Source organism: Argiope bruennichi, chromosome 4, assembly GCF_947563725.1.
Source record: "Argiope bruennichi chromosome 4, qqArgBrue1.1, whole genome shotgun sequence".
Classification (NCBI taxonomy): domain Eukaryota; kingdom Metazoa; phylum Arthropoda; class Arachnida; order Araneae; family Araneidae; genus Argiope; species Argiope bruennichi.
Genome location: NC_079154.1, coordinates 2,620,500 through 2,742,395, shown reverse-complemented (window position 1 = coordinate 2,742,395; position 121,896 = coordinate 2,620,500). Strand labels below are relative to the sequence as shown.

The following is a 121,896-nucleotide window of genomic DNA, read 5'->3' as shown; positions in this document are numbered from 1 at the left end:
GATATTAATTATTACTCTCTTTTATTTAAATTTGAAATTTGGAGCAGATAAGCTTAATGAAGTATTCGAATGTTGCCATAATTTCTCAATCATTTTTGTTTTTGTTGTCATTTCATTCTTTTTATACGAACTTTTGAAAGTCAAAATTTCCTAAGGCATTTCAAAAACGTATTTTATATATATGCATTGTGAAGCACAAAATTAAAGTTGTTTATTTGTTTTGAAATTTGATTTAAACAAGTTTTTTATTTTCATTTTTTATTATTATTATTATGAAATTTTTCTTCTAATAATTTTTTAAATACTTCAAAAAAAATCTTAATTTACTATAATAAATTTTTCAAACATTTTTACAGGCTTTTTTTTTTTTTTTTTTTTTAAATCTTTGTATTTTGCTTTACGTAGCCAAAGAGGCGGAAAACCAATCCAAAGGAATAAGTATTTTTATTATATAAGCTTCAAAATAAAAATAAAATGTAGCTTCCTTTAGAAAGGAATACAAATAATTATACATTACATAAGATAGATACATACAACATACATAGATACAATTAAATATAGCCGAGATTTGAAGAGTGATTGTCCCAAGAAAAATATGCTTAAATCTAATAATACTGTTAACTTTTAAATTCTGTATTCTTGTAAACAAATATGAAAATAGCAGTGCAAAATTGAAATTTTCAGTAGTGCATTGAAGTTAAAGATTTAGTATTACTATGAAGCTATACGTGATTCCGCACAATCTGAAGTAAAATATGCAAGTCTTTATCTACATTAATACATTTAAGGGAGATTTCTATCAATTTTTCTTTTTTAATGAAATACAGAATTACAATGTGAAACTTAATCGTAAGTCATCAAATCCTTTCCTACACATAAAACAAATGCTATACATTTGTTCTAACATGAGGTCTTTTTGCATAAATGGTAACGACATATATGAAATGATTGTGCAAATGCCCTTTTTGTGAATGGACATTCATTCCCCTCCGCCTTAAGGAGCATAGGATGGAAACGGAAAAGAAATCAACCCCTCTTAAAGCGCTGCCTATTCATGATTCTTAGAATTTTCAACTTCTTTCAAAATTTGTTATTACATCCATATTATCGAAAATTCGAATTTTCAAGTCTATCGAGAATCAGTAATGGCAATATTTTACGAATGGATTTCAAGGCATTATTTTGTATATCAATAAAAAGTGTGATTTTTTTTTTAAACTTTTTATTCCATACTTTTCAAAAGTATGCCTTTTGATATTTTTAAAAATTAATAATTTTTCTAGTTTAATATCTTTAAAAAATGTTCTTTTTCAATTTCATGATGTATATTTTTATTACAATATTTAATTTTGTATTAAAAGATTAAGACCATTTTTAATTGTAGAATGGGTCACCTTCATTTCATATCTATGAAAATTTTGATATTCATTGAACTTGAGAGGAATTAATCCGTGCTTATCGGTCTCAATTGAAGTTCTGATATTTATCGATTTTACGAATTTCCATAACCATCAAGAATCAGTCCTAGCAATATTTTACGATTGGATTTCAATATATTGTTTTGTATATTAAGTATGTTAAATGTTTTTCTTTTTTTAATGCTCATTGTTTTTCTGAAGAATTTAATTTCATATTTTTAAATATATATAATTTTTCTAGCTTTATATCTATAAAAAATGCTATTTTTCAATTTCATTTTTATTAAATTATTTTATATTTAATATAAAGATTATTTTTTTATGGATAAATGTCTATTACTCCAATTTATTCTAGTTTATATGACTGAAATATACATTGTTTTTTGTTTTTCAAATTTCCACGTACTTAAAAACTTTTTTTTTTTTTCTTCTTCTTCTTTTATTCATGTGCTTTTATTTTCAGTTCTATAGAGTTTCAAATCTATGCTTTAAAAAAATTATGCATTTAATTAACTTAAAAAAAGTAACAATTCAACAAAAAAAATTCTTAAGTTATTTTTAAACTGTTTATTTCAATGGTAAATTTTCAATCTATAACTGTCTTTTATAAAAAGATTTTGTTTTTCAAATTTTCCCCCTTTATTTTAAATATTCATGCCAATTTTTTTTGAATTTCATTTTGAATTTCATAACATGCCAAGATGAATTTATGTTATTCATATGCAGAATTCATTTTTTTAAGACACGGAACTTCAAATTTTGAATTGCAATTTTATTAAAGCTAAATAATGTTAGCGGTTAAAATTATTATTATTTGTTTATGAAGAAAGAAACTGGCATTTTCTAAATCAGTAAAAGAAAAAAAAATTTATTTAAGAAAAAATATAAATTAGATTGCAGACATTGCTTTGATATTGACATGCTTTATAGGAGAGATTTTAATTATTTTTATTGAAAAAGGCACGAATATCTTTTAAAATGAAAATTCTTTCTTCCCTTATTTGGAGTTGCTCTAATTAATCAGGATGTCAAGAGTTGCTATTTATAATAGATAAATAAAATCACGTAATCAGTGTTTGTGATCAGAATAGATTACTATCAAGAGTTATAAATTTATGTTAAAACAGTTCAAAAAATTATCGATTTCTTTTTCAAGCAAAAGTAGTTGAAACATTATCCTTCCTTTAACATTTGGTTTAATTAACTTAATATTCTCACAATGAAGCTGCACAAGACTGTCTGGGGACAATTTTGTACAATGGGCCATTTAAAATTATTGCTCCCTGAGAAAAAAAAAATCAAATAAATTACCAAGAATTTCAACACTAAACGATCCTTCCGTCGTTTGACTGCATGAAATGGCAGGGTGAAAATGAAATTCCCACCAGTAACAGTCCCCTCAAAAAGGGAGCATCAAAAAAATCTGAAGACCATCACAATTATATGGCATAACACTGTCACAAAAGGCAAAAATTTCTAATGAAAGCAATTAAACATAATAAACCTTTGTCAAAAATTCCCATGATCCTTGGCAATATTACATTCTTGAAATGTTAGATTACATGAAAAGAAAATATATTGAAGGAAAACCATTCAACAATAAAAATCATTTCTCAAAAAGCTTTTATTGTGAATCACAAGATATCCAGTTACAGAAAATAGACAAATGTACTCACAAAATAACATAATAGTAAAAACTTTTCAGTATTTCACAAATTTCATCTTCATAAGAGAAAAAAAAATTAATATTAACAGATAAACAAACATTAAATTATTAAATTCAGATGAGGCATTTTTTAAACAATTCTAATCATAAGAAAAATTTTGTTGATGCATTTCTTTTCAGTTTTGCATGACACATATCTTGTAAGTAACAAAAATCAACCATTAGACATTCTTAGTGTTTTGTCTAAAAAAACAGTGCAGTCCTCTGGGATCAAAGACCGTAATGAGGTCCTTTCATTGATGAATCGTCCATATTTTGTATTTCCAAAATAAATATTCTGTGATGAAGAGAGCTTAACTGATATCCATGAGAACAGCAGATTCTGACACAGACCCAGAACAGTCCTTTTGAATGCTCTCAAAGAGGACCTGGAGATCTGGTGTAGATTTTATTTGAGCGAGAAATTCATTCATTAGAGGATTTTTATCTGAAAGAAAAGAGGAGGAAGGTAGAAAATTAAGTAATTCTTACGGGGAAAAATGAATCATTGAATAACAAATAATTTTTAAAAGATTTCATAAATTAGGACTAATAAACATCAAAATTTCAAGTAATACACAGTAATTCAACAATAAAAAATGTCATTATTTTCATTAAAATATGTTTAATAATTACCCACATGACTAATACACAAAGAAAAATATTTCAAACTATATTATATATATAAACCTTTTCAGCACATGTGTTAAATAAATATTGGTACTTATTTCTAAGCACTACTTAAAAAAATACCTGCTTGAGAATTTGATCTCTTCAAAATTATAAAGGGAAAAGGAAAATGTACCATTTGCTTGAACTGACCATGCACATCATACCAACACTATTTGAAATTCATTGGTGAAAAAGATGATTCAGCAGATTAAAAAGCATTGTACACTCTCCAAGTAAGCTAGTGTCATTCAAAAAATGTCACTGTAAGACATTCTTTCAAGTACACTTCTGAAAATTGCCTCAAATAACCAGTAGAAATAAGTTTGCCTTTTTTTTAAGTTAAATAAAATTTTAAAACTATAAAAGATTAGAATATGAAGGCAGGTGACTAAAATATTTAAGTAACCCTTTTAGGAAGAAATTATAAAAAAGAGAAAATAATACATAATCAGATTAATCATAGGATGGGAGCTAAAAAAAAAAAAAAAAAAAAAAAGTGCAGACGAAAGGTGAAGCATGCCTTTCTTTTCAATTCTGTATATTAATACTTATATCAGGAAAAAGAAGGAAAAAAAAGACAGTTTTTTTTTTCCCCCCTCATTTATTGTATATACAGCATTTAAAAATACTGAATCATTACATACATCAAAAGATTTTAACAAATTTCAGATCACCATGAACCTGAAAAAAATAGTGTGTGCATGCATGTGAGAGTGAGATTTGAATAGCTCTTATTCATGAATTCTATCATTAATGAGTTGAAATCCCAATAAAAATAATCTCAGCATAATTAATCTGCTATGAGGGAAAATTTGTTAAACACAGTTCACATTCTCCAAATATGAATAATTTAAAACAATCCAAGTACTGTTTTATACAAAAGGAGAAAATGAAACAAATATTAATTGAAAGGACTTTTATTATTGCTTGACACGCAGATACATAATCAAATTATTATTTTAAAAAGCTGGTGATTTTTGCTTGAAACTATACCAGGCACAATTCTGGTAATTTGTGGTAAGAACGAATAAAGAATTTTTCAGTGGCTCTCATGCACAGTGTTTTTGTTGTGGTCGTTTGTTTTTTTCACTTGCATCAATCTCTATCTGTAAAGTCAGATAGTTCCTGTCTCTTTTAGTCAGATAGTTCCTATGGAGGGTTAAAAGAGCTTCTTCACTATTACTGTTTGCATTATTAACTGGGGTTATAAATTCTTTATTCATAATTTTGCAACCAACAATCATGATTAATTCTGCAACTTCTTTGACAATGAGGATCCTTTGGGGCAATCGGCATGATTTCTATAATTTTATTTTATATTTAGGAATGTGAATGATGCTTTGAAGCTATATTGGCACATACAAATGAAATTCTATTACTGGATAAATTAAAACAATTAAGGTAGCACAAATATGCAAAATTGTACTTCGTAATCCTTTATCATGAAGTCATTATATGAAAATTAGATTTGCAGCAACTTTTAGGTCCAGTCCATCAAATGAAAAAAACTCTCTCTCAATGTGTAACTTCAAAATCCAATATATAACTTTCCAATCCAAATATATCCAATCCAAATCCAATATATAATATATTTTTTTTTATATAACTTTGAAATCCAATGAGTAAGATTTATATTTTTATATTAAACACATATCAAATTATAAACATATATATCAAATTTTAGAAAATATTTTTCAAAGTGAAAGACAATATTTATGTCCTGTAAAGTACTTTATTTATATATACCAAGCAGGGATATTTGACTTTTATAACTTACAAAACTTGTTTTGAGCCACAAGTTATAAGTACCATTTTATGCATGTATATGATGGAGTTGAGGATAAAATGCTCCTGATGCAATTCAGTTCATACAAAATAGAGACAAAATTCAGCCTGTATAATCATAAAGCAAAGCTTTTTTTTATTTAAGTTTTTTTTTTTATATATATATATATAAATCATTTTATTTAAGTTTTCTATGATTGGAACATCAGCTACTTTTGTTGCCAAAAAATTGTTTGTAAATAAAGATGACTTTAATAATATCTTTATATTATATATAAATATAAAAGAGATATTTTAATACAAATTGAAGTTTAAAACAAATTGAAATAGAACTAATGTCATAATAAATTTACTCCTGTGAAAACTAGAAGTTGCTTGATTTTTAAATAAAGATAATTATTCTTACCAGCATCAGGCACAGCCAGAAGGGCAGAAAAAGCTCTCATTGCTGATCTTTTCAGTTCATCTTGTTTTTCAAATTCTTGCTTCACAGAATTTGCTTTCACTTTTGTAGTACAAGTAACTCGCAAAGGCTCTACCAGTCGTTCAATCCCTTCAAAGAGAAGAATTCAAAGTTATGAAAACAAAACAGAAAAAATTTCATTTCTCTTCCATCCAAATCTATGCACGTTTTTATTAAAGTGAGCCATAAATGGGACTAATTTATATAATTGGAAACCAACTCAAAAATATCTAATAATAATAATAATTCAGCTCTTTATGTAAAACATTACAAAAATTCTAATTCATTACTTTTCCAAAATTTGTTATTACATTCAAGTTCAAACGGTTCAATTTAACACAAAAAATGATATATACTAATATACAACTTCAAAAGTAAACTATAAATCCATAAAATGAAAGTTGCTTCCTAATAATATTATAATATCCAATTGTTTAGAACTGGAAAAAACCCTTAACATATTGCTGTATTAGAAAAGGGATTTGTTAAGTGAAATTTTTGTTTTTAAAAAACTGTCTATTCTAAATGAAGGTAAGTTTCCCAGCAGGTAAACATTAATAAATCTTATATTTCAATTAAAAATTTTTAAAACAGTTTTCAAATGATACTAGAATTTGTTACCTAATTCCTGCTTTCAAACAATAAATCATATTTAATCTATATGAAAGTTTCCATGTCGATTAAAAATGATAAATCAAACATTAAAATTTATTCATTAATTCTTTCATTTAATTTCATTAAAGCCATTAATAATTAAAATGATTCTATTCAGCCCTGCACACAGCCTGTTGTGGTAGACAGGCTTTATTGAAACTCATTATTATATATAAGATTATTTTGGTTGAAGCTGAATGCAGGTTTGAAGACATTGAAGATACATTTTTAAATTAATTTTAATATCCATTCCAGGAAAGCATAATTATTTACAAGCAGAGACACGGACAAGGCACGTACGCCACAGCACAGCACAAAAGCAGAAGTAACGAAAGGAAGGGCGAAACAAATGATCACTAGACTTATATAACTGGGATTTCTGGCCATATAGTGATTGAATACACATGTTGACATTTGACAAGGGCAACAGAGGGATCATTTTCACTTGATACGTAGAGCTGATTGTTCTGCAATTTTTACACAGCTTCATACGTGGAATGGGATCAGGAAACAAGAAACACTTTACAAAGAACAAATAAACACTTTAGAATGACCCCGACATGGATTGAATTAGACAAAAATTTAATAAATTAATTTGGATTAAATTAAGTTTTAAAATATCATTACATATATTATTATGTATCTTTAATGTTGCTTCCCAGCACAGTTAGTTCCATCAAAAGAAACATAGTTTTACGGACAGTTCTAGAGACCAATGACCCCTGGGCTTTGTGACAAAACAGATGATACTTAAGTCTTCAGAAATTTTGGCAATAGTACGAATAAGAAGCAAATTATGTTGATTACTCAAGAACCTTATGTTCCCTGCTTTGGAAGTTATAAAAAATCCAGTAGTTTAATCCAAAGTCAGTCGTATAGTTAGTGTGTGCCGAGTCAGGATCAGTCCAGCAAAGTGCAAGCACTGAGTGGTGCTCAAGTGATTAGTGGATTGAGAATTAAGACTGCACTGAGTCTTAAGAGAAAAATATTACTGCAAACATCTTCAAAAACAAGTCATTCCAAGTTTATAAAAATGAGAAATATTAACAGACACTCCTCACTAACACATTATCATTATACAAGATGATTTAACATCTCATACTAGTCACTATAGGTCACATAATGTTTTCATGCTTATTTTAGAACTTGAACACAGTTACCAGACTTCAGTGATATAAAATACAAAATAACACATTTGCTCTCATGATGCAAGCCATTTAATAATAATTAAACGAAAAGCACTACAAAGCAAGACTCTATTATTTTTATTTATTTTTGTCAATTCATATATTTGTATATCTATTTCTGCAACTTGTGCAGATTTTTCAGATAGTTTTTTTTTTTTTTTCTTTTTCTTTTTTCCCCCTTTTGCAGCAATTTTATCTGCAATATTGTTTTGCATTTGCTGGACTGCTTTTTTCCCCCTTCTCTCAGTTTTTTCCCCCCTTGCTGCTTTTTTTTAAGCTGCATAATATCTTACAAAGGCAAATTTATCGTACTGCAATAAATCTTTTGAAATCTGAACATTTAAAATATCTCCATATAAGTTTATGATATCATACATAGTTCTTAGATCAATTAAAGAATCTTCTTACAGATTCTGAACAGGAACATTTTTGTTGATACTAAATCCACTTTCCACAGACAAGTGACAGCACAATAATTAATTTTACAGCTTCCCAAACATCAGGAAATACTTTTGACTTCAAAATATTAGAATATAAATCATATAAATGAAATGTTTCATTAAATAAATCAAGCTGTTCTTCCTAATCTTCCCCCTCCCCTGAAAAAATTTGATCTTTGTACAATCTGAACATGTCAGGAATTTTGTAGTTTAGTACAAAGTGGAAACATACCAACCATTCAATTTTTACTTAGTAATGCACTATTCTTCAATAAATATGGATTTAAACAAGATGCAGCTTTTAAAAACAGCAAAATTTTTGGACATGCATTTAAATAATTTTTAATAGTATTCTTCAAAAATATAAAACACACTGTTGAAAAGCATCCCCCCTCCCCTTATTTATTTATTTTGGTTGCTCTATTAGCAATCAAGTAGCTTGTAGTCACCATTCAGAGTAGCCAGCATTTATGCTGTTTGAATTCCCCTGATATTTCCAGGTTTTTTAAAATTTCCATGACATTTTTCGGATGCTTCTAATATCTTTAGAGCTATGCTACTCTATTTTATTCTCTTTAATTATTGAACAATATGTTCTACTTTATTTGAAAAATTGTTTAACTTTTTAAACTTAAATCAATGCAATATCAAATTTAATTTTTAAGGGAAAAAAAAATTTTTACTTATTAAATTTCATATAAGCTTCAATTATGTTCCTTTTTTGTTATATTTCCTTCCCTCCCCCTCCTCAAATATATTAACCAACACTAGAAGATACATGCCCATATAGACCAACCTTTAGCCAACCAGTAATATCATAGAGCTATTTATCAAATTTACTCAGAAAAAAAGCAATAGAAAAGTATATGCACATTGGCAGAATGCTTAAGAAAAAAATTATTTGTTTCCTCCCAATAGGATCTCCCTTATCCATACTGTTTACCAACACAACAATCAAAACTAATCAATAATTTTACTAAAAGAAAAAAATTTAATTACAAATACAAAATGAAATCTCTGCATCAAAATAAGAAAAATTCTTCAATGAAATCAAAATTGGATTGACTTTTAGCTCACCAACTATAATATTAAAAAAAAATTGCTTGCATACTAGCTCAATCTTAACATGTAAAACAGAGAAAAAGGTGGAAACTGGTCCTTAGTTCTTTATTGTATAAAAAAAGAAATGTTTTAGATATATAAATTTCAAAATAATAACATGCAAGAATTTTTTTTTAAATTTGTGGCAAATAGTTTCACATACATCAAATTAACAAAAGACATGTGTACCTATAATGTATGAAACAAAATAATTTAACACAATTAATATTATATTTCAACAATAGAACTTTTTGTTGAATGTATGGGAAATTTTAAACAAACAGATTTTTTTTTTTTTTTTTTTTTTTTTAAAGAAGTCAGAAGAACGTATTAGCAATAATGTCCATTTCATGTCATCTATAGCATCCATTCATATAAAGAATTTTGTAATCCATGTTCATAATGTTCAAAAATAAGAAAAAAAAAGAAAAAAAAATGTTTTAAGAAAATAATAGCAACAATGTCCGATACTTCATAATTCAACAAAAAGATCTCCGAAGGAAAAAAATTATTATTGTAAAATACTTATTTAATTAAAATAAATTGTTTTGGCATTATAATAATGGATCTGTATTTTATGACCAGTTTTGAATATTAATACCCAAAATTCATACTTTTGCTCTCATAACACATGATATGTATAGTCTATTTGATGTTCAAAGGAAGAAAAAAGCAGGAAGGAATAGCTCCATATATATCTTTTTAAGTAAAAGAGACCCATTAAAGCTTAAAATCCTAATAGTAACAGGAGCTGGTTTTTAGTTAGGCTGCCTTTTCCCATAGTACACAAAACTGTTTTCGCTAATTATGTCAATAATTTGTTCTGAAAAAAAAAAAAAAAAAAAGCTAATAAAAACTTTTAGCGAAAATATTATATGTACATACATATATGCAATAAATTAGATAGAATGGTTAATCATTTTCTTCCATATTTTATTTTAATCAGTAAAAGATTGATTTTTACCAGTTGCCAATGATGTTGCTTTCTACTTAAGAAAAAATATCAAATTATGTTTAATAAAAATTGATTTATAAAAAAAAAATCCAGTTTTATAATAAATTTCCCCAATTTTTTCTGACCTCCCAGAATTCCTTGACGATTCCCGGCTGGCCACCCTGCTATTCCAATATAATTTTTTTTCTGTCTCAGATATTTCAGATAATCAAGCTCTGTCAAAAATAAGCTGCCTCATATTTTTGCTTCTTCAATTAAATTTTTTTTGATAATATTTTTCAATAACTGCTTAATAAAAATGGGAAGATCTTCATACTGAAAAAGGTCCCATTAGTTCAGAAACCTATAATTTTTTTTTTTAAAGAAATGACTGAAAAATGTTAAATTATAAAGGAAGAAACTGATCTTAGATAGAATCAATTAATCCTGACAAGCATTTATGATATTATCACTCATCACAGATCCAGTCAAAGTTTTTCATTGAAATCAATGTATTTCTTTGAATAATTATATGAAATCTTCTATTGTATGTTAGTTGACATTTTAAACAAATTACAATTAACAATCCTCAATTTTATAATCATTCATTTATAGAGATAATATGAATAGAAACTTTCATGGCGATTATTTTGAAATGCGGAAAACAAACGAAATTGATTAAACGTCATTGAAGAAACTGAATTTAGTCCTCTAAAAATCTTGAAAATTGCTATGTGAAATTCATTTTATTCTTATATTTTTACACATCACTTTTTTTTATAAAGAAGACAATATGTATAATACTTTAAGATTGATTGTTTGTATCTTCTACTTTAGTGCATTACACATGTAACTGTGTCCTTCTATTCCATATATACTAAATCATGAATACTTTAATATTAATATATATTGCATACAAAATCGATTTATTTTTCAAAAAAGTAGTTTGGAACTTTTGTATGTTTTTTTGAGTAAGAAAAACCCAATATAACAAATCTCCCAAAATTTTTAATCCTTAGTAAGCACATTGAAAATTTAATTTTTTGCTGGGGATTTCAACCATTTATAACATGTATCACTTTTGAAAAACACACTAAGAGTATAACATAATTGATGACTACATTTAAAGCTTATATTTTTTTCTATTGAAAACTTTTCTAAGATACAAATAATTTTCAAACTTTAAAAATATATAATTCAATAAAATAAAATCAGTTATGGTTTACTTAGAAGTTGAAAAACAAGTATTGATTATTACCTACATGTTTTCATGCATGTAAGTCGGTATAATCGATAAAATGCTTAAAAATTACAGCTTTTCAACTTAATATTATATTTACACCAGAATACAATAAAAAATAGCTTTATTTCTGAAAGATTTTCATTTTTTCTCTGAAGTTTTAATGTGCATGAGTTTTCATCATATATCTGTATTCGCTATTAAAGATTACTATTATTGATATGGGTATTTTCTGACAGAGAAATTTATTCTTTTCTCTCAGTTATAGCAATTTCACGCATTCTCATTAGCTGCAACCCAAGAATCTCCTGGAAAAACAATTGTCTCAGAAATCGAAATTAGACATCTATTCAGAAAAAAAGGGTCAGTTTCTGATATTACACTGTTGTGTCATTTTTGGTGCTATGGCTGAGTACTATGGCATTCTTGCAATGTTTAGAGATTGGCATTTTTTAGATGGGGGGAAAAAAGTAACTAAGAAACTTAAAATTCTGTTTCTTTTATAATGGAAATTTTGAATTTGTCCTGCATTTTCCCTATTTTTTAGATGATTCTTAAATTTTTCGTATTTTTCAGATTTTAAGAGTTCTCTCATTACCATGTCAACTCTGTTTAATGAGAGAGAAAAACAGAAAAATAACCAAAGTAATTTAAAAAAATTAAGCATGTAACAAATCCTTTCTACTAGTATATATTACAATTTTTAATTATTTTAAAAGCATTTTGAAAAAATAAAAATGTTTTATAGATTTGATGTAACCAGAAATAAGAAAATACACTTTCATCATCAACAAAATAGTTTTCAACAGCCATTCTGAATGAAGAATTATTAACATATAATGTACAATCACATAATACTGGATGGCATTAAGAAATGGGGGGGAAACTACTATTTAGTGTATTTTTATTCACTATCACAGAAAGGGAGAGTTATTGTAGTTAACCAATGCTATGCCATTTCATATTAAAGTACATAAATGCACAATAGAGAGGAATAATATATTTTAAGAAAAACTGATTAAGGATTTTTTTCTATCATGATATGTAATTATCAATAGAAATTTGTATGTTCAAAAGTACATTGGAAAGTTCGTACACAATGAATTCAATTAAACATGGGACAATATTTTGTTAATGGCGAAATGTCAGTTAAAAAGCAGTATGTCAGTTAAAAGTCAGTTTGAAAGCAGTACATAAGCACACAAAAACTTACTTTGAAGAACAGCTGAAGGACAGAGGATTGCCAATCGAACAAGCATGAGGTAAGTCAGCATTTTAATATCATAATGATCCCTCAAACCATCTTCAACATGGTTCAGGAACTCAAAAATGTCTAGACGATCCAAACAAGAATCCAACAGTGTGTACATGCACTCAAAAGCAGCCTAAATAAATAGATCGAAATTGGAAAGAAAAAAAAAATGCATTAAAAATTGAAAAACAAATAGCAGCCATTTTTAATTAACTTCCACTAAATTTAAACATTCTGAAGCATAGCAAGTAATAAAAAAAATTTAAAAAAATTATAGACACATTTCACAATGTCACTTTAATTCTTTATTGGTCTTCATCACTTTAATATATATTGTATCTGCAACAAGAGTCGCATGTCATGCGACTCATTATCCCAATTCCACATATTATTATTAGAGAGAGATAAAGTTTTTTTAACAAATAATAAAAAATCACCTATAACATTGTTATTATAACAAAAATTACACCGAAACATATCAAAATCATTTTTATTTCAAATTATCATGATGATAGTATATAGAAATGCAAATACCTTTCGAATATCTAGACCATCATCAACTGTGTGCTTAAAGGGACCCATTTCCACTTCTCTGATCAAATCTTTCTGTAAACAGAAAATATAGATGTCACACATAAATCCAAGGGCAAAATTAGTAAAAAAAATTTTGGAATATATGCAATATGGGGGGGGGGGAGTTCTTTAAAAAAAAAGATTAGGCTTACAGTCAATCTGACATCTATATACTAATTTTGGCTCTGCCTTATATTTTGTCTTTATATTTATTAGAAATCATACACCTCTGGTGATCAGTTGGTTTGCTGGAAATATTAGTTATGCTTCATTTCAATGTATTCTTTACATATAATTTTATTATACATAATGACTCTCTTAAAATAGTTTTGACTATCAAACTGTGATAGAATTTGATTAAAATTCATACTTTTCAGTTTTTATTTAAAAAAAAGCATTGAAAAAATATGCAAGAAAAGGAATATTGAAGGTTTCCAGCCTCTGATAGAACAATTTGTAATACATGCATAAATAAAAATTTTCATACAATATCAACTTATATGGACATACAATATGTCCAGACTGATGCAACCCAAACAAATGGATTAAACTGAAAGATGGCTGCAATTATTTTTTTAAATCAAATTTCAGCATCAACATCTTGATGGATGCCCCCCCCCACTCCAGAAATTATATGCTTGTTCATCAGCATTTAGACATCTCTTCCTGGTCACTTGAATCAATGCAGCTGAAAATTTTACCAGATTTCATTAAAATTGGTTGCTTATAAGTGAAAAGGAAAACATGTTGATAAATTCTGAACCACCTTGACAAAAGGTCATTAATAGTACCTCAAATAATATGTTGGTAAGAAATTATTATTTTCATAATAAATACATTCACATTGAACACCATTAACCTACAAAGAAACATGAGGAATCTATTCTCACGAAAATAAAATCCATAATTAATTATATGCATTTCTAATTATTACTTTTGGATACTTTTAGTCCGGACATTTTACGATATTTCACATTTGTGGGAAGTCCAAAATAATTTACTTACTCTAACTTTAGTTTCATTGTACAACTCTGGCAAAGTTGTGTCTAATAAATCTCTGATGAGTGATGGCTTATTGTGTGCAGCAGAATTGAATGCGACCAATGCAACTCTTCTAACGTTAAGATCAGGATCCTTTAAGGTTTGCAAAAAGTCACCAATGCACCCTCTGAGTAAGGAATCTATTGGTTGATGCTTTAAAAAAAAATTATTCAATAAAGATATGATACAATTTTTTAATCTTCTAACAATGCAAGATTTAAAAAACATTTCTAAAGGTTTACATAAATTTTATATAATGAAAAGCTTGACTAAAATAAAGTTTAAATAAAATAAACACTATAGCCTTTAAAAATCATACATAATCTTAACTACATTTATTATATACAAATGACAATTTTACAAAAAAAATGGTTATATTTTTCTGAATTAAAAGAAATACAGCCTCAGCAAAAATTAAAAACTTTGATAAAACCTAGTAAGATCAAATGTTTAATTTTCCATTCCAACTTCCAAAAGAAATAATATTCATCATAACCAAGATTTTTAAAAAAATAAATATTATGTTTTAAAATAAATACGATTTAATGAATTTGTTCAATGACTGGTTTTTGTTTAAAGAAATTTCAAGAAAAGAATTTTGAAGAAATTTTTTTAATAAGAAATTTTATTTTTATGTCAAATACTTGTAATCAATAAAATTATCTTTCAAGTCAGTTCATAATAATTACAAAATTAATGAGTATAAATTACTCTTGTCTGTAAACGTTATTTTACAGTTAAGTTAAATTGACCATTAATGAGACTAAAATGTTATTTAATTTAGAAGACCACGTTAAACAAGGATCTGAACACACCAATTTATTCCCTCTCCTTTATCACCAATAGAACATAAAAATTTAAGAATTAATGGAATCTTATTTAAAGCACTTCAAATAAAAAGATCTGCATTTAAAACTTAATTTTTTATGCATTTTGAGAATTGATGAGTGATGAAAAGTGATGAACTGACTTAAAATTATCTGTCTATTATATTCCAGCATAATTATATCAGATAAGCTCCTTTTATTATCAATCATATCAATAAAAATAAATAAAGGAGCTTAAAGATAAAATTAGTTTTATTTTTGAATATTCAAAGTATATACGATTTGTTTTAATACTGAACAATATTTAATATTTTTCAGCATTTTAAGAATTAGAATGTTACCATCTAAAGAATTCAACACTTTCATTGCTGCCTGTTTTCCCAATTAAAATAAAGTTAATTTATGATTCTTAGCCATTATTAATTTGACAGAATACTTCCAAGTAGCCTTATTTTACTTTTGCAAATTCTGAACAATGAATTTTTAAGCATGTATAAACCAAGGCTTCTGTGCAAATGAAAAAACAAAACTTTGTAAATTGAGGAATTATTTACCCATGGCTTGATATTAAATAATAATAATAATAATATAAATGGGCCAGTCACTGTGAAGATATAGAAGATGAATAGAAATTTTATACTGAAGTATTTGGAAGGCTAAAAAATCTTAAAAAAAATATTGAATTACTGTAATTGAAAAATCAAAAATTCATTGTCAAATTAAAGTAAATATAACATGGAAAAATTCAGAAATAAAATCATATTATTTTTTAAAAAATACATCAGATTGAGTATGAGAGGAAAAAAAAACTCAGCATGTCACTTTATTTCATAATTAGGATAATATACCTGATCTGATATTGTAAATTTCATAGCTGTAACAACAGTACTTCTAGCAAGAGCAGAATCAGAATTAAGGTAAAATTTCAATTCTGGTAATAAGTTAACAGGATCAATAAGAGTAAGCTTGCCCAAACATTCAGCAACAACATTTCTTGTTCCTTCTTCTGTGCACTCACAATGATTAAACAGCATTACCCTAAAATAAGAATGAACCATCATAATTATGTCCAACCATGGTGGGGGGGGGGGGGTACTAATAACTTAATAATAAAAATAATAATCTAATAGCCAAAATAACAATGAAAAAACATTCATAATTTCTATACAGAGGTGTGGTAAAAAGTTTCTCCACAAGGTAAGTATTTGTATTTTCTAGTTACTTCTTTAGATAAATAAATGGCATCACTTAAAAATACTAAAATACTATGGTTCTTCATGCCTGCAAAAACTATCCACATTGTTTAGTGTTTTAACAGAATTATTTCCAAAAATTTCTATAATCTGCATAAAAGTATTTTGGACCAACCTTTCAATTCTTGTTCAAATCTTACAATTATACTAACAAATACTTCATAAATTAACATAATTAAACTAAGAATATATCTTTTTTTTAATTAATTAAACAAAAGATTTGTACAGTAGCAAATATTCTTCACTTTATCTGCCATAATATGTTTAAAATATGATCAATACTTTTAATTAGGAAAATGCATCTTAAGATATTTATTTATTTTTTTAAATTTATAATGAAATTACAATTACTTTGAGAAATCTCATATACCAGGATGAAAATGTTTTCTGCAGGTTAAGAAACCTTATTTCAATAAATTAAATAAAAGGAGGGAAAGTCATACAATGGGCTGACTTACCATATATTCTTTATAAATGGTTGAAGTAATTTAACAGTGGCAGGACTGGCTGATTGGCAACTAATAATCTATATAAAGAGAAATAAGAAATAAAAGAATCTTCAAGAAAACACTTAAATGTGTTGTAACTTATTTTACCATCAAACAGTTATACCTCTTTTAGTGAATGTAACAGCAAATATTGACGTTTAGGTTGATTCTCAATTTCACTTAGAACAAAAGGCAGGTATTCTGGAAGATTACCAATTGCTACACTTCCTATAAAAATAAAATAAGGGAAGTTAATATGCATCAAAGATGTCACAGAGAAAAAAAATGGAATGTTCTGTATTCATGTGCATAAATCATAACATTTGCTTAAAAATGATTATATGTTATATATTCATTAACTTCCCAATATCCATAGCTATATTTTGATTTTGACATTTTCATTCATTTGGGAAGTAGCATTGAGTACTATTATTCCTAATTCTCCCTTACCTTTTAGCCAGAGCTGAAAATCAATTCATTACAGTCGATTTGATTTTCAACAAATTCTTCATTAATTTCCATAGATTTAAAAATCAATCTTTAATTACAACCACAATAATATACATATAAATAAATGTATTTAATATTTCAAAAGGATATAATGGTAGTACACATTTAAATAAATACATTAAAGAAAATAATTTTATAAATATGAAAGAAAAACACGGAAAGGAAACATAAAACCAAATAAGAAAACAATTTAAAATGTATATCTTTATTAAATGTTAGTATTAATATGCATTTTAAAAACATTTCAGGAAATAAAGTGGCTTATCAATAGTTCTATAGGAAAATAGAGAAAATCCAATACATATTTTGGCAAAGTAACACATCCCAGTGATAGATTTTGCAAAATCTTTCACTGTGACAATTTACATGAAGAGATCATTTGCCAAATTTTATCTATTTAGGCTATTTTGGTTTTGCCTATCCACATCCACAAGGAAAGTAGACTATTCACCTACTGAAGAATACAGTCAGATTTTAAAATGCAGATCAGCAATATTAGTACAAAATCTTCTTGCCGAATTTTATTCAGCAACAACTTTGTATTATATCTAAATAAATACAGACAGAACAAACACTTTTTTTCTTTCACTGAAAGCTGATGTAAAAGATATAACATATTTATAAGAATTGTTCATTAATACACCACTTTATATATATTTAATTTGACAGAAAGTAAGAAGGCATTCACCTAAAGCAAAGGAGGCTGCTGTCTTTACTTCTTCACTTTGAGATGAAAATGAATCCAAAAGTACAGTCTTCAACTCAGTTATACTGCTCAAATCACTAATTTAAAAAAATTAACAAAGCATTATTACACACTACTAATTTCATAAGCAAAATTATTAGAACATTTATAAAGCAGTTTCCTCACATGTGTTTTCCTATCTCTCCAATAGCTAAGAGAGCAAATAGCTGGACACTATCAACATTCCGTTTCACCTATTAAAAAAAATATTAAAACTCCTAATTAAAAAAAATCACATGATGGATAGAAAAAGATTGAATAATTGCAAACTGATACAACAAAACACGAGTTTCATACATTAATAATCAGTATAATATAATTTCTATATGCATTTCTTTCATAATAAATTTCTCAGTAAATTTTCAGTAATTATTTTCAGCCCATTATTTTAGGAAATAAATTTTGAGCTTCTCAACTTTACTACCCCCTCCCCCTTGTTTTGTATGCAAGTGATACTTCAAAATCTTAATATATTAATTACACTATACATGAAAATTTGAGAAAATATCTAAGAATGAATGGAAATATCTAATGAATTATTCATTTTTGAGCTGAATATAAATAAAACTTATTCAGATACGAAGAAACTTGAAAGAAGTGAAAAACAAAATGCAAGTCTATACTGCTGTATGCTAAAATTTGTGACATAAAAAACTACATGATTAGTTAAATATATTATATATTTTAGTGATTTCCTAAACTCTTTCAGAGTGAGCATAAGCAATTAAAATGAAAATGTGTTGTCGATACACAAATTTATTTAACCCATTCGGAACCATGATTTCATATCCATGATCATTAGTTCCTCCAAGGCCAATGGTATTGCATATATGAGACAAGTCTTTCCATCTCCATCAGTCCAAGCTGACACTAGCGTGATTTCTATTTGGAACATTTTATTTCAATTTTAAACAGCACTACATGACAGTTGATGTCCATTACAATTTCAAAGAATATCTCACAGAGTGTTGACCTTCAATATGTGCTTGTAGTTCCAAGTGTTTTTTTTTTTTTTTTTTTTTTTTAAATTTGATTTGGGATATTTAAACATGTAAACAACTGCACATGTTCAGCTCTTTTGAGAGGATTGTGCATTTAAAGGGCCATAATTTATTTTAATCTGGGATTTTCTTTATATTTTGACTGAATCAGAAAAGGATGGAATACTTATTGATTTGTGAAAGAATGGTTTGTCCTTTGCAGTTTTGGGTTCGCTACATAGTATTTTGTATGATCAATTTTATTTGATTGACATGACGAAAAGAGTGAAATATTTAACAGTCAAATTGTAAGGCATTTGATTCATATGCAGGCATTAATTTCTGTTCTGCGTTTCTATATTTAATAGATTTATTGGTACAAACAAACTACTTTCTAAAAGTGCACGTGTGAGTTAGAGATTCTGGCATTCTTGTTGATTGCTTGTGTGTGTGCGCATGCATGCTTAGTTACGAGAATATGGGAAAATGTGTTCAGCTTAGTGTTGCTGGTGGTGAGTGATATAATATACAACTTTCATATTGACAACTTTATTTTCATGCGTATAGTATTTGTTTTCATGGGTATAAAAAGTTTAGTGTTTTGCTTGTTTCATTCATTACTATTAATGTTAAAGTCTTTATATTACTACATATTAAGTGGTAGTATATTACAACATATGCTAATTGTAAAAGTGAAGTAGTTTTGTTTGTGTGTGTGTGTGTGCGTGCATGCATGAAATTAGGCTTAACTGTGAAAACTGCTTGGGCCTGTTTTCACAGTTTCACTATTGCCTGTTTCCACTGAGGTGATGCTCTACTTCGGAGTATTTGGTTCCATGAGAGCACTTCATTCTTCACACACTTTTCCAGAGGGGGTTAAGCAAGTGCATTCATCTCAACAAAAGGAATATGGCATTCTAATGAGTTTTTATAAGAAATGCCAGATTTCTTATAATAAATAACTCAGCTCATCATAAAAATACAGCAGCGTTTATAATGTGATCGATCTGTTCAGTTTTCAGCAAATAGATTTTTTTAAACAGTTATAAATAAATCCATCTAACCCTTCTTAAAAAATATAATATAAAATAATAAATAATATCCTGAGAAACTCTAAATACTGTCTGAATACAAATAAACTAAATTACATAAAAAATATAAATAATTTTCTATTATTTATGATAACATTAATTGCCATACAAGACATCATATACAATTCAATCTGAATACACCAAACAAAGATAAGTTGAAATATACTAACAAAATCCAAATTATTTATTTTAGCCTCAAAATCTAGAGATAACAAATGTATTTAAATCCATTTGTTGTCTTAAGCTTCAGCATATGAAAACTAAATATAATGTAGCAATTTGAATTTAAAAACTTGCCTTTAATTCCTGCAAAAATTGGTGAACAGCTGGTAAAGCTTCCTGAGGACATGTGATTGTTAATGCAGCAACACACTTAGCTATGGAATGATAGGCTTGTTTATGAATGGTATGGTGAGGAACAGTACCTGTACCATGCTGCCCATTCATTGAACAAACTGGAGCTGTGAGACGCTGCAAAGTAAAAATAATTCAAAAAAATTTTCATTTTATAATTTTACCTACATATAAAATAACACTATAAAAAATAGATAATAAGATAAATATGAGGAGCAAAATAAAATTTACCCGTAAAAGATCTCGATAACTCACACCTGGCACCTGGTTACTCACAAGGGATTGAAAAAATTCTAGCATAGAATTCAAAGCAGCACCTTTTCAAATAAATGACAATATTTAAATACAAATAACTAGCAATACAAATTGAAATTATTTTAGAAAAATAATTGTACTCATGAAATGAAACAATTTTATATAATATATATATATATATATATATATATATATATATATATATATATATATATATATATATATATATATATATATATATATATAGGAAACCATAGAAAATAGGATCATGTGTTTCATTCCAAAAAAATACTCTTATTTATGATATAACTTATTATTAATGCTAAATTTTTTTTCACAAGAAAGTCATCCAAAGATGATACTTGTTTCTGACTATTTTTAAAATCTGGCAAAAATGAGACATAGCATTATAGTTAAATTTGTAGAGCACAAACTACTGCCTTATTCGAGTGATGCTTCTCAACATACAATGCAGCTGTTTCTCATGCTTTCAGTATATCTCTTATTCAATAGAAAAGTTGATGTTACATCTTCCTCTGCTGATGAAATGTTTCTGGAATTTCTAATCGCAACAAAAATGCATTTCCTAGCTATACCTATATTTGTGCTTGTTTTATTCAAATACTTTCCTGACATATCACAATATGAAAACTAATGCTCAACAAAGTGCCTTTTTTTTTTTTTTTTTTTTTTGAAGTTTGAATAATTGTTATATTTTAAAATTCCACCTTTTAATCAGGAAGAGGGGGAGACCATAAACAATCATTAAATATGGATTGAATGTGGTATCGCAATGTAGTCTTTTCATTCATTTTGCACATACATCACTCATCAAAATAGTGTGTGTATGTATATATATATATATATATATATATGTATAGCTAAATTGTTATTTCTTTTTGATTTATACTAGACAAAGGACATGGGAACGTGTGGTAACACAGATCAGATATCAAATCATTACTTTAAAAAAAAATACTATCATACTTGGCACTACAAATTTTTATACAACTACATACAATAAGAGGCATAATTATTTTTAAGAAAAATTATTATTAAGATATTTTTGACAAAAAAAAAAACCCTATAATCCTTACCTTGAAGAAGAGGAGAATGAACTAAAGTTAGAATTTCTGGCAAAATGGCTTCTGTGACATTCATGAGGGATTGTTTTTGGACTTTGGATATTGAGGTTAACAAACTCATTGTCAACTAAAAAAACAAAAAAACAAATATACTTTTTAAACTTTGTTTTTATTCTGTTTTTAAAGCTTTAGCAGCTTAAATCTTTAAAGCTAAAAATTATGATAAAATAAATTTTAGCTGAGTGATATTAGCTTTTATACTGCGTAACCACTTTTTAAATCTTTCTAAATTAAAGAATATTTTCTGTCTATATCCTGTTAAAAAGATGTACTATTAAATATGACTAATTTGTTTTGGCAATTATTTCTTAGCTGATTTGCCTCGGCTCTTAAATTACAATTCTCCTCTTAAGTTATTTACTCGTGCATCATCCATGAACTGAAAATGTGCAACTAAGGTTGAGCAAATTTTTTATTCATCTAAAAAATATTTTTGAAAAATATCAATTTATCATCATCTGGTCATGAATAATGGTTCACAATAAACTGCAATACAATAAATTGGCATTCAAAATTATTTTGCGTTTTCGATTTCATTTTGGTTTCCAGATAGTGTTTATTTTTGTTGCTCTTCATTGTTTTTCACTTCATACTTAATTTTTGTTAAGATTTCTATGAATGCTGTCATATTCTAATATATAAAAATACTTATTTTAAAAATGTCATTTTGGAATAAACTGTTTTCTGTTCCTTGACTGAATGATACTATCAACAAAATTTATATTTAAAAATAATAAAAGAATTATGCATCCTTTTATTTTCATTTATATTTACAATTCAAGTAAATTTTTTATAGCATAGCAGATAACTTTCAAATTCTATGTTCCAGATACAAATATAGCAGCAGCGCAAATTTGAAATTTTCAGTTACACTTTAAAATTAAAAATTTTGTATAAGTATAAAGCTCTACGAGATCTCGAACAATATATGTATATAATAGCATATGTTATGCACTTGTCCTAACATGGGTTTTTGCATAAATAGTAACAACACATGTTAAATGAAACTTTGTGCAAATACCCTTTTGTGAATGGGAATCCCTTTTCCTCCACCTTAAAGAGCACAAGAACGCGCTATGGAAAAGAAATCAACACCTTCTAAAGCACTTACCATTAGAATGCAAAAATTCCAACTCTTTTCAAAATTAGTTTGAGTGTTAGATCCATAGAGCTGAGATACTAATAGAGGGATTGCAACCCTACTTTGGTGTAGGACAAGATAAAATCACGTGACTTCGGGACAGCATTTGTGCTCACTGTAACCACATTCTACGTTCCCCATTATATTTCAATGGCAGATTTTTTATCGCTTTTAACTGTTGGATTTTAAAACTTATTTAAGCCATTGTTAACTATTGCTGTGCAATTGGATGCAAAGGAAAAGCTTATAAGGATCGTTCTGTATCATTTCACAGGTATGTACAATAAACATATTCTGTTTATATCCATTTTAAGTCAATTTAAAATTTCATAACCTCCATCACTCAGTGATTTTGGTGTTAAAACTGAATAATATTTCATAGTTTGGTTTAGTTATTGTATTAAATTTATTTTTGTTATTAAGCTTCATTTAAACTGATGTAACTGCATTATATTTTGTTACTTGCTTTATTTTAATCTCGAACGTGTTGCAAGTGCTTGGCTGCAAGCTTGGCGTGATTTTTTTCTCACCAATGCAAGTGTTTACATAAAAACACTATTGGTAATTGGTATTGGTAATGGTAAAAAAACACTATTGACCGATTAATAATTGTGTATTTATTTTAGTGCAAATAAAGTTCCTTATTATTTCCAATATTTTTTTTTTTTCTTTTACCTTAAATATTTGAATCGTATTATACCATAAAAGATATTAAATCATCATTGTGAATGAAATCGTGAAACTAAAACGTTTTATTGAAAAAGTTATATAGTAAAATTTAATGTGTATATATGTGCTAATGTAATAATGTAATATATGTGCTAGCAGTAATTGTATGTTTTTATAAATTTTAATTAAGATCTAATAAGAAACTAGTGGATATTCTAAAGATAAACTATTAAAGAAAGAAATGCTATCTTTACAGATAAAAAATTTTAACATAAAATTGAATCTACATTCATTTCTCTAGTATGTGCTTTTACATTTCTAAAAGTGTAATTTTTCTTGTTTTATACCTTTAACAAATGCTCGTTTTCAATTTCATACAATATATTTTATTACAATATTTTATTCTTTATTTAAAATATTACTTTTAATGGATCAATTTTATTACTTCAATTTATTTCACATAACATAATTGGAATATATATTATGCCTTTCTCAAATTTTCATGCAGTTTAAAGGTTTTCTTTCCCCCCCCCTTTTTCCTCATGTTCTGCCCCACCCCCTTGCAGTGTTTTGAATTGATATAAAAATTCTTGCATTCAATTGACTTAAAAAATTGTGAAATTATTATTTTTCAGTTTTTAATGCAAAGATATTTTAGTGGTAATTTTTCACTTTTTTTACTGTATTTTATATAACTTTTTTTTTAATTTCCTTTGTTTTAATTTTTCACATTTCTTTACTTTATTTTAAATTTCATAACATGCCAAAATTTTGACAATAATTAGAAATAATAGATAATTAGCTAGAATTTTAATATTCAGAAATATAGCATAGTACTTGAGTGTTGGTTATTTTTTCATTGAGTTTATATTAATGATCATATATAATGGTATATCTTTCTGTTATTTGATCATGATCAAGATTTTTTTTTAAAAAAATTGTAATGCATTACATCATTTGTCCATTAATAAATTTACTTTTCTTACCTTATTTGTTATTAATATTTTACTCATTTCAGAATTTTTTTGGGTCCCTTTTTAAATTTTGAATTAATGAATGAATTTTAATTATCTAGTATACCTATTGTTAAAATTTTTGTACATATTTAAATTAAATCTGCCAATAATACTATTGAAATAAGAATAAAAATGTATGCAATTCATATAAAAATTAATTTTTCAAGACATCAATTTCGAATTCAAACATTTGAATTAAATTGAATTCGAAACTATTAAAACTACTCAATTTTACTTGTTAAAAGGTGTTATTATGCCATTTTCCTTCCCTCCCTTTGAGAAATGAAAGAAACTTGTTTTTCTTTAATCAGCAAATAAAAAAAAATTATCTTATTGAAAAAATGCAAACAAATTATCATACAAACATTGCTTTGGCATTCACACTTTATTAAAGGTGTTTTAACACAATTATTTTCTATTTTTATTAAAAAGGAAACCAATATTTTTATTACATAAAATGAAACTTCCTTTCATTTGGAGTCATTCTTACTAATCAATATGTTAAGCAAACCTATTTATAATTTATAAAGATATATATAAATAATGATATTGTGATATATTGAAAAATATCAATATGTGCTGGACAATATATCACAATGATGGTTGAAATTTGGTCATCACCTGGCCCTACTCCTGTATAGTAATGAAATTGAATCCCAATTCATTGGCTATTTGAAAAGCAGTTAAATGTGCAATATGCGAACACTCCAGGTTAATCTGTATTCCAATGAGTTCCTTAATTTCCAAAACATGTTAGCTTAGTTATAATATCCCTTTGCTTTAAATAAAATCTGCGATTTCAATCATTCAGCTCTCTGTGAGTTGCAATTACAATTATTTTACACATAGAGAGAATTATAGTTATTCAATACACATCAACAGAATTATATAAATTCAATAAAGAATTATAGGTCATTTCTAAACAGATGATTGTCTTATAAATTCTTAGTTCAAAATACAAGATATTCCCCAAACCAAATATATATATATCACTCAAATATTAAATAATACAGAAAATTAAAAAGTAAGGAAGTAAATTCTGTTGAATGAAAAAAATTCATAAAGGAAGAAAACTAATAACTAAAAGTATAATGAATACAATTGAACAAGGAGTTTCATATTTCCATTGAAAAATATCATAATTATTATAAGTAATCAAAATATCATTTGAAAATAGAAGTAAGTATACGTATTCAGTATTTACCTGTGAAATATGGAGATCACTTTCACTTATTAGAGGAGGCAGTTCAGACAGCACAGTACTGATCATGTCTTGAGTTAAAAATTCGACTGAAATTATAAAATACATACATATAAATGAGATTCAAAACATAATAATATAACAATAACTTTAAATTAAAATAGCTATATAAAAAATTATTACATTTTAGTCAAAATTAATACATTATCTGACACCACAATAATAAATATCTAAGATTTTATATAAGGAAATATTTTTAAACTATGTAAGACTAATGAGACAATAATAAATATTTTAAATTTACGATAATAATCCAAGAAGCAGAAAATTTGACAAAGGGCACACTTACCATAATTCTTCACCAAAGTATCTAGAAGAGTTAATGTGCTCAGTTTTAAAGCTCTGTGGTTTTTACGCAAGAAAGATGCTAAAATTGGCATTGCTTCACCTAAAATGGGCCTCAAATTTATTTTTAGAGGAGACCTAAAAAAAAAGTATATAACCCTCCATCAATTCAAAGTAAAGAAAATTATAAATAAAATAATGAATTAAATAGTTTTTGGAAAACAAATTTCATACCCAGCTACTTTTGTTAAAGCTTTTACAGTGGTCAACCGTGTAATTTCATTTCTCAGACGATCTAAGAAAATTGGGAGGCAAGTTTGCAATTCAGAATCCAAATAATCACCAAGATTGCAAATTATCTGTCCCCTATATTTATATATAAAAGGAAAGGTAAGAAGAAATAAAGCAATTGCAAGAACTTTGGTGAAAAGAATGAAATAAAGAATTCCAAATTCATTTTGCATAAAATCCAAACTAATCAATGACACATAAACAAGGTATAAAAAATACTATATGGCACATCATCACGATGCAGTAAATAATCCAGAAATGATCCTGAAATGCAATTTAAATGTAATTGATATACATTAAATTTATTTTTTAAACAGCATAATCAATATTTTATACAATAAACCATATTTCTTTAAAGTGAACATTGTATCATTTTATGACAGTATAATTTTAAAATAGCAAGGAAAGATATTTGGCATCCTTCATTGCCTAAAGTCACTTAAAGTTTCCCCACCTGGTGGCCACTACAAATATCACTTATTATAAAATATACATCCTAATTATATAACAATAACTGCAGATCTGAATAAAAATCTATAACCAAAGAATTAAACAATGAGACACGAAATAATGTAACCAAAAGTTAATCACTTACATGCAAGATATAGCCCTTTCTTTAACTTCCTGGTCGATATCAGCTGCTTTTAATCTTACAAGGGTACATTCATACAATTGAGGCACAAATGGAGCAAAATCAAATGAAGATGGCTGGTCTAAAATATGAAATAAAAGAATAGATTTGACAGTGACAGAAATTTTATATATAAATTAAGAATTCTAATTGCATGTAAAAACAACTTTACCTAAAGGCCTTATCACTTTAACAAGCTGCTGCATCACTAACAAAGCTTCAGATGTTATTTTATAAAATACATCTCCAACAGCATGAATAAGAGGCTACAATTATAAGTAATAACAATTTAGAGTTAAACAGGCAGCATTTAAAGCTTTTATTTTTAATCACAATCAATAAGTAATGAAATATATATAAATTAATAAATACTTCATCCTGAAAACAATATAACATGCAAGAATTACATTTCCTATTAAATGTAAAGAGAAATAATTTTCAGCACATTTCATCCAATAATAAAACTGAGATTTCAGCAAAGAAAAAAAATTTCGTTGAAGAAATTTTTTTTTAATATTCAGAAAAAAAAATGATTTGCCATGCAAAAGTAATACAATAAAGTCACAAATTATACAATTAGTGAGATTGACAAAAAGCATGCAAATCCAATTTCTATAAGATACGTTTAAATTTGCAAATGAATAAATGCAAATTTTAATTAGAAGAAATAGTTATTAAAATAACGTATGCAATAAAAGTATGATTATATATATATATATATATATATATATATATATATATATATATATATATTAATTTGAAATTCTTCTTTACATAAACACAGACCTATTATCAAGCTGCATTGTTAATATTTTTGTTGAAGAAATGAACTGAAAAAGTTCAGCTTTTATCAGTATATCCACCAAGTTCAGCTTTTATCAGTATATCCACCACCATTTGTAATGGCAGTAAAATTATAAATATCCCCATCTTTTTGGTTTATCATTATCAGATGCAAAATCGTAACTTCTGTTTGTTGTTTAACCATTGAGACATTTTTTTTTTTTTCTCCCTTAGGTTAAATTGACTGAACTATCATTATACAAATAAACTTAAGCATGAATAAATGACAATACTGTCTGCAATTTTTATTACTTCATATTTTTGCTGCTTCATTACACTCACCCTTCATGGACCAAATATAAGGTTACTGCTAACATTTTCTTAGAGCTTTTTATTTTGTATTTGATATTGCATATATCTTGTTTCTGAAGTTTAGAAAAGAACTTTATAGAACAGTTTGCCTTTCAGAAATTCAATGCCTTTTATGCTTTGCTTTTTAACTTATATGCAAAATAAATAATATTTCCATATTTTAGTTGTTTTTTAAATTACAGAAGAAAATGATTGTATATTTTACAAAAAAAAAATGAAAATAAATTAAAAATGTCTAGTTTTTATAAATAATGGAAAGAAATTCCCAAAGTCGAATAAGGTCAACTCTATAGTAAGAAACGAAATAAAAATTAAAAATGCCAGCAGCCAAATTTTAAAAAAAAAGAAAAAAAAAAAGAAAGAAGTATGAGATAATATATTCCATCGCCTAATAATTTAATAATATGCATCAAGAAACTGATTCAATGAACTGCTTTTTAGTTTTTTAGTTTATTTCAAAGCAAATAAAGCTTTTTTCTTTTTAATCATGACATTAATAGTAAAATCATGTGACAATTATTCAGTGAAGCTGTGAAATTGTTTTGCATTTCATTACAATAAAAACATTTTTTACAAATTGTCCAAAACTAATTTTTTCAAAAATTATTAAAACTTTAAAAAAAAAAAAATGGTAAGTTACTTTAAATTAAAAAGTTACTTCTTTAAAAAATCTTAAGACAGCGTAAAAATAATTTTTTTGTGCAGTAATATAATTTGATGTAATGGCAGAAACACTGCTTTTACTTTTTTAATTAAACTTTTATTTAAGATTTAGAAAATTTGTTCTTAATGGATTTCTAATATTTCAGAAGCAACTTCGTGCCACATTTAATGTTCCTATACTTCAATGGTTTATGTTGCTGATAAAGTAATAATTTCACACTTCCAATTAATATCAATGCCATAAGCTGAAACTGAACACTCAAGATCTGATCATTTCTCTTGGCTAAGAAATATTTGAACATTTACCAAATAATCACCATCAATTCCTAGTGATTGTGTCTTTAAAGACATCGAGCATTAGACAGAGATGAAGTGAAGGATTGAATAGATTCCACTTAAAAAATAACCTTTTTGCCGATAAATACTCAAATTATTACCCACTGAATTTATGCAATACATTCAAACAATAACATTCAAAATATAAAGACAAAAGAGTAAGATTTATCAAAAATTTACAACTCCTGCTGAATCAGAAGGCACAGAGGAACACATTTAACAGAAAAAATTCATTCAAAAAAAAAAATTCCAATATTTTGAAATATACTCACTACTACAAGGGCTTCAATATGGGGATGAAATACTTCTGGGGGATGATGAGTCAGTAAACAATTCAGAAATGTTAATGTGTCTATTTTCATGTTGGAACTGGAGTTCTTATCTCTAAAATAATACAAAAACCATGTAAATGTTTTTTTTAAAAAAATGCCAAATTAAATATAACAATTCTATATTTAGGTCAGAAACGAATGAGAAAAATAATGTGTCTAGAATAAAATCCCATATAATAGTGAATAATTCAATACCCTACAAGTTATTGTTAAAGTAGAACAGCAGCAACATTTCATAACAATAACAGTAACATTTCATATCTGTGAAAAGTTTAGTATCATGGGCATCTATCAAATTCTTCAACACTAATTCAACACTAAAACTTGCTATAATCAAAAATATTTTATTAAAATTTTCCAAATAAACCAATTAACTCTTTCAGCAACTTAAAACATTGAATGAAATGTTACTGAATGAAGTTGCTGAAAATCAAATAAATTATCATTATAATAGTATCTATAAAAAATCATTATTATAATAGTATCATTATTGTAATAAATCATCATTATAATAGTATCTATAAACTTTCAAAACCTGAAGGAAAAATTGCACTATAAAGTTGATATAATATCAATCCTAACAAATAAGCATCAGCAACACTTGAATATTTTATTTCAAATTAGAGTTACAAATAACAATTTACAATAAAATAATTTTCCCAAAACAATTAATAAAACTTTTGGTAATGGATTTATATGGAAAAATTCTCAGCTTTAATTAAAGTCAATTATTTCCATCCTACAAATACACATGGTGCAAAACAAATAAGCTATTAATAGTTGCAATGTTGATTTTCAGAATTTTTACATTCAAATTGAAGATATAAAAGATTTTTCCTTTAATTTTTGCTAGGCATTGAAAATACATTCTAAGAAAACATCAAATATATATTTCTCTTCAATTTCAGATAGTTAACCATGATACAGGCATCTTTAATGGAATGTCTGCTATAGATGCTGTATTACCACTCATTTTGTTAATAAATAAACGTAAGATACTGTACTTAAAGTAACCAACAGATAAAAGAGAATCGGTTGTGAAAGGATGGAAAATTGGACACTTTGTGCAAAGTCTGAACAAGTTCAAATCGATGCCTGAAATGGATCTGGTGCAGCTTCAATCTGACAGTTACTGAGTTATAGGTTCAGATGGCTGTTTATAACAAAACAGAAAATTTGATGGTACTTACGTATTATCGCAACCAGGTTGGCGCGATTTGTAAGTTTGAGTAAGAAAGTAGGGTCGCCAAAGGGTCGTTGCCGAAAGTAGGGTCGCCAAATTTGGCGATTTATGCGAATTTTGGCCTGGTTGTGTTAATACGTAAGTACCAATTTGACTATACATTAAGAACTTCATTTATGAGCATTCTCAAATAACATAACAATTTAAAACACATTTTGTTTCAACTATTAAAAAAACTATTAACACGGTCAAAATCTATTTCAATTAAAGTAATTAGCTCTCTTACCCTAATGAAAACTGTATGCCAGGTATGAGAGCAGGCATATGGTCAGAAAGTGCACCAGGAAGAACTGTCACTAATTCAGTCAAAACAAGGAAACAACCTTGACGAGTCTTAATACTCTTTTCTTTTAATTGTCGGTGGAGAGCTTTAATTATATTTGGTGTCTGCTGCTTAAGTAAACTTACAGGTCTGAAACAGATTATAAATGTTATAATAAATCTCAATTTATAATTCAAAATCAGCAACTAATTAAAAAAAAATAATTGTTCAAATATCACATTTTTTTAAAAACTTGTCATGCAAAAGATAAGTAAGAATATAATTATAATAAAACATTCAAATTAAAAAGAGAAAAATAATAATCAGTATCAGAAACATGTAGAAAGCATGACTTAATAACTAATTATCTTACAAATTAACCTTTACAAGATGAACAACATATACATGAGCTGGAGTGGATTTTCCTTAGGACCAAATGCTGCATTTTTGCATTTTCATGAACACAATAAAAGACCATTGATGCACAAGTGTCTCAGGCTTTTAAAAGAAATTATTTCTATTTGATAAAGTTACCAACTAATATATTAAAAAAGATCAGGCCCATATATAACTATTCCTTTCCTCAAGCTCAGTTGGGACTTGGGCATGCCTGTGAATCATATTTTTACAAATATATACAGAAACACATTTTTTCTAATGAAAAAAGAAAGATGTTCATTCTGAAGTGGCTGTTAGAATCATTTGGGATAGGATGTCATTTTAGTAAGGACATAATTCTTCTTAGTTTCATTTGTGCAGTCATGGATACAACACTGCTTATCTTCCCAAGAAGAAGGTATATGAATTTATGAATGATCAATTGGTTCATTTGTCCGATGACAGAAACAAAACATCAAATTATTTAAGGATAAATAGATTATTAAAAACTTAAAAGACCTTCAATATATTTTAACACTATAACAACCTGTTTATAAAAGAATTTGCAAACATTTTTTCTCTCAAAGAATTCTTAAATAATGCAGTTTCAATTCCTTAATCTTTTTTATATGACTTTAGTATTTAACAAATTTTATCAAAACTAATTAATTTTTTTCAATATTTTTAGATGCTAATTATCAAATGTAAAATATGTTTTAATTTAAGTCATTGAATATGAAATAAACTTAATCAAATTTGCAATTATCAAAAAAGATTTTTAAAAACAAGTAAAAATTAATATAATATTCAAAATTTGAATATATTTTTCATTTTTTTTTTTTCACAAATATTCAAATGTAAATACATTTATAAATTTTTACTTAGAGCGTTTTACACATACATTGAAAAAGCTTTCTGAAAATTTGTTCTTAACCCCAAAAATAAAAAGAATCAATCTTTGAAAATATTCTTCCAAAAATCTTTTAGTTTGCTTAGTTATCTACTCTATAATTACAGCACAAATTTGAACAAAATTTCAGAAATGAATATGCATGTTAAAGAGTAAACCAGTTAACTCATAAACTTAAAAATAAAGATAAGACTGCAAATGTTCTTACCCTTCTTCATGCTCCATTGACTCGGAATCCAATGCAACAGTAACAGATGGTCGAGTTTGCTTTAATAATGCAATATATGCATGAAAAATATCAACTTTAACATTCTCTTCCCTTTCTGCAGGATATTAAAAGAAAAATGAATAAACTTAAATAATCAAATTGTAATGAACATTCACTTTTAATGCAAGAAATAAAATCTTCACATAAATGCTACACAAATCAGGGTTGCCACTCAAACCTGGAAAAAAAATCCCTTTGTTTTCCCTATATGTATACTCTAGATACAAGGAAATGCACGAATAGCACTCACATGCTAATTGTAATGCAATACGATTGTGAGGATAGGAAAGAGCATGCAAAGGAAGCAACAATTTAACATTATTTAAAATAATAGTATATAAAAATAGTTTTGAAATTGACATACAAAAAAAAAAAAAAAAAAAAATTCTTTATTAAATAGAATTTTGAAAAACAAAATGTATACATTAAGGGGCAAGGATTTATATTTCCCTTCATGTTCTTTAATTGTCGTACAAAATTAAGAACTTGGGTGAAATAAAACAAAATATTTTTATCATGATACAAATCATTTAATGATTACTTAACAAAAAAAAAAAACATTACAAAGCAAAATTACTTTTTTTATTATCCATTTTTGCCAATTCATGTATTTTATGAATTCACTGTATTCATGTATTTGGTCATCAATTTCTGCAACTTCTGCAGATTTTTCAGCTATCAGTTTCATGGAGCTAATGGACCTAATACGTAAAAAATTAGATACAACATTCTTGTAGGGCCTAACATACACTTTTATATATATTTTACTTTCAGTGAACATTGTGAAAATATTTCCAATATATCATTGAATGCATTAATGGACGAATGTGATGCAACAAGTTTTAATGTCCATAAAAATTCAGCTTTAAATAATTGTTCTTATATTAAAAAGTACAAAATCAGTCCATTTTCAGACATTAAATTTATCATTTCCAAATTTAATGTCTTGATGTGTCATCTTTTTTTGTATTTCTTTTAGATACTAAATCCAAAATCAATGATGACTCTTTTGAAGTGACATACAGTCTTGTATGTTTTCCTCTTTTGGCATGACTATTGCCTGTTTTTCCATATTACTTAGGCTTATTATCTTCTTACAAAGTCAGCAGTATGCAACAAACAGATTTTGCGAAAATTCTGGAACCCATTCAGTAACATCAGTATTTTTTTTTTTTTTATCCATCCAATTCGTATTAAATATAAATTTAAAGCAGCTCATTATTTAAAAAAAAAAATCTCTAATCTATTCTGAATAGTGAATAGATTCTCAAATAATAAATAAACCATTCAATAAACTCAAGTATGGTAGACTAAACACCACCCTGTTGCTCCCACAGATAGAATGTTGCTATTCCAGCAAGAAAAATGCATTCTATTCGTTCATGCAATTACAGTCATCACATGCTTGGGTTCTCATAGAAAAACAAACGTCTCACTAAATTGAAGCCGGAAAGATCTATATAGGAAAAAAAAAGGGAAAGTAGAAACGAGGGAGTTTTATCACTACAAATCACAAGTGGTATTGTTTCATTTTGGGAAGCTATGACTAAAACCTTTCATTCTTGTAATCTTTTAAAGATCGGCATTTTTAAGATGGGAAAAAAAATAACCAAGAAACTTGAAACTCCCTGCATTTTCCCAAGGGAGAGGGGATGATTTTTAAATACCCTGTGTTTTTATGGTTTTCCCCGTTCTCCCAGTGGTATGGCAACCCTGCAAATGAAACCACTATTGTAGTTTTAATATCTTTAAAACATTAAACACAAATTCATGTCCCGTAACTGGAAACATGAATTTCCTCGTGCTGTCAGTAACATGGAGTCAAAAAGACTTCATTGTTATTTTTCTTTTTTGTCTTTTGTCAACCACATTGTAATTTATTTTGGGAACAATACATTCTGAAAATCATGTAATTACCAAAAATATTAAAAATATTAATATTAAAAATGTTAAATGTTATAATATTAAATGTAGGAAAGATGTTATAAGAAAAACCTAAACAATCCTTTAATTAGTATCTATGTCATTTAAATATTACAGAATTATACTAATGTTATACTGTTAGAATTTAACAAAAAAAAATGTAAAATACAATATTATAAAATATTATTTAAAGAATATTTCTTTATTCTTTTTGCATTATTCAAATTTAAAAACAGCAATGTAAAACAGTAGGCCCATAAAGCCACATAATTCCACTATATCCAAATCAGGCAAATTCGACTTCTCTTGATCTCTTATTTTTGCCTAATTGCAGTAAATTTAAAATTTGTATATTTTACAATCAAAAACAACATGTCGTTCAGGAAAATGTAAGTCCAGGTTTCATTCAGCTATCAGGTTAATTCCCCTATAGCCATTTAAAATTAGGACGAATTCTGAACAGCTTCAAAACAATATTGAGCTGAAGCGTCCGGGAATGTGAATTCAGTAATGGTTTCTTGAACCACTTAAAATTATTTTTTCCTAACCCATAGTAATAATTTTCCATGTCAATCATGCCGTTTTTCTCTTATTAGGAATCTACATATGAATTTTCTTCACTTTCTTATTCACTTTTTTTCTTCATAATCGCTTATGATCATTTCTGCATCTCTAATATCAGAATCATCTTCCGACCATTACAATGATCAAAATCTAGATTACATGGCCTAATTTTTATCCTGAAAGGTCCTGGTTGAGTATTGCTCACTTCTTTTTAAACAATGTTATTTTAGACAAACGAGGTGAATTGCAATGTAAAAATAAAAAATTAACTGGTGCATTATATATTTTTTCAATCACAGTTTCAGAAAATGTGGAATCAATATCAATAAATAACAACAAAAACTTTGGAAAAGAATAACTAGGTTATAGTTCATAATTAGATTTTTATCAACATATTGATAAAAAAAACAATTTGAAGGTACTGAGGGAATGATTGTATTCAAGGACAAAATACCACACGATAATCAGAGCTAATGAACAACGAGGAGTCATTTTGATTCCAGTCTCCAGTTACGGGTTAAGATTCAAATATCCCAAAATAAATATACAAAATAGCACTTTTTTACATTTTTTATATTTTGTTAGTTTGTTAAAAATGAAATTAATAAACAATGGTAATTAAAAATAAATTTGACAACCTTTAAACCGAGAAATCAAAACTGGAGAGATAACTTTATAAAATTCCAACAGCATTTCATGTCTGGTTGCAATCACAGCTTCCAGACATTTGGCTGACGCTCTTCTGACTTTCCAACTCATATCATCATCATCACTGTATTCTTCTTCACTTTCACTGTAAAGAAATATTCAGATCAATAAAACATATATATTCTAAACTTTGAGGAATAATGATTCTATAATATATGTATATTTCTGCTTAGTAACAATAGTGATACACAATTTTAAATAAATGTTTTTAATTAAATGCTGATAAAAAAAATTATATTTTAATTTTTTAATTAATTTTTCAGGTTATTTATTCTGTTTCTTCTCTCAACTTAATGAATTTTCTAAAATTGTTTTTTTTTTTTTTCTAAATAACCATATTTTTAAAAAAAGCAAAACTGGAAATAATCAATATGATTATTTTAATAACTCTTGAGCAATTAAGAAAAAATAAATATTATATTTTAAATTTATTGCTAACTAGTGCTTCCAAATATTTCAAAACATTTGTGTGTGTGTGTGTGGTGTTTTTTTCAACTTGATAGTGCTTTTTAACTGGTATTCTTTCTATAAATCAAGTTATGTAAAAATCATTAAGAATGCAATGACTGATACAATTATCATACAACAATGCCTCTGATTAGAAACTCAAATCTCTTTCAATCTTTCTTATAAATAATTACCTAAATTTGTAATGCACGATAACTTAACAAATAATTAAGGAAACAATTACTAAATCCAATTTCTTACAATTTTATGCACGAAATTCAAATTAGTTAAAATTCTATCAATATGAAATGAGAGCAAACACTGTTTCAATGAAATTTCAGAACCAGCCTGAATTATCCAGATACAACTGTCATATTCCTCCCCCTTTCATAATCCCCTTTATGTTGTGAGTGAATGAAAACTTATGATGCATGCTTTGTTTATTAGAAATGCTCACCCAGATGGAATTTAAGAACAGAGATTTTCTAAGAATTCTCAAAGACTGTCTAAGCACACATTTGCTTAATAGTTATCGGATGAGTGGAGATCTCTTTTCAACAACAGCTTAAGAATATGGATTATCCTTGCAGTTTTTGAGGGAGGCTGAAAATTTTTTCTTATCTTTGGAAGAGAAACTGATTTTCTAGAATTCTAAGATACCTGAACTAAAATTATCTTGGGAGTGAGAAGGCTAATGTTCATATAAGAAAAAAAAGTTGAAATCTTTGTTTTAGTATTAAAATGCATTTTTTTTTTTAATTTAACATAACAGAATTAATTGCACATGGATTTCAAAAGAAAAACAGGATATATACTGCCAGAAACTTGCATGAGTGTCCTTTCCTCAAACTTCTTCTACAATTTTAATAAAAAGATGAAATATCCAATTTAATTAAGCTGGTTTGTGTTTTTGAATTGCAATTTTATTCACATGGAATAATGAACAGATTTCCGAATAAGGGTTTCATCTCAAAATTTGGTAATCAAGATTATATACAAGATTTCAACTGTCTATATTGTGTTTTTATTATCATTATTAGTTATCATGCTTTCTTAATCTACCTACCAAAATTATTTTTAGATAATAACTGAATTTTTAACCAGTTCTGATAAATTTTAGATATTACATTCAAGTTAAAATAATTATCTTAAAATGAATGTTTTTTCAAATAATCAATTATTTCAACAAATTAATCAACTGTGAATATAAATAACATAACCTAAATCAATAACTCCTCAAATATTTCTAAGTTTTGATTTATTACATATATTTAAATGGTTACCCCTCATCTTCATCTTTTTCCATATCCATTCCATTTTCATCCTCTTCATCATCATCATAATTATAATTTGGATCATAACACAAATACTGAAGACATAGTTTTACAATCTAATAAGGAAAATATATAGATTTAAATTCTTATTCTTTGTACATTCAACATGATATAACACACATACATATATCATATATACATATATAGTTTTATAAAATACCTACTTTTTATACATCATGTAAAAATATTTCAAATGTTTACATTTCAGACTAAAACTGCAATCAAATCATCATCTACACACACACACATTGCTAATTTGAGCAATTTTATTTAAAATAAAGACATTTGCCATTTTTATCCTATTATTTTTTTTTGATATTTTAAATGATAAATACTTTAAATTTCAACAATTTAAATGAAGTAAATACTTGTTTTTACATATTAATTTAATTAATTTTATTTACTATTTTTATTAAAATGGAATGATCTTTAATTCTTTTAAATTACACATTTGAAATTTAGTTTATATATTTCTACAAATATTATTCTAAAAATGTCAATTTTTAATGTTTTAAATTCCTGAACTATAAAAAAAAAATGAAAGCTCATGAAAGGTTTATAATCCCTCATTTGAATGAAAGGTTTATTTATTAACCTGATTTATATGTCTACATGTCTGTGAGTCTAAAAATTGTAGTCATAAGAAATTTATTTAATCATGTCTGAAGAATTTATGAATTGATTGCTCTAGGTAATAGTATCACCAAATAAAAACACAATCCCTTGCAGAAAGAATTTAAATTTTATTTACAGTGAAATCTTTTAGATAGCTAATCCCATTTATTGTATATTGTCATTATATTTCTAAAATATAAATAACCCATGCTGGAAAGAGTTAAGAACAGAATGGGTGGATTATTAAACAGTAAACCTCTATACAAATAGTACAACTAATGAAACTGCATTCAAATGTCACTTTAAATAAGTGTTGCTATATTCTAGTACATTGAACCCAGTGATACTTAATGTTATATTACTATAACAATTTAAATGTAAATAATGGATAAAATGAAAAAGTCTAGGGACGAGAACTTGCACCCCATGATATGGAAGACCAACATTCTAAATATTTAGCAACAGAGTAATAAGTTTGATGAAGTCATTATTTTCTACCTGATTCTAGTTCTTACTTGTATGTGATTGCTTGGACGGCTTAGCTTTTATGAAATATCTTCCTTGTTGTTGTGACACAACAACAAGGAAGATATTTGGAACTGATGGATTACAAGTGAACTAGGCCCCCTAACGTGGCAGTTCTTTGAAAGGACCAGGAATTAAACCTGAAATCCTCCAGCTCCAAAATCAAGACCTTGAAACACTGTCTAAATTATATAACTGTAAGAGGAGATTATACTCCTTATTAATTTTTTTTTCTCTTCCATTCACTTTTAAAGCTCTTCTATCCCATATCTTGCACTCTTATGCATTAATTTCCTAGACAACAGTTAGATAATCAGTAGTAAAAATACAAACTTTTGCATTATATCAATCAATATAAATTTCGGCACAACCCTACCAATATAGCAAGAGTTTGATAATTTAAAAAAAGCCCATTGAAACTATTAATTATGCAACCTATTAAAAACACAAACTGAACAACGTCTATCTATACAAAATAAACATGTTTATTTTATATGCATGTTTTTAATATAAGAGTAAAAAGAATTATGTTGAGTTCTAAAAAGCTGGTAACAGATCATAATTAAGATGCATGTGCCAACATTCTTGTATAAATTAATTAATACATTTTTCCATAGAATAAGAAGTTTTGTATTATTATGATAAGCTGTTATATTCAATTTGAACTGTAATGCTAAGATTTTAAAGAACAATACATGGTGTCAGAAGTTTTTAAATCTATGTAGTCTAAAAGCAATAAACGTTACTTCTACAGGGGTGTTTGTGGGACCCCAAAAAATCCCCTGAAACTTTTACGGACTTACTACCGGCATTTTGGAGTTTCGAGAAGGGGGGGGGGAAATGAAAAATTACAATTATGAAGTATTGAATGACCTAATTATAAAAGTTCAATGAATTACTTTTTTTGCAAAATTAATAACCATAAATTTTCAAACATATAAACTACTACATTTTATGCAAATCTTTTAAATTACCTGAATTAATTCTTTTAAAAAAAATTATCTAATTTCTGCTGCTTTTTTTTTTATTTTCTGATGTTTGTGGGCTTGTCTTTCTTTTGTGGTGAACTTCATAATTGCAGGAAGGTTGACTTTTATTTTCCTCATTTACAGTTGAAGAAATTTCCTCGAGAACTGCACATGCAGAGGTAGAAGCAGTTTGCTTTTCTGCTAATGTAGAAGGTTTTTCAGAGACTTTTATAGGTGACTCATCTGAAATACATGTTTTTAAGTCCTCTTGATATGTTTTCCAACTTCTGTTCATATTCAGTAAGAGATCTTTGTGAATTGGATCAGTCATTGGATTTTTTGAGCCATATTTTTCACATGAGGTTTCTTTAGAAGCCATTAAATCATATTTAATAGTCTGCACTGCATCTAGGGAATCAATCTTAAGAGAGGTTCTATAGTCAGTGACAAGTGTATCCATTAAGTTGAATGCACTTTCCACTAATGGGCCATGGAAGCAGCTAAGGCAGGCTTTGACCAATTTAGCCAATGTAGGATACTTATAATCATTTGTGAAATCATCTTTTAAATTAAAAACTTTAGACCAATATTTATCAATTGTACACTTGACTTGATTTCCATTTTCATCAGATGTGTAGAGCATTTCTTTGGTGATATCAATATCACTCTGGTATAACCTTATTTCAGCTTCTACTTTTGACTTTTCATTATCACTAAAAATATGGGACATAAAAGATGATAATTTTTCAAAAGCTAATATTGTACTGGTTTTACCTCTTAGCTCTGGATCTAATGCTGTAAAACTAATTAGATATGAATTTTTAAGGGGTAATTTCTGTTTCATATGCTGAAATTTCTAAATGAAATTCTCTTGCATACATAAATAAAAAAATATTTCAATAAGCGAAACGAAAAATTTACACGTGCATCAATAAATGAAACGAAAATTTTACACAGCGAAGAAAAAAAAGTTGCGAAGCGATCAATGACAAATAGCTAATACGGCGAAAAATCCCCCTTCTCTACTTATTGGCGCCACGCCAGTAGAGATAAGACCTTTGAACCCAGAGTCACGTTATCGCACATCTGGTAGAACGAAGTCTCCCCCTTTTTTTTCTGCCGCGCCTACTTGCCGAAAAGAATCCAGAAGAGAATGTCCGAGAACCGGGGGAATGAGTCATAACTCGCAATAAGGAAAGAACAAAAAAGAAGTTTTTTCCCCCTTTTCACGCATTATCACTGCCTTTGGAGAAAGAAAGGAAAAGTTTTCACCACACACACTGACCTTGCGTTTTCTGCTTTAAAAGCAAACAAAATTACCCAGATCAAAATAAATAATTCATTATTATTCCTACTTCCTTTTGAACGACGATCCCCGGAAGTTCCGGGGATCGAAGTTCAAAATCCCCGGAATTCCGGGGTTTCCCCGGAGCACAAACACCCCTGCTTCTAATAAACAAAGAACTAATCAAGTGGTTTTTTTTCTTCCATGATGGATTACAAGTTGGAACAAGTTTTTGTGAGTTTAAGGAAATGGATATTTTTGAACCATCTAGCGATTTAAGCCTTACAACTGGAAATTATCATAAAACTGGGAAAAGTGGTACCAGAAATTTGAGAATTTTATAGCTAACAGAAAAGAAAAAAAAAAAAATTGAAGCCAGATGCAACTAAAATCCATTTAGCAAAGTTTGCTAGATGGCAAAGGATTATTGATTAGAGTGGAACAAAAATAACCTTAATTTTTTTTTTTTTTTTTTTAGATCTTAGTTTGGTAATAGTGCGGAAAAGCTGCCTTTTAGGTTCAAAAATAATTTTTAAAAATTTGGTTAAAATATTACATTATCTTGAGGTGCCGCAAAAAACAAAATTTGTAAAAAAATTGAAAAATTATATACTTTGAAAAAATATCTTAATGAATTTTGCATTCATAGAATGTTTTAAAAGATGATTTTTAAGTACATATATAATAATTACAACTGGAAAAAATTATTAATTACAAAATATAATAATAAAAAAAATTTGTCAAATTTTACGTTTCTTACTTCTGTATCCTTAATGATTACAAATGTTACAGCTGCAAAATGTTTGTTTCTACTTCATTGTCACAATAAACTGGGCTTTTTTTTAATTAAATTTAGACATTCACATGTTAGTCCATTTTTGCTCTTATGTATCCTTCTCTTGCGATTCAACCAGATATTTTTAGCCAATTCGGCCACCAGTTTCACAGCTCTTTCCACTGCTTGCATGAGACAAGGAAGTCGGGGAAAGTCGATAACCGACTCCCTTATACTATTTGGTTCAGTTTCAGATGACTTATAAATTCTTTCAGAGAGTCACTGAAAACAATTTAACAAGGGTCGTTCAAGTATGTCACTCTCAAGCAACGAGATCATGTCGATGTAATAGGTTCAGGTATGTCACTCTCAAGCCACGAGATCATGTCGATGCAATAGGTTCAGGTATGTCACTCTCAAGCCACGAGATCATGTCGATGCAATAGGTTCAGGTATGTCACTCTCAAGCCACGAGATCATGTCGATGCAATAGGTTCAGGTATGTCACTCTCAAGCCACGAGATCATGTCAATGCAATAGGTTCAGGTATGTCACTCTCAAGCCACGAGATCATGTCGATGTAATAGGTTCAGGTATGTCACTCTCAAGCCACGAGATCATGTCGATGTAATAAGTTCAAGTATGTCACTCTCAAGCCACGAGAACATGTCGATGTAATAAGTTCAGGTATGTCACTCTCAAGCCACGAGAACATGTCGATGTAATAGGTTCAGGTATGTCACTCTCAAGCCACGAGAACATGTCGATGTAATAGGTTCAGGTATGTCACTCTCAAGCCACGAGAACATGTCGATGTAATAGGTTCAGGTATGTCACTTTCATGCCACGAGATCATGTCGATGTAATTCTTTGCATCAAAGTATATCTTTGGGACCTTAAACTTCAAGACTCTGTCTTTACTTACTGTTGAAAAACAAATTCTCTCCGAATTTTACGTTCACCACTTAGCATGGACAAAGGGATATTTTCTAAAACAGCAAAAAAAAATATCCCTTTAGAAAATATCCCTGCAGAGGAAATGTGACAGGTCATTAAACATTCTCAAGGTACTGTCCAGAACCACTTGGGGAGCAGATCGAACTTCCTTGCTCAGAATTTATCAAGCAGTGACTTTATCCCGTATAGATAACAGAAGTATGGTGTATGGCTCTGCTCGTCCTACGGTTTTACGTAGACTTGATACTATACATCATTCTGCTTTGAGAATTAGCTTAGGAGCATCTCGCATGTGAATAGTCTGTATGTGCTCTGTCATTGTCTACCACTAAGTTTACGGCGTGAAAAATTATCTGCCCAATATTCTCTTCGAGCACTGTCTGTTCCGAGGCATCCTGTGTGTTCTTTGACATTTCCGGTTAGTCTTCGGAGACTTTATAATGCTCGTCGCTCTCACGTACTTCCATTCTGCGAGAGAGTTAAACTGCTCCTTCGTGATTATGGACTTCATGGTAAGGTAATCCAGACATACGATCTTTTTTCCTTTCCTCCCTGGAATATTCCTCAGTTTTCATTTTTAAATCCCTTTTCTGGTTTTGAGAAGCAGAGTACTTCCCCTATTGTTTATCAGAATCTGTTTTATTCTCATTGCTGCCAGTATTCAGATTACTTAAAAATATTTATGGATGGTTCGAAATCAGATGGTCATGTTGGTTGCGGTATTGTCTTTGATACCGAGATATTTAGTTACCGTCTAGATTCCTCTCTATCTGTTTTATCTGCTGAATTATTAGCCATCTTTTATGCTCTTCAGAGGATTTCACTCTCTTCTGATCGTAAATTCTGTATCTATACTGACAGCATGAGTTCACTGACAATGTTTTCCAACTGTAATAATCAGATTCACCCGGTTGCCTTGGAAATCCTCGATCTTCTAAGGACTTTAAAAAACAGGGATTATAAGATATTATTTTGTTGGATTCCGAGTCATGTCAGAATCACTGGTAATGAGCTGGCGGACAATGCAGCAAAGAGTGCATCTTTGCTTTCACAGCGAGACATCCCGTTCTGTGATGCTAAAAATACTTTTCAACGTCGTATTAATTCACTCTGGCAGGAATCATGGAACAATCATACTAATAACAAACTTCATAACGTAAAACCTATCATTTCATCCTGGCCTTGTTTACCAGTGCGAGAGCTAGACGTTAAATTGTCTAGACTCCGCATTAGTCACACTCGTTATACTCATAAACACCTTTTATTCGGCGATCGAGCTCCTTTCTGCTCTAGATGCCAAGTGATTTTAACCGTTCTTCATCTTTTAATAGAATGTCCTAATTTTAATCATCATCGTTTGAGATTTTTTAATGCTTCATCAGTGGATATGCAAATGCTTGTGGGGGAACATCCCCACAAAAACCTTTTTAAATTTTTAAAAGCAACTGGATTTTACCATTTTATTTAACATTCAACTTTGTTGTTTTTACCTTGTTTACAATTTTAAGAGTTACTGCTTTGCAATTTTATCAGTTTTATTTAATCAGCTGTAGGATGTAAAGTCTAAGACTATATTTTAACCATATGTCTGGCGCAGTATTGTCAGATATGGCTCTTGCGCCAATAAACACCAATATCCTATCCAATCTAAAACAGCAAAGTACCCATTTCTTTGAATAATCTGGTCTATAATGCTCTTGAGAAAGAAAGATAGCATGAATATGAAATAAGGTTAAAAAGATATTTGGAACCATAAGTACATGAAGGTTATAACTTAATATTAAATCACACAGAACCTGGTAGTTTTATCTCTTCTTGTCTATTTGATGGAACTTGGTTGGTTTGCCTCTTTTTGTAAGAACACTATTGTTCTTCAGCATTGCCTATTGTCACTAGTAATCGTTTCTGATACATAAACATTCTTGTCGCTTCTTGATTAAACTTAATTATTCTTGCTTCTTTCTTCCACAAAGTGCTTTTGGTAGCAATATCAATATCACCTATAACCATTTTCCCGTTGGAGCATTGATCATTTAGAAACTTTTGTTCCATAACTGACATTTTTTTTTTTTTTTTTTCCTTTTATACAAGTCAGCAATATCAAATAAACGTTTAGCTTCTTCTCTAAATTCTGTGAGGTTAGAATCAAACTTATCTGAACATTTTCTGCTTTTAGACTTTAATAAATTTCTGTATTTAGCATGATAAGTTTTTTTGATCATTTGCAAAATTCTTTTACTAGAACAAACAGGAATAGCTCTTGCCCATATTTGTTCTATTATTGGAACTAAAGTGTCACATATTTCCCTTACAGAAGGATTCTTCCCTGAAACAATTTTGAGGTTACGCATAATATAACAATATCACTTTATAACAGATTCACAAGTAGGGAGTAAACTTCAAGCAAATCACTAAATTTCCCAAAAATATAACGCTCTGACATTTGTCTTGTTTTCACTAATTTAGACAGAGCCCTTTTTTACTCACAGCAAAGCACACAAGCGTACAAACTAATAAATCAGTTACATTAATCAATTACACAATAGATGAAGCAGAGATGCAAACTAACCTGAACTCGGCAAAGCTATCGATTTGAAAGCAGGCCTGCCCTTGTTGCCGGACAGAGACAAATCTTCTCCTTATCTCAATAACAACGACTCCGGCAATGACTCATTGCCATGCCAGTGCAATAATAAAACTGTTTTTATATTTCTATTCAAATGACAATGCCTATTTTTAAAGCATTTTATTTCATAATCGAAGCATTCAAAAATTCTTAAAAAGTTGCAAAATTTGTGTTTTTATGACACTTTAACATCCTTGTGGCACCTCAAGACATACTATAATATTCTTTATAATTTTTATTTACCTTATCTATACCAAAAGGTAACTTTTCCTTGCTATTACAAATTAAAAATCCGAAGTTGATTGTTTTGTAAAAAAAAACTTTAAAATGTAGCAAAAATTTCAATTTTTTAAAACTTTAATGTCTTTGCGGCACCTCAAGATCTACTCCAATATTTTCAATATTTTTAATTTATCTTAATTACACCAAAAAGCAACCTTCCTGCACTATTATAAATTACAAATCAAAAATTGATAATTTTTTTTTGTTCCACTCTATTGTCCATATCTTCAAATTTGAAATAAATGTGAGCAACGTGAGCGACAAAAGCTTTTCTGTAGTTGTGAATAGTGTGGGAGGGAGCTAAAAACCCGTAGCCAGTGAGAGCGTTTTCTTTTTTTCTTTCAGCGATTGAAGCGCCCTCTAGAAACCGAGGTTTCGTCGGAGTATACGGAGCAAGAAAAATCAGTCTGCGTCGTTCATACATCCAGGCAAGAGGAAGCTGCGCCAGTTGCGGGACCCAGCAGACTTCAGTGGCACCGGTACAAGAGTCTTCCATCACCCGGCGGAATAAGAACCCCATCGTCCAACCCCTCCACCTCTGTAACTAACTCATCTTGGCTATCTCCAAATAGAATTCTAGCAAACCATGCTGATTCGGAGGAGATACAATCTTCGGAGGAAATACCGTTCACGCCCTGGCAAATACCGGAGTTTGAACAGGAGGAGGACACGATGGACCTCATACTTCAACCATAAAAGGAAGATTAACAGAAAAAGGATGCCAAGAAGGATGATAAAAAGAAGAATAAAAACTAGTTGTAATGTCGTGACACTTTACGCTACATTGAATGACCATACAACAACTACTGCCTGGGATACCGTACCTAGAAGTGAAAAAGACGGATGGAAATGGGAATCTTTACCTACTGCACTAGAAGCACAATGTGGAGACATCAAGACACAGAATTTATTCAACACCTATACATTCAAAATGCTGAAAAAAATGATTGTGTCATTCAGACAAATAGCCCGCGCCTATCATGTCATCCAAGACTACAGCATCATTGCTGATACAACAAAGAAAGTTCAACCAACAGCTAAGATGTCGACACAGGCTACGACTCTTATGGCAAGCAGAGATCTTTTCTTCTACGCAGAAAAAGCTACAAGAGACCTAGATCCTCACGACCTGGATCTGAAAGGAACAAGAAATTTCAGAAACCAAAAAACTAGAAAACACTTCACTTACACCTGGTATCCAGGATGCAGAGAAGCCATCAGCCGCACCTACAACGAAATGGTAAACAGTAAAATTTTAAATGCACCGTTTGCCAACGACACGACAATTGGTTACAGATTGTACTCCAACTACGGACACGGACTGGTCAAGGCTCCTACTCAAGCGTACGCAAAGCAAGTGGAATTTGCAAAAACTTTCACGACAAAATTTGAAATTACTGTAAAAACTTACTGGTCCATGTGGACATTGTTAAAAAAACCTGTAAAAGCTGGAATCACATTTGAAAATTTATCAATAAATGATAATGAATTTTATGGCCCATTTGGTATTATGTCTCCTTATCCAGGTCTGAAAGCAGCAGAAATAAGAAAAGTTTATCTAGATCAGATGACTTGATTCTCAAAATGATAGATGTAGACAACATTGAATACAGAATTGGTGAATTTACAATAAACAGAAAGTAAGAAATTTAATTGTCTTTCTTTATTTCAAACAGATGCAACAACACATTTTCTTTTCAGGTGCTGACTACTGAAGGGAAGGGAAGGAACAGGGACACGCCTCCGGGTAATACTATCTGTCGGCGTGAAAATGGTGCGGGCAAAAAGGTGGTGCTTCACACTCAACAATATAGTGTGTGTATGTGTGTTTTCCCAAAAAGAGAGACAATCAGTCGACTGACAGTTCAAAGGATGGATTGGGAGCATGTCTTTTGCAGGAACATCACCTTGTATCTTTCAGAATGAATATATATATATATATATATATATATATATATATGCAGAGATTGAACATTAATTTTTAGTACTTTTTTTTTTTTTGCATTTGAAAACTATTGTAATTTTTTATATGGACTAATGAAAGAAATTTCAATAGTCCACTGTTTTGCAAATTTCTTAAATTTATAAAAATTAAAGGGATTGTTATCAAACTATAATTTCTGGCACCTCAAATCTTACAATTATTACTTCAAGTTCTGGTAATCACATGGCATTCCTGAATGACCTTATCAGATAATAGAAATAAATATAATGTTTCATAGGAATTCTTATTATTTTACAAAATGGATTGAAGTAGAAAGAGTTAAAAGATAAAACAATGGGGATATAATACCAGTCCTTGAAGTAATTGTTCTATTTGAGGTAACCGAAATTATAGTTTGTGATAACAGTCCCTTTAATAGTTATAAATTTAAGAAATCTGCAAAATGGTGGGATATTGAAATTTCCATTAATCCATATCATTTAAAAAGTAGTGGAACAGTGGAGAAAGCTGTAGAGCTTGCTAAAGCACCATTTAAAAGACATTACTGAAAATGATAGATTGCTAAGACACCATGAATACAATAAAAGGTCCCCTGTAGCCTTGCTTGAATATAGAAATACTGCTATTTCAGGTATAGGTTTATCTCTTGCCCAGTCACGTTTAATTACAGAATGGGAGCCAAACTGCCTATAAGTAGTAAAGTGCTTAATGCTGAAATCTTTAAAGATGTTATCCAGAATTAAAGGAATAGCAAACAAAAAGTAAAAATTTTATTTTGATAGGACAACAAAAGCTCTAATGCCAATAAAACCTGGAGATAAAGTTTTTCTGTAAAACATTACAAATGAAACATGGGAACTTGCCACTGTAATATCCAAAAAAGGTCATTTAAAAAGAATCAATAAAATTGATTAAATAAGAATATGTTGACATGCATTTTGGGAAAAAAAACCTCTCTGCATAAAGCCTTAATAAATTCAAAATACATAAAAACAAAACAAAAGTAATGATTTTTCAAAATTCCATTTTGTATCATTTAAAAGAGGAAAATGACAAAATAACTCACAGTTGAGACATGGGGAGATATTTCTTTCGGACATCGTCTAACAAATGATTCAAATGCATGGAGACAGTATTCCCTTAATTCATCATCTTCAACAGCACAATACTGAACAACAATGGGCATTACTCTTTCTAGATGTTCACCAAAACGATGCCCTGCCTGTCGACTAAAAAGAATATAAAATTTGAATATGAACATTTATTTTAGCTTAAAATATTAAAGCTCACTTTTCAGTATTTTTGAAATCACAAAAATTTAACATAACCAAAAATTTCCATTTAAGGTATTTTTAATGGAATATACTTCATTAAAATGTGCTTGATTCAATAAGGATAAAAGTAAATAAGAACTTAAAGATTTTTCCCCCCATAGAATCTACCAGAATGGAATACAATACTTTCCCTTTTTTAATCTGCACATTACCCAATAAAATTTATTATCCTAAAATTATACTTTTAATATTATCAATACACTTTTTAAATTATACAAGAAACTGGGCTTAAATTATTTTATTTTAAAATTCAATAATAAGTGATTCAATAAAAATTATTATATCCATATAAAAAAATAATGTCTTGGAAGAAGAAATTTATGAATAAGTAATACTCAAATTATATCAATTATGAGGACAGATGAACAAATTCTGATTATTCAAACAATCTTTCCATAAGAAATTTTACCATGTTTAATTTTAAAAAATAATTAAAAGTAGTAGTAGTATCGTTTCTTTTTAATGGAAGGAAGAGTATAAGATCAAGTGAAAATTAATTCAAGATATTAACTAAATTTTCTCAGAGCATTATGATAATCCCTTAAATCTTTGGAACAAAAATATAAAAATAGGTCAAAAACTTACCTAATTGCTGCAATCGCTTGAATATATGTTCTGGTAGTAGAGGTATTGTTATTTTGACTGAGCTCCTCTAGTAACACATCAATCAGCTTATTGAAAAGATTTTGATTGCAGCTCATAACTAAGTAGCCTAGAAAGCATAAAATTCCGATTAATTATGAATGACAAATAAACCAATAATTTAATAAAGACAATAATGCTATTTAAAATTTTTAAAAATTTCTAATTACCAATTGCAGTTATTGATCTTTTTCGAACAGCTAGTCTTGGACTAGCTAACTGTGGCAGTAAAGCTTCTTGAATTGACAAGTGGAAACTAATGAGCAATCCTATAATAATAGTGATAATATTTTTTAATTAATATAAAATTGGCAAATACATCAACTTCTTACAAAATATTCAACTATGTAAGTATATAAAATGCAGCATACCACCAAATCTACTAAGCAAATCACTAAGAATGTCTAATGCTTCCAACTGAACAGAAATATCTTCTTGCTAAAAATATATAAAAAAAAAATATTACAATTTATGCAGATTAATGCATAGCAAATAGATAACTATTATAATAAATCAATTTCATAACAAAAATACAATTTTAACATAAATTATTAAAAAAAAAGCATTTAAACTATTCCTATAAAATAATAGCTATTGAATAATAAACAGAAAAAAAAGATTAAAAGGCCTGTTACCTTTGCAATAGCATTGCTCAATCGCCCAGTAATTTTCTTACAAATGCTTGCAACTAAATTAGTTGATGCTGGAGATAATTCACCAATCACAGTTTTTAAACCTACATGGAAAATACATTTTAATTTTTAAGAAATTAAATAATAGCATATTGATAATTATCAATCTTAAATAACTGGTATAACTCCCAATCCAAAATTTCAAATTGGGCAATTAACAAAACTTTATATAAAAATTAGATTAAATAATAATGTTACCTAAATGAATGACAGCATCACTTTGTTCTTTTTACAGTAATATTTAAGAAAGATTACTAGAAAAAAATTCAGGCTAAGGGCAAAAAATATGAAACTTACCTATACTAGATATATCACGCAACTGCTCTTTCTCAGAAACCATATTATTGCATAATGTGTCTACAATTGTTTCAACTTGGTATTCTTTGACTTTGTTCACTAATGGACCAAGGCTTTAAAAGAAACAACAAAAATGTTAAATGGGGGGAGGGGGGATTTTATTCATATAAATATAAAAATTATATTGGCATAAAAATATATTTTATTTTCAAACTAAAACTTTCATTAAATCCAATTTTAACATTTTTTTTTTTCAAATATTAACTATCTATTTCCTGTCCAGACATATGAATTTTTACTTTCTCCTTATATATGCAGCCTAAAAAAAATCTATCATTAAATTTCTTTTCTTTAAATGAAAAAAATATTAAGTTTCTATCCATATTTTTTCTTCCTCCAATATTAATAAATTAATCAAGACTACTATATTTCTTTCTACTAATATTACCATAACAGAAAATGTTTCTAACCAAAAGATTTAGTACATAATAATCATTTATCTAAGTCAGCAGCTCCTAACTTCTTTTTTTTTTTTCCCCACTCTTGTAATTTTGACTAATATTTTTTATATTTCAGCCCCTTTCCATCATATTCTACCATCAAAATCATCCCTTCATAGGATGATTTTGATGCTCCTAGCATTAATTCTATGATAAAATAAAAGGAAAACACTGAAATAATTGTGCAGTGATTTGTGATGAAAACTAAAAATTCCCCATTATCATTATCAATTATTTAAGTAGTAGGAAACTTTAATGCAATCCCTGTATTTCTTTTATGGAAACAAGTTTAGTAGAACTAGGCTAGAAAGACAAATAATCTCATATCTGGAGCATGATCAGGCTTATTGGGTATTTGTTCTTGAAGTCAAGAAAGCTCTTTTCGTCAATTTTCTGTATGTAAAAGGTGTTGAATATTTTATTGCTTTAACACTAATATCTTAATGCTATTCTTTCACTGCTACTCTGAAATCAATATATTTTTTTAATAAATCAGTCAAATGATCGAATCAAAAATCAGTCAAATGATCGAATATTTTTCCTTCTTTCTAAACAATTTTTTTTCTTGAAAAAACAATGGGTTTAAACTGTTTAACCTACATTGGTATTTGATGGATAAACTTTGTGCTTTCTGCTCTTGCCATATTAATATATAATATATTATATTAATATATATATATTATAATTATATATTATAATTAATTTGATATTATATTAATATAAGTTGGAAAACTCCAATCTAAATAATTTCAATCCAATACAATCCAATAAAAATTGAACTGAATATTTCTCTTGGTTCTTAAAAGATTGACTCATGAAAAAAAAAAATCTATAACTTAATATATCATTAATTTTGGTACTGTAATGGCATGAAGTTATTTTAATGACTAAATATAACCTTTTAATAACCAAGTTACTAATAATTATAATAAATATATTCTAATATATAACAGTATAAACTGAGAACTGTAGTAATTACTCATAATTTTTTACAGCATCATTATTATAAATAATATTAAAAAAATCCCAACTTAAGTTTTAAAGAAAACAGCAAAAGAAAGCATATGGCTAATAATTAATTCATCAATGTAATACTTACATTCTATTTACTGTATCAATACATTAAAAGACTAAAGTGTCCCAATTCAATATAATTTGGAAACCATTCAAGTAACAATACATTTTTTCAAACAATATCTTAAATAGGAATATAATCTTTAAAAGAAATATACATAATCAGATAAATGGATCTAAGATAACCATTGCACAAAAAGCATTTATTTTGCAATAATCATAAAAAAGCAGAAATACACATTAAAATTATAAGCATTCTTTCTCAATTGCCTTCATGCATAATGCTGTAACAATGATAGAATAACAGCATACTTACCATTTTACAGCCAGATTCTGCACTTCACCATTCTTATCTTCTAATAGCTTTAAAAGCATTTTAACAACCTAGATACAAGCATTTAACAATTTCAAATATACAAGAAGTATACAATCATCTATAGATACAAGCAAATTACAAGCAGAATATTTGTTTAAGTAACATGTTATTTCTTTATAAAACAGGCAAGCATCATGAAAATACGAAATAAAAAGTCATATTTTGCAAATAAATTCAAAAGCTTTGAAACTCAATTCATGAATTAGTACAAGCTCATTTTCAATTTAGAGAACATAATATTTTTTTTAAATCCTATTAAGAAAAAAAGCATAAATTATCAATTCCTATTAAATGTTTCATATATTTATAAAATTTCTTGCTTTAGACAAGCAATGATAAAATAAATTTCATTAAGATTTTAGTATCATTTAAAATTTACCTTTCTTTCACTGTCATCATCCAGCTTAATAGAATCTTTCTGTAATTCAACCATTAGATCATTAGTAGCCATAAACCGAAAATCCTTATCATTTGAAGTCATCTAAAAAGAAATTAAAAGCTAACATTACTCAACTAATATGAAATTCTATAAATTACTAAATGTTAGCAAAACATTAGAACCATAATAATTATTACATTATAATTATTCCATTCCCATTCATAAATTTTACTCCAAAAAATAGTAACATTATTAAGAACTTATTAATTAATGGTAAAGGATTGGCAATTTTTTGGTGGTAATTTCTTTGGTAAAACAAACAAAATAGTTTATTATAAGTCATAGGGTTGCAATGCCAATTTGCCTTCGGTTCCACACTTGGCGAGTTTTGGCTCTTTAGCTGTTAATTAATAAGTACTAATTATTAACACACTTAAAGTACCATTTAAGGTTTCTAGTTGTGAAAATAAATTATTTCTATACACAAACAATACATAAACGTAGTAAAACTTTTCTCATCCTAAATGGATGAAGCTACAAAAATTGGAATTAAGAAAGATTAAGTTTTAAAATGAGAACACCAAGAAAAAAATGTTTAGACTAAAAATGACATTTGAAATTTATTTATATTATATAAGAGAGAGAGAGAGGGATTGTTACGCATATCTTCAGAAACATCTTACAAAAATTATCCTCATAATATCTTAAGATTTAAAAAAATTACTTTATGAATAATATCAAATTTTATTTCTGAATAATTTTTCCATTAATTTTAATAAAAAAAAATTTTAAATAAAAATTTTAATTCATGTTGTTTAATAAAATTAGCTGTTGGGGAGCTGCAATGCAATAGTAAATTTATGATTTTAATTTTATTAAAATATATAAGTTAGTAAACATAATTATGCTATATTATAAACATTATTATGCTAACCAAAATTATGTAAAGCAATAATGTAAAACTATAATATGCTATATTACAAACATTATAATGCTAATTAAAATTATATAAAGCAATAATGTAAAACAAAAAAAAAAAGCTGAGCTTCCATTAATCAAAACAAAAAGCATAGAATAAAATTCCACTTTTTTTTATTATTACTTAAGAGCACCAGTGTATTGGAACAAGTTTGGCAAATCTTTATTTTTGTTAATAATTATATCATATAAAGTATGAATGTATGACTGTAGATCATTCTGTATCCTTTCGCATAAAAAAATTATTTTCTACTTAAAATCATATTTAACACTTATTTGAGTTAAAGGAAATTCTACTGTAAAGATAATAAAGCAATAAGCAATATAATAAATATCAAGCAATAAAACAATGAAGCTAAATTATGAAAATTATTTATTAAAGTTTTTTTAAACTTTAAACTAAGAAGAATTACTAATTATATATTTTCTTATATAACAATATCACAAATATGGAAACGGAAGCATCCAAAAAAAGAAATATATATATAATAATATATTGCAATCAATGGAAATAGTTGTAAAAGAAAAGTTTTTGAGATGTGGCAGCACCAATGAAGATTTCAAAATCGGTTCTTGTTTGCAATGTCCAAAACCATAAATCATCGAATGAGAAGGATATCAAAATATAATATTTATTAATTTTAATTTTCACAAACCTTTTCCTATTCCTCCCTTATATGTGTCGCATATCTCTCTCAAACACTTAAGGAAGGTGTGGGACAAAAATGTTCCAATAAACTATGCAAATAAAAGCTAATTATTTGTATTTTGCTGTTCTTGCATTTTTTTTAAAAAAAATAAAGAACATACTGTTAAATTTTTAGAAACTGCATTTTTTAATTCATTAAACTAGTGGATTAAATTATTTGCAAAATATGTCCCCATTCTACCCAACTCTCCTCTATTATTAAATAAGAACAATTTATATATTTTGTACTTCATACATACTATAGGTGAAGAAAATTTAGTACAGAATTTATATGCCTTCTTTCCTACCAATGAACTCCAAAATTTGCAAATTCCTCTCGGCAAACTGGAAGACAAAAGTAGTTTCCTTTTCATCCAAGTTACTATTTTAAAATTCCTATCAATCCTTAGACAAAAAGTAACAGGAATGGTCTTGACAAAACATTCTTGCATACTCCCAATTAATTCCTCCACTCTCCCGGTAAAATTGTGGACCTTGGATAAGGACATGAATACTTTGCAAGGCTTTTATCAATGCCATGCAAGGTAACTACAAATTACAGTCTGGTGATGCTAACAAAATGCAGATCTTTGGAACAAATTTACTATTTTTACTGAATCTATTTTGAGCATATGTGTTTTAAAAGCTTTTTTTTTTTTTTTTTCTGCAAACTGATTCAACCAAAATTTGACACAAAAATAAAATTGAAGTTACAAGGCAGCATAACAAATTTCATTGATTTCAATCATTGCATTTATGAATTATCGCATTTTCAAGCATGAGAAAATATAGAAGTAGAGATCAACTACTGACAGATTGGGTTCAAAATTTGATATATGAAACTTTATTTGTCTAACACAAAGTGTTTCCGAGTTATCTTTGCCACAGACAGACTGATTGACAAAAGTCATAATGCTTTTTTTTTTTTTTATACTTAAGGAATTAAAAATTGCAACAAAACCTCAAATTTGAATTTTTTGACAATTATAGTACCTTTCTCTATACTTCATATGATAAAGTAAAAATGAAATGTTGCATATTGAAGCAACCATAGGCAATGGTTATTTGCGAACAGTTCAGTATTTATTTCAAAATAAATAATATCAAAGTACATATATTATAAAAATAATATACAAGTTAGCAAAAGGCAATGTTTGTATTAGTTGGCAAGAACTGAAAATTTGTCACTGCATTTTAAACATATTTGGAGAGATTAACTATTGTTTGCAAATATTCTTCTTTCAATTAAATGCAAACAATGATGTTTCATGATTAATAGTACGAATTTATCATTTACTTTTCTAATTTATATTGGAGGAAAAATCATCTGCTTTTCTTCATATCAAATCTTATGTGGATTTAAACATTTCAATTATAATTATTAATTGGTGTAAAGGGAAGTTTATCATCATTTTTTAAAATATATTCAATATTTGTGAATGAATTACAAGCCATTGCAAACTTTAGGCTTCCCTGCATGTCAATGGCGAACATAATCAACAGACTAATGTGATATCTTCGCTGATACTTTTTGGAGATTCATCTCTATTAGTCAGTTAATAAAAATGAACATACTTCAGTTAAGCCATAATGGTTACCTTTTATTATGAAAATATTTTTTAATACATTATGCTCTCAGTAATGTGACAAGCATCAAACCAAAGGATCATTAAATTAACAAAAGCTCTGGAATAACAAGGTTTATTTATCAAAATATATAAAAAGAACTAAAAACATGCATACTATGAGAATTTTTAAGATGATCTTTCCTTTCCCCCCCCCCTTTTTTTTTACATAGTGTTGCCATTAAATGTTTCTCCTCCTTTATTTTTATTTAATTAATTTTATTCAAAATTTTAATTTTCACTTTTTTTTCAAAATTGGGAACATAAACTGCTGATGTTAGAAGTAAACAAAATTAAGAAATTCAAAATCACTTTTAGCCTTTAACCTCAAAGCAAATGTAACTATAAAAAAACTCTAAAAGATTCACCTCAATGAGGTGCCATTGTCATTAATTTATTTTTCTATCTTCAATATTAAGGAAGTTATAACAAAATGAAAATTTCAACCTCTATCATTTCCACATATATATATATATATATATAAAATTTTGAACGAAGGGTGGCTTTAGATTCTAGAGACCACGATCAGTGAAAAACTATAGAAAACATGCAAGCCACTGCAATAGGTAGTATTCCTATGACTCTACCTAATGTAAATCTTAAAAAAGCAACAAAATCATATAATAAATTTCATTTGTATTCAATTATGGCATTTTCACATTATCACGCTTACATACCATAAACATACAAACTGACAGGCAGTATAATATTAATAATCGAGTCCAAAATTTGATACAAATCTACAACTCTAATCCTAAGTCAATATGCTTAATTTCATCTAACCATTTATTTTTGAGTTCTTATGTTTACATGAACATATAGGTTTGCTACCATTGGAATTTCCCTGACTTTTCCCTGACATTTCCAGATTACTATTTTTTAATAGTATTTACTATCCTTAAAGTAATATTGCTTTATTTTCTTTATCTACTGCTTAATATATTTTTAACTGTATATGAAAAATTGCTTCGTTCTATTAACTAAAATAAATGCAAATTAAAATTCAAAGCTCAGAAAACAAAATAAAACGCATCATATTCAATTATTGCATTACAGATAAGATTTAATTATGTAAAACTTTTTTTTTTTACAACCAACACAAAAAAGATGCTTATGGATGAACTTTCAACTAACCAGTCAGAATTGTTTGTCAGATTTACTCACGAAAGATGCAGTACAATAACTTGCATATTAGCAGAAGCAGATCTAAGAATGATATGATCTGTTCCCTTCCAATGGGTCCTTCCCTTTCCACATTGTTCACCATTACAAGTATTAGAACTGAACAATAATTTTACAAACAGAAAAAAGAACTTCATTCCAAAAAAGAAAAATTATTCAATGAAAAATGTATTAACTTTTAACCTACCAAATAACAGTAAAAAATACTGGTGCTGGCTGAAGTTTAACATCTAACATAACGTGGATAATCGGACCTTATTTTATTTCCCCCCCCCCCTTTATTGCATAAAAGGAAAAAATGTTTTTGAGATGTAAAATTATAACTTTTTAAAAAATTTCTGCAAAAAGTAAAAGATGTGTACCTATAATGCATATCATTCAATTACTTTCTTATATTATTTTTAAATTATAAAGCATTTAGTTGAATGAAAGGGAAAATTTAAATGTTTATTTGAATGAATAAAAAATTTTGTGTTTTTTAAACAAACACAAAATTTTTAAAATGCCAGAAAAAATTTAACAATAACATCTATTTGATGCTGTCCTTAATGTCTGTCCATAAGAAGAAATTTTAGTAAAAAACCATATTCATAATTTTTAAAAATAAGCAAATAAAAAATGTTAAGAAAATATTGGCAATTATATCTGGTATCTTAATTCAAGAAAATGATCTAGAAGAAGTGGAAATATATATATATTCCCTAATTATAAATATAAATAAATATATATATTCATTTGTTATATAGATGCCCCCCATAAAAAGCAAAAAAAAAACTTACGAGGAATATATTACATATTTATATAATATATATGCAATAAATTATATATGATGGTTAATCTTCATTTTCCATTGTGGCTCCAAATATTAATTTAAGAAATTTTACTGTATCAAAACTATTTTAGCTAATGCTAAATATAGCCTCAAATGCGACTTGATTTAAAACTATGAATTAATAAATTATATCATCAAATTATCATTGCAAGGCCAAAAATAACAGAAGAAAATGAGGTAAAGGAGTAAAATTTTTATATAAGTATATAGAATATAAAAGTAAAGCAATTTGATAGTCTGATTAATATATACAGAATAGCCAGAAGAATTCAAATCAGAAAACCCATTATCCAAGACAGTCGTTCATCAGAATTGTAGGAACTTCTCTAAAAGCACTGATGTTACATCCTGAAATCTCAATGCTTCAGATATTTAAATATAAATCATCCTCAACCTAGTGACTGTGCAAAAACGAAGATGGTCTTTTTCTGATTATCACTAAATGATTGATTTTCATTAGTTGTCAACAATATTTCATTCTACTTATGAAAAAAATACTAGAAAATTATTGGTTTAAAAAAATCTCCAGTTTCAAAATAAATTATCCTGACTTTTCCTAATCTCCCAAAATTTCCTGATAATTCACAGTTTCTCAATCCACTATAACATAACAGCCTTCTAATACATGGATTTCACTGAAATTTTGCAAATCTGGAGAAAAGACTGCATACCATTTCAATTTCAGGATTTTGTTTATTATAATATTTTACATAAAAACAGTTTTGATGTTAAAATCATTACATATGAAAGGACTTTAATCGCAAGCAACAGAGCGTATGCCAATTAGTAAAAATGTGAAATGCATGATAAACAAAATGCTATATTTAAACTGAATGTATAAAACTCTTTATCAATTTTACTGTTCACCTAATCCCATAAAATCTACTTAAAACAAAACAATTTTATCCATAAAATTTAGAACAATACAGCATTCTAATAATCTATTAACTTTATTAGAAAGAATATCAAAATCTATTGTATCAAATATTATTATTCATAAATTTTAGAGCTCAACTTAAACCTATATCTTTACATTCCAGAATGCTTTAAGCTTTTAAATTTATTTCACTTCTATTTGAATCTGTATGTGACTGCTACTTTCAAAATGAAATCTATTTTTCGTGCATATCATTCAGAAGAAAATTCTTAAACAAAGGTTAATACTGTATATAATGATACTTGTGATTGCTAATATTATTATGATAACTAGAACTTTAATTACATTTAGTTACAAATTGGTGCAACTTATGATAATTTGAATAAAGTATTAACTATGTCTTTACACCTGAATGTTTTTATTATTATTTATAAATTGAGTAAAATTGCTTTATTTCATTTTTCATGTGAATACTTTTTAAATAAAAACAAAAACCTTTATCAATACTTTCATATTTATAAGAGAGCACAAGTCATATGCAAGGCAAATACACAGGATTTAATAAGGGAAAATATGATATACATGAAATTCCATTTTTAATATAAAACCCTCATCATAGTGAGGTATCTAAAATTATTGTGACAATTTAACACATTAAACAACATCATAGTTGAGCATCTGATGCAAGTACAGTAAATATCATGAACAATATATACCTAACAGAATTGTACATAATTCAATCTTGTTAATTACTGGATTCCCCCCCTTTCTTTAATTCCTTTTTTTCTGAAGTAATCATTTTCACAGATTTATAATATATGCAGTTATATATAAATATATAACTGCATAATATATAACTGCATATATTTCTGATATTACATTTTATTTTTCATTCATGTTTTATATTAGAAAATTGTAATAAATAAAAAAAAAACTTACAAAAAAGATTATTTCAGACTCAAAATGTTATTATATGCTCTAATTAAAATGATATCCAGACATCAATGTTATCAAATCGAAAAGAGAATCTCTTTAGATTTAGAATAAAATTAATGAATATTTTTCAGAATTATTACAACGCAAAAAAAAAAAAAAAGCAATCTACATATTTGTTCCGATTGCCATTATTGTGCACATGGAAGAAGACAAATAACTGTCACAGATTTCCGTTACGTTTGTGCCTTCAACAACACAAAGAAAACATATATATATATATATATATATATAAACCGACAAATCCAGATTATTCATTTAATGATGAAAGTCCTTCTAATACACTAAAACGTAAAAAGTCACATTTGTAAATTTATTCGTCAACAGTCTTAAGCAAATTCAAAACAATTTCATACGAACACAATTGTCAAATTTGTAACCTATAAACAAACCCGGTTGTTATCATCGTGACAAAAATCGAGACTGCTGATGCATTCACAGATAACTTGATATACTGATTTCATTATGACATGTAATTCTTTAAAAAAAAATGCAAGTTTAAATATGTAAAAAATACAGTTTCGAAATATAACATACATTTGAGATAAAACACAATAGTTGAAAGTGTCTGACGCAAATGTAAAAATTTAATTGAAGAACAAAATGTAATTCGGGCATCTTATTAGAAGAAAACCATAATAAAGTTACTTACTTTTTCCAGCAAATTAGCTATGTGATAAGAGACACTAGCCATGGTTGCAAATTAAATGTTAAAAATTCCAGCCGACAAACAAGACAGAATTATTCCAACTCTTTCATGCGGTGAGCAGACTGTTGCCACTATAACATAATGAAAGAAACATGTACTAAGCTGCAATGAATTTTGCTGTTGTTATAGCGTAGTCATGTTATTAGAGATGCATAATCCACGATTTTTTGAATAACAAATAATATTGATATTGTTATTTTTAAATATGCCTTCCAAATATCTGTTATTTCAATCATATTATTAATTAAAAATTATTACTTAATATTAAATATAAAATTTATTAATTGTAATTAATACTTAATTTACTAATTTAAGTAACGTTTGATTGAATTAATTTATCTGTTTCAGCTTACTTCTTAAATTTTTTTTCTCAAAATTATTTATTTAATTTATTTATTAGAGTGAACCATTTTCTGGAAAAGGTGAGTTAAAAATATGTCATTTCTTTAAAATGATTACTTTAGTTCTATATTCTACCAATAGATGGCGCCAAGAGTAAACAGAATGCATGAAATCAAAGTCAATTATGTCACGAGCAATTAAAAATGATCTGTATGGAATAGTGCATCATCAAATACGAATATCGGTCACTCCCGTAAAGTGGAGCGGTGACTTTGCACTTTCCGGTGAAATCACCGCTCCGATAAATTTCAGTGATATGCAATTCAATGATACGATACAATAATTCCAATAACCGGTCAGTTCACTTTTCAATCCAATCACAGATTTCTTTCAAGAGCTTCCATTGGACAGATCGTATCGATTGTTACTTTCCAGTGAAGTCACCGCTCCGGCCAATTTCAGTGATATCGTATCGATTGTTACTTTCTATCGTGATCCAAAACCTGTAATCGAAATATAATCAGTAAGATCGTATCAAGGATTTGAATCACACCCCTCTTTGAAAAGTATTGATCACTTGTATTTGTGACTTTTTGATATTGGTTACGTAATAACCGCTTTTAAAATATTCGTCATACCTATATATTACAGCCTTAAATTCTTTTAAAAAATAATAATTTCGACTAAGCAAAAGTCCGATCAACAATTGCAAGTGCCATTTATTCCGCAACTAATGCTGTACCGATAATCAACAAAATACTCGAATAAAATAGATCAAGGCATTTCATGCTATCTTGAAATAGAAAAAATGACTTACGAACTTTTTGTCATGCCAAAATAAAGTTCAATTTCCATATTGCATTATACGATATTGTCCAAAATTCTGAATATAGGGATACAGTAATATTGTTAGGGATTTTTAAAATATTGCAAAGCAATTTATGATAATAGATATTGCTTAGCATAATCTTGAGTAATGTTTGCAATGCAAATGTCACATGCATAATTGATCCTCTTCTTTGCAAGAACAAAACTCTGTGGTGAAGCTTTGTAAGTCAGATAACAGCTCCTGGGCAGGAGTGATCACTTTTGTCTAGTGGTCATGTTACTCGGCTACGAACCCAAACATTGCGAGTTCGGTCCTCACTTATCTTCAATAGTTACAACTCAATTGTCAACTCAAGTTTGAATTATGCGAAAAATATTTATAAATTTTTAACTGACACCCCCCCCCCCCCCATCTCTATCATCACACAAAAAAGACAATATTATAAGAGGAATGTTGTAAAATATTAGATAGAAGCATGGTTATAATAATTAGCAAGAATTATATTTCCTTGGAGAAGGGCATCAGTGAATGTTACGATCTACTTTCAATAATTCTCAACACATATTCTTCATCCTGCCTATACAATTTCTTTCTCTTATTACATTTCATCTTATCCTTTAGCTTAAGATGCCCAAAAATATTGTTAGAATATATTCACGATATTTTCTTACATTCAAAATACCAAACAACATCGTGAAGATAGTGTTAAACATGTGCTAATAAGGAGTAAAATTAACTACCGTATTTTTGACAGTCAACAAGTAAATCCTATCATCTATGTTTAACTCAGATAGTTATTTCTACTCCTAAGAAGCTCACAATATTATATAATAGTATAGTATATGTAGGAAAAAATATTGTTTTATAATTTTTAAAAAGTGAAAAATTTAGGAATTTTGTTATATAGATTGATTAATATTTATTTCCGATAATTTACAATATAATTTTTCTGGTCTTCTCCACATTAATTCTCAATAATGTGAATATTCTCAAAATCAGTTGTAATTATTTATTCGTGAAAGAAAATAAGTAGAAATCCTTAAGCATATTTCTCGATAATTTTTTTATCTAAATTATGCATGTATCTGTCTTTTATTTAACTTGAAATTCGAACCTGCAACCATTTGGTTTACAAACGACATCTTCTCATCAACTAGGTCAGAGAGAGCCGTGAAGTGTGAGCATCGATCATTGATTTAGAAAATGATTTAAGATACAATATGACCAATTTTTGAACAAAACTCTCAAATAAAACTAATCTAACCTAATCTTTAAAATGTTTTAACAAAATTATTATAGTAAATTGTAGTCAAGAAAATCTCCAACAATGTTTGCTACTTACCTTGAAACAGTGTAAGGATAATTCATATTTTGTTCAAATATATGATAACTGAATATAAACACTTGCTCCTAAATCCAGGTATTTATAGCTTTCTAGAAAAAAATTATTCCATTAACCCCACTTATATAATTGTGAAATAAGTGCTTAGTTTGCGGTCTAAATATTTAATGGAATTGACATTGCGATAGATGTCCATTCTATATGATGTTCCAAATCTGATTAATTTTTTTGCTATCGATAAGAATATCACGAAAGGATAAAAGAGAGACAGAGAGAGAAAAGATTACAAACTCACTCTAAAATTATATGCGATTTCTCAGCTTACATTACATAGATTTAGAACAAATTGAAATTAGCATGAAGTCATTGACAATGCTTTTAATAAAATACGCAGTAATTTGCTATTCTTTAAAAGCAAATAAAACATTGAATGAGAATCAAACATCTCAATGTAGTAAATGTATACTTTTGAAGATTTAGATGTAAATATATATCAAAATACTATAGATTTCTTATTTCTCTTTAATAACTCACTTTAATGAATTGAAAGACTAAAAGTATTAATTTGTCATCTATCAATATCTAAATTATGTTGAATGCTTCTAAAAAAACCATAAATTTTTCAATAATAAATATTACAAAAATTACAAATATAAATTCAAAAATATGATGTCTTTACATTTATTAAAAACTAGCCGCCTTTGGCGACCAGCCGGTTCGCCAATCTTAATGTTCGTTAAAATTTTAATAATTAAATATTTTATGCAATTTCTACTTTAATAGCTTCTTCATCAAAATATTTTAAAACTTCAAATTTTGATTATCATATAATTCATTCATAATATTATAAAGGCCTTCAGTCATAAAGTAATATGTATCTCTCTTATTTTCTGTTAGCACCCGTAGAATTTATGCTTTAAATTAAAGTGGAAAGAATTTATCTTCAATTAATATAATAATATTTTTTACTGAAACAAAGCATTTTTTTTATAATCTGATTACTGAAAATAGAGTCACTCAGCGTTTAAACTTTATGGGCACTAAAGAATATCTTTTTTAATTTATGTAATATCTCAAGAGTTGGTCAACAAAATTTTCTTAGATCCATTATGAGCAGATCGATTCATTAACAAAGTTTAAATTTAAATGCATCAAACACTAAGAAAATAAAACGAATCGTTTAAAATAAACGGTTGAAAACGGTAGAATTTATGCTTTAAATTAAAGTGGAAAGAATTTATCTTCAATTAATATAATAATATTTTTTACTAAAACAAAGCATTTTTTTATAATCTGATTACTGAAAATAGAGTCACTCAGCGTTTAAACTTTATGGGCACTAAAGAATATCTTTTTTGATTTATGTAATATCTCAAGAGTTGGTCAACAAAATTTTCTTAGATTCATTATGAGCAGATCGATTCATTAACAATGTTTAAATTTAAATGCATCAAACACTAAGAAAACAAAACGAATCGTTTTACATAAACGGTTGAAAACAGGTTTTAAAAAAACTACTTAAAAAACGATGTACTTAAAACTATAAGCATATACAAAAAATATATAACTAACACAAATACAATTTACTTACAAAAGCATGCAACTAACCCAAAAATAATTTAAATCATCCATTGATAACGTTGTCATGGCAACAATCAGAACAGAATGCGCATGCGTGAATTTTCTTCGCCGGTTACGTAACGCAAATACGTGATTTTTTTCTACGCCAGTTGGGGTAACGCTATGCGGATTAGAAATTTTTAATTTCATTTATTCTGTTTTATTTTAATTCAAAAGTACTTCAGAATGAATCTGAAAGATTGATTCATTAACAATGTTTAATTTTAAATGCATCAAACATTAAGAAAATAAACAGAACCGATTGAAATAATCCGCCGAAAAATTTTAACCCTAGCCTCATTACTGTTGGGAGAAAAAAAAACTGAAGCCTTTCTCGTTTGGCGCTGGGGATAATGGAAGATTTTTTTGGCGGAAAAGTTGGCGGTGGGGAAAATGGAAGATTTTTTTGGCGGGAAAGTTAGTTTTTAATTAATAATTTAAATTCTAATTAAAAATTCGAAAAAGGAAACACCAGGTGCACATTCCCAACCTCCAAGGTATACATGTACCAAATTTGGTAGCTGTATGTCAAACGGTCTGGCCTGTAGAGCGCCAACACACACACACACACACACACACATTGAGCTTTATTATAAGTATAGATAATGTCATTCTGATAAAATAATAATCAATCAACATCACTGAAGACATTGTTCGCACCACCTGCCACTTCCTGTTTCAATGTATGGTGTCTCCCCTTATATCCTGTTAGAAAATTCTTCACTTTACCAGTCCTACTCATACAAAGTAGACGTGCTATTACTTTCCTTGTAATTGTTATCCTTTATTATGAATGTTAATAGTAATAAATTTATTTTTATAATTAATATGGATTACGTTCATTAATCTCAAATTGTTCACTATCGACGAATTTATTATTTCCTGGCATACTGGTAGAATTAGGCGTACCGCCATAGCTAAAATTGTCCGTCCACGTGCCGGAGTGATAACTTTTTAAGATGTCGCTCACGGCTTTAAAGCGCCAAAAGAGGCGCAATTAAAACTAAAATCAATAAAATTGGAATTCCAGCCTTCCGATGACTCCAAAGAGGATACTATAAAGCTTAAAACTAAGCTAACATCAGTCAACGATATTCTGCGAGGACTCGATAATATAAAGTGTGAATTATGTGCTCTGCCTGATGATGTGGTTTTAAAAGATGCTTTAGAGCTTACTATTGAATTGGAAGAAGATGCTCAAAAAATGGAGGTAAGCCTTCATGTATTTCTTTCCAAATATGAAAACGAAAGCCAGACTGTTTGCACTATTCCAAAAGCAAGTATTAAAATACCTGAATTACCTTTGCCTACATTTAGTGGAAAATTTCAAGAATTTGAGCTCTTCAAATCTGAGTTTATGAAGGTTATTAGAAACAAACCATCATTGGATTAGACTCAAAAACTCATATATCTGAAAAGTTCTTTTGTAAATTAATTCGTATTCTTAGTTATATTTTCAGATTCATCAAAAATAACAAGTCACCAAGTGATAAACGCATCACTGGGCCTTTAACTCACAAGGAACTTACTGGAGCAGAGATATGGTTATTAAATACTGTTCAAAAAATAGAATTTCCTAGTGAATTTAAAAATTTAATTAAAAGTGAACCTGTACCTTGTAATAGCAAACTTCTTTAAATTGTTTTATTGATGAAAATAATATTATTCACGTTGGAGATAGATTACAAAACTCTTCTTTGTCTTTCAATGAAAAATGTCCTATAATGTTACCAAGTAAGAATGCTATAACTTTAATGATCGTAAGATATTATCATAATAAATACTTTCATGTTGGATCTAACAATTTGCTATACCATGTTCGTCGTAAATATTGGCCACTTAATGGTAGAAATCTAACACGCCAAATTGTTCACAATTGTATAATTTGTTTTAAAAATAAACCTGTGATGTCCAATCAATCAATGGGTAATTTACCCAATGAAACGGTAACTCCCACTTTTCCTTTTAACAACTATGGAGTAGATTTCTGTGGTCCATTCTTGGTAAAATACAAAAACCAGCGTAAAGGAGTACTGAATAAAATTTATGTCTGCATATCTGTATGCATGGTTACAAAAGCGATCCATTTGCAATTTGTGTCTTATTTTACTTCCCAAGTATTCATTTCCTAAATAATCTATACTTATATATAAAGCTCAATGTGTGTGTGTGTGTGTGTGTGTGTTGGCGCTTTACAGAAAAGACCATTTGACCTACAGCTACCAAATTTGGTACATGTTTACCTTAGATGTCGGGAATGTGCACCTGGGGTCACTTTTTTTGAATTTTTAATTTGAATTTGAATTATTAATTAAAAACTAATTTTCCCGCCAAAAATCTTTTCATTTTCCCCAACGCCAAATGAGTAAGGCTTCAGTTTTTTTGCCCAACAGTAATGAGGCTAGGGTTAACATTTTTCGGCAAATTATTTCAAACGATTCAGTTTATTTTTTTAATGTTTTATGCATTTAAAATTAAACATTGTTAATTAATCGATCTTTCAGATTGATTCTGAAGTACTTTTGAATTAAAATAACACCGAATAAAGGAAATTAAAAATTTCTAATCTGCATACCCAACTGGCGTAGAAAAATTCACCATTTGCGTTACCGTAACTGGCGTTGAAAATTCAACTTCAGCATTGTGTTCTAATTGTTGACAATATTATCAACGAATGATTCTTGATTTAAATTATTTTTAGGTTAGTTGCATGCTTTTGTAATTAAATTGTATTTATGTAAGTTATATATTTTTTGTATATGCTTATAGTTTTAAGTACATCGTTTTTTAAGTAGTTTTTTAAAACCTGTTTTCGACCGGTTATTTTAAACGATTCGTTTTATTTTCTTAGTGTTTGATGCATTTAAACATAACATTGTTAATTAATCGATCTGTTCATGATGAATCTGAGAAAATTTTGTTGAGAAATTCTTGAGAAATTAAGAAAGATATTCTTTAGTGCCCATAAAAATTAAACGCTCAGTGACTCTGTTATCAGTAATCATATTATAAAAAAATGCTTTGTTTCAGTAAAAAATATTATATTAATTGCAGATTAATTCTTTCCACTTTAATTTAAAGCATAAATTCTACGAGAGCTAACAGAAAATTAGAGAAATACATATTACGTTATGACTGAAGGCTTTTATAATATTTCTAGCCGCCTTTGGCGACCAGCCGGTTCGCCATCTTAATGCTCGTTAAAATTTTAATAATTAACTATTTTATGTAATTCCTACTTTAATAGCTTCTTCATTAAAATATTTTAAAACTTCAAATTTCAATTCACTCAGAATATTATAAAGGCCTTCAGTCATAACGTAATCTGTATCTCTTCAATTCTCTGTTAACTCCCGTAGAATTTATGCTTTAAATTAAAGTGGAAATGATTAATCTGCAATTAATATGATAATATTTTTTACTGAAACAAAGCATTTTATTTTTGTAATATGATTACTGAAAACAGAGTCACTGAGCATTTAAATCTTATGGGCACTAAAGAATATCTTTCTTAATTTATGTCATATCTCAAGAATTTGTCAACAAAATTTTTTTCAGATTCATCTTGAGTAGGTATAGTAATTAACAATGTTTAATTTTAAATGCATCAAACACTAAGAAAATAAACAAAATCGTTTAAAATAATCGGTCGAAAACAGATTAAAAAAATTACTTAAAAAACGATGAACTTAAACTAACATAAATACAATTTAATTACAAAAACATACAACTAACCTAAAAATAATTTAAATCGAGTCACCTACCGTTGAAATGTAAACAATCAGAATACAATGCGCATGCTTGAATTTTCAACGCCAGTTACGTAACGCAAATACGTGAATTTTTCTACGCCAGTTGGGGCAACGCTATGTAGATTAGAAATTTTTAATTTTCTTTAATCTGTTTTATTTTAATTCAAAAGTACTTCAGAATGAATCTGAAAGATCGATGAATTAACAATGTTTAATTTTAAATGCATAAAACATTAAGAAAATAAACAGAATCGTTTAAAATAATCGGCCGAAAAATGTTAGCCCTAGCCTCATTGCTGTTGGGAAAAAAAAACTGAAGCCTTACTCATTTGGTGGTAGGAAAAATGAAAAGATTTTTTTGGCGGGAAAGTTAGTTTTTAATTAATAATTAATATTCTAATTAAAATTTCAAAAAAAAGGACCCCAGGTGCACATTCCCGATCTCTAAGGTATACACGTACCAAATTTGGTAGCTGTAGGTAAAATGGTCTTTTCTGTAGAGCGCCAGCACACACACACACACACACACATTGAGCTTTATATATAAGTATAGAAGAGTGAATTATATGACTATCAAAATGTGAAGTTTTAAAATATTTTGATGAAGAATCTATTAAAGTAGGAATTGCGTCAAATATTTAATTATTAAAATTTAAACGAACATTAAGACTGGCGAATCGACAGATCGCCAAAGGCAGCTAGTTTAGAATAAAGGAGCAAATGGAAATTTAACAAAAATAATGTGGAAATAGGAACTCTTGTTTTAGTTAAAAATGAATCCCTTCCGGGTGCCAAATGGATCACATGTAGAATTACAGACATTTTTCCTGGGAAAGATAATAAAATTAGAGTTGTGAATATTAAACTTCCTAATAAAAAATAATTAAAAAAAATATCAGAGATGTTTGTATTTTACCTACTGTATAAAAAATGTGCTAATTATTAATTATCATTCTTGTATTACATATTGTAACAAACTTGTAATTTTGCTTCCCCGCACGAATAGTGTCATCGTAGAAAAGACCGTTGCACGATCTGTCCTGTGCATGCTGAGCGGGTTTCGCGTCAATGACCTCAGAGCTTGGCGACAAACTTGGTGATGACTTTGACGACAAAATGAATAATGCTGCAAAGTTCGAGAACTTTCACGATCCATCCACTAAAAACCGAGATACACCCAGGTAAGCCTTGATTGAGCTAGAAGATTCTAGCCCCGCCTACCGGAACTATAAAAGACAGGCACTCTCAAGCTGCAGTGAAGTCGTGTAAGTGAGTAGTCGGAGTCGGAGAAGTAGTGAGTCGGCAGCTAAAGAGAGAGAAGACAGCGAGAAGTTCAGCCATTGGAGAGACCGTACAGCGAAACTGCTAGGATCCCCTCTCCTGCTGGATTCTGACTGGCCGATTTGTGTGCTATGGTCGATTACTACTTGTGGGCTACTGTCGTCTGTGGTGTGCTACTGTGTGCTGTCCTATCTTCGTGTAAATAAAAGTCGATGTTTTTCTACTGTCGCCTGCTGATTGAGCGTTCTCCACACCATATCACTACCACTTTCCAAACGAACCCGAAAATCCGTAACAGTATATATTTGTGTGTTTGCATTTACTAGTTAATTTATTATTATTATTATTTGCTTATATTTCATTTGATTTAACATGTATTATTGTATTTATGTTCTGAAATTTGTATTCATTCATCTGTTGAAATTAGTATTTCAACAGATGAATGTTCCCACCACCTTCGGGATGTTCGCACCACCTGCCACTTCCTGTTTCAATGTGTGGTGTCGCCCCCATATAATGTTAGAAAATACTTCACTTTACCAGTCCTGCTCATACAGAGTAGACGTGCTATTATTTTCGTTGATCCTTTATTATGAGTGTTAATAGTAATAAATTTATTTTTATAATTAATATGGATTAAGTCCATTAATCTCAAATTGTTCACTATCGACGAATTTATTACTTCCTGGCATACCGCCAGAATTAGGCCTACCGCCATAACAGACATGATTTAATTTAGGAATCCATTCAGTATAAGCTAAAAGCTCTCATACATTTTCACTATATATGTTTCCAACGTTCTTTGAAATTGCTGCAGATTGAACTAGAGATTTTGAAAGTGTATATATCTTTCCATAATTAAAATATTATTAACTTTTTAACGCATTATGATGAATAATTATGATAGAATTTATTAAAACAGAATAGTGAAGCTTCAGGGTACTATAACTTTCTCTTTCTTGATTAAGCAGAAACAGGAGTTCCATATTGTTTCATTTAGCCATTGATATAGTATTTTTTACGGTGGCGAAATGAATTTATATTTTAAAAAACTTTTAAAGCACTTTCACAACTGATATAATTTCTTTAGTGTGACAATTAGGAAATATAAACCACATATTGGAAAAAAACTGAAGAATTTTGAGAAAAATGAAAATAAAAAAATAGATATTACTGCTATCCAATTAAACTTCAGCTTAAAATACTTTCTATGCCCATTATTTTGTTCTGTTAAATAAATGAAAAAAGATACAGAAAATAAATTTGCATTAAAATTAAGAACAAATAAATATAAATCTGTCGTGGTCATAAAGTTCTGCATGTCGAGAGTAATACCACTGGGGGTACTGATTCAGAGGTGATTGTTCTCTGATTCAGGTCTAAATTACGATCTGTGGATGAGTGAATGAAAGGCATGAATGAAGTCCGCCCCGTAAAAAGGGTTGTGACACGTGCGTGTGTGTGTGTGTCATCTTCATTTGAGCTAGAAGTCAGACTTCTGCCTTCGGGAGCTCAGGGGTCTTTTCCCTCAGAAGCTACTGCGAAAAAAACTTGGTATGAAATAATACGCTCGTTTAAAATGGACAATAATTGGGGCATTAAATTTTTTCAGGAAAGTTCCTTTCCGTTATTGAGTGCCATTTTCCCACTGATATTGATTAATTTCCAAATGTCATACGTTGTCAATACGCCAAACCTTATAGAGAAAGATAAAACTTACAATGTGGCAACTATTTTAACGTTCGAGCGTATGAAATGAAAAAACAGCTAATATTACATTGGTTAGTACGTTTTCAATGAATATATTTTAGAAGAGCTAGAACCACAAGTTGAGGAGTTATCAAAACAGATTCAGCGAATATCTACTCACTTATTTTACAGTATCAAAAAAAAAAAAAAAAGTCAAAATCTTATGTTTGATGGCGTTCTGTTCAAGACACTAACTCTAAAAAAATATTATTATGCATGTTATGCTGAAAAGTTTGCGAAACTTTATTTTTATACGGAAAACATTAAAAAAATCATCAGATGTAGTGGCTGCTGACGGAAGATTGCAATTCGAATGGAGTATTATGCATGTTATGCTGATAAAGCTAAAAAATGTATGGAACTTTATTTTTATGAGGAAAAACCTAAAAAAATTATCAGATGTAGGGACTGCTGACGATTGTAATGGATTAAGCAGTTTATTTGCTTGCGATCTAAGACCTAAAATTAATCTTTTAAATAGATATAGAATGGCATGTTCTGTTTACCCAGTTTATTTATTTATTTTTTTTTTTTGTGCAAATTTATCTAAATGTCCGAAATTTGTTTTGCATGCCCAAATTCTGCAAGTATCAGAACTTACGAAATTTTACACTAAAAATTTAACATTGGATCTTAGCCAATAGAGGTTACCCTGGAATTTTGTGGTTGGGGATACCTCCCGACCCATTTTGGGCATAGACGGCGAAAGCAGGGGGGAAAGGGGGCAATTCTCCCCCTATCGGCAGCGTCTTAGCCCCCCCCCCCCCCGCCCCTCATCGGCGAGAGATTTAGAATTTCGTCGGTAAAAGTGTTTACCACTTCAGGATGAATGTAGAGAGATGGGCATTATCGAATATGATTATTTAAAAACTGCCTTGAAGTTAATATATTACAAACAGTCGAAATATCTAAGTAACGATTAAAGTGTTTTGACTATATTTGGCAAAATAATTGATAGAATGGTAGATCAATAATATGCCGTATTTTGCGGCCAATTTTTGATAGACCGAACTAAGAACTGAATGCAATGGATGTCGAAGATGTTAAGTTCGCAGATTTTGAGACATCTGATTCAAATGTCGTTCATTCAGGTTATAATGTGCACTACTTTTGACATGCAACCGACAAGGTAACAAGTGAATAAGATATCGACAAGGTGATATTCTCATTTTGCTAGCAATTTTTGATCGGCCGACTATGAACTCAATGCGGTGAATGCCGAAGACATTAAATCTGGAGATTTTTCAGACATTGGATTGCAATGTCGTTCATTTAACTTATTATTTGCACTAGTTTTGGCAATATATCTGACAAGTGAATAAGATACAGCATTCTACCGACAATGGACCGACTGGGAACTGAATGTGATGAATGTCGAAGATTATACCCGCAGATTTTCAGACTTTTATTCAAATGTCGTTCATCAAGCTTTTAATTTTCACTACTTTTGGCAATATATAACCGACAAGGTGACATGTGAATGAGACATAAAATATGTCGCATTTTGCGAAAAAATTTTAATCGGTTGACTAAGACTTCAATGTGACGGATGTCGACGACGTAAAATCCAAATTCTCAGTCATCTGATTTAAATGTTATAATGTTCATTCAGCATATACTTTATTATATTTAACAGAATTATCAATAAGCTGGCAAGTGAATAAGACGTCACATTTTTCTCGACTAATCTTTTATCCTTCGGCTAAGATTTTATCATAGATTATAGGAAAAAAAATTATTTTCATCGAACATTTGCTTGCCCCAATGTCGGCTTTGACTTGCCTCCCCATCGGTAAATCTCTGCCGCCGCCTCTGATTTTAGGAGCACACTTTTTTAGGAAGTTTTGACTTATGTATATATATTAAAAATCATTGACTTCCCTGGAAATGAATGGTAAAATTTGCAGTTGGCCATCATTTGACTTAACGCCAATTTTGGGTAAGTGGCTTTTCCGTTAATTATTTTTTGAATTTTCCAAAATAATCAAACTTGTTCTCAATCTTATACCAGTAAAACATTCTACGAATCACTCTGTACCCACTAAAAGATCTATGTATTCAGTAAACCGAGATGATTCACCCTTGCGAAATGAAAAGAACTCAAAGTTGAAGTCTAGTGTTTATTAATAAGACATTGGGCAAGTCTTATTCACCTTGTAAAGTAAAAAGGAAGTCACTTGACGCGTTTGTAGTAATTTACTCAGATAAAATGCAGTTATCATTTTGAATAAATATCTTTTACCTCATATACAAGATTATTTTTCTATGGAATTATATGAGAAGACAATTTTTTTGAACGAGATTTGTTTAAAACTTATTACCTTATCTATAAAAACTGCTATTACAAATGAAGATTCTGCTAAAACATGATGTTCGCTTTCTACTTCATGACGTAAGAAGGGCATCAGATTTTCCAAAACCTTCTCCTTTGTGAGAAAAGGACCCTCTTCTTTGACTTCTCTAATGAATATATATCTATCTATCCCAAGCCTTCCGGATCTCTGCTGGAAGACATGATTCCACAACAGAATACAGCATCGCTGCATGATTGGGCTTTGTCAAACCTAATGTTTCTAAGGCTTTTCAATATGAACCAAGTTTATCATATAAATCAGTTAGCTTGATGTTTGATTTGTTGTTTACTAAGGCTAAAAGATCCCGCATATAAACTTCTATCAATAAATCTTTTCTACCGAATTGGGACTTTAAATGGTCGATAACTTTTGAATAATTAGCTTTGGATGGTGGGTTTCTTTCAACAATATTGCGTGCTTCCGTTTTGGCTTTAGGGATGATAACAAATATTGAAACTTGTCTTCTTCCCCTATGCTATCATCTTCGTGAATCATACAAAACTGTCCTCAAAAAGCAACCCATGATCTGGGAATGAGATCATATTCCTTCTAACCTAATTTTGGTAGTTTCAAATTATCAGATCATTACATTTATTTGAAATCACAGAGTTACTTATAGCATTTTGTCTATAATATTTTTCGTATTCTACTCTTATTTCTGTAAATCTGTCTCTACAACATTTTATGTATCACATCATAATCTTCCTCAGTATAATCAATCAACTCTTTAATATCTTCATCAACTTTAAACAAACGTTCCGCCTTCTCGATAACTTTGCTATATTGAATATGAAAATCTATTTCATTATCGACCTTTCGATGAATTTCATCGAATATATTTGCCGATATAGTAAAAAGGCGGCGTAGATTAGTTCTTTCGCTCCGTAATTTAGTTTCTAATTTTTCTTGTTCAGTCTTTACTTTAGTCTTAGTCTCTGCTTGTTCCGTAAAGTAAATCAATAATATTTGTAATAAACGTAAATCAATTGAACATAAAACACTACACGAAAACGGAACTTCGTATATAATTAAAACAGAAGCAGTCAAAAATCACAAATTACTTGGTTTATCTTCAACAAAATAATATCCAGATCGTAAATTTGACGATTTCTGCTTCATTACATAATGCAGAGTACAATGTCCAGCTCACGAACGCCAGTTTGTTATGACTCGGAACTCTACTTTCGGTTTCGAATCAGCTTATTTTTGCACAACACAAGACAGAGAATTTCATGAGGCTATTTACACAATGATGATAGAAACTGATGAGCGTATTGACAGACGAAGTAGACTTAAATTGATCAAATGATCCGTACATCAAAGAGATGAAATAACGTAACGTATTAATCCTTACTTAAAGCAAACACGGCATATTCTACTTAAATCGAAACCGGGTTGCCATATTCCAAGTTGGAATAAGATGTAAGAGAAACAGGAAATACAAAACTTATTAAAAGTGGCAAAATCTATCAAACTTGGCACATAAATAATTTGGAAGGTGGGAATGTGTAATTCGGGGCTATTTTTTTAAAATTTTAATTAGCAGTTTCCTTAATTAAACAAAATTTTGACATCTATCCATGATAACTTCTGAAAATATCACTGCACAAAAGAGATTTTTACATCTTAAAATTCAAAATATTATCGTTTCAATGGTGTCAGTATTTTAATCTATAAATTAAGTTTCTATTTTCAATTAATTTTTAAAAAAAATATTTTAAGCATATTTTCTAAAAATTTATTTCACACTAAATAAAAATAAAATCTAACCTATTCGAGTACATTACGCATCCATGGGAAAAATTAGCTTTTATCAATATGTTGCCATCCTATGACAAAATCTCGGATAAAATATAAATTAAGTATTACAGCAAATTAAACCTAAAAAAGTATAATTTTAAAAACGTGTCGGCATGAAATGAAATAAATGATATTTCTAAGAAAAAAATGTACGTAAAAGTTGTTTAATTTGTTGTAATATTGATTCAATAAATGAATTTTATATAAGGAAAATATAATTAAATATATAGAGGATATTCGCTCTTATAAGGGTCCAATAGTCCATTTGTAAATCTTTAGTAACACACTCATGTCCATAAATTAAGGATAATTCAGAGTCACGTGGAAATCGGACTCTAAAATACATATATCACCTGTAAAATGACTACACATCTTCAAAAATCATATGAAAATTGCATGAAGCCACCAGATGACACCGAGAGTACGTCACAATGACTAGAGAGTAAGAGAGTGATGTATAAGGGATATAGGCAAAGAAGTAAAATTGTTCGCAAACGCTTTATAAGCCTTTCAGTGCAATAACCGCATAGCTATGAGACAAAGGACGCATTTAGATTATTTTTTACGTGGTAGAATTATCAGCCGTCTGGTATATGGGAGTACCCAGCTGGAAATATCCGAGGAACTTGGAATCGCCCAGAGTGTCATCTGCAGGCTTTGGCAACGATTTCAAGATTATGGTAATGTGAGTAGACGTTACAGCACAGGTCGCCCCCGAGTTACAACGCCGAATGAGGACCGGTATTTGGCAGTTACTGCCAAAAAAAACAGACGGAGCACAGCATCAGACCTGTCTCGTCAGCTCTCTTCAGCTACTGGAACAATAGTTTCAGGGCAGAACGTGTACAGACGCTTAGGGAAGATTGGTCGATATGCTCGTAGGCCTGTCAGATGTGTTCCATTTACTGCAACTCATTGTCGCCAGCGGTTAGCCTGGAGTAAAGAGCATGAATTGTGGATACCGCAACAGTGGGGGGCTTGCGTGATGTTTTCCGATGAGTCCAGGTTTAGCTTACAGTCTGATTCTCGCCGGACTTTCATATGGCGAGCGCCAGGTACCTGTTACCAACAAGAGAACATCAGTGAACGACACCGTTACGGTGGTGCAGGAGTGCTCGTTTTTGAAGGAATTATTCAAAGTTCCAGAACTGACCTGCATGTTCAAATTGGAACATGACAGGCCAAATCAATAGTGACGTCTTTCTGGAACAACATGTACGTTTGTTTCGGGATCTATTTGCACAGAATTCGTGTTTATTGATGACAACGTCCGTCCTCACCATGCAAACATCGTAAACGACTGCCTTCGATCGGAGGATATCACCCGTATGGACTGGCCAGCATTCTCACCGGACTTGAATCCAGTATAGCATATGCGGGACATGCTTGACTGATGAATTGCAGTCCGTCAACCACCTCTTACATGTTTTCCGGAACTTCGGAGAGCATTACTTGATGAGTGGTGTAATATTCCCCAAGATCAGATCGATAATTTGATACTCAGCATGCCTAGGCGTTGTACGGACTGTATTGTATCGTCTGGGAGACATACTATGTATTAACCATCATACCAACCATGTAATATTGGTTTTTGTAAAAAGTTTTTTTTTATTGCTCCAGTGGGCAAATAATCGCAATTTTTATTAATGATGTGAAACAAGTAGCATCTTTTTTGCTCTTTACCTTTTGTTTAATAAATAGGCTTTACAAATAAGTCACATTTGTTTTGATTCTGACTCTTTATTTTCCTGAACTTTCATTATCCTTAATTTATGTACATGAGGGTAGATATCTATCTGTTAACAAAATAGTCTAAATGAGATAAATAGTTATATTTTATGTAATTTGAGTCAATAAATGCTCTGATAAATTAGGAATTTTAAATTTTTTCATACATCCTCTGGTCTGTGAATTATATTTAACAAAATATTCTTGAAACACTAATATTTTAAATAAGAAATATTGCAGTCGAATAAACTAAAACTGATTGATTTATGGAAATTTGAATATCACTATTCTATGAAAATGCACGATTTGAGACCTTTTCATCCACCGTCTTAATGAAAATAAGCCAATAAGTACACCTTACATTGAATACATTTCTCTTGAAGATATCATTTCAAGCCTCAAAGAAATTGATGCATCAGATCAATTGACGGATTGACAATTAAAGGAATAACAAATGCCGCATTTCCTTAGAAGACATTTCAAACATTGACGCATTTTCTGTTCGCTCAAAAGTTCGGTGAGAAGATTTTGTTTCGGCAAGACTAATCAGCAAAACTATTAAAGCTCCTGGTGATCTGGATAGTTTTAAGCTGCGTACTGATCGAATTTGTCACGAATGTAACAACGCGCAATAAGCGTTAATGACATAGATCATATAGTTATTCCATGTAAAAAGTATGCTTTTTATAGGGATAGACTATTGAGTGAACTACAATTAGATAAAATAGATAATATCTCTTTTAAAAATGTTTTGGCTAAAATAACTGCTTATAAAATCAATCTCCGAGTTTCTCTTGAATTAATAAGAACTTCAATATCCATTTATTACATCGATCTCATCTTGTAACGTCCTCTTTGGGTCTTTGAACCGAATCTTCTCTCATTGTTGCTGCTATTCTACGATTTGTTGTACCTCTTCTTTTAGTTTAAAGATTTGGAAGCCTAAATATGGATTGAAATTCATCAGTGATACTCTGCTGCAAATGTAAAGGGATTTAAATTTCCTTTTTTCTATAAAATTTTTTACTATATATATGTTGACGAATTTCCTCGATTTTTGCATTTGAAAACGAGGAATAGCAACGACTTTTTTTTTTTTTTTTTTTTTTTTTTTTTTTTTTTTTTACAATCCCAATCTCATATTTTCAAGTTTCTATCTCAAAGAGTTGTCTGTTTCTTTTTCCGCTTAGAAGGCTACAGTATACATCAAATCTAAAATGAATCGATATATATCTCATGTTTATTATGCTACTCAGGAAATGAAAAGTGATAGGAGGAATATGCCCAACGAAATTCAGGGAGAGAGATTTCACATTCTTCTTATCCAAGTGATATGCTGTTCAACTTTCAACACTTGCGGAAGCATATCAATTTTCTCATTGCGGAAGCATACCAATCCGGTATGCTTCCGCAATGAGAATTAATAAAACTGAAGAACAATTTGTTAAAGTTTCCTTTCAACCGAAAAACTCACTTCTTATGATATGGTCAGTTATATGTTAAATTGTAGGGAGGAAATTCTAAATGATATATGTCCAAATAGTGAGATTAAAAATGTCATTTATCCAAAAAATTTTGAAACGAAATTCATTAATTATTATTCATTAAAGTCGAGGTTCTTCTTAATTCTTAAATTCTTGAAAGGTTGAATATAAGAACACAAAAAAACCCCGTTATATATGAATTTATATAATAGAAGAATATGTATTTTAATTTTCTTACAAACATATAAAACAAACTTCGTAGGAGCAATGAATACAGCGATTAGTTCTAGTAAAATATATTCTGCATCCTGCTGATAAAATTTATCGTGTTTTGATTTTAAATTCGCCTTTAACGTTCAGTCAATGCCATCTCAAAAATACAAGAGGTTCTAAAAAAGTGTGATCATTATTTTTTAACACTCTTAGTACAAGTTTATTTAAATGCAAATAAGATTTTCCGGTGTATGCTGTTGGATGTAAAAGCAGTAAATCTTACTTAGAAATTCCTTTATTTCAGTGATATACATAATCCTGAGAGTGTGAGCATCAAGAGGCAAAAATTATAAAGCAAAAATAAATAAATAACAAAGTAAAAATAAAATAGAATCAATGTATTACTGGATACAAATTATTATAATTTTTAAAGGATGTCATAGTTTTCAAAGCGTGTAAATCTGATAATACTATCTTCTTTGAATTGTAAAAGGAGCACTTTCTCAACCTTATGCACTTAATAAAACGGTGTTTTTCCTTTGTTTAAACTCAATAATGACATAAATTTTTTAAAAAAATTGCATAACTTTTCGCCTGTAATTAAAATGACGTATCACAATTATAATTTTATTATTGCACTTGCAACAAAAATACTTCGATATTAGCTAAATGAAAGGAAATGTCACTTTGATTTTGCAGTCGATTTAAATACATATTTTTTTCACGCTGATACGTATGTACCGGGTGAGGCATAAATTCATGCAAACTTCAAAAAATCATAATAAAAAAAAGTAATGCGAAAAAATGGAAAAAAAAATGCGGTTTGCGGGAATATGTTCAGAGAGCCTTTGGATTTTGTAATTTCCATTAAAAAAATGTATTTAAAAAATGACCGATAGATGCGCTCACACGTCATATCGAAGCTGTTTATGCAAATCAGTATAGCTATAAAACACAAGACTGGAAATGGATCTGTCATTCGACGCCAGTAGCATGCTATCGCTACCGGATCGAGCATTAGTGGTTAAACTGTTCTATAAGAACCATGAATCCACGACTAAAGCATTGCGATAGTTACGGACAGTGAAAGGAATTAAGGCGAAGAAAAACCCAATTTCATTGAATGGGATATTGAATTAATTTGCCGTTTTGAGGGAACGGGAAGATTAGAGGATCGTCCACGAAGTGGCAGACCATCCGTCAGCGCCCACCACGTCCCTGTTATCCAAAGGGTCATGCGAAATGTGGCAGCCGAGACTTCAAAGGGGAGTTTCAGTGCACGTGAAGTAAGTAAAATAACAGGAATTCCGTAAAGGTCGATCCGACGCATTCTGCACGAAATCTTGAAGCTGCATCCGTACAAGATAGAGGCATTTAACCAGTTGTTGCCAGCAGATTGCGAGAAAAGACAAGCCTTTGCAACATGGGTGCTCGCACAAATGGACCCACAAGGGTTACTGAACATCATGTGGACAGATGAAGCCCACTTTTCATTGCATGGTGACATCAATACGCAAAACAGTCGTATCTGGGAAGCATCAAACCCTCGTGCGTACACGATCAAACCACTGCATTCTTTACATGTGACTGTTTTATGCGTTTTCACTGCGTCCTTCATTCTATGCCTATGCCATTCTACGCCTTTCTTTTTTGAAGAGCTTTGTCCTATATCCGGTTGGAAAATCTGTTTCGTCACTGCAGAACGCTATCTTAGGCTTTTGCGAGATCACGTTATGCCTGCTTTGCAGCAGAGACGTGCGTTATCTTCCGTCACCTTCATGCAGGATGGTGCCCAGCCCGACGTTACTAGTTCCATTAAGACGTTCCTCCTAGACACATTCACTGAGGGCAGAGTGATAAGCAGAGGATGTAAGAATGAGTAGCCCTCACGATCGCCAGATCTTTCTCCAGCGGACTTTTGGTTGTGAGGATACCTGAAGTCTCGTGTCTACCAGGGCTCTCCTGCCACTTTGATGGAACTAAAAGATGCCATTCAATTGGCCGTTAGTGGCATCGATGCCGACATGTTACACGCAGTTGTAATAGGCGTAGTTACGCGCCTCATTTGCTTAATCCCTTGTGGTGGCGGTCATTCTGAGCATTTTTTGCTTTAAAATAAAATGTACTATAACGTTACTGTGCTCTGTTTTCCTGATTTGTATAAACCGTCTCGGTATAACCGTGTGAGCGCCATCCATCGGTCATTCTTAAATACATTTTTTAATGGAAATAACGAAATCCAAATGCTCTCTGAACATATTCCTGCAAACCGCAATTCTTTTCGAGCATTACTTTTTTTATTATGATTTTTTGAAGTTTGCACGAATTTATGCCGCACCCGGTATATAGTAAGTGGGCAAGATTTTTAGATAAAAAAATTTCATATATTACTTTTTATTTTTATAATAGAAAATCATACCGATATTTGATTCTGTTTATCAAAATTAACCATACCTTTATATATTTGATCAAGCAAAATGGTTTCATATTATATTACCTCCTTTCTTTTGATAATATCTAAATATTTCATATCGTGTACAAATCTTTTTTTTTTTTTTACTTCACCAATTCACTGCTAATAATCCGTGACAAAATAATGCTTTGGCATCTTAATTTAAATATGGTTCCAATTTGAACAATATGTCGCCCTTAGACAACATAAGTCCATGCTAATATCAACTGTCAAATTCTTCATTAGCCATGAGGATCAATTTCAAAAAAGGAGAAATCTGACTCACCATAGAAAAAGGCAACTTATTTGGAAAGGGAGATCACCAGCAAGGAAAAGAGTGCCCTTTTCACGATAATGTAATTGCACGCTGAACAGCTTAAATTGGTCATTTTTTCAAATTATTTCGACATTTTTTTTCAAAATAAACGAAGCAAAACTTATCTAATAATTTTCTAGTTCAGAGCAGTAAATCTTTCGCATCAATAGTCAACATTATTCAGTTCTTCTGAAGAAGCAGTCACAATATTTAAGATTGATTTCAGTAAATCCATTTCAATTTTAGTTGCCAAAAGATACCGGCATATTGGAAATCATAATTGGAAATGATGAAAATCTCTCTCTAATTTTATCTAACGGATTTAAATAGTTACAGAATTGTAGAGTTACCCAAATCACAAAACATTTTCTTTGTTAAAATAAATAAAAATTTGCCGGTCTGGAGCACTAAACTAGATTATGCATATTGCGAATGTGGCTCATGTAAAAAGTGATGAGTTTTTATGAAATTAGTTTCTGGCATTGCTAATGCAGTCTCGATATAAACCCCGTAAAGCTTCCCGCCTCAATGCTTATTAAATCTACACTTATTTTACTCAATTGTAAAAGAATTGCTTTGTTATAGGATAGTCGTTGTTTGATACTCTTTCATCATTTTTGTCGATACCTTGATGCTTTTTTGCTAAAAAAAATTAGCAGACACTCAATTTCTCTTGAGTGTTTGATACTTTCTGTTCTACAAATGACTCATACCTTCACTCATGAAAAAAATATCAAATTAGAATTTCAATTCATTTTAAAAAGTTCTTGCATTGTAGAAACGTTTTTGATTGTAGAAGATATCTTGTGCGGTAATGAAACTTCAAATTTGTTCCAGTAGTGTGAAATGTCGAAGGACGAAATGTGAATCATTTGTATTTTGCATGTTAATGGAGTCCAGAAATCAGTATCCCATAAGTGAAAAGTGCTCCAAATGCTGAAACAAGAAATCGTCTTCTAAGATTAATTATTCCACAAGCTGATAAATGAACAATACTTTTCTCCTCAATTCTTTTAAGATAGAGGAACTCTGTTCTTTGAGAAATACTATCGGATAATTTTTGGTCTATCAAAAATTCCGCTGTTGTCTTTATGCACGACATGAATTCCGGAATTTTAGAACTACAAACTGTGACAGAACATAATATTAAAATTCCTGTCAGGACGCTGCTGGACGCTTCCACTGTATAAATGGACAAGTAACTAGTGGTGTTCAACCCATATTCTATGGCCATGTAAACAGAAAGAAATCCTATCAGAAGAGCAATAAACAAAGAATTTGTCACAATGTTTTTCAAAAAGTGAATTAATTCTATAATTTTCAAGAATTCTTTGAAGAAAGAAACGCTATGATCCGAGGAGATCAAACGTTTCAGATTTCTATCATATTGAAAAAGAAGAAGTCCACTGATATTTATTAGAACGCAAAGAGATAGAATAATAAGTAAAGGATGCTTCACAAAAAGGGCATACTGCCCGTAAGCACCCATAACGCATAGGAGGAATTCAAGTCTCCCTTCCATATTTTTGTATCCGTACACGTAATAGTCTGATGCGTGGATTTCGAAGGTCGTACTCACGTGCAATATGGAAAGGAATATTGGTGATACGAAAACTGCGAATGAGATCCAATTTAACGCACGAGTCCAATTTCCATTCAGATTTTTCTTCAGCAAAAATTTTCGAGATTTCAACATTTGTATTAAAATAAGCAAATTTTTCTTTTGACGTAAGACGGAATGCCACAAGACGAAAGAAAGAACAGTTAAAAGGGTGAATAAGAAGGCTACCCTGAAATCTTCATGCTGAATACCATACACTATGAAAATCGAAATCAGATAAAATTCAAATACATAGATCTCTACCAGTCCAGCATGAAACAGCCAGGTTAAGTATTTCTGAATATCGGCATTGTTAAGCTCGTGCATTATAAAAAAAGGAATATCCACATTTTTATTTGAAGTTTTGGGTCTTGTCCCAGTTCTAATCATCTAAAGTGTTCTATAAAATAGGGATTTCACACAAAAAAAGTATTGTCCCTTTATCTTTCTTTGATTTTTTATCATTCTTCCAATTTCTCAGCAAATAAAGAAATGCACACATTTGAAAATCTTTCATTTTCTGGCTAGTAACATTCAGCGTTGCTGTTATTCCTAATGTAGACAGGACGAACACAGCATTAAAATATGACACATTACGAAATTTCGATTAATATATTTTTTCCCCATGAAAGTAGTAAAAAACCAATATATATATAATGATCAATACAGTTAGAAAGCTATTTCGCTCCCCAGTGCATCAAGTGCTGCTAAGCAAGTTTTCTGAAAATTACTTTATTCTATTATGAGGTTGGATACACTGTCAGAAATATCAATTAATCGTGAAAGTTTCAAAAATCAATATCTTTCTATATGTTACTTAAATTTTTAATGTTGCTATCTATATGCAAAAATCAAGCGAAGATTATTTACCACTATGCAACTAATGATACCATTTTCATTTCTAAAATGTAAGTGATATCACTAAACGCTTGAAGGTTATTTCTTCGTCACATTGTTGCTAATTTATTTATAATAAAAAACATTTTTTCGTGGCGTTTTTTAAAACCACATTATACTGAATAATACAATAGAGAAGCTTCGGAGAAGAAACATATATTTTGATGAGAAAAAAAAACACGCGAAAAATGTTTTTTCTTGTAAACATGGTGTTTGTATGAAAGTCAAAATAACAACAATTTGCAAATAAATTCATAAATAAAAAAATAGAAAAGGAAAATTTATTTAGAACGTTTATAAGTCTTTTCATAACAATAGAAGCTATTATATTACTTAAAACCCTATCTATAAATTTTTAATGTTGTTGTACATAGAATTTACAATAAATTATTTTACGGCTTTTTATTGAACCTTTTAAAAAATTTTATTCAGAAACATTTTATTGTTAGAAAATTCAGCCTGTTACGTCATGGCATGCAAGAGCGCCACCTACAACAAATGTGATCTTGTTCATTCGAATGCTGTAACCCGTTGAAAGCGGTTGCACAAAATAAAGCCTGAATAACTACATAACGTCATCCGTATTTTCTTCTAATACATCCATTTTTAATCGACGATAACATTGGTCAAAAGCGAGCCGGAGCAAATACCATGGATAAAAAAGTTGAAAAAAGCGATGACCAAGAAGCGGTTTCAGAAAAGAAACTAAATAAACTGAAAGGCTCGATAAAAACTACTTTGAAAAGAATCGAAAGTTTTAATGCCGAAAAGTCAGCTTCCAAGGACATTAACGCAATGGAATTAGAAGTGAAATTAAGGAAACTTGGACAATTGCAAGCACAGTTGGACAAGATATCCGAACAATATTGCGGTATTGAAACGTCGGAAGATATAGAAACCATCCTAGAAGATATTGATCAAATAAATATACGGATTGAAGAAACAGAGGTAGGTCTGAAATTGCTATTAAATTCAATTAAAGATGAATTTAAAATTAACCCTGTTTCAAAGGATAATGCAGTAACTAAAATCCGACTACCGGAAATTCCATTACCAGAATTTTCTGGAAAAATAGCTGATTTTGCAAATTTTAAAAATTTATTTGTTAATTTAATTAGCAACAATGAGCAATTAAATGATTCTCAAAAGCTGTATTATCTCCGTGCATGCTTAAGAGGAGAAGCTAAATTATTAGAATCGTCTAGTGATAACTTTCAATCACTCTTTAAAGCATTATCAGATCGTTATGAGAATCAACGTCAATTGATAGAATCTCATATATTAGAAATAATAAATTTTGAGAAAATTCGTAGCGAATCTGCTAAAGAACTGTGTGCCTTAATAGACTGCGTTAATAAAAACATCAGAGCGTTAAAGGTTCTTACATTCGAACAAAATAAGCTATCTGATTTAATGCTTGTAAACATCATTCTACAGAAAGTAGATAAAGAGACAAGGAAGCAATTCGAGCTTTCTCTAAATACGGCAGAAATTCCTACATTTGAAAATTTGATGAAGTTTCTAGAAAAGCGAAGTTCTTTGTTAGAAAGTATTAACCGTATTCCAAGTAAATACGAACGTCCACAAAATACGAGCATATTTAAAAGAGCGAAAACACTTATAGTTAATAATAAAAATTCCAATGCTAAAGCTTGTATTTTATGCAAAAACTATCACGCACTATTTAGATGCGTTACCTTTCAAAATATGTCTATCGATGACAGAAAGAACTTTGTTAGGAATAACAAATTATGCATCAACTGTCTTAAACCTCACCCGGGAATCTGCAAATCAAAATATTCTTGCAGCATTCCAAGTTGCGGTAAAAGGCATAACTCACTCATACATGATGAGTCAGCTGAAAATCGCGCTACCACTTCAGATCCAAGGGCACGGGCGAGCGAAAGCCAAACAGATGCAGAAACGAAACCGAAACTAAACGTACTAACCGAAGTATCTGCTTTGACGTTGAATGCGAGAGAGACTAAACAGGCGATAGAAGGGAATAAATCAGTTATATTAAACACTCTTCTTATTTATGTGAAAACTGCAGATGGTCGGAGAGTTCAATTAAGAGGGCTCTTAGACAATGCTTCGACTTTATGTATTCTTCGAGAAGATGTAGCTAGAAAATTGGGAATCAAACTAAAATCAATAAAACAAGGTATAACTGGTATAAATGGAATTACGCAGTTTATTAAACACGCTGCTAACATTGAAGTAACAAATCGAGATTATTCATTTTCACACATGGTGAAATGTTCTATTCTTCCTAAAATAACCGATGAGATTCCTGTATCGAAATTAAATATATCTGCATTAAATATTCCCTGTTCAATTGAACTAGCTGATTTCAATTTCCACACACCAGGTCAAATTGATATACTATTAGGAAGTGAGCTATTTTTTGAGATTTTAAAACCTGAGCAACTTCGTCTGCAAAATGGAGATGTAATATTACAAAATACAAAGTTTGGTTATTTAGTTACAGGCATTCTTCCCCAGTTACCTCAAAAAGCCAATTGTTATCTCGTAAGTGAACCAAATTTAGATGAAGCAGTTAAACAATTTTTTGAATTGGAATCATTGCCGGATAATGTTAAAGAAATAACAAAGAGTGAAGAAGAAATTTATTGTGAGGAGCATTTTGTTAAAACCTATAAAAGAGATAAAACTGGAAGATTTATAGTTCAATTACCCATAAAGGAAAATGCCGAATCATTACTAGGAAATTCCAAAGAAAATGCAATCAAGCGCCTAAATGGTATCTGGAATAAATTAAACAAAAATAATACTATGGAAATCTTATATAAGGAATTTATGCGAGAATATGAGAGTTTAGAACACATGGAGGAGATTAAAATTGAAGCTGATAGCAATGTGAACTATTACATTCCCCACCATGCGATATATAAACCTGAGAAAACGTCAACTCCCTTAAGAGTGGTTTTTGATGCAAGTGCAAAAACAACAAGTGGATATTCTCTGAATTCCATTTTACTAAATGGAGGTATTATTCAGCAAGATCTTTTTTCCATAGTAAGTAGATTCAGAAAGCACAGATATGCATTTAGTGCAGATATTAAAAAAATGTACAGACAAATACTGATCGATCCCACTCAAAGAGACTTACAGCGTATTGTCTGGAAATCAAGTGCTGATTGTCCAGTGAAGATTTACAAACTGTCTACAGTAACCTATGGAACAGTTTCTGCGCCATTTTTGGCTACCAGGACCTTAAGAGCTTTAGCAGATGAGGAAAAAAAGGACTTTCCTAAGGCTGCAGATGTGATTTGTTCTGATTTCTACATGGATGACATTCTGTCAGGTGATGCAACGCTAGAAGATACTAAAAATCTTCAAACCCAGATTTCTGAACTCCTCGGAAGAGCTGGATTTGAGCTTCACAAATGGGTCGCTAATAACTCTAATTTACTACAAAACCTGTCTACCACATCTTATTCATTTTCGAAAGAACAGGGTGTTAGTTCTGTAAAAACATTAGGTATGTTTTGGGATCCAAAAGAAGATTGCTTTACATATAAGGTAAAGATCAAGCCTAAGGACTCTTTTTCAAAAAGGGAAGTGCTGTCAGAAATAGCGAGTCTTTATGACCCACTTGGACTTTTAGGCCCTCTCATTACCAAGGCAAAAATATTTATCCAAGGACTTTGGAAGATAAAATTGGACTGGAATGAAAAATTACCACCTGATGCAATGACAGAATGGAAAAGGTTCTACATAAAACTCTCGGAAGTAAACAACTTCAGAATTCAAAGGTTTATTCTACTTCCTGATGCAGTTCGCATTGAGATTCATGGATTTTCTGATGCATCAGAACGTGCCTATGCTGCTGTTGTCTATTTAAAGTGCTTCACCCAATCTGGACAGTTTAAAACTAGTCTAGTGTGCAGCAAATCCAGAGTGGCTCCATTAAAGTCACTTACCATTCCCCGACTTGAACTGTGTGCTGCGTTGCTGTTATCTAGATTAGTGAAAAAGATAGTTCCAATTCTGCAATTACCCATTGATGTTATCTCACTGGGACAGACTCTACTATTGTTTTGGCGTGGATCAAGACTGAGCCCTATAAGCTAAAAACATTCGTCAGCAATAGGGTTGCGGAGATCCAAACGCTCACATCAGATTGTCATTGGAAACATGTAAGTAGCAAAAACAATCCTGCTGACATTATTTCTAAAGGATGCAGTGCAGATGAACTCATAAGAAATAAAATGTGGTTTGCTGGTCCAGATGAACTTGCTGATGAACCAGTAGACAATCAATCCATGCAGGATTTTGCTTTTGTTGATGAACTAAAATGTGTTGTGACTCTGAATATTAATGACTCTAATTCAAATTTTTATGATGAACTCTTTAATCATACAAATAATTTCATAAAATTAATTAGAATAGTTAGCTTTATTTTCAGGTTTATTAACAACACTAAAGCTAAGGAGTCTCGTAATAAGATAAGTAAATATTTAACTACTGAGGAGCTGCAAAAAAGTACTGAATATTTAGCTAGTGTAGCTCAGTTGAGTGAATTTAAATCAGAAATAGATGCACTAAATAAAGGTAAAAATATTTCTAAAACAAGTAAGTTAAGATCTTTAGATCCATTCCTAGATGAAAAAGGATTACTTAGAGTTGGCGGTAGACTTAAAAATTCTGACTTGCCATTTGAATCTAAACATCAAATAATTTTACCCAGTAAACATACATTCACTAAGTTACTTTTTGAGCATGTACATAAAAAATGTCTACATATTGGTGCACAAGGTTTGTTACATCAAATTAGACTACAATACTGGCCCTTAAATGGTAAAGGTATTGCAAGAAAAATTGTCCATGATTGTATTAGATGTTTTAGGCAAAGGCCTAGGGTGTTAGACCAGTTAATGGGAAATTTACCTTCAGAAAGAGTAACTCCTAGTTCTCCATTTTTAAATTCTGGTGTAGATTTTTGTGGTCCTTTTCAAATAAAGTTTAAAAACCAAAGAAAGGGAATATATTCAAAGGTTTATGTAGCGATTTTTGTATGTTTGTCAACTAAAGCTATTCACCTAGAAACGGTAACAGATTTGACGACTGAAGCTTTCATTGCATCTTTAAAGAGACTCTGCGCCCGTAGAGGCCGCATTGCAACATTGATGTCGGATAATGCATCTAATTTCAAGGGTGCAGCTTCAGAATTAAATCGCTTAAAAAAACTAGTTTGTCAGACTAATGAGACTTTAGCCAATTACCTATCCGCAGAATCAATCCAATGGAAATTTATACCCCCTTCTTCTCCCAATTTCGGAGGCTTATGGGAAGCAGGAGTAAAATCATTTAAACACCATCTTTATAGAACTTTAGCTAACAGTAAAACAACTATTGAAGAATTTGAAACAATAGTAATTCAGATTGAAGGTATACTTAACTCACGTCCCTTAATTCCATTATCAGATAATATTAATGAATATGAAGTTTTAACTCCTGGACACTTTATCATTGGACGCCCAATAACTTCAATACCTGAACCGGAAATTGTAGACATTTCTGACAATAGGTTGTCGCGCTGGCAATATACTACCAAATGTGTTCAAACAATTTGGAAACGCTGGAAAATTGACTATTTGAACCACTTACAGCAAAGAAATAAGTGGCAATTCAAAAAAAAATAATGTTAAGGTCGGATGTTTAGTATTGTTAAAGGAAAATGATTTGCCTCCTTGCAAATGGGCAATGGCTAGAATTTTAGAGATAATTTATGGAAATGAAGGCAGAGTAAGAGTTGTTAAATTAAAAACTAACACAGGTATTTTTACACGCCCTATTTCAAAAATTTGTCTCTTACCAATAAGGGATAACTTTGAAAATTAAAATAGTTAAGATAGTTGTATATATTGTATGTACATAATAATTGTATTTATATCATGTTTAATATTCAATTTGTATATATTTTGCAATTTTGTTGTTCACTTGTAAATATTTCATCTGAATAGTTTATTTGGTTTTAGAAAATGTAAGCTAATTGTATAATTAAAAGTGTTTTGAAATCTTGCATATTTCAACGCCGGGCGGAATGTTACGTCATGGCATGCAAGAGCGCCACCTACAACAAATGTGATCTTGTTCATTCGAATGCTGTAACCCGTTGAAAGCGGTTGCACAAAATAAAGCCTGAATAACTACATAACGTCATCCGTATTTTCTTCTAATACATCCATTTTTAATCGACGATAACACAGCCCATTACTTAAAAAAAAAAAAAAAATAAGTAATTTCCAAACGTCATCTTTAAATACAACTAAAGCAAAAATTTGTGAAATGCTTATCGACATCTACGTCTTACATGAGTGATATTATGAAATAAAAACGATATTATATTGCTACTGATGATTCATGAATATATCTTTTGTGACTGATAATTATCTGAAGAGAGAAACATTAATTTCTTGTAATTAAATTAGCATCGCGGTTTTGCAACTAAGCCAAGGCTATAATGAGATGTATCTTATTATTTAGCATAATCGTCAGATCAAACAACGGCTCCTGATGTTGCATCCCTTCTCTAAAATTCCACACCATAGAAACGGAAAGATATTTGATCGAAATTTATGTACTTCAAGATCGTATTCATGTCGGATCTTTGCCGGAATGAAATCGCAAATCCTACTATCTTCTTCCTTTCTTTTCAACTCCTTTTCATTCTTTGTAAAAATTCTTTCGCGTGGTCACCTAACCTCAGCAGCTTCTAAGCAAAGAAGGAGAAAAACATCAATATTCAAAATCATGCTTTCATTTCATGTGACGTCATAATCGAATGAAGAACACAATTCTGCGCATCATCCACATCTGATTGCAAATTTCATGATGCTATACCATGCAGTGATTTAAAAAGAGTGTTATTGGCATAACATATGCCCTAGACGCCATTGCCCGGGAGCGCAAATCAATTATGATGAATCAGTTAGTTTCATATAAAAGAAAAATTAATTTTCGAATCGGCTTACTCCAGATTCCACTAAGGGTCTCAAGGTTTCTCTCAGTAAAATTAATGATCCTCCAAATACTGCTTACTGCTTGGATTTCCCTTTCTTTTGAAAATTGATTGAGAAAAGTGGCGGTCCTATTTTCAAACGGCAAGGGTAATGGAACGTGGAGAGAAATACAGGGTATCCATAAAAGAACTCTGGGCTTTGAGGCAAATTTTTTAAATTCAATTATAAAATTAGGTTAATATAATGTATATGTACTTAAAGGTTAATTTATCAAGATTTTTACAATTTAGTAAATTTCAATATGTGCCCCGTTTGTGGCACGGCACACATCCAAATGGTATTCAACCTCTTCCCATGTCCTGATCATTACGTCTAGAATGATGTTTGCCACACAAGTAATTATCTTTTGCCTGAGTTCCTGAATTTTCTCCTTCCTTGAAGATCCTTGACATGTCCCCAGAAGAAGAAAATACCTAATGGAGTCATACCCTTGGAGGCCAAGAAATAGGCCCAGTCTTTTCAATCCACTTGTTGCCGAATCGAGTATCTAATGCTTCTTATACACGCTAGCCGAAGTGAGGTGGTGCTCCATCTTGCTGAAAGTATACAGGGAGAACTGAGCCTTTTGTTGTGGCTCGGCATCGCAGTGCACTATGAAGTGAGTGTCTGTTACGTCACTTCAAGGTCAATGACGCTCGACTCTGCCTGATGTAAAAAAAAAAAAAAACTGAAACTGGTGTGAATAAAATTTGATGAGCTACTGATTTTTTTTTTCAAAAGTAATTGATCTGACCAAACTCATACTGCTTACTCGATATGATTTTTTAAAACCTCAGAGTTCTTTTATAGACACCAGTATTGTAAAGAACCGTTTACACACTTTTCAAGAGACTGACATAAAGCGACGTATAAATTTAAAAACGTAAAATATTTATTATATTTCAATAAGCAATTACATATCTTTAGGCAATTTTTTTCCTTATAATTCCTATGCTTGGCACTTTTATTATTGTTTAAATTTACTCTCGGGTCTTCTCGTTAAGTTTAGTTTATGTCAGTTTTAAACAATCTTTTAGGCATTTCAAAACGATAATGAGTTATTTATTGCTAATTGATAAGAATATTTTGTGAATAGAAATATGATCTTCCATGTTTATTTATATTAAGTACTATTACACGTTAAGGCTAGTTTTTCAAGTACTAATAGCAGGATTCTTTTATATTCTGGGAATATGTCGAAAAAGTAGTAAAGTACGTTCATAGCTTGTTTGCTTATGTTTGTGTTCTAAACTCAAGTAGTAGTTTCAATTTGAGAATTAATCTACAAGAGGTGTTCAAATGAAAAGGTACGAAACGTCGTAATAACGTAACCGTTAACATATTCTCCTATGCCGTTATGGGAGAACGTAGCGAGACATCTAGGGATGTGACTGGAATCTCCGGTGTAGATCGGAGCATGCGCAAGAGAGAGCAAAGGCTATTATAAAGAGCGCCGTCCAAGGTCTGCTATTTGTTGAATTCCACAGTAGAATCATTAACTCCGATGTGTACTGTGAGACACTCCGAAGACTACGCAGGTCCATCAAGTACAAAAGACCGGGGCTACTCACGGATGGTGGGGTTTTGCTCCATGATAACGCGAGTCAACAGTTCTCCAGGATCACACACGTGGAAATGGCCAAGTTCAAGTGGGAGGAGCTCGACCATCCGCCCTGCAGCCCGAACATGTCTCCCTGGGATTTTCATGCGTTTGGTCCCCTGAAAAAACATCTGAAAGGGAACTCGGTCAACTCGGACGGCGAACTCAAGGATGCTGTGAAGGACTGAGTCTCGTCACGACCACAAAAATTCTGGGAACAAGGAATCCTTCGGTTCATTAATCAATGGGATCGTTGTGCTCAGGCCTTTGGTGTATACTTTGAATAAAATTTTCATTTATACCCTCAGTGTGGTTTCGTACCTTTTCATTTGAACATCCCTTGTAGATAACTGAATACATAAAAAAAATATTAAAATGAGAGTTCTATTGAATCAGAATTTAAAAAATACTTTTTATTAAATTTAACTAATTTTGCAGCCCCCTGGTATTGGCATCCAGGGCATTTACTTTGTCTGCTCCATCCTAGTTACGCCAGGGAGTTTATATTGTTTCATCAATCGTATCATTTTATATTGGTTTGTACTGTATTATTATTTTCTCGTAAGTCCAACTGAAATATATTGCTTTAATAATTGAAATCTATTTATTTTGCTTTACTCCTCCAAGATGCCGATCAATCACGTAATCAGGTAATCAGGTCTTAATACTGTAAGTCACATTGCTCGCGATGATTGGACTGCCTTGTTGTACATCGGATCACCTCCTCTCACCTTTCCATCTCATATCTATAATTTTAAACGGAAAATACGGTTGGCTATTACAAGAGCTCCTTTTAGAAAATGAGCAATAGCGGTAAAAAGTTTGTATATGCTGCTCCAGGAGCCATTTATATGTAAAATGTGCTCTTTTCACCATTCAAAATTAATTCATTCTTATTAAACAACAACAATTAAGACAAATCCCAAAGTCTAGCTTTTGAAATAAATTTTTCACTGAAATGATTTATATACCCTTTTAAAATGCAAACTATTATGGCTTTAATGATACTAATTTAATTGCTCTCTATTTTTTTTTTATTTCAATATTATTTTACAATTTCATTTTAAGCACTTTTTTAATAATGATTTGTAATTGTCATAATTAAATTCAAATTAATTTTATTATTTCTTTCCTCGTGCGATTTTTTCACTGTTAAAGTTATTATAAAAAATATTGCTTTTCTTTTCTATTAAAAGAAAGGCAAAATATTTACTCCACTTTTTGTTTCGTACCAAGCATATTCACAATTAATGTAATTATATTAGCTCAGTTACTCTCTTGATTCAAAGTTTCTTCTAATTTTCACAATTTTTATTAATTATCGTAATGAATATGTGGGATCATCCAAAGTTTCTGAATCCTATACCTGAAGAAGTTGAAAATCTAGGAGGGAAAAGAAGAAACACGATGGAGTATTTTCAAGCAAGTCATTCAAATATCAAAAAGAAGAGAATGGCGCTTCGGGTAAATGCAATAAAAATCACATTTTAAATAATTTCTGATCATGACGTAGCAATGATGATTAGAGGAAGAGGAAATTCCACAGATTTTTCACTCGGCTAAAGTATTGTGATAAAAGAAAAAAGAGGAAAGCTGTGACTGAAGAGTCAGACGACAAGATGGAGAGTGAGCAAAAATTAATAAAGACAATGCAACAGGAAAAAAACTCCTATTTTATTAAGTTTGCAATTTGATAAGTATTTAGACTTGAAAGTACTTTTATTCTCGGCAACGTCTGCTATATCAGATAGTAAATAAATAAAACTATATTTCTGTAGATTTAAAAAAAAAATGTAAGCTATAACTTTTATCTAAAGGATTTAAAGGGAAAAAAATATGTCTTTAGTAAATATGCTTTTATAAAAGACATCTGTCATTGAGTTAAAATTCAGCCATAAGCTAAATATTTCCGCTTCAAAATCTTTATCGACTGTGGCTAATTATACAAGTATCAGGATGTAGCAATTCAGTTCTGTTTCGTAATCACGTCGCCACTGTCAGTTTGGTAAATGAAGTTTATGAAGGTCTAAATCGAGCATAATAGTAGTAAAGTAGAAAAATTTAAATAAAAGAACTCCTTAGAGTTTTCTAATTGACATCCTGGTGTAGTGCAACAAATATATGTCATTTATAATTAGAGATTAAAAGCGATTTTGTTATCTTAATACAAAATGCAAAAAAAAAAACACTCTCATTGGCACCATATATAAAAAAAAACCTTAAAAGCGACCAAAATCCATTTTTCATGCAACAGTTTATCGTTTTTTAAAAAAATCGTAAAAAAATTACGATTTTTAAAAAATAATAATTTTATAACATATTATTTGAAGAATACAATTTTTCGTCTCATTTTAAAATTTCAAATATGGTCCTCTCAACAATATAACTTAAAAATTGAACTCTTTTGTCTCTAATTTCCATTTGAAATAAGTAGACCGTAAGTCATAAATGTAACAAAAGCAAGGGAAAAAAATTGTTTAAGGTGAAGCACCAACGTTTAGCCCGCGTCATTATCACGCTGACGGTCAGTATTACCCGGAGGCATGTCCCTTCACTTCTCTTCAGTTGTCAGCACCTGAAAAGAAAAGGTGATGTTGCATCTGTTCGAAATAAAAGACAATTAAAATTTCTTACTTTCTGTTTATTGTAAATTCACCAATTCTGTATTCAATGTTGTGTACATCTTTCCTTTTTAAAATCATGTTATCTGCATCTACATACACTTTTCTGATTTCTGCTGCTTTGAGACCTGGATATGGAGACATAATACCAAACGGTCCATAAAATTCATTATCATTTATTGATAGATTTTCAAAAGTAACACCAGTTTTTACAGGTTTTTTCAATAAAGTCCACATGGACCAGTATGTTTTAACAGTTATTTCAAATTTAGTTGTAAAAGTTTTGGCAAATTCAACTTGTTTAGCATAAACTTGCGTAGGTGCCTTGACTATACCTTGTCCGTAATTTGAGTAGAGTCCATATCCAATTGTTGTGTCGTTAGCAAATGGTTTATTTAACAGTTTACTGTTCAGAAGTTCATTGTAAGTTCGACTGATGGCTTCTCTGCAATCTGGGTACCAAGTGTATGTAAAGTTTTTCCAGTCCTTTGGTTCTTGAAATTTCTTGTCGTGCCTTTCAGGTCTAGGTCGTGAGGATCTAGGTCTCTTGTACCTTTTTCTGCATAAAATGATAGGTCTCTGCTGGTCAAAAGTGTTGTAGCTTGTGTTGACATCTTTACTGTTGGCTTCGCTTTCTTTGTTATATCTCCAACTAAGTCGTAATTTTGAATAATGTCGTATGCGCCGGCTATTTGTCTGAATGACACTATTTTCTTTAGTAGCTTGTATTTGTACGTATTGAACATATTTTGTGTCATTACGTTGCTGAAATGTGCTTCAAGTGCTGTAGGTAAACTTCCCCGATGCCATCCGTCTCTTTCACTTCTTGGCATTGTATCCCAGGCTGTCGTTGTAGTTTTATCATTCAAGGTAGTTTACAGATTCACCACGTTACAACAAGTTTTAATTCTTTTTTAACCATTCTCCTTGTCATTCTTCCTTTTCTGTAATTTCTTTTTTTAAAGTTGTAGAATGAGGTCCTTCGTGTATTCCTCTTGTTCAAACTCCGGTATTTGTCAGGGCGTGAACGGTACCTCCTGCGAAGGTTGTATTTCCTCCGAATCACCATGATTTGCTAAAACTCTCTTAGGAGATAGCCAAGAGGAATTACTCACGGATCCCGTCGGGAGATGGAAGGCTCTCGTACCTGTGCCGCTGTATTCCGCTCGGTCTGGCTACTGGCACAGTTTCCTGCTGCCTCGATGGTTGGACGACACAGACTGATTTTTCCCTCTTTGCATGCTCCGAAGAAACCTCGGTTTCTAGAGGGCGCTTCAATCGCTAAAAGATGAGAGAAAACGCTCTGATTGGCTTCTGGTTTTTAGCTAATCCCCGTGACGTCATGGACCGATGCCTACGCAATTCTCTATTAATCGGTCCAGTTCATCGGTCTAAGATGGCGTCTATTTACATTTCACTAATTTATACAAAATTTGGGACGATTAATAACAGTTAAAGAATCGACCGCCCTTGCGGTGGGAGATTAAAAAACTTAATTCTCTTAAGGCTTTAGGAGTGGTATTAAAGGGAAACAATGACAAAATTTACTTACCATGGGACCTTTCCATGCTTCTTTTTTCTCCATGTAGGTGAGGTCAATTTTTACTTGAATCCTTCTCCAAAGAGCATCTTTGTTAGGAATATTTGGATACCATTCTGACCAATGCTGATTGCTGGTGATGTAGATTATTTCTGAATTGAACTCTGCATAGCTTCCTTTTATTGGCACTTTCAGCGGGTATCTGTCAAGCAATCTAAGTAAATTTCCATCAGAATACCATGAATAAAACTCATCAAAAATAACAACTTTTTCATTTTTATAACCGTTCCACCATTGTCCGTGTGGTTTCCAGTAAATGTCATTTATGTCATAATTATATCTAATTTCACCTGTTTTTCCAGTTCCTGTTGGTCCAACAATTGCCACGCAGGTGGTTACATGATTTCTCGGCTGTTGTTTTAATCCATGATATTTTTGTATGAAAGTGTGAATGCTTTAAGATTTTGACAAAGCTGATAAAATGCTTCGTGCAAAAGAAATTTAATGCTCTGCCTCTTATAAATGTCTTTTTCATTTTTCAGGTACATATATTCATATTAAGAAAGACTTCTCGTTATAAATTAGATTTTATATTTAATATCTGCACTACGAAGTAATTCCCAGGCTTTGATCAAAGTTGAGTAAGAAGCCTTCGTTTAAATATTTTTATTTCTTATGTGTTTATAAGAAGAACAACAGCTGATATGCATAAAAAGGATTTTGAGCATGCAAAGAATTGGAATTCAGTTTCCTTATGAACAATAAAAAATAATATATAACACAAATTCATGTAAAAAAATACAGAACTCTATAATTGCAGTTTAGTATATATAATTATTAGAATCCAGACTCTCTTGAAAATATTCTGAATTATATGTCCGATTCCAATTTTCATCAGCTCATTTTGGACATTGTAAATTAAATAGTTCCATTTATCTAAATGCTGGATGATACGCAGCGTTTTTCATGGAGTACAAACGAGCAGATTATCAGATTCGTTTTGCACACATGACTGATGACATTGATTGACTGAGGCATTGATTCCATCCGCTAACATAGCTGAAGGAATTAAGCACATAATTTGTCGAGAATATCGTGCCAAGAGGACAATAGCTAAGCTCATTACTTATCTATTAGCCCATATATATCTAGAAAAATGTGCTCAAGAGCTTCTCGTGCTCTTTTGAAAGCCATGGTGTTTTCGTTCTAATTATTTGCTGTTATTGTAAATGAGATGCTCTATAACTTGCAGATTCAATGGGTTGCAGACACTGTCCGACTTTTATTTAATGATTTAGATGCAAATTTAATGAATGCTTAAACCAAGACAATTTCATTTCTTTGGTAGATTTGAACCAGTAAAATGTTCCTCAGAATAGTTTTTTCATTTCCCACGAGTAGTGCCCATTACTAAGAGGGACCATGCAAGTCAATGATGTCACTTGCATGCATATCGGAATGATCTGGAATTCAGTTTCCCTTCTTCACTCAGTAGAAAATGTTTCAAATTCAAAATTTGTTATTTAGGTACTTATATAAGTAGCGTGGAACAGGGGTGTGGCAAATGGATCGTATATGCATAGTTGGAAGAAAGCTGTTAAAGCTGTGTTGTCAATCGGTTTCACTCTTTCTTGAATATTCTGTTCCATAAAGTACACTTTCTGTCCGTTGCGTAATTTAGGATTTAAGTGAATAAGACCATTCGAGGATTCGAAATGCGGAAAATTTACCCAGCGATTTTATTACTAATAATATGTCTTCCCGTGTTACATTAAGTCACCTCGTCTGCTGCATTTGTTTCAGACAACCCGAAAATGGTCTTATATAAAATTCTATTGGAGTATGTCAAAGAACGTGTATAATTTTAAATAACAATTGATTGTCCGAAAATAGCTTTATTTGGAACTTCATTACTTAGTCAGATTTCGAAGAAGATATTTTTTTATTTAAAAATTGAGATTCAAAAATATTTTACGAAATGTAATTCTTCAAAATAATTTAGAAACCATATACACTCATGTCCATAAATTAAGAATAATTCAGAGTCACGCGAAAATCTAACTCTAAAATACATATATCACCCATAAAATGCCTACACACATCTTCAAAATTCATATGCAAATTGCAGAAAACCACCAGTTGACACCGAGAGTACGTCACAATGACTAGAGAGTAAGAGAGTGATGTATAAGGGATATAGGCAAAGAAGTAAAATTGTTCGCAAGCGCTTTATAAGCCTTTCAGTGCAATAACCGCATAGCTATGAGACAAAGGACGCATTTAGATTATTTTTTACGTGGTAGAATTATCAGCCGTCTGGTATATGGGAGTACCCAGCTGGAAATATCCGAGGAACTTGGAATCGCCCAGAGTGTCATCTGCCGACTTTGGCAACGATTTCAAGATTATGGTAATGTGAGTAGACGTTACAGAACAGGTCGCCCCTGAGTTACTACGCCGAATGAGGACCGGTATTTGGCAGTTACTGCCAAAAGAAACAGACGGAGCACAGCATCAGACCTGTCTCGTCAGCTCTCTTCAGCTACTGGTACAATAGTTTCAGGGCAGAACGTGTACAGACGCTTAGGGAAGATTGGTCTATATGCTCGTAGGCCTGTCAGATGTGTTCCATTTACTGCAACTTATTGTCGCCTGCGGTTAGCCTGGAGTAAAGAGCATGAATTGTGGATACCGCAACAGTGGGCTTGCGTGATGTTTTCCGATGACCAGGTTTAGCTTACAGTCTGATTCTCGCCGGACTTTCATATGGCGAGCGCCAGGTACCCGTTACCAACAGGAGAGCATCAGTGAACGACACCGTTACGGTAGTGCAGGATTATTCATTTGGGGAGGAATTGTTCTGAGTTCCAGAACTGACCTGCATGCTCAAATTGGAACATGACAGGCCAAATCTATCGGGACGTCATTCTGGAACAACATGCACGTTTGTTTCGGGGTGCTATGGGAGCAGGATTCGTGTTTATGGATGGCAACACCCGTCCTCACCGTGCAAACATCGTAAACGACTGCCTTCGATTGTAGGATATCACCCGCATGAACTGGCCAGCATTCTCACCGGACTTGAATCCAGTATAGCATATGCGGGACGTGCCTGACCGACGAATTGAAGCCCGTCAACCACCTCTTATATTTACCGGAACTTAGGAGAGCATTGCTTGATGAGTGGTGTAATATTCCCCAAGATCAGATCGATAATTTGATACTCAGCATGCCTAGGCGTTGTACGGACTGTATTGCTTCTTCTGTGTGACATACTATGTATTAACCACCATACCAACCATTTAATATTGATTTTCGTAAATATTTTTTTAAATTTGATCCAAAGAGTAAAAACCGTAAATTTTTATTAATGATATCAAACATATAGCATCTTTTTTGCTCTTTACCTTTTGTTTAATAAATAGGCTTTACAAATAAGTCACATTTGTTTGGCTTTTGACTCTCTTTTCCTGAACTTGCATTATTCTTAATGTGTGGACATGAGTGTAATTATAAAGTATATAATATAGAAACCATAATTTTTTAAATTAGCACATTTATTGGCTGAAGCAAAATAAAATATTCTTATTTACGCCATTTAAATTCTTTTGAAAGTAAAGCTAAAAACTGAATTTCATGATGAATTTGAGAAATTTTTATTAAATAATACTTTAATAATAAATTGTATAAATTATTAAAAAAAATATTCTTTACTGAACATAAGAATTCAATATTGAAAGACTGAATAATTTTGTACTTTGTACTCATTTTTTTTAGTGTTCGCTTTCGACAAAGACATTTTTGTTTTAATTGAAGTTTAAGTACTTCAGTTTCAATTTAAAGTTAAAATTTTAAGGGAGCTGACAGAAAATTTGCTAGAAAATTCATCCGAGAAATTAAAGAGTTCTGTTAGGTATTTTTATAATTTTCTATTGGCTCCCATAAAATTTGAAAATTAAGTTGTAGAAGTTGTGAAGCTTCAATTAAAAGCTCAAATTTTACGAGATCTGACAGAAAATTAGAGAGATAAAGAATACAATGGACAGAACTGTCTAAGACTTCTATAATAATATGAGCAGTATAATTATCAACATTTAAAAATGTTTTGTGAAAAAGCGATTAAAAAACCAAGTTACATAAAAAATTTAATATAAAATTTTTGCGAGCGAACCTTCTGGTCTTCAAAAGCAAGTAATATAAAATAAGAAATGTGTTATTAATACTCAAGGCATGTAATAGATATGAATTTTCTCATTTTTTATAAACATTTAATAAGAAAATCTAATGATTATTAAAATACCAAATGAAATACACTAGTGCTGTCTAAAAAATTTAACATTTATTACTTTTAAATGAATTTGCCTTAGTAGTAATATGTATTATATTTTCAAATATATGATGTTTTGCATTAGTATCTTAAAAGACTATAAACGATGCTTTGCTCTATATCGTCTGGGAGGACAGTATTTATTATAAAAATAAATTTCACTTTCTATATCACACTCAAAAAAAGGGTTTTTTTAAAAATTTTTATTAAAATTAAATTGTAATTTATATGAAAATCCTATTGATATCAATAAAAATAATCTTCTAAATTTTTAAAAGATGTAAAGATGATTTTTGAAAGATAATATTTCGAAAGATATAGCTCCAAAACTTACTTATTTTTTAATCTAATGTAACTTTAATTACCTTTTGGACATCAAAGTGACATTTTTTAAAAAGAACATGTACCAGTTATCACCAAATTGGACAAAAATTGTTGATTTATATAAAAAATAAACATACAAATTTATTTTATCTCTTCAATGAGATAATTTTCTAGCTATAGTTATTGTCTCTAATTTTTGAAATTTTATAAAAATTATTTTAAATTCTAGTTAAATTTTAATTATTTTTCTCTAATAATTTACTTAGTTTAAAAATTAATTTAAATTTTAATTTTAAAGTTAGAAATTAGAAACTAGTAAATTTCAGATTTGAGATAAGTAAACCGTAAGTCAAAATGTTCCCAAAAGCGGATAGAAGAAAAATTCTCTTTCAGATAAACTAATTCGCATGCTGTCAAACGAAGGACTTCTTTCTGTTCGATCCGAATAAGTGCTGAGATTTCTTTTTCATCCGATTGATTTCCTGCTATCTGCTTATCGATCACCGTTCTGATTGTTCTTTTCATCCCTAAAATATTTTCTGGAATTCTTGAACAGTAAACAGTCATTGAAAACCAAATAACAATAGCCGTGAAACAGTTGCTGAATATTTCCGTCAATTCATAAAATTTATATTCAATTGGAAAAAAAAGCATTCAACGAAGAATAAAAATTAAGAAAGCCGATGGACAAAAGGAGAAATATTGGTTCGGACATCATTGCTTGAAGGAGAAGAATTTTATTTTCCACGCTGTTGTAATCCTCTAGCACTACTTTATAGTGCAGAGCATACACAGAGAATTTCGCATGCTGCATGTTCTTTTGAAATTGAAGTAGAATTCTTTCACATTGCTGTATTAAAATACACATTGCGAAAGTGATAAGACAAGGATATTCCATAAGCACTGCGTTGAATGAATAGACTCCAATCCACACAATATATGTATTTACTGCTGCCAATTTTTTGTCTGAAAGCGCAAAAAATTTCAGAATCTTCTACTTCAGAGTACAGATAAACATAAATGTTGCCAATATCGTTGAAGAAATGCAAGTAAAAAAAACTAAAGAAAACTCTTTCGGTCAGTCCTGTTTCTTCTATTTCGACTACTCTTTGTTAATAAATTGATAAATCTCTGGATTTCGTCTCTTTTACATGAAAGGAATTACCACAAGATTACTGAAAGTGAACATGTTAATACATAAATAAATGATATTTGAAGATAGTCAGAAAAATATATGCTTCGTAAGCAAAGTGAAAGTACATAAAGAACAAACATATGGAATGTGAACACAGAAAAAAAAGAATAAAATGTTAAAAACTTTTGGAAACTTCTTTTTGTATTTCCACCTTGAAATCTGATAATTATCCAAAAAGGAACGTGCAAACCTATAATATTCGATGATTTTTGTCTGAACATTTTCAGATTGGCCATTTATTAAATTACAAATGTAGAAAACGTCACAAACTGTGCATTATATTACTTTTGGAGGGAAGGGAAATAGTACGGATCCCACCTGGTGTTACCTGCCAACCACCGCTTACACTGCAGCCTTCTACTTTTTACGAGAATCGGCGGCATCGTTATGACAACAAAGAAAAATCATAATACGCAGAAAAATTTCAATTCTGATTAGCCTCTCATATTTTATTTATGCAATTTTTTATCGAAAACAAATAGCTTAGTAAAGCAAATCTGAAAGATAAGCAACGATCCAAAACTACTACAATCTCCATAGATAATGAATAAAATATTTTCCTGATATCAACTATCAAATAATATTTTATTATTTCAATATTTGTATTTTAAATTTATATTTCAAAATTTAGTTAGTTTAAATTAAACAATCTGTTGTTGAAATGACTGATACAACTTAACATCTTTTTTTTTCACTAAATGATTTCAATATTATTGTCATTTTGCTATGTTTGCATTTTCAGCTAAACATAAAATATGCTGTACGCTATTGATCCTTTTTTTTAATTAATTTTCGAATGGAAATCTAATTATTTCACCCTTTATGATGCAAACAAGAACAAAAGAAGTGTCGGAAACAGATATTGATTTGAGAAGCTTATTTAAATGGAAAGCTGTAAAATAAATATACCTGTTTATATATGAAAAAATATAAATCTCTCTGAAATTTGGCATTTGCGTTATTTATAATACTGTCTAAGCAATGAACCAAATATCAGCGGGATGATGATTCATTGTAAAGTTGATACAGCTTTTTAGATTTTAAGACAGCCTAAAAATTTTTTAAAAAAAAGATACATTTCCCCCTAATATTTTTCAGATACCTTCAGATATTGACAAACTTTTGTTTCAGTCACAAACTGAAACTTTTGTTTCAGTCAATTCTCCAGTGGTTATATGTACTATAGGATATTCTTCTAAGCATTTGCTATAGAAGGAATGGTTTTGAAAAATAATGAAATTCAATTCTAGAAATTCCTAGTTATCGCAAAAATGAAACATATGTTATGGAGCATTTTTGTATGATTTATTATTTTTTGACTTAAACGTCATTTAAAAAAAAAAAAAAACTGCTTCAAACATTATTATTAAAAAATGTATGATATCTAAACCAAAGATAATAATTAAAATATGGCAGTCATTTAGTATATGTTTAATTCTTAGTCTTATTACATAGAAAAGCATTTTAGTTCTTAAATATTTTTCGTGTTTTGAAATGAGATCATTTGAATAAAATTAAAATTACTTCCTAGGTAAATGAACTTAATTTTTAAAGAATTGTTATCTTTTTCAATGATATCGAAAAAACTTTTTAATTATTTTTATTTAAAATAATTTTTGTATACGAACTAAAATTAAAGTGTGAAAACATCAGAAGGAAACATATTTACATCTTAATATATATAACAGTCATTGTGACTATGTATGCATGTACGCATGTATGAATGACCAAAACTCCTCCTAAATGATTGGGCGAATTTTAACCAAACTTTGCACAATACTTCTTTAAAATAATAGAAAGTATGCTGTCATCTTTTGAAAATGCAAGAATCAATTAAATAGAAATTAAGCAAAATTTTACTATTTTCCTTCAGTAACTCCAGAACAAATTATAATTTTTTAAGACAACATATATTAATACAATGATAGATCCCTTTTTTTTAACATTTTTACAGATGATATCATTTTGTAATGTAAAATTTAAGTTTTCATTCCATATTATTTTAAAGTTATATTTTTGGTATATAATTGAAAAAAAACTGATTTTTAAGCAACCTGAATTGTACTGAAATTCTAATATTGAAAATGCTCTATCTATAGATATGTGTGTAACGGTAAATGTAATAAACGGGCGATTATGCATGATTACCCGAGATTATTCACAATCATCGATAAGCTTGGTGGATTATGAATAATCGAATGCTGGTAAATGATGGTTATGTATGATATATTGTAACCGAAAATCACACAGTTATTTCCGATAAAGATTCATTTTAATAATTTTTGAAAAGATTTACAATAAAAATGTAGCAAACGGTAATAAAATAAAAACCGAATTCGGTTAGAAAAATAAAAAATATTGCAGTTTAATTTTTAATTTTAGCTTTTAATAGTTACGTTTTATTTTAATAATCGGTTTCCACGTGTTAACTTTTAATGAAAATAACAAAAAATAATATTTAGATATGCAAATAAATAATTATCTCTTAATTAAAAATTTTACAAATAATTTATAAATTTTATTATTATAGTAATACAGTTATTATATTAATTTTTATTTTGTTAGTATCTCCATCTAAATTTTTACTTATAATTGGTATTTTTTTAATTATCTTGAGATAAAGTCTAAACACCAGTTCAAAATGCTCAACAAATCCTTATGCTACATTAAATTAAAAATACATCAAATTTGAAATTCATAGCAAATACGTTTAATTCGAGCATTGTCATCATTTTCCAAGCATTTTTTTTTGTTTGATTCTTTCTATACAAGTTTTTATAAGTCTGAATTTTGTAAAGCATTTCAAAGACTAAATTTTTTATAAATTCAATCTAAACAAACTTGTTTTTTTTTTAATTTTTGATCTAATGATTTTTTAAAGTCCGATTTTAATTTACTATAATAATTTTTTACGCATTTTTACTATCGTTGGCAATTTTTAATCTTTTGTAATGTTGTTCTAGACAGCCAAGGGCACTAAGGTTGAAACTTACTATAAAAATATTATTATTAAATAAACTTGCAATTAAAACGCGACTTCTTTTAGTAAAGAATACAAACATTATATCGTATTGTAAGATAATACACTATTAACAACTAAATATAACCGTGATATGAAGAGGAAAAAAAACGAGGAAAAAATAACTTTCCTCTAAATTAGTATAGTAATAACTTTCAAATACTGTGTTCCAGATATAAACAAATATAAAAGCAGCAGCGACAAGCTGAAGTTTGGAATTAAATATTTAGTATAAGTATGAAGCTATACGCGGTCTCAAATAACTAGAGTAAAAAATGCACCAGCCTTTGGAGTCTTTCAGTTCTCCACACAATAATACATTTAGGAGAGATTAATATCAACGTTTTTAATGCAAGACAAAATTACAATGCGAAAGCTTAATCATAAGTCATAAAATCCTATCCTACATATAAAACATATGTTATGCATTTGTCCTTACGAGGGGAATAAATTTTAACTTTTTTTTTTGAATAAATTTTAACAACTCATGTCAAATAAAACTTTGTATAAATGATTTTTTGTGAATGCGAATCCCTTCACCTCCGCTTTAAAAAGCACTAAAATGGGCAGTGGAAAAGAAATCAACACCTCCAAAAACAATGAACATTAGACTTTTAGAAATTCCAATTCCGTTGAAAACTAGTTTGAGCTTGATCGAACTGTCGATACTTATTAAATTTTCGATAAGTACCGAATTTTCGATAATTTCGATAATGATCAAATTTGCATGACTAAAGAGAATCAGTCCTGGCAATTTTTTGCTAATATTTGGGGGGAGGGGCTTTCAAGGCATTATATTGTATATCAGTGGAAAAGGTGTCTTGTTCTTCTTTCCTTTTCTTTTTAATCTGCATGTTTTTCTGTAGTTTGAACTTTTATATTTCTAAAAGTACATAAATTTTCTTATTTCATATCTTTAAAAAATACTCTTTCCCAATTTCATAACATGTTTTTTTATTACAATATTTTATTTTTTATTTAAGATAAAGTTATTTTTAATGCATACATTTTATTACTTCGATTTATTTCACTTTATGTGATTGGAATATATATTATGTTTTTGTTGTTGTTGTTTTAAAATTTTCATGCAGTTTAAAAGAGATTTCTTTTTTTCCCCTTCCTTTTTTTATTTATGTTCATTTTTTTTTTCAAATATACAGTATTTTGAATTGATTTTGAAATACTTACATTCAATTTATTTAAGAAATTTTTTGTGAAATTATTATTTTTTTTAATACAAACTTATTTTAGTCATAATTTTTCAATCTTTTAACTGTTTTATTATATAATCTTTTTTTCATTTTCACACTTCATTTTAATTTTTCATTCTTTATTTTATTTTTTATTTCATTTCAAATTTTATAATATGCCAAAATTTTGATAGGATAATTAGAAATAATAGATAATTAGCTGGAATTTTAATATTCAGAAACATAGCGGTATACTTGAGTGTTGGTTATTTTTTCATTGATTTATATTAATGATATATAATGGCTTATTTTTCTTTTATTTCATCATGATCAAGACCTTTGCAAAAATTTTAATGCATTAGATCATTCGTCGGTAATTAAATTTATCCTACATAATATTTGTTTTTAATGTTCTACTCATTTTGGAGTTACTATTTTTCCTTCCTTTTTGAACTTTGAAATAGTAAATTGAATGATTAATTTTAATTTTCTAATATACCTATTGTTAAAATTCTAGCGTATATTTAAATTAAATCTGCCAATAATACTATTAAAAATAAGAATAAAAATTGATGTAATTCATATACGAAATTAATTTTTCAAGACATCAGATTTCGAATTTGGGTTTTATTAAAACTACTTAATTTTACTTGTTAAAGGCATTATTAAGTCGTTTCCTTCTTCTTTTTTTTTTTAAAAAAAAAAGAATGAAAGATACTTTTTTAAATCAGCAGTAAAAAATGCCAAATTTTAAAAATTATTTTATTATTAAAAAAACGCAATTTGATAAATTGTAACTTGCAAGAATTGCTTTGGCATTGACTCACTTTATTAAAGGGGATTTAACACAATTATTTTATAATTATTTTTATTGAAAAGATCACAAATATATTTTTATATAAAATGAAACTTCCTTTTATTTTGAGTCGTTCTGATTAATCAGTATATTAATAGATACTATTTATAACTTATAACAGCTATAAATAAATAATGATATCAGGATATATTGAAAAATATCGATATGTGTTGGACGATATTTTTCGATATCGTCCAGTAGTATTTTTCGATTTTTTCGCAACGATGAAGTTCTGTGATCGCCCAGCCCTACTCCTGTATGGAAATGAAATCGAATCTCAATTCATTGGCTATCTAAAAAGCAGTTAAATGTGTAATCTGAGATAATAAAGTATCCAGTTAATCTGTATTCCACTGAGCTTCTTAGTTTGCATAACATGTTCGTTTAATTTTAACTTCTGATTTACATAAAATTCCCTATTTCAATCTATGCTTGGTGCCACAATTTATTTTAAAATTTTTCATTGGTAATTTTACAATTTTTACATTTTGGCGCCTTGCAGAAGTGACGTTCAGTTTTGAAATGGCTGTAATTGTCACAAATAGTATTGTCCCTATCTTTACAATCCTAGCCATATGTCCACATTTCCTTCACTGCTTAATGTCTATATGCGGACTCTACTCCACTTAAAGTAGTATCCCTTTTTCAACCATAACTCCTTACATATACCTGGCCGACCATGATAGTACAGTGTCTGATCTCTTTATTACGTGCTTGAATTCTATTTTAAAGTAAAGATTAAGTAAATTCTATTTTAATAAGAGGTTCGTTATTTGTGTTATATAAAAAAATAGAAATGTGTTTTTTTTCGTTCGAGCCCCACTAGGATTTAGTCGGGCTCTATTTTTTTGTCCCCATTATAAATTATGACTTGAGGCTTACGTTTTTGAGCTTTTGATTTTTCAAATGCGCAAAGTTTAAAGGCTCCAATACTTTCAAAATGATGGTAAAAAATTTTCTTCAAATACAATACAAAATTTGAAACTTTAGAATAATCTACAAGCAAGGAAACAATTTACATATAAAAAGAAACAAAATGCATTCTCAAAAAATTATCATTATTACACATAGAATTAATAACAAATTCATAAAATAATCCGTCAGACTGTGCAACTGAACAGATAAAATGTCAACAAATGCAGATGAAAAGAAAGAGAAAAGTAAGAAAAAAAAAAGAAAATCAAAGATGACAAAATCCGTCACAGACCAGGCAGTCCATGAGAATAGCAGGCAGTAATTTCAGGTTCAGTTCCCTCCAATTCCAAATTCCCAATAAATTGGTAGGAATACAGAACGGTAAATCAGCATGGTGGTTGATGATGACATTTGAAAATTCTCCGCATGTAGCATAAAGACGATGGAAATAGCAATCAGGAGGTGGGCGACTCAATCGCCAATTCCAGATAGCGATGTGAGCAACATAGAAAGCAAGAGACCTACGGTGAACGTCTATGAAGAGAAAATTTAGAATATTTTACCACAAGAAGCTTTCAAAAATTCGCAACAGGGTATCATGGAGCTCACAAACTCTCCGGAAGGTATCTATATAGCACTAAAAGGTAAATTAACATAGCTATTCATCCTTGGGAAATATTTGGCCTGAATAATTACTTCCTTGAAGCTCAAAACATAGCAAACTCATCAACAATTTCAACAAATGAACTTCGGTACACAATACCATAAAATAAAGCATTAAAATACATATTTATGATAAAATAGATTTATATCGAAAGCCCGGAAAAATATTCGTCTACTAACAAGCTTGACGCTTAATCTTACAAACATTCTGAACCATAAGGATTATTTTACCAAGATAGGAAAACATTAACAAATCCCTTTGTCTGTTATAGTTAAGACTATTGAGCTAACTTTTACAGCTTTATAAGCGAGAGAACGTCGTTAAATTAGCAGTGTGCATTTGTGTCGAAATAATAACTTCACAATGGCATGAAATTATCAATATAGTAGAAAAATAAGAAAGAAATATAAAATAATATTTCCGGGATATTTTTTCTGAACACTCCTAATACCTGAGGCTGTCGCGTACTTCTTTAACACCAACAGTCTTTTTACAAAAATGTTTTAAAAAAAATGTAAAAAATGAAATTGGGGTTGCAGGAAAAAATTGAAAGCTCACTCAAAAGATAAGAGAAAAAGGCGTTTATTCACAATAAAAGCCAGCAAATAGGGGAATTAACGAAATTATATCCATTTTAGCTCTTTCATAAATATTGAAAAGAGGGAGATCAAAGTATCATACTTTCTTCTGTTGAACGTTTACATAAAACTTAATTGTACTAGCAAACAAAAATAATATGTAGGATTCAAAATTAATTTTTTTTAATTAAAATTAGTTGTATTCGCAATTTAAATTTTTCTGCGAAATTAGTAAATATTTGCATTAATATCATCACACAAACTAAAGAATTCGTTATGTAAAATAAAAGATAATTATTTCCCCCTTATCAAAATTACTTCGAATATTTCAACTATAATTTCTATAGTTTCAATATAATTTCTATTCAAATTATATTTATATAATTTTTACATTACATTAATACATCAGAAGAAATTTATATTCTTTACACAAAATCCAATAAATTATAATATTCCAATAGAAAATTATTATAATACAAAATTACTAGAAATTTGATTAAATGTAAACGACGAAGAAGAACACGAAATATGAGTTGAATATTGGTTCAATTCAATTGTAAGAATAATAATTAATGCAATCTCTTGTTTTTAAAGGTTTAATTTTATTTTATAAAAGTAGTTTTAAAATAGGCTTTAAAAATAATAACATTGAGACATACAATTATTTCAAGTTATCTTTCTATTTGGCATTCTCCAACTTATTTGCTATTACAATATATTTACATTCATATGCTAAAGCATATTAGACCAGAAAGCAATTTGTAGAAGATTCTATTTTTATAATTTGATTTGCTTTATCTCCAGAAATAACGAAATCAATTTTTGATATAATTAACTTAACTTATATTTCTTCATTATTTATTACTGTCTGAATTTCACTTACATTTTCCCTCAGTCAACAGAACATTGTTATTTGATAAATTCCATCAATTGTTGAGCTGACGAACGAATTTTTTTAATGTTTTTTTTCTCTCCTAAGATATATTTTTTAAAATTTTAACACTTCGCTTTTTTTTTTTTTTTTTTTTTTTTTTTTACTATTTTTAAATGAGAAAAATGTTAAATTTATAATTTCAAATCATGATGAAAAATTTAAATTGCAAAAAGAATAGAAGGGAAAAAATAAACGAGTTATATACATAAAAGAATTTGCACTCTCATTTTTTAGAATAAGGTATTTCCTCTTTTATTTTCTTGAAGCATCAGCATAGACTTTAAATATTTAGTCTTTCATATCTTCAATCAGATACCTTTAAGAGTCTTCAACCAATTTTTAGAGGATCAAAGATATTGGTCTTTTGGCTATTTTAGAATTTAGCGATTCAGCTTCATGACATTTATGAAATGCAAATTTGAAGATATGCATAAGTCCTTAATGTAAATTTCTTACCATCATTAAAGATAAAAAATATTGAGTTAAAGCTTTTGCGTCACATTCCTGCCTTTCGAAAGGCATGCTTATTCTGGGAATTAGAGAGTCATGTTTTGTATATCATCCGAGAAAATCAATTCGTAGAATTTTAACTTTGATTGCTTTAACGTCCATTGTAAATAATATATTTTCAAATATCATTCAGTTTTTATTTTCAAAACAAACATCTCCCAGACACAATTTGTAATATATATATATATATATATATATATATATATATATATATATATATATATATACTGCATTTATTAATTCTAAGAATGTGCTTTCTATTTTTGGTTGAACTATTGTTTTAAGATACGCTTTTGATCATTGCTTCGGATCGTTCATTAAATTAGTGTATTTAAAATAGAAGCATTCTTCAATCAATTCATTTTTTAAAATCAAACAAATATACTTTTTTTTTCTCGGAATTATTTCATCGTATCTTTCGTCTAAATTTATCATAAATCCTAACTTGGAAGATACTTGATCATATGCAGTTTTTTCATTCATTTTTTTCACACAAAAATATTACTATATAAATTTCAATTTACATTAAATCATATATTCATATTTCCTCGTGACATTTTTTATATCATATTTAGTAGTTTTAAATTCTGAATAAAGAGATAATATTTTGTGTCTTTAAATAATTACCTGAAATGTAGGACACAAAATTTCTTTATAAATTTTATCACGTTCTCTCAACGAATTTTTAAATCTGTTAAAATATATGTTATGTCACTTGCTGTTATTTGTGTATATTTAAGTATAAAATTTCATTTTTTTAATAAATTCAAGGTTTTTTTCTTCTTTAATCGTTAGAAGTGTTTCACTTTTAATATTTACTATATCTGTGCATAAAAGACAAAAATTTTCAAATATCACAATGAATGAATATAAGAACTACAGAAAATATTAATTATCATAAAATGCCCAGTTTTTAATTGAGACTTATAAAGTTATTGCTTTCATTCGGCGCAATAAAATAATTTCTTTAAATTCAAGTTTCGTTTATAAAGCAATGTAGGAAATAGACATTTTTTATTTTTTTTATTTTAAAAGAACTAGATTTCATAGCAATATATAAATATATAACATCATCCATTTTTGAAAATTAGATTTCAAATAGGCAGTTCATAAAAAAACTCTTTAGTTATTTTTGGCTAAAATGAAAATATAAAATTAATTATGCTTCGATTTTTCAATCCATATGGTGTTTTCAAAAGTTGTACAGAAGAAACATTTTTTTTTATATCGATTGATAAAGCTTATGAGAAAATTTTGCATGAGAAATATTTTGAGTTAACATTTGTTACTTTATTCTAAAAGTTTGAGGAAAAGTATACATATAAAAGAAAAGAATACATTCATTTTTTGTATACAATATGCAGAAAACAACTTTGAAAAGAAAATCTGCACTTTTTTAAAATCAAAATCACAATAAAAAAAACCACACTACACAATGCTTTGCTATCAAAACTATAGAAATGAGAAAGAAATATATATATATATCTAGAAATTCAATGGAAATGATTAAAATTTCAAAGAAACAAAATTCAAATTCCATCTCACCTTACATTTTTATCCCGCGCGTAAGGATGACGAATATTTTAAGAGCGGTTATTACGTAACCAATATCAAAAAGTCACAAATACAAGTGATCAATACTTTTCAAAGAGGGGTGTGATTCAAATCCTTGATACGATCTTCGATCTTACTGATGATATTTTGATTACAGGTTTTGGATCACGATAGAAAGTAACAATCGATACGATAATCACTGAAATTTGCTGGAGCGGCGACTTCACTGGAAAGTAACAATCGATACGATCTATCCAATGGAAGCTCTCGAAAGAAATCTGTGATTGGATTGAAAAGTGAACTGACCGGTTATTGGAATTATCGTATCGTATCATTGAATTGCATATCACTGAAATTTATCGGAGCGGTGATTTCACCGGAAAGTGCAAAGTCACCGCTCCACTTTACGGGAGTGACCGATATTCGTATTTGATGATGCACTATTCCATACAGATCATTTTTAATTGATCGCGACATGATTGGCTTTGATTGCATGTATTCTGTTTACTGCTGGCGCCATCTATTGGTAGAATATAGGACTAAAGTAAACATTTTAAAGAAATGACATATATTTTTAACTCACCTTTTCCAGAAAATGGTTCACTCTAATAAATAAATAGTTTTGAGAAAAAAAAAATTAAGAAGTAAGCTGAAACATATAAATTAATTCAATCACACGTTACTTAAATTAGTAAATTAAGTAGTAATTACAATTAATAAATTTTATATTTAATATTAAATAATAATTTTTAATTAATAATATGATTGAAATAACAGATATTTGGAACGCATATTTAAAAATAACAATAGCAATATTATTTGTTATTCAAAAAATCGTGGATTATGCATCTCTACCCGCGCCTTGAGGGGGGGGGGAATGTATAGTATTCATAGTACTTAAAAATTAATATAAAATAAATCCTTTGCAGGTTAAGAACTGACCATCGGATTTGTCTTTACTGATAAATCAAATAAAGTGTTTTAAATAAATTAAAAATTGAACTCAAATAAATTAAGTCAATTACATTTTACTTAATAAGTTATTAATAACTATTAATACAAATTTATTAATAATAATGAATAAAAAATTTAATTAAAGATTTAAATGAAGTAAAATTGTTATTTGGAACAAGTTTTTAAAAATAAAAATTGCAAAAATATATTTTATCAAATAAATCAGGAATTTAGCATTTCATTATCTGCGCCATAAAGCTCTAGTGAAACATAACTAATATTTTGTCAATGCGAGTAAAGCCGATCCATTGGTGTGTTACCAAAATGAATATATCTTCAGTCAACTTCAGCAACTTTTAAGAGTTATTTATGTCTTCATGATTGAAGTACTTTATTGAAAGTTTTTATTTAAACTTTCTTTTCATTTCTACCCAATTACAATTTTTGTGATGTTAAATATAGGTAAATTAGGTAACTAAAATTATATGTAACAGGTAGACTCTGGGCTTATGCACATCATATTGACAAATGTTTCAAAACTGCAAAAAAAATTTTTAACTTCTTTCTTGTTGAATATTTCGTTCCTTTGTTTTTAGATGGCCTCTTTAAATTTTGGTTTATTTGCTATAATTAGTTACTAAGATGTTAATGTTTTTGTCTTGCGGTATTTTAAACTAGAAACTCTGAAATCGAAATGTGGATATTATCTTTGCAATAGTTTTCTCATGTTTCTAAATAATTCATAGAATACTGAAATTCTTTTACAGATTACTATAAGCGGAAATAATTGTTTATATTATTGAGTTACTTTAAAGAAATGAATTTTTATGTCTTTATTTAATACATTTATAGAAGGTGTAAAAATATTTTTAAATTGGAATATTTTCTTAATGTAAGTAATGGTTTATTAAATATATAGTGAAAATAGCAAAACATTTTGGGTAACAATATAAACTTGTATATGTAATAGACCAAGATATTTTGTATCTTTAAACTGCCTGAAAATTATATATTTTGTTAGATGATAATTTTAACTCATTATTAAATAAGGTTTCATATTACTTAATGTAATTACCATATAATAAGATAAATATTATATGACGACAATTTCTAATAGAAGGAAAATTTTAATTTAATGGATTTTGAAATTATAAAACGTGTAAAAAGGCTGCTTTGCAAATATAGATAAAGATTTTTTTTTTCTGATAAATTCTGTTTTTAGTCAGGACTCTGATATGAATTATCTCATTAATTAAAAAAATAATCTTAAGAGTATTAAGTAAGAAAATATCTTCAAAAATGATTTCATAATTAAAAATCTAATCATTGAATTTTTATCTTTATCTGTTTTTATTAAATTGAATTTGGACTGAAAACTTGTTTTTCTAGAAATTTAGTTAGTAAACTTTGCATATCAAACCAAAGTGGTTATTTAATTATTTTATTTCTTTGCTTTTGTATATCAAAATAATAATAATAATTTGCTGTATTATATCCATTTTATATTTAATCCTTTATTTAATTTCAATATATTTTAACCCCTTCAGGATTCATGGATACAGAAAGAAGTACTGCCATAGGGCAAGAGCATTTTAATCTTAGTGTATTTTAAATATCTATAAAATGCTCATAATAATATGCAAAATATAACTTTACATAAAAATGAAGTCATTTTTAAACATATGATAATTTGATTTTCACTTATAATAAAAAATAATTAAAATACTTGCAGTTTAATATTACAAAATAAAAATCTGTTGCACTTTACAATCATTGAAAATACCTAAATTAACTCTAGATTATTGATACAAAATTTTGCTAGAATATCTTGCATAACATACAATTTCAAATAAAAAGAGAAATTATGAACAGCCGTTTAAAAATGAACATTTAGTTCTCTTGCTAACATGCGTTTTTCTTTTTATGTGTGAATATCAAATGATTTACAGACACTTCCGAAACCTTAACATTGGAGAGAAATTCTAATGTACAAGACCATCTTTAGAAAGAAAAATGGAATGATAACTCTGTGATAGAAAATATTTCACTTCAAAATTTGACACTCTTATACATCAATAGTCCTGCAAATCATATTCTTTCATAACATAAGGATGTGATTTTCAGCTCTGAGGGGAATCTACCACAAATCCATATGTGCATTGTTCATAATGAAAGGGTTAAGGGTTTAAAAATATACTAGTTTTCATAGTAAATCTTTATGAATTGAATATTATAAAAAGTTCTGACATAACTTTATGTGTTACTAATGTAATATATTACCATTTTTAGAATTTTCATGTATAATTATGTTATCTTCATCTAATTTGTGTACATATTTTTAAAGAGGAATAAAGAATGGAACAGGTAGAAACAACTAATCAGTCAAATGTTTCAAAACATCAGACGAAGAAAAGAAGCTTGCATAGATATGTATGTTTTCCTTTTAATTAAAAAAAAATTGAAAAGATACCAAATAATTTGTTTTTAAATATGTAACTAACTAATTTTTCACCTTTTGATTGCCTGTTTTTTGAATAGCAACATCATTAAACCATCTCAGAAATTTAATTTATAAGTAATAAATTCAATTTATTATAGACAGTAAAATTACCTGTTTATATTGTATTATTTTTTATACATTCAATGTTATAAAATTTGTTTTGCATTGAGTCTAAAACTACTTGTTCATCAATAATAACTTTCTATTATTTTCTACATTAAGAAAATAAAATGTGTGTGTGCATGCACACATATGTGAGTGTATGAGTGAGATATACATTCCTTGTAGATAGTCCTATCCAGCATTTAGCAAGTAGATTTTAAATATAGGCAGTTTATATTTAGTACTAAACTCATTCCCATCCCACCCTTTTTTTTTTTTTTTTCTTTTTTCCTTCTTTCTTATTGTTAAGAATATGAAAAAGCATCAGTTTCAAACAAATTGTCTGATCCAAAGAGTAACTTTTGTATGATGTTTCAGTTTTAAGAAGTTGTTAGGAATTTGGAACCAATTTTAACTTTACACTAAATAAATGGCAATTTATCATTTCTAAAAATAGAAAATTTTCTGTCTCTCAATTGATTTCTTTTATAGTTCAAAACAAATCTTTATCCACTTTTTGAATTTTTTTTTTCAATCTGTTCTTGTTGTTGTTATTTGAAAGTTTTTCATCTTATTTTTCCAATGTTTTATATTTTATAAACCTTTTTAAGGTAATGAAAAAGAAAAATTCTGTATACCATCATCATAAAGTAGTAGACATTAAGAAATAATTTAAAATGAGTGTACTTATGTGTTAATGCATTTAATAAAATATTTTTACTGGTTATTTTAGGTATTAGGAATCATTCTATATACAAGCATGTTAAGGGACATACTATTTTGCCCATACACAAAAGTAGAAGAAAGCTTTAATCTTCAAGCAGTTCATGATCTTTTATATCATGGATCAAATATTTCACAGGTAAGTACTTAAAAATTAAATTAATGGATTTCATAATGTGCTTACTTCAGAGCTGAATTTTGACAAAACATTTCTTTCTAGAAATTTGTCCGTAGTTACAAAGAATATTTTCTATGTGTTCTGTTGTTGTTGTTTTTTTTAAATCTGTTTTATGTATAAAAGATAGTGATTTGAGTGCTTGGAATTAATTTTCTTTTTATATATTGATTAATTTAAATGTATTGGCATTGTGGCAGTTTTATAGAAGAAAAAAAAAGTTTTGTTTTTTTAATTTTTATAATGTTTAATACTATTTGTCTTTTTGTTATTGTTGTTGTTTAATTTATTTTTTTAACAGTATGATCACCTTGAATTCCCTGGTGTTGTACCTCGAACATTCCTTGGACCTTTAGTTATTGCTGGTCTTTCTTATCCATTTTTATACATGAATATGTTTTTTGGATTTGACAAATTCATGATGCAGTATATAGGTAAATATTTATTCCTGAAATATTTGCTTATAAAATTTTATTGGTTTTAGATTGTATATTAAAAAAAAAAAACATTTCAAATATTTAGATAAATATTTGAATTATCTTTTTCTTTCTTTCTTTCTTTTGTTTGTGTGTTGATTTTTGAATACTTCCCTTTAAATTTTCTATACCTGAATTTATTTTTGAAATGCATTCTTTAGAATTTTACAGTTGTATGCTCTTTGACAGTTTCAGTTCTTATTATTCCTAAAAATAATATTAGGCTTGAGAAAAGATGAAATTTTAGCTTCAGAGGAAGCATTTATTTTCAATAAAGAAAGGTGATAAATTTTAAGACATGAACGTTATAATCATTGTTAAAATTTCAAAATCATATTATTGCAGTGCTGTTTGTAAAACTAATGATATATATAATGATTATTGATTCGAACAAAAATAAATAATGAAATACATTTTACTATAACCAATGAAAGTTTTTTTTTTAGTATTTTATATTAATTATCTGATGTAGCTCTATCTTTACTAATACTAAGGAGGAAGTATTTGTGAATGTTGTTGTTCTACAAGATAGACCGTTTGTCCTAGAGCTACCAATTTCGTAATATATATTTTGAACAGCAGGGACATATATTTCAGGATGAAATTTTTTTTTTATATTTTAAGTCAGAATTTTAATTAATTTAAAACTAAAAAAAAATTTACTTGTCAACTGCTGAAAACATTGCAGTACAAAAATAATTTTTACATTAACTGAAAATTCAAAATCTTATCTTTTTTATAGTACCAATGTTTTTCCTGTATAATTTTATTCAATTTTTTAAAAACATTTCAAAGATATTTTAAGAATATTTTACTACAATATATTTCATTGTCAAATTGGAAATCAAATTGTTTCTATTGTTGCTACTAATATTTTATCCTGGCTCCCCCCCCGCCCCCTTATTTTGACTCATGAAGATTTGACTTATTTTTTATGTTCAAAATGTCTCATTATGATATATTTTTTTTTTTGAATATTGTGGAATTACAACTAATTTCAGAAGCAAGCAATGTTAAACATTTTTTAATATTCGTATATTTCCAAATTCATATTTCTTGAAAATTTATGAGGTGAAGTTATATGGAGGAAGAAGCTTCATTTTTCATATTCCTGCAAATTATTTACATTTCTTTGTAAAATATCTAATCATATTTTTTTGTAATTTTTTAAAAGCTAAAGTAAGAAAATTTTGTTTATTTTAGCATATAAATTAAAAAGCAGGTTTCTATTAAATTTTTGAAATGTGAAATATACAAAAAAAACCTTTATTAAACTTCAGAAAGAAGATGCAATAAGATAATTTTTTATAGTCTGCCCATTTCTAAATGGTGCTATTCTTTCCTGTTTAAAAAATTTGATCTAAAAAAACACCTTGTTTAGAACATGTTATTGCTCTATTTGAGTTGTGGCAGTTTTGACAGTCTAATAATAGTGACCACTCTGGAATGTTATATGGATGCAAATAAATTCCTCTAGATTGTTAAATATGAGAATTAAAGCAAGAGAAAAATTACACTTTCCACCCAACCATGTCAAATCTTATTTGTTGTTATGTAAGTAAAAATTTAATACAAAATTTTTGGTTAGGCCATACTTTCTTTGCCCACATTTTCAGAAATGATATATCCTTCCAAATTAATTGGTAATTTGATAATTTAAGAAATATTGAAAATGATTGCAGAATCTTTTTGTTAATCTTATGAAAGTTGACTTAAGTTTTTGATAATGACACGTTTTAAATTTTTATGGTCATTTTTATGTTTCTAACAAGAGTAAAAAGGCATCATTTGTTTTGCAATGCACGGCATTATACAAATGAAAATGTACTCAACTAAAACTAGTTCATTTCAATGAAAACTATCCAATTTTATAAAACAGAAAATATCTTATGGTTAGAAAATATACAGGTTTATGTAAGCATGCATTTACAAAGGCTTAATTTTTTTGGCTAAGGTTCTTAAAAATTGCATAAAAGTGGTTTTGCAACAATTTCTCACTACTCGCACTGAGAGTGATTGAATTGAAAGTAAACATTAGTCATGCTGAACTAACTGGTTACCAAAGTTGGTAAGTCTTTACTAATAATAAATATGAATGTGGTGTGTCAGTGCCAAAAAACCAGACAGTTTGATCTGTAATTATGAAATCTGGTACATATATATCTTTGCGAGTGGGAGTGACTTTTTAAAAACTTAAATTCAGCTCACTTTTTAATTAATTATAGAGATTTTGTGCAGTAACTTAAGGAAATATTACTATATAAAAACTGAAGAAAAAAATTAGTAAACTCTACATTGTTACGATTTTTTTAATCTTATTTTTAATGATATCAGTTTAATAAGCCATACCAGCCATGTATTCTTGAATTTTGATAGTCCCCCCCCCCTAATTTCTAACCGTAGAATACATTGTCTTGAAATTCAAACTGTTTTCATTGTTTCATCAAATATTTAATCACATAATTTATTGAAATCTAAAGCAGGATTATGTTTAATATGTGTGTAATTTACAAGATGTTTCTGTAAAAAATGGAAGTTACAGTACCGTGAAAGTTAACTAATAAACGATCCAGACAATTATGTTTTTAATATCACTATGATGCCATAGGACTGGTTTCCATTAGAAAGATTCATATACTTTATAAACAGAACATATGCAGGACAATTAAAATAACACAAATCTCTGCCAATTTGACAGAAAAATTAATATCTAAATGTTTTTGCTGAAATTAAATTAACAAATATCCACAACAGACTAGCTGATTTACAAAGACAACTATTAAATAAACAATAACAAATGAATTTTTGATAATCATGTACAAAAATATTATTGTTGGAGATGTACTGTAATGTGAAATTAAATTAACTTATTAAAAGAAGTCCTTCATAATACCCAAATCAATCTCAGTGATTATGTTTCATTTTAATTTTTATTACAATTCAATCAAATTAAAGCTATTTAAATAATGCTTTCATTTAATATAAAATGTCGGATGTGTTGACATAAAATCCTTTATAAAAATTTTCTCAACTAATTTCCTGTATAAATATATTAGGATGGTATTTTTCACTTGATATTTGCTTATGTAATTTGATGCTATCTTTTATAACTTTGCAGAATAGTGATGAAAATTAAGATACGTTTTGAGAAAGTTCTTCGTATTGTTGGATTTGGTAATAAATCTGATGCATATTAAAATTTTGGAGTAAATTTCAATTTTATTGCTTAAGTTATTTTAGTCATTTAATTTTGACCATTTATCTAG

At 29.1% G+C, this 121,896-nt stretch overlaps 2 protein-coding genes across 4 annotated transcripts in view; one reads left to right on the top strand and one right to left on the bottom strand.

Moving 5' to 3' along the window:
* Positions 1 to 3,024: 3,024 nt before the first annotated feature.
* On the bottom strand, positions 3,025 to 61,162 carry LOC129965593 (cullin-associated NEDD8-dissociated protein 1-like). The gene is made up of 32 exons (XM_056079623.1): positions 61,030 to 61,162; positions 53,203 to 53,304; positions 52,764 to 52,831; positions 50,874 to 50,986; positions 50,520 to 50,620; positions 50,256 to 50,322; positions 50,055 to 50,153; positions 49,828 to 49,954; positions 48,975 to 49,137; positions 37,880 to 37,986; positions 36,080 to 36,234; positions 32,895 to 33,009; positions 31,363 to 31,548; positions 29,834 to 29,945; positions 27,580 to 27,673; positions 27,372 to 27,489; positions 26,720 to 26,851; positions 26,490 to 26,623; positions 26,144 to 26,229; positions 22,066 to 22,180; positions 20,945 to 21,030; positions 20,657 to 20,830; positions 18,415 to 18,482; positions 18,232 to 18,326; positions 17,158 to 17,261; positions 17,004 to 17,071; positions 16,141 to 16,330; positions 14,430 to 14,618; positions 13,386 to 13,457; positions 12,813 to 12,984; positions 5,987 to 6,133; positions 3,025 to 3,571 (listed from the first exon to the last, which is right to left on the bottom strand). The coding sequence occupies exons 1-32, from the start codon at positions 61,069 to 61,071 to the stop codon at positions 3,438 to 3,440; spliced, it is 3,735 nt and encodes a 1,244-aa protein (XP_055935598.1). The 5' UTR covers positions 61,072 to 61,162; the 3' UTR covers positions 3,025 to 3,437.
* A 53,756-nt stretch (positions 61,163 to 114,918) lies between these two features.
* LOC129966667 (probable Dol-P-Man:Man(7)GlcNAc(2)-PP-Dol alpha-1,6-mannosyltransferase) overlaps positions 114,919 to 121,896 on the top strand; it is a 20,430-nt gene continuing 13,452 nt past the window's right edge. For 2 of the 3 annotated variants that reach the window (XM_056081172.1, XM_056081174.1), the window contains exons 1-4: positions 114,919 to 115,040; positions 116,999 to 117,084; positions 117,990 to 118,118; positions 118,456 to 118,588. In XM_056081172.1, the coding sequence (XP_055937147.1) occupies positions 117,010 to 117,084; positions 117,990 to 118,118; positions 118,456 to 118,588 (337 nt within the window). In that variant the 5' untranslated portion in view covers positions 114,919 to 115,040; positions 116,999 to 117,009. Of the gene's footprint in view, positions 115,126 to 116,998; positions 117,085 to 117,989; positions 118,119 to 118,455; positions 118,589 to 121,896 lie in introns of all 3 variants that reach the window. The other variant, XM_056081173.1, reaches the window with a different exon arrangement.

What these genes read in the sequence shown, in the direction of transcription:
- LOC129965593 (XM_056079623.1), bottom strand. Translation starts at nt 61,071, where the DNA reads ATGGCTAGTGTCTCTTATCACATAGCTAATTTGCTGGAAAAA. An exon ending in CAGAATCTGGCTGTAAAATG is followed by an intron (nt 50,987 to 52,763) that starts GTAAGTATGCTG and finishes TTTCTTTTAAAG; the next exon opens with CCTTGGTCCATTAGTGAACA. An exon ending in TCTGGCTGTGCCTGATGCTG is followed by an intron (nt 3,572 to 5,986) that starts GTAAGAATAATT and finishes CTTTTCTTTCAG; the next exon opens with ATAAAAATCCTCTAATGAAT.